This window comes from Neodiprion virginianus, chromosome 5 (assembly GCF_021901495.1).
Source record: "Neodiprion virginianus isolate iyNeoVirg1 chromosome 5, iyNeoVirg1.1, whole genome shotgun sequence".
Lineage (NCBI taxonomy): Eukaryota > Metazoa > Arthropoda > Insecta > Hymenoptera > Diprionidae > Neodiprion > Neodiprion virginianus.
In genome coordinates, this window is record NC_060881.1 from 18,179,923 (window position 1) to 18,284,629 (window position 104,707).

General features: G+C 35.8%; 3 protein-coding genes across 57 annotated transcripts; 1 reads left to right on the plus strand and 2 right to left on the minus strand.

Annotated features, from left to right (window-relative positions):
* Positions 1–30,251: 30,251 nt before the first annotated feature.
* LOC124306105 (stress response protein nst1) lies at positions 30,252–59,684 on the minus strand. Of its 4 annotated transcripts, none has more exons than XM_046766293.1 (9): positions 59,331–59,684; positions 57,305–57,386; positions 46,794–47,149; positions 45,674–45,814; positions 44,943–45,083; positions 43,582–43,737; positions 36,768–40,610; positions 30,661–30,717; positions 30,252–30,427 (listed from the first exon to the last, which is right to left on the minus strand). In XM_046766293.1, exons 2-7 carry the CDS (start codon positions 57,348–57,350, stop codon positions 40,497–40,499), a joined length of 954 nt encoding a protein of 317 aa, XP_046622249.1. In that variant the 5' UTR covers positions 57,351–57,386; positions 59,331–59,684; the 3' UTR covers positions 30,252–30,427; positions 30,661–30,717; positions 36,768–40,496. The 4 variants fall into 4 exon arrangements, with proteins under 4 accessions (XP_046622249.1, XP_046622246.1, XP_046622247.1 ...); XM_046766290.1 differs by lacking the exons at positions 57,305–57,386; positions 59,331–59,684 and adding exons at positions 51,432–51,524; positions 53,758–54,337; XM_046766291.1 differs by lacking the exons at positions 57,305–57,386; positions 59,331–59,684 and adding exons at positions 51,432–51,524; positions 53,758–54,337 and having other exon boundaries at positions 30,550–30,717.
* Positions 59,685–61,347: 1,663 nt separating this feature from the next.
* LOC124304399 (phosphatidylserine synthase) lies at positions 61,348–66,961 on the minus strand. Of its 3 annotated transcripts, XM_046762594.1 has the most exons (6): positions 66,211–66,352; positions 65,881–66,009; positions 63,967–64,791; positions 62,963–63,185; positions 61,768–61,831; positions 61,348–61,432 (listed from the first exon to the last, which is right to left on the minus strand). In XM_046762594.1, exons 2-6 carry the CDS (start codon positions 65,889–65,891, stop codon positions 61,368–61,370), a joined length of 1,188 nt encoding a protein of 395 aa, XP_046618550.1. In that variant the 5' UTR covers positions 65,892–66,009; positions 66,211–66,352; the 3' UTR covers positions 61,348–61,367. The 3 variants fall into 3 exon arrangements, with proteins under 3 accessions (XP_046618550.1, XP_046618548.1, XP_046618549.1); XM_046762592.1 differs by lacking the exon at positions 65,881–66,009 and having other exon boundaries at positions 66,211–66,936; XM_046762593.1 differs by lacking the exons at positions 61,768–61,831; positions 65,881–66,009 and having other exon boundaries at positions 66,211–66,961.
* Positions 66,962–80,632: 13,671 nt separating this feature from the next.
* On the plus strand, positions 80,633–102,081 carry LOC124304396 (uncharacterized). Of its 50 annotated transcripts, none has more exons than XM_046762538.1 (36): positions 80,633–81,045; positions 83,482–83,585; positions 83,697–83,759; positions 83,871–83,933; positions 84,045–84,107; positions 84,219–84,281; positions 84,393–84,455; positions 84,567–84,629; positions 84,741–84,803; positions 85,089–85,151; positions 85,785–85,847; positions 85,959–86,021; positions 86,133–86,195; positions 86,307–86,369; positions 86,655–86,717; positions 87,003–87,065; positions 87,177–87,239; positions 87,351–87,413; positions 87,525–87,587; positions 88,047–88,109; positions 88,569–88,631; positions 88,743–88,805; positions 89,135–89,331; positions 89,996–90,100; positions 90,190–90,301; positions 94,408–94,630; positions 94,784–94,909; positions 94,992–95,096; positions 95,196–95,378; positions 96,916–97,044; positions 97,142–97,306; positions 97,395–97,495; positions 97,625–97,818; positions 100,634–100,803; positions 101,351–101,512; positions 101,791–102,081. In XM_046762538.1, the coding sequence occupies exons 1-36, from the start codon at positions 80,848–80,850 to the stop codon at positions 102,022–102,024; spliced, it is 3,768 nt and encodes a 1,255-aa protein (XP_046618494.1). In that variant the 5' UTR covers positions 80,633–80,847; the 3' UTR covers positions 102,025–102,081. The 50 variants fall into 50 exon arrangements, with proteins under 50 accessions (XP_046618494.1, XP_046618492.1, XP_046618493.1 ...); XM_046762536.1 differs by lacking the exon at positions 86,307–86,369 and adding an exon at positions 86,481–86,543; XM_046762537.1 differs by lacking the exon at positions 85,959–86,021 and adding an exon at positions 86,481–86,543.
* The last annotated feature ends 2,626 nt before the right edge of the window (positions 102,082–104,707 follow it).

Below are 104,707 nucleotides of genomic sequence, written 5' to 3' on the forward strand. Positions count from 1 at the left end.
AAAGATTGACCGGCGATTAAACGAGCACGTCGCTGTAATAGGCAGCATTATACAACAACAAAAATGAATCTCCAATTCTTTATTTATTTAAGTTTTCAAACGTCGTATACGTAATACATGTACTGTATACAAACACATATTTTTCACTGTTTATTCTTTGTTCAGGTCATTATCACACGAGGAAAGAAAATTTATTGTTTACACTTGAAACTTCATCACGGTTGAATTCATTTTTTTTTTTTTTTTTTAGTCTTATACTAAGAAATACAAATAACAGTTTCAATTATTATTGTTGTTGTTGTTATTTTTTTTTTTTATTTTGTTCCACTTACAGTTTATTTGTCACTAATCATATCGGTATATTCGGTGAACCAAATTATTTTTGGGAATGCAGTTGAAGCCAGCTCGATGAGGATGAATCGATAAAAGTAAAAAACAATAGTTTACGCAACAATCTATTTATTTAAACCCAAAAACGAGATTGCCGGTTATCAGTTTCTTGATAGTTGTCTGATAATCGTCACTTTTAAGTTTTGTCATTGATAATATCATGTAACACGTCGAGTATTTCTCACGATGTTTTTTTTTTCACATACGCAAGTATTATATGTATAAATATATACCTAATGCAGTCTGAGTATTTTTCTGATGCACAGGCTTGTTTGCGCACTCATCTAAAACTCACTTCTCGTTGCTCTTGGCCGTTTGAATAGCAGTGGTAAGTATTCTTACCACCTATTTTACATCCATTTTTGTATATTTAGAGAACTTTGAAAACATGTTTCTTTTTTGTGGTGTTTGACTATTTCTGATAGTAGACGGAGAGGTTTTCAGTACTCGAGAGTAATTATTGCGATATAATGTAAATTGTTATCGCTGGAAACAATTTGATTGAAAAAAATCGTGAAAATTGAAGGAATAATTAATTTCCGTGAAAGTTATCCCTCTAATCGTATACATTTTTTACATAAATTATAAGTTTTTGGAATCGGATAGGATTTAAATAAATTCAAGGCCTATTAGATACATATTACAATAGTTTGCATTAGGAAATTTTCAAGTAATTAATCAGTAGAAATTTTTAAACAATGAAAAATTCCCGAGACACCAATAAGTGAGAAAGTCAGGGTGGACGATACCGTCCGTGTTCCAATAATTTAAAAATATATAAACAATCCGTTTCAGTTAATTTGTGAATAATAATTTTCCACCTACTATAATACTAAACTTTCAAGCATTTTAAATCGATTTGAAATAAAAAAATCAATACCGAAACTGTTTTTCATCACAATTTCGACATTTGTTTTATTTTCCGTTATTCTCGAATCGCTTAAAAAAATTGTCGTTACAACTTAAACGAAATCACAAATTCGATATTAATACTCGTACGATAATCAGACTGATTACGAGGCCGGTTATTATTTATTCGAATCCGCAGTCGGAATGCAAACGCGTATAAAACAAACAACATCGTCCAAAGCTATAGCTAGATGAGTATCGGAAAAGCGGTTATGTAAATAGCCTTTGGTCATTGTAGAAAAACTTTCATGTAAGAGCGACGTAACGATTGTTAGATTCCAAGCTTTTCGTTTCCCGCAGCCCGAGATTTCAGCAGATCAGGAAAGGCGGGCAGGGATCTGTGTACGTAATAAAAGCAGATAGAATCCGAATTCACGCCTCTGAGCGCAACAAAAAAATACGAACGATCCAACCAGAAAGTACATTATACCCATATGAAAAAAACGCAACGCGCGATAACTCGAGGGAGTTATTTATTCGCCTTTTTTTACAGATCTTGGCTATACGGTTCCTGTTATCGCCGAAGCGGTTCAAAGGTTTCATCTACACTGGTTTCATCTCCGGCTGTACAGCACATATTATTATTGCATCGACGAGCATCGATCATCGATCACGCCGAGTTATAATTCTTTTTCCAACCTTCGGGGCATCCGATCGCGAAAAACAGATGCAATATGAATAATCGTACGATCAATTTCAGCTTCTTCATTTCGATACGTGAATGAAAAATCACGTCCGTTCCATATTTTTACAACATCTGTAATGTAAGGTTCCTCTGTTTCTTATTATCTGTACAAAGTTGGTGATAATTGCATTGCTTGCGAATTTCGATTCATACGTTGAAAGAAATTTGAGGAATTCGTGCTAATTAAGGTGATTCAAAAAACTGACTCAAGTGTTTATGTTAATTAAGTTATTGTTTTTTCAAAGAATAAATAATCTTGCTATAGCGTACCTGTACGTACGGTCATTTTGACAGGAGGTAATAATTTCTGTTTAAGTTTAACATTGTTACTTCAATGTGTGTAAATAAACGTGGTGTTTTTAAGACAATGCGGTACAAGGAAGATACGTTCGATACGATCGAATTTCAAATCTTTTTTCCGTTAAATTAACTACGTTTCAATTCCATTAGCAAGTTTTCCCTCGTCATTAATTGAAAACGTTTTCAAATCCTGTTGAACAATTCGCATGCGTTTCGGATATTTAGACTTTTGAGATTTTCATTCCGATTCGACGTGATGAGAAAATCTGAATTTTCATCATCCGAAATTTAAATCTTATTTGTAAATCTAATACATATATAATATTTTATTACGCACATGTATGTATATATATATATATAATGTTTACAAATAACGTGTTAGAGAATATCAGCAGACCGCCAGTAAAGCCGAGTGTTTGAATCATCAATGTTCGTACACATCTATATGTATAACTACACGTATATGCATGTGGTACACAACATATGCATATGTGTGTGTGTATGTAAATAAATGTGTTAAGAGAAGATAAGGTGAATAATAATACTTATAAGTGAGAAGCATTTCAATTTTCACCCACGTAATCGTTGTGTAAAGATAAAGCGTTAATCCAAATAAATTGGCTGATTAATTATAACGGGAAAGCAAGTGTCTAGCATCCGTAAGATTGTTGTCGGATAATTTGATATGTATAAATATATATTTTCAGATTATTCAAGTTCCACGATATAGCAACAGTGATTATATATATATATACGGTGCGTTCCACGTCAAATTAGCAGTCCGTGTACCTTTGATTCTGATCATATTTTAATGTGATATACTTACCAAGCCAAAAGGATCGGAAGAATTTTTTCAAATTTTCTTCAGTGAAATTTATACGAAAATGTAATTCTTTTAAATCTCAAAAAAATCACACCGATTCTACGATTCAAAATGTGATTTTTGACCAACACACGATTAATGGGATCTCAGTATTTACTATTTTTATATAAATACATCGTGTGGTGTTTGAAAATCATGTTTCAAATCGCAGATTCTCTGTGAATTTTTTCATATTTTTTAAGGATGGCGTCTTCGGAATTGGTTTGTCCATTTTTTTCAAACTTCACCGGTGGTTAAAATAATCTGAAAAAAATTCCTAGACCTTCTAGGGTCCGTATGAACATCATACTAAAAAATGATTAAAATCGAAGAGGCTCAGCTACACGGGCTGATAATTTGACGTGGAATGTTCCATATATAGTTTTATTCAGCGTAAGATTATTATTCGTATCTCAGGTCAGTCAGTATTATAAGCGTATAAGCATTATGTACTGATATACAAAAAAGTATACGTAAATAGAAACAATAAAATTACACTTCGGTACTTGTAAAGTGTAAAAAAAAGTGTGTGAAAAAATTATTGCACGCGGTGGTGGAAAATTCAAAATTGTGAATTATTGAAGTAGAAGAAAAATTTTCAGACAGATAATTTTGCATAATTATTTTTATTTTATATTTGGTCAATCTAATCGATCTGCTGTACAATTCGTTCGAAAATTTAATAACATTCGACGAACCGAAGTTTTATATTTATCGGTAATAATCTTAATGAGAAGAGACGTGATGCAAAGAGCAATCTCTACGTGGAAAATAATTGCGATAGCTAAATTCGCTCTTGAACATCGGTAAACAATGTATATTATAAAAATACGGATAGATTTTCGTATTACTTATACTTTTAATATCATATACTTGTCGACAATTTCTGTATGATTCAGATTCCTTTGAAAACGAATGAAGAAAGGAAAAAACGAAGCTAATTAATAATGGTAATATAAAAACGATAATGATTATAATAAGGATGAAAATATATTATGAATCTCGTGCAATAATATAGTCGACTAAAATTGAATACAAGCCATTTTATGTACATTTTTTATAAATGTTCTTCATGGAATATCAGGGTCGGTATCACTTTCTTCTGCCTTGTTTCTGTTTTGAATCAATCAAACCGTTTTTTTTGTTTTCTATACAGATTAATCGGGCATGGGATTATTGTTCGCGATCATGGACGTATAATTATTTCACACACTGAGAAAAATTTCGTTTGTGTGGTAACTAGAAAAATTGAGTAAAACAGGTATCGTTAAAAAAAAAAAACTGTTTGAATATTGTTGGAATTGCGAAAAACGAGGCGCGCCTAACCATTTTGCGCTATCCTCGATCCTTTTTTGGTAATTGCAACGCAAAATCGGTTTGTTCGGTTTACTCTACTTTTTTAGTTAAATAAGGATTTAACGTCAACTTATCGTTGCAAAAACGTTGAATCTTCGCAACAGTTACGAGAAAATATAGCAACTGATCGTAATGAGAAAGAATAGTATATATATAATAATAGTGAAAAAGAATACTCGGAACTATATTTTTCGTTTGTGGTAAAAAATGAAAATAGTTAAAAACCGAGCGGTAAACGGAACTTCAAATTTCTCTCAGTGCATGTATAAATTCAATTCGACCCAATATTATTGTATAAAAAATTATCAATAAATGTATTGCAGAATTACACGGTAAACAGAATGTATCCTCGAATGAAACGACGCAATATTTAAAGAAAAATTCCATCTTATATCATAATTCAAATGTGTATGTATAAATTTTTGTACCGTTTCTTTAGTATATACATCTTGTCAACAAATTTCTCACTTATTTGGGTTGCAATATTAGGAAAATCGTGGTCGATTCACAAATATTTGTTATAATAAAATCGAGAAAAAAGTGTCGTTTCCTAATTTACGAATCCCTTGAAAAAAGGCTGATAACTTGTCTCGAAAGTCGTAAAATAAGTAAACTTAAATCGTTGGAATTAAATTTGAACAATGCCGAGTTGAGTAGCTAATAAATCAAACTCCGTATCAATTGGTAATCAAAAACACGGTTATGACATATTTAATAGTCTCATATAACCGAGGCTTTTAGAGAGTGAAGTTAGTGACGTTAACGTAACGAAACATAGAGGGGTAAAATCACTATTTTGCATTTTTATAGTGACTTTGATGTAGTAAAGTTTTCCAAGTCTGTATACATTTTTCCTTATTACAATTTACTGCATTTCAGATATTCCTGAAACTGCTAAATAACGATTTTATCCGAAACGTGAATCTACAGAATAACGTTACCAACTTCCGGTTCATAGGAGTTTTCATGACGGAAACTTTATTTTCTCTTTTCATAAAACGACACAAAATTCCTTAAATTTTTTCTCGCACCATCGTTAATTTCTAATAATGGTTACGATTACAGTCGTAAACTATTTTTACTTTCAACTATTAACCAGTGAGTACAGTTTACTGGGTAAAAATATACAAAGACGAGAATGCTGATCGGATTTTTATAATATATGACGATTCCGTGAAACATTCAGCAATCGAAATTCTATTTTAAAAAAACATGAGCCAGCATAACATGATAATAATTGATGTGAAAATGATTCACGTCGATAAAAACACCGTTAAAAAAAATCATGGCAAACGCTTATTATACATTGGCGATTGTTACATTTGAAAATGTATGTTCTTAGCTTTATTGCGGTAAACTTGAATCAAATTTACATACCACTTTGTGGTAAAGCAAATATAGCCTATATTATAAATATTGCTAAATATCCGTTGCAGCCAGAGAAATTCGATAATACTTTCTGCTGGATAAATATACACACCGTGAGAAAATGTCAAATATTAGACATTCCGTAAATGTGGATTGAGTTTATTTTTAGAATTTACGTACACGTGAATGTGTAGAAAAATTCACAAGAGTTCAACCATCACGTTGTCTGTAAACGTATTCGGGGTCTTATAAGTTTCGGGAATGGCTCGTTGAAAAATCACCACAACCAATGTCAATGGAATTAGATCATGGCAATTAATAGGTATACACGGTTATCCTCGGAAGTCTCAATCAGAGTAATTATACTGTATTGGAAGTTCGTTCTTCGTATGACGGAAATTCATCGGAAGGTATAATTATTTCGTTATTTAACACCGTTTGAAGTTTCGATCTAGATCGATCAAGGTTGATAAAAAAAACTCGAATTTTTGCTGATTCCTATAAAGCTTAATTCGGGCGAGTGAAAGCTAAAAAAGCTAAACCAAACCACCGAAACTAATGTAAAAACCTGAGCAAGTTAAAATATGACCTGTCCCACACTTAATTCTTGTAATTTGAACGATATATTAGAACCGTTAAATTGCAACGATAACCAATTTACGCCAGAACTTTGTGGTGGGAAGCAGCCATCATGAGATATGAAATTTATGAAAATTGTAGAATACCTGTCATAGCATAACCGTAAGTCGAGAAAGCTTCAGGTTTGGGAAAAATAGGGAAAGTTAGAAGTGCCAAAAAAGCCCTGAGAACAAAGCTCAGAGCTTGGACAGTTTCGCTACACTGTGAGAGAAATTTTTAGTTCCGGTTACCGGTCAGTCCTTAACTATTTTCATTTTTAACCACAATCGAAAAATATAGTTCTAGGTAAAAAATGAAAATTAATTTTCTAGCCGTTACCGGAAAGTCTGGTATCCGTTACTATTCTTTCTCATTACGATCGCTGTTGCTATATATTTTCTCGTAACTGTTGCGAAAATTTAATGCTTGTGCAACAATAAATTAACGTTAAAGCCTTGTTTGACTAAAAAAGTAGAGTAAACCTCAGAAACTGATTTTGCGTTGCAATTACCAAAAAAGGATCGACGATAGCGCAAAATGGTCAGGCGTACCTCGTTTTTCATAATTCCAACGATATTCAAACAGTTTTTTTAACGATATTTGTTCTACAAACGAAATTTTTCTCAGTGTATCGGTAAAAAATCGCAGGGTGTTCGATCGGAGCCAGATTCCACCCGATTGACGACGAGAGAAAGCCGCGGGTTTTACCGCATTCGTTGAAGCTAGAAGAGACCATGCCATCGATAATGGTGGTGCAACGTGTATTGCAAAATTAACGTCGCGACTGTTATTGACAGTGAACACAGTCGGGTTCAACCAACTGACATCAGACGCGGATGAAAAAAAAGACCTCGATTGCAGATAGAGGACATTGTCCCTTCCCTTTAAATGCGCATGGATCGCGCGTGATGTTATGAAGTATATCGAGTAGCTCAGTGCAGACTTGTGTCTTGTTGCAACACGCGCAATAAACTTTGCTTGTGAGATGGCTTGGAACGTCTTGAACTGAGAATTGGCAATGTGAGTTGAAGATTGAAAAGACAAGAAGCACCGTTCAAAAAGTTTCCAGAAACGTTATTTGAGCCAATGATGGTGACGATGGATGAAACATCTTTTCTATGTAACAGAAATGACTCTGAGCAAATTCAAATTAAGAAGCCAAGATATCTGCAGTTTGTGATGCAAATTTCTAATTAGCAATTTCAAAACAATCAAACTCTGCATCGTGTTTTTTAAACCGATTGTAAAGTTTTTGAACTCGTTTCACTTCTGTGTAATAATTTGTTCCGAAAACATTCAAGATATCAAGAAAATCTGACAAATCTATTTTCACTCACTCGGGAGATAACTTTTTGTAAAACGATGTTTTCAGATCTTATCTGGAGATATCTACGGTCAACAAAATAAGCCCTGAAACATAAGAATCGTCGGATCAAAAAGATAAGAATTGAATAATTTTTAACGTTCTAATTACAAGAACGTTTCTCAAATTGTTGATAACTTATCTTGCGTTATTAGAATTCAAAAATAACTTTCTAAACTTGTCGCAAGTCGTTGTGGACTTTTGGAATCAAGAATATATCAAAGATTATTCATAACCAAAGTTGGGGTTGAATTTTTTACCGTTTGGAACAAAGTAAAGAATCGCAAAAATAACCGTAACACTGAATTTTTTCTAAACTTGGGTGACTATCGCTGAAAATCCCTCCTTTTCGGACAATGTATGTACAATTAAGGGAACAATTTTGTGTATTAAGAACCAGAACAGAGGCACGGAAATGTTAATTTTTGCAAAAACAAAGGCTATGCAAAAAAAAAACTTCTTTTGGAACAATTTTTCAACAGCGACAGAACCGAAAAAAAATTTGCATTTTAGGAGAAAGAAGAGGAGTATCTTAGGCGAAAGAAACATTTTATAATATTGAATCCGTAGAAAATGTAGAACAACTCCAGAAAAACTTGGAACAATGTTTGGAGCAATGTTTTTTTGCCAGCAAGGAGGGCTGACTTCACGTGAGTCGTGGCCACGTGGTTGGAATTGCGGCTTCTATTGATCATGATTATTATTGTTTGACCGGGCGCCACAGTGGTCCGAAAGCCTGAATTCTCGGCCAAAACCCCAAAAACCGAAAGTTTTTGAAAGAAAAAAAAATCCGAGGTAAAGCTTCATATATTTTTCAATAAATAGCATTAGAGCTTTGAAATCCAGAACGGCAGCTGTTCATATTCATTCCATGGCTTGTGATAAACCCTCTAAAGTGACCATTGTCGAGACTCGCGCGGGACTGTGGTGTGTGCACGCTTTCGAGTGCGCGAAAAAAAAGCCTGTAGTTTTTTCAATTGTCATCAAAATCGAATGAACCAAAATGGATGTTATTCCTCAAGGTAAGTGAATTACGTAAATTTTGCGAACGAACCAAGTTTCGGAATTTATGGCGATGATATTAACGATGCAATACGAGTGCTGCAAAATAACCTATTTCATTGAATTGCATTACTATCTGTAGAGAATTAGTTATGATCCCCGGAGATCCTGCGGAGATCTCAACGATTCCTAGTGTGAAAAAGTATAGAGGATGTGAAACGGTTGGCATCGCGTGCTCTTTTTTGCTCCATTGGTCAAAAATACGCGTTCTTTGAAGCAGTGTTTTGTCGACTCGGTCGGAGCCTCGAGGCCCACCTCGAGGGATTAGTGTAGCGGGGCGACGCAGACCTTTTCTTTTGTTTACATATACCTGGGGACCGTCAGAAATGTATCTGCTGTAATATACATGGTGTCCAATTTGAATTTCATTGGACTCGCACTACTAAATATTATCATGAAAGTGAATAATTCTAATTTATAAATTATAAAAAGTAAGTAAAATATTTGCATTTTCAACGATAGGATCCAAGACGGAGGTTGCGCAGTGGACACGACAGCAACTGTTTGATGCCGTGCATGAGGAATGGGACAAAAATCTCGATACCCTTATCGAAAATTTGGGCGTTAAACTGCTCAATAAAGCACCACATTTGTTTCGCATCGAAGATCGTTCGCGACAGGCGTTGACAAAAGTCATTTGCAATTTCAAAATGAAATGGCGAAATGCTTGCCGCATTAAGGATCGTTTTCTGAAATGACAGCAATACGGCTCGGCGTTTTTTTGGAAACACTGAAACGTCTGCTCGCATTCTTGGGGTCGATGCTGAGTTAACGAAAAGATTTCACGTAATTTTGCAAGTTATTTCATGCGGGTTTAACGTCAAAGTAGATTCGTTTGGAAAATATTGCAACGAGACTGCTGATCGATTCGTTGAATTATACCCATGGTATTGTATGTCCACAACCGTACATATGGTACTTATGCATGGCGCACGGATTGTCGAATTAGCCATTTTGCCAATAGGACAGCTCTCTGAAGAAGCTCAGGAGTAGCGAAATAAAGACGTACGGAATTACCGCGAACATTACTCACGAAAATGCTCGAGAGAAAAAAATATTGAAGATATATTTCTTCGACTTCTAGCTTCTTCAGACCCGCTTATTTCGAGTTTGAGAAAGGCATCTCCCAAAATGGGAAAAAGTTTGTTTCCTGAAGCGATCGCGCTTCTAGGTTATAAAAAATTTAGTTTTAAATAAGGCGACGCAGACGACGTCATTCGTCAAAACGACGTCGATGATGAGAATTCAGATAGCGATTAATATGTATTTTTAAAAATTATGTTATTTTGTTTTACAAGAAAAAAATCTGTACGAATTGAATAAATTAATTTACAAAATATCACTTTTAACACAGTTGTACCATTTTTCACGAAATATTCCCGCCATTTTCGGTCCACCATTTTAAATTTCGCATTTTTGCATTCGTTTTCGGAATCAGCGACCCAAAAAACATTCGTAGTATGAATTTCTAAAAATTCGTACCATTTTTTGTAAAAAATATTCGCCATTTCGGGTCCGCCATTTTGAATTTCGCATTTTTGCATTCATTTTCAAAATCAGCCAGCCACAAAACTATAGGTATGGTAATACTAGCAATTTTTACTGAGAAATATTTGAGTTATTAGTTTTGACCAGGAATTCGGCGGGCGACGTAAAAGGAAAACCGCAACGGTGTAAAAACAAAACGAGGTACGTAAAAGTAAAAAATTTTGTATCGCCACCCACAAAACGTTTACCACTTTACCAGAACTTTCTAGCAGCTACGACAAGTTGAATTTTTTTCAATGTGTTTGTTTCATAATTTTATGATGATCAGAAAGATTTCAAACTCGAGGTAATTAAGTGATTGTTAGTTTCAATTTGCGAAGAAAATTGTTCCAAGATTATACAAAGTATTATCGCTGAATCTCCCTGCTAAAAATGACAAAGTAATGCAAAACCTGGCAATTTAAAGTTGGTTAAAAAAAAACACAAGTTTCCTGAATACTTTTTTGCGAACTTTTAGATGCCTCGGAATTTATAAATCTAGCAATAATTGGAACACGTTTTTTTTTTTTTTTGACAATTACAAAAATTAAATATGCAATGTGTACGAAAAAACTCGTCGCGTTTTCACCAAAAATAATAACTATTTTTAATTTTGATGGATAGATGTAACAGTATTTATACTTTAGTGCTACTCGCAAACAAAATTCCTGTGTATCCGTTTTTGATGAAATCCCGTCTTGCCGATTTGATTTATTTCAACAACCACTTGATCTATTTTATAAAAAAAATGTATTCTGCTAAAAATTAACACATCGCGTTCACTGGATGATTGGGGAATGTAGATGAAGAGTAGAAGCATTTTAAAACGACATTAGATTTTTAGAAACCAATGTCTAAGCCTATATTTTTTTCAGGAATTCAAAATCGATTAGAAGTACGTAGTGACAAATTTATGAGAACCGTGTTATTTATCTAGTAATGTTATTAGACACCGTATCGTATAAGTGACGTAATAAACAACTAATTAAGCGTCTAGAAATCTGGGAATGTAATATAGATAAATGACAACGAGTAAACACTCATTAAAATCGTTATGTTTCATTTCGTATATATAATCAACATCAACAAATACCCAAGTAATTTGTGTACGCATGCATCAGGCATATGTACACATAGGTGTGTGTATATATATATATATATACATATATTATACTCCCTGATTTGCTCACGGAAATGGAAAAAGAACGTAAATAATAAGAATTGTCTTTGAATCGCGTTGAATAGCGAACCACCTTAGTTACGTGGCCATAATGGCGTCACGTTTGATTTAATAAAACCGGTACACGTGACGTAGCGACGAAGAACTGGGATTTACCATTAAATAGAATTATACCCGCGGGCGTGTCATAATACGTGTATGTATATACATATATTCACTGTTGATCGGTATATGTTTATAATGTATACCTAACCGCATTTAACAATATACGTATTACACATATATGTATAATACATAAACTTACCGAAGTGAGTTGAATCTTTCCGAAATTGTTATATTATAATGTTCGTAAAGAGAATTTCGTTTACGCCGCGCGAATATCGCTGCAGAATAAATTTGGTGTTGAGAGTGTAAAAGATAAAAAAAAAAAATATTAAAAAAAAAAAAAAAAAAAACCTGTTTCTGGTATACTTGGCAAAACGATGGTGTGAAAGATGGAAGAAAAAAAAAAAACAAAAACATTAAAGTAATTAATGTTTTCTTTTTTGTGTTTTACATTTTTCAAATTCTTATTCGACTGTATAATTATAGCGGTTCGTATTCTTTATCTGTTGTTAAACTATACCACGTACTTCCGGCAAGAATAACGGTATCAAAAAAATACATCCTTGTTCAAATTGATCGTCACATAATATGTTATAAAATCGAAGGTCTGAGGAAAAAATGTTAGAAGAAGGTTAACGATGAAAATAAAATCGACAAGAGAGATAAATTAATTATTAATTATACCGGTTCGAATGCTACGCGAGAGGAAATCATCGTTTGTAAAACGACGCCGATGGGAATACAAAAATTAACACTGCATGTCTAAGCATTCAACGAATGAATTTGACCTTTAGACGTCTAATTGTAATAACGACAATAACAGAGAACAATTACAATTTTCATTTTAACATTTTTTTCGTGGGAAAAAATTTGCTCTGGACATGTCAAATTGTTATGGATAACAATTACATACAAATCGGCCGAGTTAGACTTTTTCGTAATAATAATTTCTTTATTTCTGAATCATATCTTCACCATTTTTAAATTAAAACGATTATACATGTTGTATTTTTTTTTTTTTTTTTTCGTACAAACTAACAAGCTCAAGATAAAAATACATCCCAGTTTATTCTTTTCTCAGCTACATAAATTTTTCGGTAGAAAACTAGTAGGATAATGCGATTCATCTGTACAGTCGTTAATGACAAAATGTTCGAAGTTGAAACTCAATGTTTCTATATTTCTTTTTTAGATCACACGAACTTCTTTATTACGCAGTAAAAATCCCTAAATTTGCCACGTTTCCCAGAATCAAAATTCCATTTCATGTTGTATTACTAGTTGTATTTTACGTACTATTTAAAAAATCTTTGTACTTCATTGCTACGTATAAATTTTTCAATTGCGAGTGAATCGCGGTATTTCGGTAAGAATATCAAACTTGGAAGGATATCAAAGTTTGAAATTTCAATTTCAATTTTCGTTGAAGTTTCTCTCACTCTGTCATAATAATTTTTTTATGTAACACAAAAATCCCTAGACTATTACAGAATTTTCAGTTTTAAGCGGCAGCCCTGACGATTGCGCATGGAAAATTTGCATCGTGTTGAAGTTGGTAACGTTACCGTAAAAATTGACGCTACGAGGTAGCCGTTATTTCGCAATTTTGGAACTGTTTGAAATCAAGTAAACTGTAATAAAACAAGACATACTTATTTTTTGCGATCCTAGTTACTTCAAAATCATTGCAGAAAAAAAAAAAAAAAAGAAAATATTAATTTTTCCCAAACGTTTCGTTACTGTGACGTTACTAACTTCAGCGTCGTAAATTTGCATACAACGTTATTTCATTCAAACCAATCGAGAGCAAAGTTTGGAACAGTTATTACTTCGACGAAACTGTGGCTAAACGAGTAATTAGCGTGTCGCGATAATGTAAATATACAAATCGCAGGAATAATCGGGTGCTTCCTCAACTATGCGTGTATACAACAGTTTCGCAACGGATTAAGGATTCGCAATTGAACAGGGTAGAAACGAGATGTGACACCGCGTGCAAACTGTACACACATCGTTAAACCTAAATCACGCCTTCGATGGACAATGACCTTTTATTTTCTCAACACTCGAGAACAGTCAGCGCCTACTCATAATTCAAACATCGATGCACTTATCTGCAATGATAAATTTTCAGCGATCGTAATGAGAAAGAATAGTAACGGATACTAGACTTTCTGGTAACAGCTAGAATACTAATTTTCATTTTATACCTAAAACTGTATTTTTCGATTGTGGTAAAAAATAAAAATATTTAAGGGCTGAGCGGTAACCGAAACTAAAAATTACTCTCACAATCAGTGTATATTATCGTTTCTGCGTTTCAGTTCTGATTCACCCTCTTGAAAATAACTTGGCCGAAAAAAATTTTCATCATCTCGATTTATCGTTGTAAGGAAGAAATTATTATCAATTATTCTATCATCGTTTTTATTATTCTAAAACAGCTAGAAGGAAACGTTGTATCATATTTTTTTTTCATAATTCTGGTAAATTTCGAAAAATTACCGTATCCTCTGATATTTATCGTCTAGATATTTCTATTTTCGAAAAGTTTGCAGTGATCAAATTTCAACGCTTTGTACATGCTTGTATATAGTAGACGACTTGTACCGTTATATACACAACTAATAAATAGTGCTAAAATCGTATTTACGAAAGTGCAATAACCAGCGATGATCAGCATAAGCAAAACCAAGTGATAGTACGAAATGTTGTTATTGTGACTATAATAATTCAAAATACAGATACAGAGACAGCTGATTTTTTCGTCACAGTTGTGGATTGTTTTTTATTTTTCGGAAATTGCTGTTCTGGCTTCGAATACTCGTAGCTAACAACAAAATAATTTTCAACACATTTCAATTTTTGAAATACTAACGCACTCGGGCAACATCAGATTTGTTGAAAAATATCCAATATTTTTTTAAATACACGCTAAAACCAGATTTTTAAACTGCAAAAAACGAATAACTCTGATTTCGAATTTCGCGAGACATTGAACGAGGACTGTTTAAACGCAGAAATTGCGTCAAAGCTTCCCAATGATTCCTGCGTCAATGATCTACGGTTTTTTTTTTTCGCCAAGTCGACTTCAAACTCATTGGAAATTCCGCCAATTATAAGTAAACGATCGGTAGTAATTATTCCGGTTTAACTCCAATTTCCATACATCATCGCGTATGTACGTAAGATGCAAGAAATACCCAAAATTTTAGACCTGTAAATTTATCGTGCATGATAGAGAGTTGTCGATAATTTTTTTCGTTTAATTTTTAAGCGTTTGGATTTTTCAGCATTTTTTTGATCCTGTTTTTTGAGAAAAGTATGAAAAAATCTGACTTGACGTTTAAAACCTTTGAAAATTGTGGGACATTTTTCTTCATCTGAAATTTAATATCTATGGCGCGTATGCCGACTTGCCTTAAGGGATTTATTTAAACCGTCACCGTTATCGTTGAACACTTTGTTTGCCCGAATACAGCCCGATGTGTAATACAAAATTTTACACAAGACTGAAAATTTCAAGTATAAACAATCGTGTAAACGCTTCGGATTCGGGCAATATAAGTCTTTTAAGTATTAATTCACACTTAAGCTTTCAACAGGTATAATGATTGAACATACCGGTTAATTATACTCAAAGTTAAATTTTATACGTGCTCTTGGTATCAAGCCTCTTGAAGTTAGGTGAAATCTTATAAACTCACTGCTCACACTTTCCTGTGGTCATGTGAAGTTACTTAGTGACCCAAAGTTATGTCGAGTGACTGTTAACTCATGACTTTGTTTTAACTCGTTAGAATTCAATCGAAGTCGGGTAAACTTCAGTCGTACGAATTTAGTTGAATTAAAGACATAATATTTGAAATTATCTAACTAAGAAGCCTCGATTTGTGCATTTTCACCTCAGTATCCGCCTGTATTAGAAATCGGCAACCCAAAAACTCCCTAAAAATGATGGATTTTAGATTATTTGAATTCAACTTAGTGTATGTATAAATATCGAAAAAAGAATAGGTGGTGAAATTATTGATTATAAAATTTTTAAGGGTTTTCGATATCGAAAAATTAAACTTCGGCAGAAATTGAACATTTACATTGTGTTTTACGCGACACTTTGACAAACGACGTAAAATTTTTTACGTCAGCACCTCCATTAGCTTAATCGTATGACGTGTTCGGTTTGGTTTATACACCATTGTTACCACTACTACCTATGTATTTACCGATTGATAGCCTCGGGCAAACAAACTGACTCTCGGCGCGACGGGATGGCGGTAAAGTAGCCTCAAAAAATATAGTGCGAGGCGCAATTGTGAAACACGCATTCGAATGAGAGAGAGGGAGAGAGAGAGAGAGAGAGCCACAAGCGGACAAATTACCAATTTTGGAAACTATTGTCCGTAGAATCACGATCAAGATATCCGTCTAAATGCAGTAAAGCCGGTCGCGTTTTGTTCGCGTTTATCGCGTTAACTTGGCAGCCATCTACCGGATTACGTCGCAAGTTTTGAATAAATGAAGAAACGCCATCTTGCGGCCATTTTTAGTAGTACCAACACAGATGTACAGAGTATACGCAAAAATTCTAATTATTATTATACTTGGATCATTTTCTTACCTAATTGAAACGTTTTTGCACAACGTAAACCGGCCACTTAAGCCTCAAAGACGTAAGGAAGACGTAGGTGAAACTTTCATTGAAATCGGGTACGCCAGTTTTTGTCTTTATTGCGAACATACATGTGTAAGGAACTATTTCATGCCGGTGTAGATTTGGATACGGATGTAAGGAAGCGCATTAGGAAGGTTAACGAATTGGAAGGTATCAAGTTTACGATTCGCGAAATAATATCAAGGATTGCACTCAAATGTCAAAAGATTCAACAGTCGGTTGTTTCTGGTCGAGAATCTACGATAAATGATATTGAAAGCACTTCGGCATCTCTTTCGTAATAAAATGAATGAAATGGCACGATACGAAATAAAAAAAGACTCTCGATATTAAACGATTATAATTCAATACAAATAATACGGAGCAGAAGAATCGATTTCACTGAATCGGAGCTTGCCCGTACAACTTCTCACCTGGGAAAGACAACACGCAGTAGGCACGAACGATAGTTATCGATGCATAAGTAATACGTGTGTGTGTGTATATAACGTATGCACATAATTACTGCGAGCATGTATGTACATCGATTACCATGTGAATAGGTGAGAAATACCTTGCCAGGGTGTTTACGAATAACAGGTGAAACGGCGGTACGAGAGCCGAGATAATATAATCAAACGTTTGTATGCATAAGTAGCGATATTGCTATAAGACCTTAACTTCGGTGAGAGAAACTGAGAGAAAGAAATACTTCGTGATAACGCCGCCGCGTGAGTAAATTGGACTTGTACGTTAGCCTAATGATTGCATTTCGTCGGTACGTGTAACCGTTTCGCGGTGGGTATTTGAAACACATACGCACACACACATACACATCATATAACGTATCCGTTATATATACATATATATGTCTGACTCTGCGTAAGTTACGCGATGTTCGTAAGGAAGAATGAATAATATGTTGTGTACATACCGCGTGTGTGCATTACATTAGCTGAAGCTTGATAAAAACCAAATACACTTCCTACTACTTAATGTCATCACTAAGTGCGTCACTTGTTAATATATATCAAATTCGCCAGGTTTTCAGAACTTTTCAATTATGGACAACACGGCAAGATTACTTACATGCTGTGGTTGTAAGCTACTTGAATACTACAGACATCTACTGTTGGAAGCGTTTTTAAGAGGATGTTATAGTCAATCGTTATCGACTGAGGGAAATTTCGCTTATGTTGATCATCGTCAAAGCTTACGTTGCATTACTGAGAAAATACCGTGGAAAGTATTCCGCACGTTTCTACACACGATGTCGAACAAAAGTATCCGATAGCCTTTTCGCTACATGCGAACATAACTCGTGGAAATGTATTTCTGCAATTAGTGGTGATCCGATTACAGAATTACATTTCTTGCCCGCATTGTGCGTGAAACAAAATTTTTTTTTTCATATATTTATCTGATATCGCACGTAGAATCGATGCTGCGTAGGGTATGATAATAATTAAATTAAGAGATGTTTTACTCAGTCGGTACAGACTGACTATATCATTCTTTTATTAAATTACCAAAACGAGTGAAGTCATAGCTGAAATCAGTCGAACGCAGCCTTCGAACGTATAAAGTCATTATTCATTTGACGTCAGTTATTTGAATTGTATGAAATGTAGCTCGAGTACTTCATGTGTAAAGTCACTTGAAGTTAGGTATTGAAATGATAAAATCGTATGAATTCCTGTCACAGGTAAACCTGTATAAAGTCAACTTATAGTGAAATCAGGCAATGTTGGAAAAAGTTACAATTTACTGAAAATGATGTATCACTTTTGAAGTCTCGGAAAGTTGTATACTGCAGTTAAGTCACGCGAAAAGTCACTGGAAGTTACTTCTAAAATCACGCGAAGCATCTTGAAATCATGAGAATCTAAAGTTCCTTAAATACAAACTAGGGATTCATTTCAAGTATAGGCCAAAAAAAAAAAAAAAATATGGAGACGAGTACAGCAGCGAGTTTTGCAGAAGAACGTTCAAAACCTGTTAAGTTCAGCTTTTAATGAAAAGTCAAACCAATCGACAAAAACGCACGAGAACATTTCATCTACACATGTGACTCAAAGAACTGTTTGAACGCCATAATTTTTTCGTAAGCCTGATCAGTTCTAAAAGATTAAATGTAGCAAAGGAAGATGAGCGAAATATTGCAACTAATATTATACGAAGTTGAGAAAAAGCGATATGCAATATTTTTCTTCTGAAACATGCCGGCGAAACCGCAGCAACAACAAACCAACCTAATTATACAATATTCTCATTAGTTAAATGATTTCGAACTGCTGTTCATTATGTACGCACAACACACGTGCGAAGTGTGCTGTATACACATACTACATATACATATGTAATAAATTGTGTAAGAATAATTAGAACTGCGTTATAACCGTCGGAGCTGTCAAAGCTGTCGAAGCCAGTTTACATTTAGTCAACACAATCCCGAATCGTGGCGAGTGTCGCAAGTCAACGACCTGATTAAATATATGTTGATCACATTTTACGTATCCTGCGGCAACATTCCGTCAACTCCGTCTAATATTCATAGACGAATTTTTTTCGTGAGATTGAAGCCGTTAATGTTTACGTAAAACGAAACATTGGGAGGAAATAATTGCTAAAAACTACAGGCGAACTTTGAACGTGCTAAGTTTCTGAAATATTCAAACGATTTTTTACGTTAACATTACGCACTTTAAGGGGTTTCCCTGGTCGATGCCATTTTTTTATTTCTGCGCCAAATGAAAATGTATTGAAGTATTTTTGATCAGAATTGCATACAGAATCACGCTGTTAACCCCGTTTTCATGTTTAGATATTTGGAGATATAAGCTTCAACGTCGAAAGGGCACTCCCTTAGGTGTTAAATTTTTTTTCTATTGCAGTCTGTTAGTACTTAACAGGGGATGTTTTACCGAGAAAAAATGTCACCGCGATTACAATGCTTCATAATTACTCAGATTTTATAGAGTGATCACAGGAGATAACTTGAGGAGATAAATAAATTTTACTTCGATTACGTGATTTCTCATGATTTCTCAAGATTGGAAACAGATTTATGTAATCCTGAATGATTTCTCATGACTACCAATGATTACCAATACAGGATTTTATTTCGATATTAGTGATTGCAGTAGGATTTCGGAGATTGCGAAATCATTCCGAATGATTTTGACACCATAATTACTTGAGTGGAAGACCCCTTTATATTTGAAAGAGGAACTGATAATAATTGCTGACTATAAAGTATCACGAAAATATTGTCGGACGGAACGCACCTTGTATCTTCGAGATACGTTTTAGAATACTTTCTACCCTGAGTTATTCCAGCGGCATAACCTAAAAAATCTCTACTTGTAAAGACATATCAATAAATACATAAAACACATCAAGGAGTGTAGTACCATCTATTTGGCATTGTCACGTTCGCGTCTCATTCTATAAACATCGATATTATAACTGAGTTTTCTTTTCTGTATCCTCAATCTTCATTTATAATACATCACTGTATAAACGTCGAGACGTTGTAGATTGGCTCTCTAGAGTCACCGTTGCAAAGGTTCTCAACAATGCGAGAGACTGTAATTGAGTGCTTTTTTACAAATCGCGGGATCTATCGCTCTTTTTTCAGTATAGATGAGAACGGCAAAAATCAATGAAGAATTACCATATCTACTACAGGAGTTATTATAAAAAAGCTCTCCGCAGAAGTTCGACATGCAAAATTAATGAAGAATAAAAAAAAAATGATGATGCACGAAACGAGATATGAACCGCGGCTGCATCGTTATGTAACGAGTCAATTATTGGCAATAGACGAGCGTCAAACGAGTTTATTCTACAGTTTCGCGTGCTGGATGGAATATGTGCGGTATAATATTCGCACACTCTGCACCTGCTCAAAAGAATGTGATAATACGTTTCTCCAGAAGAGGATTGACCAGCAGATTACATTGATTTTTATAGTTGGTTAGTTTCAGAAACTTTTGCAGAAAACGGAAGAAAAACAAACAAGGAATGCAAATAGCTTTAAAAAATATTTGCTTAGACGAAAATTTTTGACTTATTTTTCAATTATTTTTGTTGGATGTGTAAAACTAGAAAACTGTTCTGCACAAGAATTCTCCTGTAGGATAATTCATGCAGTATCATTTCTGATGTGAATCTCGAATTCCTTCCTGTAGGGAAACGTTCCGTAGAAAAATATTTCTGTAGAAACGAGTCTGCAGAACATGTTCTGTAGAATCTTTGCCCTAAGAACTAATTTCTATAAAATCAATCCTCCTTCCTCCACACTAATTTAGATAAACGAACTTGTAAGATCGCCACTTGTAAGAACGAACTTGTAGGACTGATCCGTTTAGAACCGGTCCTCTGCCGCCGATTTAGGGTCGACGGTGCATGCACTGAATTCGGGAGTGAGAGAGACGGAAAATACTTACTCCTCTGTCGTACATCACATCCCGTCACTATGAGCGCACCTTGCAGCGTAAATCGAAATAAAAAACTTTGACACTGATCGGCCTACCCCCACCCCTGTCATATTCAGACCTGCATGTAAGAACATGAATTCGATAACTTCGTAGATAACTGTTGTGAAGACACGCCATTAGACATAGAATAAAATATAGACAGAAGAGAAGAAACCCACGTGACCTAATTCACTATATTATAGGGGAAAACAAGCTAGATTTTCGAAAAAGTTAGCCACTATGCGTTTTATACCCTAAACTGACAGAAGCAGTAATAAATATGCAGTGTTTTAATCGGTTTTTTGCAAAATTTCGACTACACATCGATAATGATATTCCAACATCGCGTTTCCCCGAATTTCGGTCAACTGATCGTGAGTGAGTGTGAAGAAATTTTACGTCTGCAGCGATCGTGCAGCGAGCGTTCTGCTCCGAACTTGTCCGACAAGATTCCAACGTTGGGCAAATACACTATATTATATCCACATTTGAAATTCGAACGTGTCATGTTTTATTATACACAGGAGTGTTTGTATTTACGCGAGCGGCAAAACGGATATGGGTTTCTGCCGCACGTGATAAAAAACGACCAACAACGAAATTGGCAACGATTTTCTTCTTCCTTGGATACTCAATTTTGACCGCAATTTTGGTTTGTCCCTGTGCCACATATAACTGTATAGAATTTTTATCAAATATCGCGATCAAATATGAGGAAAGAAATATTTTCTCAATTTAAATAAATATGATATTTCACTTGAAAACAAAATTGTTGATTCACCACACATAAATTTAACAAATCTTTTCTCTCTGTGTGATATGTTTGATTGTATATTCTGTGTACATGATTTTAATTGCCACGGAGCAAAAGATTCAAGGCTCCTGACTTTTCAAGTCAAACAAAATTCAAGTTCATCGGAGTGAAGGTCGTTTCGAACTTAAGCCTGCAATAAACACGCCGACAATGCGCCCGTTGCAGTTCATCGATATTCAAAGACGTCATTCGTCGACGCTGCAACTCGGCTTCCATTCAAACACCATCGTAATCCCGACGGTTTTATCATCAACATTCACCCTGTTTTTTACAAGTAATGAATTTCCAAACAAGATGGTTTTCCCACGTAATGAAATTGTCAACATATTAATTGCAAGTTTTTGTTTCAGTTGCGTAAAAGTGTTCTTGACCTCAATCAAAATAAGTTGCAGCGTTCATTTTTTTTTTTTTTTTTCAAGATTATTAGACATCGTTCAGGTATGACGACAGTTGTTTTGGACGAAAATACCCCAAGGACCAACATTCTATTTTTTTTTCTTTCTTATTCTCCACTCGAAGAAAAAAAAAAGGTATTGTATTCACCTCGGAAATAAGAGAAATTTCGAATTGACGCTGTGATTCGAGACATTGCACATTCACTTCTCATCAACTTTAGATGAATATTTCGCAGTGTATCTGTGTGTAACAAATTTTCAACCAACGATAATTCGAGAACAAATAAACCGATTTCAATGGAATTAGTCTTCATGTACCTAAAAAAATCTATCGATTCATCCCGAACTATTTACGAAACTGACGATAATTTCTCTGCAGACTAATCCTCATTTTAGACCAATCGATTCATTCAATTAACTGATTGTTTTGTTTTTCGACAGCTTGATGGTCGGTTATTTCGAAAACATTAAATTGCGTTTTTACTATATTTTGTACAATTAGTTTTGAGGAGATTCGCCCAAACGTTTTATTATACTACAATTTCACCAATGCATAGAAAAATAGAATCGATGACATTAGTGAATACACAATAACTAACTTTATTAAGGATAAGATATCTACTCACTGATCGTATTTTACATGTATCGGCGTAAAATTTCCGCGGATTCACATTTCGCAAGAATACACACGAATTCTGAAACATAAAACGAAGATTGAGACGATTTACCTTGGCGACTGCAGCGGCAGGTGCATCGGCATCTGCAATGGCGACGTCTCGACGTCGCGGCGTCAGCGTCACTATAACAACACAATATACGCAGTGCCGCCAGGCGACGAAGCACGCAACTGGAATATTGTGACCGCCCTACGTCATTCGACAGTGAATCAACCGAAGATGAGGAACAAAAATCGCCGGGGGGCGATATTGTTGCCATCATGCACTAACTAAATTTATACATTATATACTGCATAAATATATCACACGTTAATTTTATGCATCTACGATTGCGTTACTACGACGATAGCTCCTTATGCGAATAAAATTGGCGATAATAGTAATAGAAATAATAATCATCGTAATTTTATTATAACAATGGCACTACATTAACATAAAACAAAAATAAGAATACATGTACGAGGAACTCCATGCGGTTTCACCTCGATCAGATTAGTTGACCTACCGAAAGCGATACTTTTTAGTATATATAAAATTAATGTATTCTTGGAAATGTCTTTCAAATATAAAAATATAAAAAATACTGCAATTTTGAAGAAAAATTTATGTGTATCGATTCTCCATATCAACTCCTTCAAAGATAGCTTAAAATCTTGCAGATTCGTACGATTCACTCTGGTATCGGTAATTTTATTCGAAAAATTATTTGTTACATTAGTCGGTAAAACGGATTTTCTTTTTTTTCAATACACAATTCGATACTGCCATTTGTCGATCGAAACCAACATTGGTGCAATATTGTAAAATTGAATATTTAACAATGCAAACACAATGAAAGAAGTGTTTTAGTGAATACTACTGAAAATTGTACGCAAAATGATGAAATTTCAATATCTTCAAAAAAATTTATTCAGAAACGCGTGATAATTCCAGTTGACAGAGAATCAAGATCAGCGGTGGTTGATCGCGCAAAGTTCATTTAAAGAAACTTTTCGGTATTTGTTCCCTCTCACGATAAATTATTACATTCGGCAAGTTTCATGCGTTTATAAATTTTTGAAGCTTTCAATTAAACCCTATACCAGTACGATCCAGTTCTGTTATTTCCTACATCCATCGTCGAAATAGTCAGATCGATCAATAATTTTCGTCGTCGCCACGTCGTTTCGACCGTACACTTTTTGGTGTATATAGATATACAAAACAGTGATAAATACGGTTGTCCGTCTTGTATAATTGACCCGTGATCACGGTCATCCCCCTGAACTCACCACTGCTCGTATACTAATAAATTGTACGCGTCATGTCCCCGTTTTTAGTTCCTCTACGTAGCGCTAGTAGTAGACTTCTGACACGCTCGCTGCCCTCGCTGACCGCGTGTAAGCTCGTCAGGTAACTACTAGCGCCACTAGTGGTGGAAATTGGCGACAGAATCGAGGGACATTTTGCGAATCACTTTTAGCAGCGTGTGTCAGGGGGCTGACCTGTATGTAAGACCGTGCCCGTGATATAGCCAAATGCTATGAGTATAAAGGACATTTAACGACATAGAAAATCGCTAACCCGTACGAAATTTATGTGAAGGCCTCTGGTGGCGAAAACTGAACAGCCCTGTTGAGAAACCGATTGACCGCATTTAAAAGTCTCCATAAATTCCCCTAGCTCGTCCCAGAGGCACGATGGCGGTAAAAGCACATGACGCTTACACGAGATCCAAATCCTCCTGTAATTTTTCTTCGTATCTTCGTATGAATAGTGTTTTTGCGAAATTATGACCGACATTGGTATCCAAAAGGCAACCTCAAACAATGTGTTAAAAATTGATATGGGTATGGTGGGAAAGTTTTTCAATAAAAACGATGATTCCGCCGAACCTGAATGACGTGAAGTAAAACCGGCAGGTAAGTCATAATATGTTGATTCAGTAAGTATATTATATTGATCTAAATTTATGATATTTGGTTGATAAATTGTGGATTCTATTATTCATATGTGTGATTCGTAAAAACTTTCAATATTTTACGTCAACTTTTCGAAACTGCATTGTACCCTCACAATGAATGTCAATCGCCGTGTGCTTCATTAATTGTGTTTTCCATATACTTCTTTATACCGAGGAGAATTTACAGATATTATTTATTTATTAAAATGAATAAGCATCTACATTTTCTACATACATAACCCGGCAGATATACCTTCTATATAACTAGGTTTGCACAAGAAAGCACGTCGCTGCGCTCAGCATGCACTGTGGAACAAAAATCAGTCCAAAGCACAAAACGCGTAGCAAATCGTACATCGTAACATCGATGGCGAACAAAGCTCAAGATTCAATAAAATCTGCAAATGTCACGAGTGTGCGGTGCCAACTGATATATACAAAACAATACATTTTGACATAAAATAGGTGTGAAATATTATCAATTTAGTATCTTGTTTGACAAGTGTATGCAAGCATGCTATCGCCTCTCTCACGTGGGTTCTTTGAAGAAGCGTAGATCCAGCACCTACAGGAGTCAGCTGATACTGGCAAAAAGCGAAGGACAAGGGTTGGAAAATACAGAAACCTGGATTCTCACTGAGCAACGCATTTCGAAAACAATTCATCAAACGAGTTGCGGTTCAAGTATTTGCTGGCCTTGGTGTCTCCTTTTTCGGCCTTGTTAACCCGAAAACTTGATTGTATTGTATTCTGTGTAAGCTAGTCCCATGTTTGTTCTTATTCAGATTCTGTTCATTCATTTATCATCATAGGAGTTGGGAATTTTTTGTGGTACACAGTGCAAGCTATATAGTTGGCAGATAATTACTTGAACACTATTCATGGTTTGATACATTCTTCAAGACATAACTTTGAGCGAAAACATGTATGAAATGTATAGTGTTTTACGTAATCTATTGCTCTGTCTGTCCTGAACATGGAAACATTCTTTCCATATTTTCGACACTAAAAGCTGCGACTGAAGTAGAATTGGTGTAACATGTGTATGGATAGATAGTTTTTCAAATACGAACGACCGAACACAGAATCAAACACCAGCATCGAGGAACCATTCACTTGAAGAAAATCACTTCAAATCACTAGACATAAAGATGTACTGTAATACTGAAAATCAATTGGAAATCAGTAAAATTCCGAACACCTTCAAACGTTTAGGAACCACTTGAAGACTAGTGGAATGCAAACTATTTTTGAATATTGGACATCACCAGGAAATCACTTGTGCTTCGTTGATGATATCAAAGCGAATGGCCCCTTCAACGATCATCGTAAAATCTGTCCACAGATTTCTTTGTACAACTTTAAAGTGCATCAAAAGTAATTTTATAAATCACTTTAGAAAGATTTGAAACTTTTACATATTCAGAATTTGATGTCAATAATATTTGACCTCATTTTTAATGTACTTGGCGAAAGGTTTTTGCACTACAGGTATTTTTTGAGGGGATAAATACATTTTTCAAATCTTGCATTGAATAATTTTCATAAACGGAGTCTTAAAATATTCGTGATTTTATTTTCAGATTCATCAAAGCGGCCCCAAAAAATCTACAACTATAAATTTATCTGTAACGAACAGTGAACAAGTTATTCATAACTTCCTGAAAGCCTGCAATGAAAAAGTAACTAATATCTGTAATTTTTTCAGATTTCTAAATGTTGCCACAAAATTCAAAGAGCTTAGCTAGCGACGGCTTCCAACTTCATACATGGATAGAGGGGCAAAAGAGATACGAGTGATTATAACTGACACTGCTATATATACCATAAAAGAAAAAAACATCGGGACCGATGACCGTACAACGCAAGATGAAACCGCATTGAATTCCCCCGTTAAAAAAACAGATGTTTATTGCTCGGGAATTTACTGACCCAACTTACGCATGCGCGTATATATCGTATCAAAAGCAACGTGCACATAAACACGCACGCTAAATAGCTACGGAAACAATTTTCTCTTCTGTTTTTAATTATAATTAATAATGATCGCAATAGTGTAAACATGTAATGATTTTAATATTACATTATATCTTTGCTTATATTTATGTACAGTGTATATAACCTTGCATATCTCGTCGACAGGCTATAATGAATGCTATAAATGCCCACTACTCATAGTGTTTTAGTAACGAGTTTTTTTGGAGGTTGGAAAAACCTATTTGTAACAGGCCGATCGAATCGAATCGCCGCGCGCTGTTAGTGCGGCTAACACGGTGGCTCTCAAATTTTCGATAGAAAAAAGTGGGAGAACTGTCAATATTTGTTGTCTTTTTTTATTTATTTATTTTTTTTATTTGTAATTTTGTGCACTTTAGTAATGAATTCCTCTTTCTTCTATTTTTAAACCCTTCTGTGTTTAATCGACGGTCATCTGAAACCAAGTTTAGGGACGTTATGTTTTCTAATGTCATACGCAGTAGTCAAAAAATAAATATATGCGATCGCAAAATGTCTACCAATTGCAAGGGGGGAAATTTTCTTAAAGATACAACCTATGAGTTTTGAAACTTTATATAAATCATTAACTTTTAATATGGCGGACATAAAATCGAGGTGGAAATAAAAACGTAATACACAGTTACATCAGAGTAGGCATAAAAAAAGTTACCCCCGTAAACTTTCGACAGTGGAATTTAACGAATATGTCAAAAAATTGAAGATTCTCTGCACAAATCAAATGATATATTGGCCATTTCAATGTTCACGTTTCCGATCTAAGGCTGAAGAAAACGACCGCTAATAAATTAAATCCATGAGTCGGTCGATGACTACAATTCAATAACTATAATAACACATGACATGATTATAAAAACCCACAAAAGCATACAATTTAAGTAACACATGTGGCGTGGATCAACGGGGTAAATAAACGGTTTGTGAACGTTTGTTAAACCGTATAATACTTTATATACGTATATCAGCCGTTCGTATAATTGTGCCTCAGTGAACTGCAGAATAAATGTATGTACATTTAAAAGGAGCTGTGGGTCTAATCTATCCATTAAACGTTCCTTACCGGCGTCTTATGAATGTGACAGCACTACTTCAATAGGATGTCGTAACATGAATCGAACATCCATCTTTTGAAGACAGAAATAATAATTTCTACTAGCTGATTCATTGTGTCGGTTTAAAATCATTTTACTCCAATGTAAATCTTTTCATCTGTTTATGAATAGACAAGATTTACGAGTAAAATATAAATAGATTCGACGGAAAAATAAACTTTTACGCAACATACGTACACTATAAATATAAAATGATGCAGTAAACATAATCAACAAAGGAACAGCGGGCAAAATACAATCACCTAAATTGATTCGACTCAAATCTAGGCAACAAGCTGGTCAATTGTTTTGCTTCATTGTTTGAACTGTGCAAATAACAAATAATTTTTTAGGTTTTTATCGTATTTGCAGTAGTACAAGTTAGAAAGTTGGAATGTTTCGAAACTTGAAATTTCAAATCGCTCGATTTGCAAGTAAGTGTCTGAATATTTTTTTTTAATCTAAATTTATAAATTTTAATCGGAAAATCTTTTCATCTCAATTATTATACTCGGTCTGACGATTTTCGAAATATTAGGGAGATCTTAGGAAACTGTGAAGAAAAACCACACGAAAAAACCAAAATTAAAAAACCGTGTACACGTGTACCGTATACACGATGTATACGTATTAGATTTGACGTCACGATAATGCATACCAAACACGCGATATGTAATAAAACAAGATCCGTCGACAAAGAACACAGGCGGCAAGGGATGTCGTAGTTTAAAAAGTTGGCCCACGACAAATTGTTAACATTATGGTTGATGATTGGCGGCGATTGGGCCTACATTGCAAAGGCCTTGAGACATTAGGATGCATGTGTATACAACGATGTGTAACTGCCATCTGTGGCTATGCCGATGACGCAGTGAGTGACGAACGCGATAATGCGTTCCGACTGCTCAATGAGCTCTCCTCGGGATCTACGCTAACTGGTTTTTTGTATCATTTTTCTGTTGAAAATAAAATCAGGTTCCCTCGACTCAAAGATTGATTTAGAATGATTAAAATTTTAATTCAACTCGGTTCAACCGTGAAAAAGTCGTCGAGCAATCTCTCGAACATAAACGTACCTACATCTGAAATACTCGAGAATTTATTAAAAATCTAGCAGTATTCAACAATTGGTCGTGAATTAAACAGCCAATGAAAACCGCTATTCGATCCGAATAGTGAGTCTTCTTTTGGTTGCTCTTCGAAATCATTGTCAGTATTGAACGAATTGAACTCTTAATAGGGTTCCAAACCTTCGCTGAAGGTGATATGGAACTTCTTGAAAAAACCCTTCTCTTCATTAGTTTCAAAGAAGACTTAAGTTGAAGTTTCGAGAATTTCGAGGAGTTTGTTTGCGAGTAAATCAAATTCAAAACTTATATTGTGCGGTAGTCGAAAAATCGGTACATGAAAGTATCGTGACTTAGCCACAAGATTGCAGTGATTTTACGATAGTCATTATACTTTCTATAACTTCTTCGAGAATATGATCATCATTTTTTAGTAACTAATATGATTTTGTTAGCCCATTAGTTTAATTAATTTTCTTGATTAAGAAATGTTGACTGCTTGGTTGGAAACGATTTCTAACCTGCTTACGTTGAATTTTTCTTTCGAATAGACTGAATTATAAGAGTAAAAGTATTCCATGTGTTTTGTCCTGATGAAGCGCCTTAAATCCTGATACTGATATTCAATATTGCACGTTAAAATCCGCCATAGGCAAAACCATATTAATATTATATGAAATTCATTAAATGCTAAATGTTCCCGCGGCGTTACACGCAATTCTATTTTTGCACCCTCTTAAAAATCTATTTTTGAAATAGAACAACACAGTTGTAAATTGTAAAGACGTCCCTCAGACGCGTTTCAAGCCATCAACGGAAATGAACCGTGCCGCCGAAAATAGACGTGGTAGACTATTTGAATACATTTCGTCTTAGATTATTTCAGTATATTTTCCAATCACATGTTCCTATTTTATACATATACCTCATATGAGTAAATGCTGACCGCTACCTTTCACATATTGGCACCTTAAAACGACACAAGAATTTAGATTAGCAACGAATGGTGGACAATTAATGTCTGAATTATTAAGCATTCCACATTAAAACGGATCATGATTTTTAAATTAATAATGGTACATTCTTCGAAAAAATGCTTCGTCTTAGGTATTCAGAATTCGATAAAAGACGTCTACGAGTAAAATTGTAATAGAATTATTCGAAGGAATAACAAACGAACATGACGAATCGACTTTCAGGTGTAAGTAAAGTAATTTTATGTCGATTATGATAAAGATGTATACTTCCAAACGACAATAAAAAAAAAAAAAAAACTTTTCTACATTTTATTTATCGCTAACCTGAAAATGTTGCAGGAAAGCCTTACAGCAGCAGTGAAAAGACATTGAAAACTTAGAGAGCAACGTTGGAGGCTAAAATGGTATCGGATTTTTCAAAACTCGGTTTTTTGTTTATTTTGGAAAAACTGTGTACATTGTTTTTAACTGATGACAAATTGTAATTCGTTCTTTTTGAAGTATAAATATTTACATGAGGTATGAGCGCGGGTCATGTTTTTCAGTGCAAGTCCAAAGGGTGGTCACCTTATAGGTAGCACGAATCATCTGAAACCAAAAACAACACAAAAAGCTTTGAACGTCGTACGGATTTTTGCAAAATTCCAAATAATACATTTTCTTATCCACATCCTGAAAAAGGGTTTCGATTTGCCGTTAACATTTTGTACCTTAATATTGCCGTAGCAAAAAGTGATAAGAATTTGATTGAAAAATAATCACAATCCCACGGAATTCCAAACTTTGTATTGTTACTACAAAAGCCATTTTCATCTACTCACTTCCGTTTCAATTTCAAATAATCCGTTTGACTTCTGAGTTGGCCACCCTTTGGACGTCTGTAAAAATCGTTTTCACCATCATTGCGTACACTTTAGCGAAAAATGTATTCGAATCAATTGAAATATTTTTGGTAGATTGAAAATTCGCCTCTGTTTAAACTTCACGTTTAATCCAAAGCCATCAGGTTCAACGGAAAGAATATTTTTCTATTATAGAAGTCAACTAAAAATCGCCAATAGTAAGCCAATAGCAATAATAATAGTAAACTATTCTTGATGAAATACTAGATAATGACGTTTATTAAGCTGATACAACCAAATGAGCACAATCGTAAAAATCAAGCTCGTACAGTAATTTAGTGCTATTTTGTCGCTGCATATATTTTTTTTTGAATCGAGATAGAGAAATTCAGTGCTCATTTGTTGCTAACTTGTATAACTACTTTCAATTACGTCGTGCCGCCCATTTTCGAACAAATAAACATTTTGCCAACTCGACACTAAACTTGGCACATCCATATTTCATTTTTACTTTTATTTTTACGTTCGCGTTTGGGCTTGCATTATTATTCTACGGAAAAAATAATTCGCTAGATCAGCAAAGTTTAGTAGTAATAGATTTACAGCAATAATTTAAGCTGTTGAAGCAAAAGTTTTCCATACCTAGCTGTATGAAGGTTCAATACAGCAAACCCGTTAGTTGAACTTGAAAAATTCGCGTTTCGTGTTTGCGTTTTTGTAGTTATTGTAGCGCAGTTTCTCCCGCAAGATAATGTGTTGTTTCGGTGTGGTTTGCGCAGCTTCTTCTGCGAGACAGCAAGCAACGATGTTACTGGAGCGTGTAATGAAATTAATATTTCCGAAAATTTTAATAGGAAATTGCAGGAAGAAAAACACGAACTGGTTGTACCAAGTTTTGACTTCAGTCGGCAAAACATTAATTTTTTTTTTAATAATCAGCAGAAAGAAATTGAAAATTGGGCAACAAATTAGCAACACAAGAGTAGTAAATTTTGACTCCCTGATTAGACGAAAAAAAAACATTTGAATGGTTGTGCTAGCTCAAGTATCAATTCAGTACAACCACCATTTGAAAAACAGTATATGCGGTAACAAAGTTGACGATAGCGTAACTATTTAGCAACAAAATAGCACTATACTAATATACTTTTTTTTTTGTGACTGTGCTCATTTGGTTGTGTCGACTTAAGCGGTTACATGGTTCTTGATCTTTCGAAAAATCCATTTTTTTAATAATTTTTTTTTCAAATATAATAAAAGAATTATTTTAATCAAAATTAAGGTATATGAGAGAACAACATTTGAACTATATTACGTAGAATTTTTATCCAAAAATGTTGAAGATTCAGTCGTTCCGAACTTGTTTTTGGAGACCTAGTATTTCCGCGGTGGACACGATAGCTTCTGGTAGCTTCGTCTGAAATCAAAAACCAAATATTTTCGGTTAGTGAGTATAGCTAGAGAATGAACGAAGGAGATTTTTTTCTTCGATCACAACTTATTTGACAAGGCAATGCATAGTGTAAAATGTACCAAAAATCGTATTTTCTTGTAAAAAGCTCTGGCAAAAATTCAAATGCGAATTTTTTCAAAAATCCTTCGTTCATTCACTAGCTATACTCACCTACTAACAGAAAATATTTGTTTTTTTTATTATGTCAGATGAAGCTAGCAGGTGGTATCGTGTCCGCCGCGGAAATACTTGGTCTCCGAAAACCAGTTCGGAACGACTGAATTTTCAGCATTTTTTGATAAAAATTTTACGTAATATAGTTTGAATATCGTTCTTTCATATACCTTAAGTTTGATTAAAATAACTCTTTTATTATATTTGAAAAATAATTATAGAAAAAATGGTGTTTTTGAAAGTTAAAAATCCACGTAAATCCTTAATAGACGTTAATTAATACCATAGTTCAGCATTAATGATATTTCTACATACCAAACGTCTCAATGATAGAAATTTCAATACAAGATTCTCGACGTATGAATACAGTTGTGGCAAATATTGCACTACGTTTAGCACCGGTGAGAAATAGGACGTCTTTCACTTATAGTGCCTCCTATAGTTTCTTGAATATACTTTCAATCTGCACTTTTCGATAAGGGTTAAAAACCATGCCAACACATATTTTAAATCTCGATCGGATTATCAGCGAGCTCGAAATAATTACTTCTTAAAAATTCTGCATGAACTACTTGTTGCTCGGGAATTATAAACCGTGTAAATTTATTTGAACACGTTCCACACTGAAGATGAATTAGAAACAGGACAAGTGGGAGAATTCGCGACATCGCATCTATCGATTGTCTTCTCTAATTTGTCGAGAACATCGACCGGCGTTCTGATCGCCATGGCAACATTGTGTAATTTGCACGTGTACGCGTGTAAGTGAAGGCGCAATGCGAGAATACGACCGTCCAGTAAGTGCTTCTTGTTAGACCTGTTTGACGTCGCTACATTACCAGCTCGCAACTAAGCACGCATACCTTTACCCTGTCTTTACGAGTGTGTACATGTGTGTTTTGTATACATGTGTAAACGCAGGTACCAACCAATGTAAACATATCCATACATCGCGTCTTCCACGAAACTCGCATCACAGGCCTTTAGCATGACAATTGTAAAAATTATCTAGTCAAGGTATACATAACAACTGAATAACGATGATTCGCGTTCTCAAGACGTAAATATTTTGAATACATCGAAACATGGCGACCAAAATCCACGGCGGAATACGCATTGAAATCAGTAAGCGTTGGTAAACAACAGGCTTGAGTGCGTTGTAAACTAGCACTAACAGAATCGACGAAATTACGGTCTCACTCGGAGTCGAATTTCGATAAGAAATTTCATCCTCAAATGTTCCTGCCCCTGAATTCAAGCGATTATTATGTTCACTTCGAGATCACGGAAACCACCGCCATATTGCGTTGACATCGCATAATCGGTGGTCAGGCAGTCAGTGGTCAAGAGTCAGAACCCTTTCGTCGACTGCTACACGACCGTCGAATATTTGATACTGACGAAGGTGTTCCGATCTAAAGACTTACCGGCACCGCTCCTGGCACTTCTGACATTATTCCTTCTTTGCTTTTTCTCCGACGTAGGACTCTTCACTAACATCTTACACTTCGTTCGTCCAATATTTAACATAACAAAAACCACAACTGCACATTATTATTCATTCCGCGACCGCCATTTGCCAACTACGCTATAGCATACCATACTCTATCAATGAATGTTATTATACTGTCCGACATTATACTCTCGGCTGCTAGAGCACCGAATATACCACTCTCTCTGCGTTCCCGACGTTTTTCTGGTCTTGGCCATCTCGCGGTTGATCGGTCGTTACGACGTCATGACGACGCACTGCAGGGATCTGCCGAAAGCGGTCACGACGTTCAGCTGTTTTCAACTTTTACATCTTATATTCTCATTTGTTTGTTTTGTTTTTGTCCCGAAATCAAACGATAGAAAACATGCCTTTTCTGTGCACTATTTTCGACGCAGCGTGCTTTAGTAGGTTGAGATGGTTGTGTCATTTGCGAATTTTGTTAAGTTATCTACACAGATTCGAATTCTTTTTTCAGGCTTCCTACAGGCATTCACGATCACATCCGCAAAAAAGCTACGGATTAGTATCCATCGTCATACTCGAAAAAGCCCGCAAAGATGACTTGATACTAAATTTATGCTCGATACGTGTACCTCAACCTAAAAATAGACAAATGACCATCACAGTGTTACGTGCCAGCCGGTATCCACGGCGGCGCCCTCTCTGCGCCCTACCTGACCAGCGTGCAGTTACCATAAGAGAGCCTTACGTGCTCTTACCGATAGTCGTAGATTAATACCAACATACATAGCTACCATCATAACGTCCAAATTCTTATATCGATAGTTCTCATACGCTAGATTAACCGTTATTTTATCAGTCAAATTCATAATATACATGGTATATATATTTTTTCCCATTTAACCGTTATACCTTTCAACATTAGCTTTCACATAAAACCTTTGATTTACGATCTCAACCATAATAACCCAAAGTAATAAACACCTGCAATAGTTAAGATAATCGAGTAGACTAAACACCGGAAACGTGGGAAGAGAAATCACGAATAGTTCACAGGGAAAAAAACCCTTATTCTTAGAATTCAGGATAGCGCTTTCATTTTAATGATGATAAGACCAATTAGCGCTTCGTCGCTTGCTTCCCTAAGCCAACCAGCTCGCGCTAATCCACCACCGAGATCTCATGCACGAACCAGAAACCTTACCCCCAATTATTCCATCATCCTTAACCAATCATCCGAGACCCGCGAGAAACCGCGACTCCTTTTGAACTCCTCCTACTTTCCTTTTAATCCAACCCTTCCAGAAAACAGAATAGCATAGAAGAATTTCAGACATCATAGAGAACAGATCAGAACTCTACCGAAATCCTAGAATCAAATCACATTATAATTAATTCAGAACCTCCGAGACTTATTAACAGTTTGTCACTGCGATAGTGATTAACACCAATCCGTACCACAATTGTAAACCTACCATAGAGAACTAGAAGGAGATTGTTGATAAATGTGTAATTAATCCAAGTGTTGTCATAAATAATTATTTCAATCACGCATAGTGATGGTTGGCACGAGCCTTACCTAACAAACTCTCAGAATTGTAGGCGAGTTGAACGAGAAGATCTGAGGAGCTGATCAGCGGATTCCCGAGATTTACATATACCAACTACGTAAGTCAGGAGAACAATTTAAATCACGCGGCGAATCAGAATCGACTCGAAACGTTCCTCTCGGAACGTAACAACAGTAACACACATGAAGACTAGACTAAAGGAGTGGACACAGCATAGGAGAATAAGTAGTAACGGCGTCCTCAAAAAACCGTCCTTCAATTACTTCTCCGCTCTGCCACTAGCATCGCATGGGTCGAAAAGATCGTAAATATAGTAATAAAATTAGTCCACACGATGAAAGTGACCGATCCGCGGTAGAATGAAAAGTGACGCACCTATATTGGAGGTTAAGGAGACTATTTTTGTGTGTTCGTATGTTCTTTTCGTTTGTTGTCTGGGAGCATTACATCGATGTTTATCCTAATGTTTCAGCTTATTTTTATTCTACGAAATTTGATTCACCCATTTTAATAAACATAATAAATTAATTAACACTGCACATTAATAACAAAAAGTTTTACACAGGTAAACATAAACACTGCACGAATTTTGCCACATTGAGGTTCGGAAATAAGTAGTAACAGTATGTCTGATCTAAATATATATATATATATATATATATATATATATATATATATATATATATATATATATATGACTACCATCTATTTGATCGCAGCGCTGCCGCTTTAGCCAGGATTTCGTGTACATTTCTGAAGCACGCTGTGTCCACTCCTTTAGTCTCCATGGTAACACATTTCGTTTCAGACATAGAATAAGTCTATGGTTTCAAATCTGGAAACCCTGGGCTGAGTGAACTCGGATATCATACTGTCTCTGTCTAACGCATGAGATTACACAAAGACACAATGATACTCGAGTCACTCGAGTAAGGTTTCTGAACTCAGCCCTGGCGGTCGACTTTACTTTGACAAAAATTAGAATGTTGGGTTCTAGCGCAAGTGGCGCTTGCAGCGATATGTAGGGACATTTTAAAATCAATACTTGGCGATCCTGAGCTACGATTAAGAAGCCCATGATAGCAATTAAGTTTCTGATATCAAGAGAATCGAGTGTTTTAAATATAATAACATTATCATCACGCATGGTGTATAACTATAACTATTGTCATATTTGTAGAGCAGGAAATTAATATAAATTAGCCCAGGTTACGATATAAAGACAGTTTTTTCAGAATATACTGCATTTACTTTTTTATCCTAATTACCCTATTAACCTAACCCATTGATTGAAAATCCCAAAATTTCCCTTGCCTGAAGATTAGACTCCAGCAGGAAAATTCTTGTAAAACAAATGACAAAAGAAAAACAGAATCATAAAATTGGTGTCGAAATATACAGATGCAAGTTAAACTCCACAAACTCCACTTACTCATACATATGTTTTCAAAGCAACCTTCTGGCACACTTAATTACTTCACTGGAAACTTCGATTTAAAATACGACGTAAACAATCTCAAAAGTTACGAGCCAATATGTGATCTGGAATATGAACTTCAACATTCAATTGATCTGACAATCTCAAAAGGTTTCACTCAATATCCCCACCGGTGACATCTCTTGTAATATACAGATAAGTTTCATGTAAAATTGACTGTCGAAGGGCCTTTACTACAAATACGTAAATTTTACTTATTATATAGACAACGCATCCTTACTCAAGTTTGATGTCAGGAGATTTCTATATCCAGTTTCAAGTCCAATCCCATGCGGGGTCTCATTCGATTAGGGTAAAATTGTATTCAGGTGAGATAGATAGGATAGAGTTTCATGTTGCATTTATTTTACCAGCATTGACTGCAGTTCAGTTCATTCCGTAGCTTAAAGTAAACTATCAATATTCAAGACAATACACTACTTTAATAAGCTCACAAAAGAAAGGGACTCCTTGTGTGTGTTTGTTATTCATTGAGAGATATACATTGTTAATAACAGTACACAAAACCAAAAATTTACAAGGACAAATATTTAAAAGGATAAAACAGCATCACTGCCAGGGGTAGGCGGGTAGGTATATGATCTATAATATATGCACTCAAGTACCAGGATAGTAATTATTATATGAAATACAATATGCAAAAAGATTCACACACAACAATTATGCAAAAATAGATATATCATCGTTACACATTGGAAATTTCAAAGAAACACTCTGCGCCCAACAACCGTGAATTTCAAACTTTAATTACGGTCACGTTTTCTATGCCTCCCAATTTCGATTTCTTTTCATAAAACATCGGAGGCCTGTCAGTTATTCATCATTATAATAATACTGCCATCATTTCATTGCACCGTGTTTTGTGATTTGAGTGTTATTTTTTTAATTATTTATATTCATTTACTCTTCTTCCCCGTTGATCTTACTTTTTCAGAAGGTTTCTTACTTTTTTCTATTTTTTTTTTCATCATTATTCCTTTTCTTTTCTATCCTTGCAAAATTTCAGCCTTTCGTCATTGTTAGATCATCGTTAATGATAACAATAATAAACACTATCATTATTTATTTGAATTTTCCTATTCATTGGCTATGAAACATCCTAAATATAGGTGCGTCATAGCACATTTTAAATGTGGAAAAAATATTTCATGGCTTGCTGCGTGCACGTATCGCCCTTTTCTAACTGCCGTTGACGATGAATATTTCTACACATTAGGTATCTCTAAAATGTCTCATTTCAGTGGTTCTTATCATTCAATGTTTCTCCTCATCAAATCAAAATGCAAGAAGAATCTATTATTCAGCTTTCTATGCACTGGAATTAAAACGGCTGCAACCAAAACTGCGATGTCAGACATAATTTTGACTGGAAAAAAATTTCTTACATTAGAAACATACCCAAATTTGACATTCCGAAACATGAATTTGTGTTTCAAACTCCCCATCACGACCTAGCAGATTGATACAGCACATTCACAGCCATCATAAAGTTGAATAATCTACTTTTACTCGACATCTTAGAACAAGTAAAACGGAAATCCTCAGCATAATAAAGGCCATGCTGCTTTTAAATCAAAAGCTGATCATGAGATCGGGTATGAGCCAATAAGAATAATCTTCAACTTGAAACAAAAAACAGCTCTTTTCTCTTCATGAAACAATGCAACGTGTATAATTGTCCACAAGGCTCAAATCTGGACATTTCATTATATGACATAATCCTATTACTCCTATTAGATTTGGTAATGAAAGGTACGGCCAACTTTTTTTCAAATCTCGCAAGGAGTTTTTTGGTCTCAAATTGTTCTTTTTTCTTTATTCTCGACTTCAGAAATATTTTTCAAAGCCCACCAGAATACGACATTTGAAACACATCCAATATGAGCGAAGCTGCCGAATGGGTAATTTTATTGAATTATTATTATTATTATCTTGCGCTTATAGAAACTATGTAAAACACGTGATAGAATATAGTGAATTAGTCATCACAGAAGCATTATATTTATTGTAATAATTATTATATTTTATATATATACTCCATATGTATATTTGTGTTAATATAGTGTTGGTTTTTTTCATAATTTTTTTCCCTTTTCTCAGCGTTCTAATATTATTATAATTGAGTACAAAACGTTTCAAGTTTCAAGCCTAGTATAAAGCATCATACGAATTTATTTACTATACTTATCATCATCCTCGCGATTGATTCGTGTATCTTTTTTTTATACCTCGTATCATATTATTCGTTTATTTATTTTTATACTCTCCTTTCACGCGCTTTTCTTCCTCTTATCTCCATATTAGACGCATTATTCAAGTATTAAGCCAGCAGTGTAAAATTATTGTATTAGTTTTTTCGTTTTTTTTAAATTTAGTCTCTCACGTCTAATCATCAGCAGTATGCAGGTTTTATTATCGCGTTATTTATTATCTCCTTGTAGCGGTAATTGTTTTTAGCAATATTCCTCAATTAGGTATCATCATTACAATTATTATTATTATTATTATTGTTATTATTATTATTATTCGAGTTTTTATTAGTAGTGATTTTTTTTTTATTACTTATGTTGTCACTATTTGTTGTTGATGATGATAATAATAATAACAATAACGGATAAACATAAATAACAAAGAAATTATAATAATAAAAGTATAGATTTATTTCTTCAGTTTCATACTATGATATCGATTAATCTCCTGCGAACGCTTGAAAAATTTTCTTCAGCTTATTTTGCATTTCTTTTCCAACTTTTTTTTACGATCATTCGCAGAAAAAAATACAAAATTCGTATCAAAATAGGTGAAAATTATGAAAGGAAAACACTTAATATTAATAGTATAATAATGATGTGATAACTTAAATTCAAAGCTTTATAACTATAATGAAACAAAAGGAAACAAAGTAAAATTATTACGTAACTATAAATACATTTAGATGCGCGATTTTTTTTTTTCTTTTGTGAATAAGTTTCATTTTGTCACAAGCATAAAAATTAAACTGTTATTTTAATGGTTATCAATAGTGATTCCATCTATATTTCGCAGGCGATTATATCGTTACTTTGTTCTGTAAAAAGCGATAGAGTTATGTAGAGGATATTCACTGAAGTCCTTCCTGATTGTAAACGTGGCCTCTTCATTTTTCGTATTTAATTCACGAAATAGAACAAAATCAAAGGTAAAATAAATAAAAAATGCACGAAATTGAAAATGACTATATTTAAAAATTATATGAATGGCTAGATAATCATCTTGGTATATTTTTGAACAACTTCGACTCAATAATTCGGTACTGGAAAAAGATTATAATCCAAGCGATCACTGGTGACGATTGAAAAAATGAAAGCGTAATTTCGAAGAGAAAAATGAAACACAGTAGCAGGTGACGCGAAGTGAATTAAAAAAGAATGAAATTGTAACCCATCAACTCGTCGAATCGTCTGTAAATATTTGTCATGAGATTCGAACATCGCCGAAAGCTGACATTACCATCATCACAAATCATCCTCCTCATTCATTAAGTGTAATAAATCCTCTGCGGGTTATCAGTACGAATTCGCTACACACATCATGGTGGGAACAATCATTACGCCCTAGCAAAATATATTTATAGAACATTGGAAAATGATATTTATTATTAAATGAGAAAGGGAAGGAGGAAATTTAACCAGAGCTGGCAGTCTCCTTTTCCACCGGCGAGCTTGGCTGATCCCCTGTTTTTGATTCTTGTCCAGCAAGTGCTGCTTTGTTCTGCCTCACTATCTCAGCACGTCTCTCCTTTTGTAACAGGCAATTATTAGTCAACATCATTAACAAGAAGTAACACACTCAGCCAATAAATAATACCTCAACTGTGCATACGTCGCTTCTTTGTCGACCGCGGCTTTCTTTTTCCATCAAACTGAAGGATATTAAAATTCAATAGACCAATGAAATTTTTTATCTATGTTACGGTTTATTACCAAAAAATTCTATGAAAATTGTTACAATAACGTTTTAAACATTGTCCGCTTGAAAACAATTATTTAATTTGAGCATAGTTGTCGATAAGACATTTCGCTCAACAATTTTTCTGCGTGCATATTTGGCGATTTTAGTGTACAACAACAGCTACTCTGTAATTTTTCTCTGTAAATCTACTTTCGCAAAAATTTAATCGAAATCACAGGACACTCAATAATCTGGGGTGAAACACGTCTATCAAAATTACATCTGAAGACTTGAAGATAGAATTTTTTTATAATATCCAACCGCCTTTTCTACAATATGTGGTTGCAATGATGATAAACAATTTATCAAAAAAAATGCACCTCTGACCAAGTAGAGATCAACCATTTGAAGATCATTACACAATGTCTTAAATTGATAAAGTACTTTAGAAGATGGTTAAAAATACCAAAAAGATCGATGGAAAAAGTGGGCCAGTCGCCATATAGAGACGCGTACACAATTTTCAAGCGACACGCTATTTTGCTACCTAGTTTACAAGCCAGCCCAAAGCCGTAGGTCTTAGTGTGTTAATTTTTCACTATTTCAGCTACATAATAGCTAAATCATGTATCTATATACATGACCGATGATTCATTCAATGACCCAGAATTTTAACAGTGCAAAATATTTCTCTGAAGCGCAGTTTCATCGAACAAAATTTTGTGTGTGCATACTTTATTAAAAATTTTGTAAAATTCTGCGCATTGTGACTTTCATACAAAGTTTTTCAAATCAAGCCTCAGAGATACAAGTAATTTTGGCAAAAGATAAATTTTAATAAGAATAATATACTTTGGAACGAAAAATCGATTCTAAGATATTCTGCTGAGAGTATGACAATTGGAATTTTTCTAAAGCATGTTAGAAAATGTAGGAAAAATTTATTTCCCAAATTTTCACCAAAGTTGACTAATATAAACGTGCACACGGAAATTTCTACACATGTATTACCGATTTTGATGTATTTGAAAGTTTTTTTGTTTTTCGCATCAAGTTAGCCATTGATGAAATCATCTAATTTCCAAACAGTTAAAGTGTGTAATTTTTGAGCCTAGACTTTCTCAAAAACTTCAAATTTGTTCCTTACATTGTCAATATTTTACTAAAATACGCAATCAACCGAGAAATGCACGATCAAAAAGCGTAATTCCAAAACCACCAGTGATGAAAAACATTTAATATTTCATAGAAGCGATTTGAAAATGCTTCATTAAATTTCAGATCTTTTAGCTCAGATTGAATTTCTATGAATCTTAAGCAGTTATTCTACAAAAATTTTAAAACTGATATCATGACGAAGTACAATAAATCAAAGTTGATAGATTGCAGACTTTAAGTCAAGGGAACGAAGTATTCTCGATCCAATTGACAGTGTTGATTATGAAATGCATCGCTAGGCTCAAAAATTCTCCAAACAGCCTAAAACTATTTGCTTTCGAATATTATGTTTCATAAAAAAAATTTTCATGTGTGTGTGTACATTGTGTAGTGAAATCACGAAAGAAAAACTTCCTCATCTATTTCTGCATAACAGCGATTAAAAGTTTATCAAAATTGTCGCGTTAACTAGTTTACAAATGATCAAGTAAACAGATTTTCAAACAGATAGAATTCAACTAGAAGAAACAGAGAGCCTAACACTCTTGCGAACCCTATTTTCTGCCAAATTTCAGTGTCTCAAGTTTCATGCATTACAGGAAAAGATTCTTGCTTGAGAAATGATTCAGACAAATGTAAGGAATAGAGTATACAAACGATCGTTTAAATGCTCTAACAATAAGCATCGCAATATGTGATTCAGATTAAAAATTTCTCTTTGTTAAAACGTACCATAACGAGACGGTTTATGTACAACAGCAAAACGTAACACAGTGTTTGAATTTCTTGAGATCAACTGAAAATCTCTTACGTATGTGTACAAGATTTCCCTTCAACGAATTCACAGATTAAAAAAAAAACTTGTAAACATGTCAATCTAGCAATCGATTAGAAAATTACAGTTGGCTTGGTGTAAAAAAGAAGAAACAACATTTCTAAGACCGCAACAATTAAAGGAACGAATTTATACAGATGGATATATTATACAATGTACAATTTGATGAATACCAACGGATACCAAAGTTGACAGGAAAAAAACATATCAAATTAACAAAAAAAAAAAAATAAGAGTTGTTAGCTGAACAAAATTGTAATCATAAAAATTAAGATCTCCAGAACGGAATAATTGTGGGGTTTCAACAATTCGTACGAGTTGAAGAAAATGTTTAGTTGAAATCTGAGGCTTTCAGACCATTTGAAATATAACAACGAGCCAAAGAATGTACGTTGAAATAGGATCTCTTTTAACACGCCAAGTTCTAGGCAGGCATCAAAAAACATACAACACACAAAATATCTATGTATGACAGCGCAACATGCATAAAAATGTATCGTATTTTGAACCTGTAAAGTATCGTCTGAAATTCGTAGAATAACAAAATAATATCACGATGGTAATGAATAAAAAACCAAAAATATACTAGATAGTCTAGAAAACATGTGGAATAACCGTTGTATGAATAAATAAATATTATTAACATTTGTGATGGTAAATAAGCGGACAAGTGCCTAATTTCTGGTGTAAAATAGATGGATGAGATACACAGCGAAATAAAATTGAGAATTTAAGGGCAAAAATAATATGTGATAACGATGACAACAAAAGTAAAAAAACAAGAAGCATCGTTGACGAGAATTTATGAATTTCAAAGAGAATTACATGCTGGCGAATGGCCTGAACACGACGCTGAATCTCTCGCTGCCGGTTGATTTCAGCAGCAGTCAGCCTCATGGCGAGCTCTCGCTCTTTAGCCTCGAGTGCCTTCAGCGCAAAGACCTCGGCTACTTGACGCACTTCCGCTATCTTCACTGTGTTCTAGACCACCATCGAAACCCCTTTTTACTTAAATGTTATACACCTATTTAACCAGTCCTTTCTCTCCTCCTCCGTCATTCATGTATATCAGTTTCATTTTCACCGTACTCATATTTTTTTCTTTATTGGTATTTTGTTTGTGCACTCGCAGCAGAATTGATTTCACTCGACACGGACATGATATTAATTATTTGCGACGATTATACTCATTTTATGAACCCCAAAAATATATTTTCTTTCATTAGTCACTTTTTTATTCGCTCATTATCAATTTTTTTTTCAGACTCATGATGCTTTACACAGTTTCAAAGGAACCAAAATTTCCAATCGGATATTCACATCTCGAATGTGAGTGTTTTTGAAAAACCACAGCGTTGCGAATCAATTTTTGAAGTCGAAGTAATTTGTAATTTATGGCGACACTGTTTGTAAATAAGAAATTTTCATGTCCAGTGTTCAATTTTCAAGATAAGGTATTTGAATTACATTTTGGGGGAAAAAAAAATTAAGAAAGAGTCTGTGTACAGCGAAATCTGATTCTGCAGCTAATTAGTAAGGCACATGATAAATGGAGACAGTATAAAAACCAGAAATCTGCGAGTGCTTGGTTTTCTACTAACAGCCGAGGACAGAAGTTTTCCACCATAATTATGTTTTTTTTAAATGTATAAAAAAAAAAAAAAAAAAAAAAGAATAAACAGAATTTGAAAATTAACCTAGAATTGAGATCGACGATGATTGCTATTGGATTCTCTTCTTTCCCTTTAATTTCTCTGCAGCTCTCTTTCTATTTTAAAAATGTGAAAAACTCGCAGATCTCTGGGAATGACAAAAACTGTGTGATTAATCGATTAATCGTAACGTTCGCTTGATCATTTTTTCAATTAAGCAGGTTTTTCAGTTAATCATTTTTTCGATTAGTCGACTCCCCCACATAATTGATTTTCCAATAAATCGATTGAACCCACGATAAATCGATGAATCTTACAGCCCTGGTATATAATTACATAGGAATAATTGTAAGTATATATTACAATGTATATAATGTACGCGCAATGGATTGAATATACACGGAAATGTATATAATAATACTATGTTTAGTATTAAATATGTTGTATTCATACAAAAATCTCTCTTGTAATATATGTACATTTCAAGTACACATGCATCTTAATTAAAAATAACTCGTCAGCCGTTAAACTTACATGATTACGCAGCTTTTCCTTCTGCTCGCGTTCTATTGTCTCACGCCGCTCGCGCGCTTGATCCAATTTGCCCTGAATCTGGGATTCGAGCTGCTGCACTCGCTCTGACATTCCTGTCCGTACGCGAACAACTTGGTCCTCCTATTATCGTTATCATCAACAAAACAATCACCATTAGTTCCATGAAATGAGTTTTCTACAAGATAATGAATACTTTTATCTAGATCAAGATCAGATTATTCATATACAATTTAATTCAGACCAGATAAAAGCCACTTTCTTATACAATTATTTATTTACTGTTATAAATTATTATTATTATTATGAGTTTACTGATACAGATTATTTGAAAATCCATCTCTTAGATAATGTATAAGATAACGATGATAAAACAATATTCTTAAATACACTGAGAATGAAAAAATATGAATTCGAAAAAAATATTCCTTTATATTTACTGTCAAAATAAGTTTTTTCTGACAGACATTCTTGTCGACGAATCATTCAACGTCGTAAAGTTATATCAGAGCCTTTATTCCGAATAAAGTCGCCTGAATGGTTCAATATTATAAACAGTTTATCTAATCTTTGTACTGCAGAAAGATGAATACATTATCTGTGAGATGAAAAAGAAACGAGATGGGATTTATCCAACCTGATTACCTTTTTCTTTGACTCTTTTTAACGCCTTAGTTTCTATCGGTTGCGGCATGATGTGTATTGATACTCACATGTTCCTTCAGGCGATCAAGCATCTTCTTAATATTTTCATCACGCTGAGCTGCGGCAGTCTTGAGCTTTTCTTCAACTGCGCATCGAACCTCCTCTGTCTGCTGCTCCAAACTGAGGCGAGTCTTTTCCACACTCTCCAACTTGGATCAAAATATTTGTTAATTGCGAATCGAGGAATTATGCTTTACTTCTAAGAAAGTGGCGATAATAAAATGCATGCTAAGTATGAAATTCCTCTCTGTATTCATATTCACAGTGCAAAAACGAAGAAAAGAAATGGTCGAAAATTTATTGAATTCATTTCTTCATGATTTGGTTATTACAATTCACATACGAATTTATGATGTTACGTAAGATTTTTTGATTCACATCAATAGTATATTCGCAAAATCTGAATGCAAGCTCTGAACTGAATATACAATAAATGTGAAATATTTTGATAATACCGCAAAATCCTGAGAAAAATTTGAAATGAAAGTAAATGGCTAATGAAATTTTGTAAAATTCTAAGATACATTTGAAGTGGAACTCGGTGATGAAACGTAACTTTGTGAAATCCTGAGAAAAATTTGAAACGAATCTCACTGACAAGTCATGAAATGTAAATAACAAACGTTTGAATTTTGACAAATCGCAGGCCAACCATTGTAGTATTTCTGGAATCTGTTAAAATCCAAGTGAGACGCGATAAAATCCACGGAAATATGAAGGCAAATCTTCATATTGTGTAAAATTTTGTATTAATCCAGTCAGAATCGGTTAAAGAATTGTGTACAATCTGATAAAGAGTAAAAAAAAAATGAGCATCAAATACTTTAAAATTTGATAAAACTGAAACAAACCTAATGTGACAATTATATACAAAACCAGACAGTAAATAATGAAATTGTTTAAAATTGAATGACATCCACAATCACTGGAATTTTAAATCGCAGCAGGATGCCCAACACAAAGTCGATAGAGATTTAAGATTCTCAATAATTTATTTTGGCAAGAATAATTGTGTAAATGATGAGCGATAGATTCACTAACATTTTAAGCACTTTTAAAAGTCTGCGAGAGGTCTACAACGCGAAAATAGAATATAAGAAGAATCAATGAATTCGGATTTGAACTCACATGTTCCTTGAGCTTGCTCTTAAGGTCCGCGATGTGAGCCTCTCGTTTTTCCTCAGTGTTTGTCATTTTAGCATCAAGAGCCTCGCGGGTCTGAGAAATAAAGGCAGCGCTTAGCTCATCCTTTTTGCGAGACGCCTCCTCGATTTTTCCGAGCTTTGTTGCGAGAGCAGCCAATTTGTGAGCCTCCAGGGAGAGTCGCCTCTCTTCCGCTGCTCTCAGCTTGTCTTCTATCGCTATCTGCTGAGTCGGACTTGGCTGCGGCGGTGAGGAAGTCCGTTTTGGGACCGTCGGCTCGGCCAAAATCACTTCATAGCATAGACCGCCCTTAGACTTCTCCTGGCATCGAATCTCAGTTGCTAAATTGAATTTGATTTTGGAGACGATTAGACAATTTACTCAGAGTACATTGCGCATTGTGTCGAAAAAGATAGGAATTTAAGGATGAACGAGTCGGACCTTCTGAATTAAAAGTTGATCAGATTAAAATTAGCAACTTTAATATAACGAAACATTGAAGGAAGTATCGCTATTTAAAGTAGAGGTCTCAAGCAACACTACTGAAGATTTTTCGCACAGTGTTTCCTATTTTCCCAACTTTGGATCAGACGATACGGCCGATTCATCCTCAAGAATGTACCGAATGTAGAGTCCAGTGAAATGAATGTCTAGAAGACAAATTCATAAAATAAGGTTTCAAAGCATTTTCATTAGCTTTCACACTGATTATACAGTTTGTTATAGAACCAATTATTGAATAGTCTGAACACTTTCAATCGTATAATGTAAAACTGTAATACCAGTCTCAATTTGTATCCTTACATTACTGTATGAATCAAGTTTTGCCACAAAATTTTTCCCAGCGTACGTCAAACGAACACAATATTTGATGCACGTTCATATAGGGAAGGAAAATGTCAACGAGCATTTGCTATTCCAAGCTCATAACGAATTCCTGCTCAAACTGAACATCAACTTAGCCAATTCAAATTTCTGCGTGAGAAACAGTACAAATTATAAGTTCGATCAGTAGTACATCAAGAGTTCAAAACTATTATTATCAAGGTTTTCGAGTGTTTGTGTGATGTGAATGACATTTTTGATCAATAATTCTACTTTTTTTTCGAAGCAAAACTGTGATACTTTTTCGTATTTGGTAAGTTTCTGTTACTACTAGTTGACAGTACTGTGTATGAATTTTTTTGGATCATTCAAGTTATAGTTTTTGAGCTGCAGTTTTTGTTTCAATTCTTGTAAATGACACGACGTTGATACAAACGTCTGCGAACATGTCTGAACTACCCAACGCGTGTTGAATTCACTCCACAATCATCATTCATGTTCGAAAAATATACATTAGCGAGAATTTCGTAACTTTACGACGATGCAGTTTTATGCAGAAAGACTCGTAATTTCGCAAATTTAGGATTGTTCAATATTCAATAGATAGATAGACTGTACCAAAACAATTGAGTGTGTCATATTTTACAAACAGCTTCTTCAAAATAGGGATTTCCAAAATAGTGAAATAGTAATTTTATATAACCCAAGCATGTTTTACGCGTTTTTTCATGCACGTTTTCCGTACGCAAAGTACCCGTTTTTATGATGGTAGAGTGAGCCTGCGAATGCGCAATCGCAAACAAATCGCAAAAACGTCGATTTCGTGCTTCAAGAAAAATCGTAAAACGTAAAAACGCGTAGCTTACTCCTGTTATATAAAGGATCGTGTGCAAAAAGGAGGCAACGATCTTTTTGCCTCGTGTATTTGCATAATTCGTGTTCAGCTCGTATGCGCGCTCGCCTATACAATTCAAATTGCAAATTAACTTCGTCTCCTTGTTACACAATATACTACTTCCTTCAACGTTTCTTTAACCTCAACTTTAACGAAAAGTGTGAGAAACGTACGCACGAAGTAATAACAACAGTGGTAAGTTTCCTGTTGTTTGGTGATAAAACAATTTCTGCGTGAAATACTATCAAATCGATTACATAGCTCGACAAAAAATTTATTTATTGTCACCCTGACTTTTTTCCGTGACTTACGGTATTTGAGAACGTAGAACTTAGGAATAATATAATAATTATATTAGATGGGCTCTAGTTTTTATGAAATTGTAGTATTGTTAGAAGGGGGGGTGTTTCTAATATAATCATGATTTAGTTAGTCAATTTTTGGTTCTCAAACACCAAAATTAACGAAAAAAATCGATTTTTTCAGGTAACATGTGAAAATGTCGATAAAACAAATAACCGGAGTCAATTTCGAAAAACTACGATTACTCCTAGGGTCTTTGACATCAAATCTTACTAAGATCACTCAAATATCAAGGGTAACAAAACCACTATTGACCAGTGTCATCAAATTGTGTCTTTACAGGCTGTAATGTGGAGTGTGAGTTCGATAGACTTTACCAAAAATGTCAACCGAAGGTTTCGATCGGTTATATTCATAATCTCTGTGATAAAATACTACTCTCCAATGATGGTTGGCTAGCTTTCGTGACAAAAACGAATAAACATAAATAAATTGATAATTCCTGCCGATAGCGCGCGACGTTTTGAAAATGCTATAGTCAGTTCTTACCGACTGAGTAATATGTCACTCATTTTGACTACATGTTATCAAAGCGTACGCAGCACCTATGCGAAAATGCCGCAGTCAGCGCCATTCTACATATAATGCCGAACAAAACTACCAAAAAAAACTTTTTGATTCCATATGAAAGTAACTCCAGGAAAAGTATTCCTGGAACAAGTGGTAATTGAATTCTAGGAATATATTTCTCGGCGTTATTCTTGCGTAGATCAAAACTTTTTTTTTAAATTTTTTATATTTTTACATCAGTGATGCGTAAGCTTTGAATACAGTCGAAATAAGTGACATTCAACTCGGTCGGTAACAACTGACTATACCATCCTCTTAAGGGGTGAAATTAATTAATAGAGCTCTTCGGAAAAACTCCAACCGTTCGTATATACCGTTTTACGTGAATAAAATAAGGTATTTCGAGATATAGCCAGTCACACACACGGAAATTGCAGGTAGGAATGAGTCACGACACGAGACCGACGACTGTGATCGATCTACAGTCTGATTAGCCTTTAGGCGCCGCGACGTCTAGCTTCGACAAGTTTTCCTGCCTCGTCGGCGCCGCTGATTCTGACTCAGGGCGACTTTCCTCCATAGGGTTATAAATAAATTAAGGGTGCATTAGGCGCACGGTCTTAAAGTGGGAAAAATTGTACCGAACAAATAAGAAACGTTAGGATCAGGGTTCAAGACGTGAAACTGAAGTACGAAGCTGTTCGGTCTCACAGCGTGAATCATAAGATAGGAAAAGAAGCGTAAAAAATGTTTCGCAAATTTTCAACTACGTTAAGGATGGTGGCCACGAATGAAAAAATACACCTACTGTTTAATAGAAATGAATCTGAAAAAATGCGAATAAAACTAGCCAATATATTAACTATTTGAGAAAAGGTTTTTCAAATTAGAACCTTCAAAATGGATAAACTCTGCTGTTTTTTAAGCGATTTCAATGTTTTCGAACTCATTTTGTTCGGTAAAAAAGTCTCCAGAGATTGTTTGAGAAAAATGTTACACGTATTTATTAATTATCTCCAAAGTTGATAAAAATCGATTTCTGTAAGTACGATATAAAAAATTGTGTTCATTAACAAATACGCTTACGTGATATAACTAGACTATAATCTAAAATTTGTTGAAAGTTTTTCAGAAAATTGTAGTGATCTGGTTAGCGAGCAAAACAATCCCAAAAATATTCGTATTGGATCAATAACACGAAAGTTTAATTATTTTGAATGTTCTAATGTAAAAAATTTTTTCAACTTGTTTATATATCTCAGCTTTTGTTGATAAAATCTGCTCAGATTTATTTTTATTACGTGGTATAAGCGTTGTTTCATGTGATTTCATTGCTTGAGATTTTATAACCTTCTTTAATCTTTTCCAAGCGTCTGATTCTCCCTCTATGGCCGATCCTTACTTAATTCAGTAGAATTTTATTTCAAGATTGTTTGAAAATGAAAATCTAAGCATAGAAATCCAAAACTTAATGAAAAAATGCAAATCCAAGCATAAAAAGTTTAGTCATTAATAATTTTGACGAGGTCACATTATTTTAACAATTCGAATCTTCGACGATGATTCGTACATAGAAAGTTTATATCGTCGGCTGGGAGGCAAAAGGTGTATAATTTGTTTCGGTTTCACTGTGAAAAAAGTAGTAAGAATTATGAAAAAAAAACGCTCGTAAAACATCACCTTTTTTAAATTGAAACCGAAACAACACCTTTTTGAAGACCCGAATGAAGCCCTCTATTTTTTCATTGTCGCATTTGCGAGCTTAAAGTCAAGATCTTAAGAACTCCTTTTTCCTACAATAACGCAAAAACCTAATTGCGGACAGTAAGTTCAATCTAAAAACCCGTGATACTAGTTAGTACAACGGTTTATTAAAGATAATTTTTTTACAAGCTTGTCAAGATAGGTGTACGAGGGACCGAAAAAAATGAACCAACGTAGAAAACTGAAAAATCTTGGACCTGTAGGAAGTTGTAATTTTATTTCCAAATTTTTACCACTGATCTGGCCGATCGGATAAATTTACTCACTGATAAATTTGACTTTTTTCGGCTGTTTCGTGCGTGGTTTCCCTTTGCCGGCCGGCTTCTTTGTGATTGGCGCACCACGCCGTTGTGTTGCAGCTTGAAAGAGGTTTTATCAAAAAGTGAGAATGAAATATGATGGAAGGACTTCGTATTATAATGTTCACGAACGTTATAATAATATTTTGATACAATTCTGTGAAATCAGTCGCTTTTTTCGTAGACACTGAATTTTTTTACCTTCAAACTTTTTCAATTTGTACCACCAGTTGAAAATACTTTCAATCTGTGATTTATTTGAAATTTGTAAAATCGACCGTTTTAACTATAATCTTAGTCTATCATTTTTTACTCACCAGCGATAAACGAATACCTTGGAAAATATATAAGGTTGCAGAAAAAAAATATTACGACGTTGTATGCAAATTTTCGAAAAAATTAGTCTACACGAATTATTCGTCAGATATTTTCATCGACCTTGTGAAATTCAAACTTTCTGTTTGAAAGAAATCGCAACAGAAAAAAAAAACTATCATGTGTAAATTGATAAAAAATTTACAGAAATCTCATGAAAGCTCTTCGACTTTATGTATTTCTAATTTTCTTCTGCAACGTATATTTGTCAAGATGAATAAAAATTGAATACGGGCGTTTTCCAAATAATCGAATTTGAGAATTTACGATAATTATTCACAGTAAGTCTTTTCCGTAGGGTTCAACGAAAAAAGTGATTGTGATAAAAGAGAATGTTTCGTTTCTACGTGAGCATTAAGGGTAATTATTGAGGGTAGAGGATGGATATCGGGGCTGAAGAGGATAAAAAGAAGAAAGTACGGGTAAACTCTTACGTTGCGATGATATTTCAGGAATGTAAAATCGATCTCATCGACACGAGGGTGCAGAACACCAAACACTAAGGGTGGGTGGCCATCTTGGGCCGCACCCTAATCACGGCGTGGTAACAAGACAGGTGAAAAAAAAAAGCTGAGACGTCGTGGACGAAGAGAGAGAAAAAAGTGAATTGCGGGTTTCACTAAACCTGCGCAAATGTATACAGCACGTTTCGCGATTTGTTAATTTGCGTTTAAAATTAACGCAGGAATCGGCAATAAATAAAATGAAAACTTTCCCTATGAAAAATCGATGACGAATTTTAACCTTCGGTTATTAAAAAAGGATCGGAAAAAAATCTGCAGGTTACAATTTAAAGTTTGACTTTTAAAGTTCACTGGAGAGAGAGAAAAAAAAACCGTTGAAGAAACGAATTGAATAAAAGCAGAGATATCGTTCCCTGCAATGAATGTTGTTCAACGATTACTTTTCTCATGATTCTCGAGGGTAAAAGTGTACGAATGAAAACGATCATTTGCAAATCGAAGAACAAGAAAAGAATCCAACAAGCAGACGAGATCTTTTTTTTGAATATAGAATGGAAAAGCTTGAACAAGAAGATATTTGGAAAAAAATTTAAGCGAGGTTTTTTCATATAGATTTCTTTTAAGCATTTTTTTTTTTTATTGTTGCAATCGAATTGTGCGGCGTTGAAATATACTGAATTGCAGGAACTCGATTTATCGAGGTTCGTGAACTTTGTACAAAGAAAATCCTACAAGTTTTTCCATAATATTGGCAAGCAGAGTATTTTATGATTATAGTGACTGACGGTTGCCGGCGCCGGGAAATCAGAAATTGATCGAACTGCAGAAGAATATGGAAACTGGAGACGCCGGCATTAAGAAACATGACAAGCTATACGTGTACATAATAATACGTTAAGAGTAGCAATATCGACCGGTAAATTACGGTGAATTACAGTAAATATAGAAAATAAGAAGGTACAAAAAAAAAAGTAAAACAATTTTCAACCATTGAACTCCGACGCTTCTCAAATAATGTAATCTCGTCATTGCGTCACCAAATTGAAACACGCGTGGGGTTAAAAAATCCGTAGTCAAAGTTTGACCGAGCGGCTCTTCTTGAACCCGGAAGGTCGCAGAAGGAAGAACTCCATCTTTCTCATCTTCTCCTTTTTTCCCGTCCGTTCTTACTATCCGAAATATGAACGATTCTTACAGAAGTTTAATCGCATTTTCCGTGAAACAAGTATACAATAAGAACAAACTGAAGAAACAAAAACCGTAGAGAATAGAATACAAAAAGGAAACGGGGAAGAAAGAGGGTGTAAATTTTTTTTTTCCTACGGTGATAAGAAGAGGCAAGGAACAAACTGTTCGTTTTTTTCTGGACGTGTGTAAGAGAATCAGAGGATAAGAAAATGATGAATAAAAAGGAAGAGGGGGAAAAAAAAAACAAAAAAAAGTTAAAAACTCACCAACCAAGCCCAAAGGGGCTTTGCAGCTGTGGCAAAAGCATTGCAGCACAGAATCGCGAACCAGACCGATCAGCATCGTCACGCCGCGTTGTTATATTTGTACAGATTTAGGTGTCGGACAGTAGGATGAAAAAAAAAAGAAACTATTTTCGCGAAGTCGATCGAGAGTATAAAAATTCCAGGCACGAATCGAGAATTAATCCAACCCAATATAAGCTGATTCTTTCTTTTCCCCAACAATAATCGATCTTCTCTTCCGTATATATATATGTGTATATATATGTATGTATGTACGTGTGTGTATTTTTTAATTGATTTTTGATTGTAGTTTGATATTTGACGATAAACGTTGTCGCGTATGTACATGCGCTTGTGCTATTCCCGTTATATACTATTGCGACGTGTATGTTTTTTCTCTTTTTCGTCTATCCTTCCGCTTCCCGGCTCTCAAGTCTTCGAACTCCGCTAACGTCAAGGAGGCGCGATCGAATTGCCAGTTTTGGCTCGGATCTGGCGGCCAGATGAAAGGCGCAGGGCGTAAGGGCGGTTTTCGGTATATCTGGGGCGGTGGCCGGAGGGCGACTGATCCGACGGGGCTGCGCCACCGACCCTCGGCGTCGTTCAATATCCACCCCCACACACCACCCGGCGAGGAGGGTGCGTATGTCGTGTGCCCAAGTACGTGCGTGGTGTAAGCCAGCCACCATCTTCTCCTCGATCCGCGCTGATACGGAAGAAACCATGTTCCGCATTTTCGGATTTTACAGGATCCAAATCGCCGTTTTTCAGTGAAACTTTTCTCCTCTTAATTATCCAATGTCCTGATTCATTTGGATACTTAAGGGCGTGCCCCTGGTCGATTTCGACGTTGTCGTATATTGGCCATTCCGGCAAATCCTTTACGCGAACACGGCATCCGGATTTGTGATTTTTATTTTTTTTTTTTATGATTTCTTCACATTTATTTAGGTGTCAACAAAGAAATTTCTCGAGTATGAAAGATCTCTGACATATGCTAATACACTGAGAGCAGTTTTTAGTTCCGGTTACCGCTCAGTCCTCAACTGTCTTCTTTTTTTTTTTTTTTTTACCACAATCGAAAAATATAGTTCTGAAATTTTTCTCAGTGTCGGGGTTTTCGTTATTACTATTTATTCAGAAATTTGTAGAATCCACTCGATTTCTTTATTTCTGCATCCAAGGAAACCGTATTAGAGTGTTTTGGTTCAGAATTGCGTACAGAATGGGGCTGTTGAACTCATTTTCACGTTTGAAATACTTGAAGTTCGATATTTGGAGATGCATACGTCAACGTCAAAATACACCAAGGCACTCCCTTAATTACCCCTACATGCCATCAACATTGTCATATTCGGGCATCATGTTTTTCTCTTCGTCTCTTTGAAAAGAAATCAATTTTTCATATCATTTTCCGGTGTTTTACCTCTTTTCATCGAATGAGGTAATTGCGAACGTTACAAGCAATTGAATTTCCACTGTGTGTCGTGTACCGCAAATATTTTTTTTTGATAGAAAGACCTGGTTAAATAACTCGGGGACAAGAGGAAACTTTTCAATTAATTTTTGCGTAGCTTCGTTTATTTTTTCAGCTCATTGTTATTTCTACATTTATTAATCGGTAGTCGCTGTCTTATTCAATACTACAGGGATCTGTGAATTTTCATACCTACCATATATTTTCACGTACAACTGTGAAATGAATAATTACCTACTGTTATTTATAACCAGTAAAGTGCGTTTTGAAGATGGAATATTTTTCGTCGAGGTGTTGACCGCAATCGAAGTCGGATGTAAACATTGGAGAGAAAGTAGTTTGTGTTTATTTGAAGTCAGATGAACTCCTCGTCATTTGTAGTCACTTCAAGTTATTTGAATTCGTTTGGAGTATTTTTGCCTTAGCGAAGTTACGTGAAGTCACCTAAAGTCACTTGAAGTTTTTTCGACGTAACTAAGCTACCTATACTCACGTGTAGTTACTTGAAGTAATTTGAATTCAATTGTATTCTCTTCGACTTCATGAAGTCTCATAAACATACTTGAAGTCTGATGAATTCACAAGTAGTTTGAAATCTGCACTTGAAGACACTTGAAGTCAGGTAAATTTCCGTGAAGTTACTTGAAGTTATTTGTATCAAGACGCTCTTGAACATCAGGCCTGACTATAATTACCGCCCATCACTTTGTGTAACACGAATTTATATTTACTACACATGCACTTCATTTTAAGGCAGCCAAGGTAATACTAATATTGCGCACGCAATAATCAGACGTGGTAAGAAGAGATATTGCGATGATATTTTCTTCAAGAATCAATCGACAATAAACGATTGAAGCTAAAGTTGTACAACCAATTGCATCGTGAAACCTGAAATGGACAGTAATTTTTTTTTTCAGAACAGTAATCGGCACTTCAAACCTAGTTTCAATCATTATTGTAACTGCTTTCATTGATAATCAACCAAAAAAAAAAAAAAATAAAATACTGCACGGATTTAAATGATACCTGGATATAAAAAAAATAAATAAAAAGTTGACGAAAAGACATATTATTATGCTTGGCATAATGTGTTGTATAAGTAATTCAGTTATAGCTAAAAATCGACTACTTTAATCGAAAATTCGAGAAACACAATGACGAATAGGGAATTTTGCGTTACATGTTGCGAAGATAATGTTAACTGTGGAGAATAAATGTAACCGATAAAAGATGTTTGATTACATGAAGCTCGCCTTTCTCCAGAAACTTTTTCGGAAAATTCCAACAACAACATATCTGGCATCAGATTAAAAGATAGGAACAATCGGGTTGAGAGTCACTATACTTCATTGAAGCAGTCACCGACTGCCTTTGCAGTTCCAGACTGCGCGCATCCCTGACAAGGAGCGTTATATGGAAAAATCGAGAGGGACAAAGACGAGGCGAGAGAGAAAGAGAGGGAAGGACTCTGACCTCTCATTGCCAGTGAGCGAATGCACTCCTTCCTCACATTTTCAACTTTTTTTTTCGCTGTACATCATAGATCGGTTTGCTGATTTCATCCGCAATTATTAAAAAAAAAAAAAAAAAAAAGAAAAGAAACGCACACAATTTTTTCAACAGTAAACCGAAGCTTCAAAATCTTTTATTCCAAATTCATTTCAGACAATATGGCGAAAATCTACTCGCAAAAGGAATGACACAGCGATCTTGGAATAAAAATAAAAAATAAAAAAGAAACCCGAAAAATTAATATAGTCTCTTCGAAGTTATTAATAAATAAGCTTTGTCAATTGAAATTTGCCGTCGTAGATTTTGTTTTACGCGTTGAGAAAAATTTCTTTGCAATAAAGTTCGACTGAATCAACTAATTGTGTTTCGCTTTTTTAACCCAGACATTTTTTTTTTGTTTAACCGGACTGTACATCCGATGCATCTTTGTATTAATATTTTTTTTCGGTAAAATTTCTTGCAAGAAAACATCTCTGACTGTTTCATTTCGTAATGTGCGGATATGCATGTAACATACTTGTGTTATTAATTACTCACTCTCACTGTTGCTCACTGGAACGTTGCTTTCGGTAGCGGTTGCCATACTTATTGCACTATTTCTCTTGTTATTATTCGTCACCTTGTAGGAGGAAAAAAAATGAAACAACAATAAATATTAATGAATTCTCTTCATTGTGATATTATTACGCTATAATCTGTTTGACAAATAGCGGATTACAGGTCGACGGTACCTGCGCATTGTTCACAATGTAATCACGTATGTATACATTCAACGTATCGTTCCTGACAATGAGATTGATAAAGTCACGAAAACATTACAATTGAATGCGACTACTGGTGAGTACTTATTTTTTCAACACTATTCATTCGTTCCGCACAATATGACGAACGTAATCGTATAGAAAACATTAAAAAAATTGAGTGGATATTAGTACTTTGATGAGTGTTGGGTAAAAGTTAAGGAGAAAAATTTAGAAAGGTATAATTCATCGGAATGGGATCGGTAACGATTCGAGGACTTAAAAATTTCACGAATTACAATTTGTACAGAATATTTTAGAACAAAGTAATCATTTCCATACATATGTTGGCGCTAAAATGCATATATCAGAAACAGGTGAAACACACATTTCGATAATGTTTTCAAGTTTCATTACAAAAAAAATCAATTTCGAATCACAGCTTTATCTAGACTTTGTAACTTAATTTGAACGAATCACGATAAAATCGCTTTACTCTGAATCCTATAATATCGAACACAGCCTGAGACTCACAATCAGTCTTATTGTTAGGTTCGACTCGCTAATAATATTTAACAGATTAATATATTGCACCGTATCGTTCGACGAATAGAAAAATTGTACAATGCTCAATATTATATATTCATTATGCACGTTTATAATGCTGTGGAGATATTGCGTAATTGAATGACATTGTGATCATGTTAAAATGTCATGTGTTGTATACACATATGCAATCGGGTTTCGATGAAGCATGTAACCGTGTTTTCTCCCAAAGCATGACCTGCGTCGTGCCCACTGCATGCAAGACTCAAAGGCACCCAGTCGAAAAGATTTACCAACGTAGTTTAATTACAAAAACTCGATTGCTACTACCGATTGAGAGAAAGTGAATAGGCTGATTAAATTGAGGGCAGTTTGAATTTATTCAAAATATTATTAGAACCGAGTTTTTTTTTTTTTTTCGGTAAATTGTTAAAATTATACAATCACAATATAAGCATTAAACTTCAGCGAAATATGCTATCTATTTTCATAATATTCAACCAAATGAATGCCCTGATGCGATTTTTTGGACTACACCTAAACGGAGAAATTAAATACTTTTTTACTACTTATATGAATTTATGATTATTATAAAAGAAGCTTGCTTGGTCCGTTGATAAAAACGCGAAAAACCAACTTTTCGGAGATTCTAATCAAAGTTATTCTACAATATGTAAATTGTGGAATGGCGAGATTATTATTATGATTAAATGAAAATTCGAGTTCATTGGTCCGTGTAAGAATAAAAAATCTGCAATCACCGTAATTTATTCGGATAGATATGTAGAGCATTGCCTTAAATATACCGACAGTACGTTTTTTTCACGTGAAGATTCTTCCAGATTACCATTTTGTGGCTGAGAGAACGGCGATTACAATGCCGGCAACAGAAAACCATCCATACATCAAAAACGAAAAGAGATTACGATCTTCGAAAAAAGTCGAGGCAGGAAGATTCAGTTCATCGATAAGATATTTTCGATAGAATTTAGGATATACCGTGTAAAAATTTGATTAAGAAGTCCAAGAAAGACTGAAAAACTACGTATAAAAGTAAACAAAGGGCAAGTATACACGAAGAAAATAAAACCGAGGGACGTTCGATCGTTCGGTATCGTTCTTTGTTTGGAAAACGCTATCGCCTGTGAGCCAGTAACAGAACGTGCGGTTGCGGCTGAGGCAACGTCCTGCTTAATAAATTCGACCAATACGACGAATAAACCGTCAATTGTTGAAGATATGACTATCAGGCCGATAAATAAGATGGTAATACTTACTCGCAATAAATCCGTAATCGAGTCCGGCGACGAGCGAAAATCAGAGAGACGACAGGCGAGATCGGAACGAATCTGACGGTTAGGAAAACGAGCTGCTCTCAGCGACGAAGGGATCCTCTTATATCGGCAACTGCCAGCAGTCCACTGTCCCCTGTAAATTGTAATTGTGCCCCGATCGCCGACGCACACATGTGGATTTAGCCTCGCAGCGGCTGTGCTGATTGGTCGAGAGGCTCGATCCTCGGCTGCGATTGGCCGGTTTGAATTTGGAAGCCGACTCCCGTTGTACCGGCGTCGCCTGTTCCCCTTTCTCGCCTTTTCGCCTCTCTGTTCTTTCTTTATTTGCTTATTTCGCACGGCAACACATCACACCGTACAGATATGCATAAGTATTTACGTTTCAGAGGTTTAGATAAGTAATTCAGCCGCTTAGGCGTTGCGACGCGAGCCTATCAGAATTGCACTTTGCTTCCCTGCTTGCTTATATTGTACGAAATTATCTCGAAGCGACCGTTTTTGTTCAACGGATTTCTTTGTCGGTTGTCAGACGAAAAAAATTTGACTTCGATGATTCACGTCGTCGTCCTTCCTGCATGTGTTGTGTATAGTTGCATACATACATGTAACATATCACATATCCTCTGTCTGCGCTTCAGGCTGACTTGAGATCGACTAACCGGCCGTATATACAAAAATCCCATCCAAATATAGGCAAGCGTTCTGTAACGGGTTTAGCCTCACGTTGAGTACACGCAGTTTCGCAGTTTAATCGTTGTCTAAACTCTAATGTTTCGATAATTTTCAATTGATATTGAAATATTGGCTAGCCAAAAATCGGTAATTTCTATTAATTCCATTACGAGATAGTCGTACATAGAGTATTTGTCAAATTATTATATTCGTAAGCTAGAAAGATTCCTGCAAAAATATAAAAATAGGAGGATACCGGATTTGTAAACGAAAGCTTAAATACCGATGCTTTGTTTCCAATCGCTTAAAAACTGTTAAAAAATCGAGTAGTCAGTCAATTTTCCTCTACAATAGCTAATTGTATTTAGAAAACTATTTTCTATAAATTTGACTACTATTCCCTACTAATTTCAATGACATTGCATTGACATTGACTATTTATTGTGAATGGGTGATATTAAATTGACTACTGAACAAAAATCTGTTTCACTTATTTACAATTAGTGGAAAATAATAACAATAATGTAGAGTCAAATAAAATGAACCCATTAGATTTCTACGAATTTTGAAGCGGTTCGAAACGATATATCGATATCTAATATTGATTAAAATTGCAACATATAATATTTTCTTAAATTTTAAAGAGATCTTTGTACCTTACGAATGGAATAATTCGATAAATACTCAATGTATAATTGTTTCGTAATGATATCGAGTAATGATATATAGGGATGATCATATGCAAGACAGAAGAACAATCAGTTACAATTTTAGTCCACGTAGAGTTCTTCCCCTCTCCTTTCCGGTATTATTCACAGGCCTTGAAACGAGTGAAAAAACAAAAGACAAGGTAAAGAAAGCTGTGGTTCTGCGAAATTCTCACGTTTTTTTTTTTAAACTCTTCTGCTCATTCCCTCTAACAATCCGATGAAATTCGTTTATACATAGATAGATATTTTTACAAAGACGTGAAATAAAACAATCTAAGGATGATGGATGGTGATTGGAATAAATTTGAGACGACGGGTTATAACAATATTTTGTATTTACCTAATATCATTGCAGAACGAATTAGAGCATCGTAATCAGACAAAAATTCACTAACTTTTTCATTCACACTTGAGTGATAACATGCAATTATCATCATCATAATACACAATTGAAAATTGAGTTTTATCTTCCTCACAATTATAACTTCTATTTATAACAGGCCTATGATTCAGTGACTTGACTAGAAAGGGTTTGATAATTCTTTCTCTCTAAATTGAAAAGAAATTGGAGAAAATAAAATGGAGGGGGGGTAATGAAAACTAATTACCAACAAATCTGTAGGTACGAGGTACAAGCTCACAAAGCTTTTTTATTCACCGGTCCAATAGTCTGTGTAAAACGTGTGCAGCTAGCCAAGTTCCCTGGAAGATTAATTAACAATCATCACTTTGCGACGTGGTTTTCTCACCATAATCTCACGTGTTGATTGAGACTATTAATGGTAAACTGGATGCGTACATAATGAAACAATATCTATCGAGTTACAGGGAAAATTCATTCTGGATACTCTTGAATAGAATTTACAAATGTTATGATATTAGTTGATCTCAATCTTATTTGCTATATACAAGGAAAATTTATCTTAAAAATCGAAGAACGAAATGAAAACTGATTTATTTGTCATCTAGTTCACCATTAAAACTCAAGTTCAAATTGAAATTCTTACAGAAAAAAAACAAAAATGAAAACAACATACCATCGCTGAAGTTCTCATCCGTACGATTCTTGCCAGTTTCGCTACAGGATATATGTTTCCCACTCTGAAACGACAAACGCCATGCGCAGCGCACAAAACGCAAAATGCGTTAGTAACAAAAAAAAAAAAAGAACAAAAAACAGCAACAACATAAACACAAAACATAAAAATATTGAGGATTAGAACAACATGAGAGAAATAAAAAAGAAATAAATACAAAATTGTTAATCCTAATATGGCACCTTGGTGAAAAAATTGAAGGATATTGGAAAAATGCCTGAAAGAATTGGGATTCTCTGGTGAATTCTGAGGCTCTTTAAGTTTTTGGAATTTTCAGAGTAGTGATGGGAATTTTTAGAAATGTAGTATTAGGTTCCCGTGTTTGTAGAAAATTTACATCTTCGTAAAAGATGATTTTTCATAGAAATTTCTCTAATATCTTGAAAACGTTTCTCTTTTCAATTACTTTCACTAATTCCACTGATCAGAGATTTGAAGAGACCACAATGATATTCTCTGATATCATGAACATTTTTTGAAATCAGTCAGACTTATTTTGTGCGAATAAAAAAAAAAAAAAAATACACTAAAACCATTGCGTGACGTATAAAAGTTGATAAGAGAATTGTACAGTGACCACTCGATTAGGTTTTGAAATACTCTTGACTTATTCCTGTTTCTCTGACCGAAATTACCAGTTTTCTGTATTTTTAAAAAATGTTAAAAATGAATGGTTCGTGAATAAAAAATAGAATGTCATAAGTACTAGTAAATACGGAGTTCAAGCTTCAAGCTTGTATATTCACGTTATTAATAATATCATCATTATTATCTGTATACGTAAACGTTGATAATAGAGCGAGCATAGCAAGCGAGAAAAATGACAAACAGCTAGTTTAGATTATTACGAACAGTTGAAAGGTATAGATCGCATTGAACACTTACACAGAACTTCCGGGAAGAATTGCAAGTACTAATATGTCGTGACTTTTCCATATCAACCAACCAATTCCCTGAAATTTTCCACGATTTCGCGAAGTTCAAGTGAAATGGCCCCATTAAATGTAGACCGAAAGTTTTCATTGTTTGTCGAAAAAACAAGAGCGTAATCGTTGTCGAGAAAAAGGTGAGGGTAATTAATGGAGAAATTTTTTCACCAGAGCGATCACGTCTTACGAATAGCAAGTAATCGTACCTCGAAATACTGATGCCAAAGGACGCAGCCATACACACATAGCACAGAAATAAACGACTGGCAAAGAAGCCAAAGAAGAATATTTAACGCTTGTGTACGCTCGAATACCGGCGCTCCATGACGCACACAGAGGAGAGCCTCTGTCACCATTATGGCCCCATAAACCCAGCATTGAGTTCCCACCCTGCTACACGATGGATCCGTAACGTACATGTAGTATTGCCTGGGAACAGTTAAATTATTTAGTCAAAACAAGCTTTTTCAACCAAAATTCAGCGTCTTCGAACGAATTCATAAATTTTGGGCATCATGAACAGACTTTTTGAGAAATATCTAGCCAATTTTATTTGTGTCAATGATCGTCAACTGGAATGAAAAGACATCTCATTATGTAATTTAAATGAATCAAAGCAAATTCGAATAATGCAAGCTAATATATCAACAATTATGGAAAACTTGGTATCATTACAATGTTCAAAATGATTAAACTCTGGTATTTTTTATTCAATTTTAGTGTTTTGAAGCTCATTCTGCCTGCTGAGCAGACTTCCATGAATTGTCTGGATATTATTCAAGAAATCTTACGTTGTAGAATAGTTATAACGCGTCTGTTGAGCCAGACTTACAAAAACCTATTTTTATCCACTCTAGAGATGATTATTCGCAGAAATTTTCCCAAGTGATCTCTGGAGATCTCTATGATGAACCAAATAAGCCCAGAAACATTAGAATTGGTTGAAAATACCAGAGTTCAATTATTTTTAAGTTTTCAACTATAGCGCCTCTGCTCAAATTGTTGATAGCTTAACTTGTATCATTCTAATTGGCTCAAATTCATTTCTATCACACAAGAGGAATGTTTTTGAACCGTCTTCACAATCATTGGTGAAAATAACACAGCTGAAGGGTTTTAAAACGCTATTTCCTCATTTCTTAAGGTTGATTTGATAGGGTTGCACCGATTCATCCTTAATCATAATAATGTATAATTTGAATTTTCGCACCTTACTGAGGGTGCAACAATAACTCCAATCAGTGCAAGCCGTGAAACGACAAACGGATGTGACGGAGGAAACTCGTAAACGTGTTTGAGGAAAAATGTGTTGAGCTCGGATATCTGCCAGAAGATAACAAGCTGAGACAAAGCCACGAATCGCATGTAGGTGCAGTTCGGATCGAGCCACCTAACGGAGGTCCAGCTTCCAGGAGTAAACTGAAGCACAGCTCTTTTCAGTTTCCCAGTGGTGCTCTCGATGTCCCTGATGCTGACCCATTTGTATTCGCGCATCTCGAGGCAGGCGCATATCTTAAGTCCGACCCAAATGCCTAGGCCATTGCAGAGGATGACATCAAGGATCAGAGCATCCCACCAGCACTCAACGAAATTGGGCAGCAGATGGGCGAACGCAATCTCTGTCACTTCCCACATGATACTGATCGCCCACAAGATCCCGAGATGCCTTATCAGCACCGCTTTGAAAGTCCATCCGAGGAAATGTGCCAGTGCAAACACATCCATGTGATTCCATATCTTTTCCAACGATATGTCGGAGCAGTTTACGCCGTACTCCTTGTCCATGTCGATCCTGAAAGACGACAAGCCCGGGTCTATCCAGACCAAGATCCGCCTGACAGTCTCGTAATTCTGGAAGAGCATGAACAGCAAACCCATCAGGTAGAGGACACTGCACCCAAAAACTATCCGCCAAACCGCTGGATGTGGTCTGGTGAACGGACCGTTGGGAAATGTTAGCACAGATATGATCAGGAAGAAGAAGACGACGCACAAGATTCCTGCCCAGATGTTGTCCTCGACGTTTGCTGCATCTCTGCAAAAAATTGATGAAAAAAAATTTCGATAAAACTATCTTTTTTTTTTATTTTACTGGACTCGCTTCAATAAGCAGTTGGGCCATTTTTTTCTCTTCAAGATTCGAAACTAGTCATTGCTTTTCCAACTACAAAGATTGGTCGCTGCAATAGGTAGAAAAATGAGTTGCAACTATTCTTGGGTAACAAAGTCTACATATTGTTATGTTTGCAATTAGCAATTTTAATGTAAAGAACCTATCAAATAAAATTCACTATTTTGAAAATTTAGAATGACTGAAGATACTGAGTCTTCAAGATATCAGCATGTTTGGTTTCATTATTATGGTTTAAGGTGATCTATGCGAGTAGACGTCTGAAGATGTACTAGAAACATCAAAGCAGTCTCTACGAAGATTTTGGAATGTCACAAAAAAAAACTGTACTGAATGAAACTTGACAATTTTTATAACATGAATAAGTACAAATTAAAAGCTCTGATGAAACACAGATAACAAGGCTAATTTTTTTGTGTTTGAGGTATTTAGTATTTTGTAGTGAAACGGGAATTTTATTTCAGGACCTCGAGTGATGAGCCAATTTAACAGAAATCAATTTGAATGAATTCAGGTGACTTCAAGCGAATGCATGCGAGTTAGTAAACAGTTTTCAGTGACTTTGACAGAAGCATAATAAAGTCATTGGAATATTCAAAATCGCTTCAGCGCTAACAGAGATTGAAGTTTGAACTCTATTATGAAAAGACATTTTTTGTCTCTTTTTTTCTAGCAAACTAAGCAATAATTGAAAAAAGTGAGCAATGTTAAATTCCAAGGTACAATGCAAATAGCACAAAATTTTCTGATCATCGACCGTAACGAGTTTTTAAATTTCTCTCCTTTGAAGTTGATTTGAATGAATTGTTTTAAATTTCGTAGTATCAAACTTTTTTTTCTCACCTAAATGTATAACAATAAAATATAAATGGATATTATTGGTTTGTTGACATATTTCACTATTTAAAAGAAACGAAGTGATGGGTATTTGCTATTGAATTATAATTGTTTTTCACGAGTAACAGGCTTTGCGTAGTCCGGTAGCAGTCGCACCTTTGATTCATTCACAAAATAGATGCGAGCCATTATCATTGGCCTTTCAACAAGTGCGTAATGGCAAGTTGTTTCAAATAAATCTATGTAGACGCATCAAAAGGCTGAACATCCATCGGGTTGGTTTCGCTGAAAAAAAAATGGTCAAAAAAAAGGAGAGAACAAGGTAAAACAATTTGTATGATCGAAATTAGTGTATGTTAAATGGTGGACAAAATCAGCAATGTTGAGTTAACAACTAGTATGCAAATTGCTCAGGGAATTGTTGGGAATATTTGTGCAGAATAATATGAAGCACAATGGAGTGTGATGTAAATGAATTAAACGTACCTGACAAATGCGAAGTAGATAACAGCGCCGATCGAGATGAGAAGTAAGGTTATGGTGTGAGGTTTGTAGAAAAATTCGATGGATATGTCGTCTACGGGGCGTTCATTGATCTTGGAGAAGCTGTCAGTTCCCTGAGTCAATTTATAACCATCATTGCTTTCCGATAAATTACGATTTTTATTCAAATTTTCTTCTCGTCCTTGTAGCCTATTTCGCAATGAGGTACCCTCAGGTAACTCGTTACTTGTCATTTTACGTTAAATTTTGTAATTAAATGTTTACTTCGGTTTACTTAAAATATACATTTATATATTTATTCATTTATTAGGTTTTGTTTTAAGTTTTGGTTATGTTGTATGCATCGTATGTTTCATCGGAAGCTCATGTAATGCGATTCCAATGCTCCTGTTTGATATTCGATAGTTTAGATAGATTAGATTATCTCTTATTTGCCTCGATTAGATGAGGTTGGGTTAGGTTTCGTTGGTTCGGATTAGGTTAGACCACGGTCCTCCATACAGGTCTGGCAACGAAGGTAGTGGGGGTGGTTCATTTCACGGCCGGTTATTTATCTCACTTTGTGGCCGCCAGGTCGACGTTGTGATCGAGGGATGGATAATCAACGCGTGCGCAGTGCAGCGCCAACGTAATAATAATATTATTATTGGCACATTTTCATCCCTACTATCCCTACCCCACGTAGATCCCTAGATAGCAGCGCCGCGACATGGATATTTCAAAGACTAAAAACCACGGACAGGAAGAGAACCACGCCGCTCTGTAGAAAATTGGCTTCGTTGCCAGACCTGTATATAAGACCGTGGACTGGGTCAATTCGGGTATGTTCTCCACGCGATGAGTTCCGAAATTAGCTGGCAGTGCTCGAAATTCCCCAGAACAGAGGCCTACTTGCTGTATATCCTCTTTGTTGCTCACCCCATAAGACTATGCTCACCCCGGCCTCTATATATCTTTCGAGATTGCAGCGCTCCTGTGTTTGGTGCACAAACTATGAAACATAGGTTTCAAAACGCTTAGGCCGGCGTCACATGGTCCGGAATCAATCCGAAACGGGACGTGCGGTAGCCAACGGGTGACGATTTTCCGTTCGATCCGACGACGGACCTAACGGAAAATTGTTGATCATTGGCTACCGGACGTTCCGTTCCGGATTGATTCCGGACCATGTGACGCGGGCCTTACGCAGTGTTCTATATGGTGCGTTCCGAAATAACTGGCACAGCGCTAAAAACTTCCTAAGACAGAGGGAGATTTACACCCGTATTCATAGTCTCTCCTTATCTCAAGGATAAAGGACGCCTTGATGAATCGACGTATCGTAACTCGCACACCGGGCTCTGTTCATCTGAGCGTGTGTACACTCGGGGACAATGAATCTGAGACGGCTAATTTTTCACTCTAGACGATTAAGTTGGCAACACAAAGAAACCTACAGTGCCATAGTCAGCCAAGCGCGAAACAAGCTCAACGGGTGCATTCCATTTACTGACTCAAATCGACTTGTGTCGCTATTTCTGGTGTAACCGGCCAATCTGGGCAAAGGAATACACCAGAATAGCGACACAAATCGACTTGAGTCAGTAAATGGAAAGCACCCAATCTCAATAAACACAACTTAACCCATGACCGTCGAATCTAACCTTAGAATACCGCGGGGATAATGACTTGCTGGATCGACGTGTATTCTAAAGGCTAGATTCGACGGTCGTGGGTTATGTTATGTTTACTGAGGTTGAGTTTGTTTCGCGCTCGGCTCACTATGGCGCTGTAAATTTCTCTGTATAAAAAATGAGTCGTCTGATTCATTGCCTCCAAGTGTACATACATACCTATGTTTACACGGCAGCTGCTATTTCGGCATTACTATAGCCGACGTAGTAGAACCAAATTTAAATGCGTCTATAGAGCGCATTGCACCGAATTAACTATTTCTTCAGTTAACGGTGCTTAGCTACGATTGCCTTGTTTATTTCTTTCGATTATTGCTTTTTTTCTGCACGAGTAATCAATGATGCACTCGTGTGGTTGTAGGTAATTCCATTAATTGAGCAGACAACTGACGTATGGAGATATCCGGGCGGTATGCTCGGCTGAGGACAATTATGAGGTCTTCGACGTCGTTGCAATTTATGGCTATTAAATATTGGAAAGCGGGACCTGTGACTTTTGATTGCGCCAATTTAGCGAAAGTCATTTTAACTTGACTACCGCGCATAAATTCTCACTCGCTATGCAGTTATTCGATGTATGATAAGTAATGTAATAGCACCAGGATGTGGCGAAATTAGTGAAATTGAAGATTCGTTGCACGACTTTTGTTCGTGGCGAGTTTTAGATTTTGTCAGGTACACACGTCGTATTTTGAGTTCAGAATAACTGTCTCATTCGGAGTTCGTTCGCGGCACGGCTCTCACTAATTAGTATGGTGCCGGAAATATTGGGCGTTGAAAACTTTTTTTTGTAGAAATTTCGGACCACTGGACTGAGGGGTAGGTTGACGGGCAAAGCTGCTGCCACCGGAATGTTACGGGGTAGAACCCGTAGACTTCGAGGAGTGGCAAATAAAACCTACTCTACACCCAGCTAAGGCTATTTTAGGGTTCGTACTCATCGATTATGCACTAACGTGCCACTACTGCCAATGCAGGAAGTGACTGAAGAGCTGGTTTAAATGGTATAGTTGGTTTATTATGAATGATTCAGTAATTTATTTATAACAGTGGTCGGGATATAAGAGGCGGTCTGAGGGAAGGGCTTCGATTAGTTTTTGAGAGATGTTAATTATAAGTAACTCGTGCGAAAGCTAGGATGTGAAGAGTTTACAGGAATGTAGAAGGATATCTACTTGCGAGAGATGAACCTGCTGACTCGACAAAGATAAGGGGAGTTAGGGGATGCAGGGCTTAAAGTGACTGTAAGACTGACAATGAGGAAAAGGAATATGAAGCCTGGAAGACGTAATACCTACTTCAATTTCTTAGAGTACAAAAAAAGAATCCTTCATCAAATTATTTGAATCAACAAATTAAAAACAATAGCTTCTACATATCTGATACTTAACAAGTAAGTTATATTGGTAAACATGCAATGTAAAATAATCACCGTGCACTGTTACCTGTACATCGGTGATGTTTTTATACTAGACTTTTGTGAATTCAAATTTTTTTCGTATATTGACATCGTCTGTTACATCGAAATTGTATTAAAATTAAAAGAAATTACAAGTTATGTCAATGATGAGTCCGAGTTAACATTTTTGCGTATTCACCTCGCTCTATCCAACCTGATTCATCAATCGGATCGGTCACTGTTTTTTCGTTATCACCCCAAGAAAAATAATATGCTGCAACAAACACCCAGGCTCCCGTCCATATAATCTAGAACGTGTAAGCTAGAGTTGAGATTAATGGCATTTTCTGATAGACCCAACCAATTCTACAGTCAACAATCCGATCAATTATATTTCTCTGGGTGGTTATGATTTTGCTAACTACGAAATAACCTAGCTATATACGAATCGCACTCTTCGCGTACTAAAAACATATATATTTTTAATGTAATTGCTCCTAGTAGCATTCTGAGGTAAGTCTGCTTATAGGGTGCAACTGCAGACACGATTTATCTACTGCCACATTTGACTGCGGGTCTTGTCAAAATCTTGCATAAGTCTATTGTCAGGTGGCAAAAACTTACTGTCAAGCAAGATTCTGTATTAACTATGTAGAAAGACTTCGCACAGAGTCGTCTCAAATTTTTGCTACTAATGGCAATGCTACTACGGTGGTTATATCATTGACTGTAAAATTGGGTGGTTCTTTTAGAAAATATTATTTATATAAATTTATATACATGTATATATATATGTTCATACTTTTATCATTGTTTCAGTTTGGACCTCATCGGTGATCATGACTGGAAATTTCAGTAGATGTGATGAGTGTGAAATTAAATAATCAAAGCTACACGTACGTGCATTACACGATGTCACATCAAATGATGTATATTATTTCCCGTAAATTTCAGAACTCTTCACGTTGACAAAATTAACAAATGAAGCGGTTGTTGATTGGCAGCTTAAACACCTAATTGATGCGAGAGAACAGTGGAGCGAACCTAGTCGCAGAATAATACCGTCGCTGCCGCGCATTGGGAACAAAGATTTTTGTAGTCGGGGATGGACGATTTGCTAATAAATAATTTTACCCTTCCGTGATATTACTATCGATGATCTGAAGGATCGGTTATTACCTATAGGTATAATTGGTATATACAAATCCGAAAATCCTGAAATTTTCGGACTATGAAAGTGTAGTCCCTGCATTCCACGGAGGACCGACGGATAACTGAGTGACAGAACGAATCGGTTCTGCAACATATAGTATGGACTACACGATACCCAATTGAAGCCAATCGCTATCTTTTTCGAAGACTCCGTTTGGTTACTTTTTTCACCGCTCACATAATGTCAGGGACGCCTTACCAGATAGTGAATCCTGCCCACACAACCTTATAACGACATCGTTAAATTGGAATCTAAATAATTTATAGATTCTCTATTTACGAGAACATTTTTTAATGAGAATATTTGAAAGAACATTTTCATTATAATGGTGTACACGTATTTCATCTGCAACGCAAGATCAGATAAGTCACAAGGTTTATCATTCTATCGATGAGTAATATTGTGTGATTATAATTAGCCTCGGATGTGCTACGCATTCAAAAACTTGTGTGAATTTTATGTTAATTCGAGATTATAAATTACGCTCAGACATGACCAAACGCCAATACTGGCTAGACATTATTGGGAAATTAAAAGCAGTTCCAGGAAAAGGAGCAACCTTTATTTTAAACCATTGTAGTAATATTTCATAAATGTTTCGCACATAAGCCCTTGCGATTGTTCATCTACCTTCCAAAAATATTCTTGAGTGCCAAGTCATGAAATGTGTTTCAAAAAAATCTAAAGATTGAAAAGCAATTCGTTGCGGTATTCAGTACCATTCTGAAGAATATTAACAGTAGATTTGAATTATAATGAGATAATTTGTCAAGCTCGGGAAGCTGAAATATCTTATTACACTAATTACAACCAAAATGCGTAAAATCTATATTTGAGGCATTTTGATTTAGAGGTACACTGCGCGGTCCGTGCATCGAGCTGAAGCCTTAATTAAAAAGAGAAAGCAACAGCGGGAGCCGATCTCTGTGTTTTGCACAGTTGAAAGAGTAGGGAGCAGCCCCGAGGCTGGAAAAACAGCAAGGCAAGCCGGGGGGTATACTTGTGGCCGTGTTCATAAATTGACTTTCAGTACTAAAAATTCCCTAGGACAGAGTGCCACTAGGTCAAGCAGCAAACAAAAAAGAATCTGCGGAGCGCGGCCAGCGTTGCAAACGATGCTCATCCGATACCGTGGGTCGTAAACTTTCTAGGGATATCGAACGTGTCAGAATAGATCAGTGGTTAGACTCTATCTTAAGCTGCTTTTTCACGTGCAGCAAACAGCTGGATGCGGCAGCAGCCAAAATATTCTGATTGGTGAATGATTCTGATGTTTTCTTCAGCATCTTGCTGTGCATAAAAATTGCTGTACGGAGTAGAAATGAACCTACTTTCTACAGCAGTTGGCTTTGCTGCATACATCAGAAGCACCCCGCCACACCTGCCGTGTACGTAGCAAACAGCTTATGAGAGCATGTAGCTGTTGGTGCATCCAGCTGTTTGTTGCACGTGAAAAAGCAGCTAAAATAAACATATTATCTGTAACCTTTTCCCTGTCTGTCCCATTGACGCAGCGCCAAGCATATATCCCAACTTCAAAATACTGCTAATCGACATAAACCACCTTTGCATCTCGATAAGGTGTTGACAGTTTAAATTCACCCAGATTGAAGTTAGTCACTAAAAATTGAAACACAAATCACTAGTTCGCAATTTCAAAATTATTATGAAGGACTTGAGTAAAAATGAGGTCACGTTTTGCTTTTTTTACGGTTTATAGAGTTCCAAATAATCCTAATGTTGGAGATTTTCGTAAACATACATCGTTATAATATTTCTTTACGGATTTCAACCTCATGAAATCTCGGGCTTAGACATTTTTTTCCGAATCATAAGGATTTGTTCAAACCAAGTTTAATCTACGCAGTAGTGCATGCGGCGACAACTACAAAAACATTACGTAACTTTCCATGCGTATGTTTTAATACGTGTGTTTCAAAATCTAATATTAATAAAAAAAAAACACGGTAATGTTATCATATCATATTTCAAACCGAGCTAACTTATTCTCTAAACAGTTGAAATAATAAGATGAGAGGTCATACTGTGAAATACTAGCATACTGCAATTAATGTACATAAATAACTAAAATAATGATAATAAATAAAAAAGTATATGCAACCTATAAGATGGAGAGCAGAGTTGTTAAAAACAGTTTATTACACAAAGAATATATGACAATATTATGGACCTTCGTTACTAAGCAAAATTTTTTTTTACTTCTGCAAGAAAAATTTGTCGACCTAAGTAAAGTCGATTCTGACCCCCTCGTTTTAGTAGGTCAGAAATAAGGTTGAGGTGCTAGCCCTGTACTAGCATCTAACCAATTGCAGCAGAGCATCGAACACATGTGGTGTGTGTTATTCAATAAGAGTAAGCTAGACGCTATTACTACCAACCTTACTTCGGACCTTAATGCTAAAATGAGGGGGTGACGAACCGACTTCACTCGGGTGTACATAACATAAATAGACTAAAACTTTCAGATAGATTTCGGACAGGAAATCTATCCGATTTAATCTGCATTGTATCCGAATCGCGATCTCCATCCAAACACGTCCGAAATCATACGAAATAAGGACGAAATTGATCTAAAACAAAATCCGCCTCAGTCCGAACTTCGTCTACATAGAAAGTTGAATCAGAAATCTGTCCGAATAAGTCCGGGATTTGTACGATTCTCAAAGTTAAAAATCAATTTCGTCAAAGTCAGTTTAAACCAGAATTTTTTTTACCATTCTCTATATTTTCAACTTTCAAAAATGAAGACCAGTTTTACGGAAAAATTGTTTATGCGTTATCCAGGGTCTCAATCATTATATCCTTCCTCGCAGGTAGTGTAATATTTCAAGTTTAGTATATATATAGCATTCCATGCCTAGTCAACTGCTTTTTACAAACAAATTTACTAAACATCTAAGTTAAGTTTTCAACAATTGAAGGTTATAAAAACCAACCGACGCTCCCAATATTTGATATTCAAAGGCTTAAACTGTGAAGGGTACTCAAAAATTCCATTGCGTTATTCCAAACACAGATGGATTTCTCGCGATGAGAGTGACTTCTATCTCAAACGAGAATCGTTCATGTAAAATATTTAAACGACAACAAAAGTAAAATAAAAATATTCAAGAATAAGAATGCTGGTCCTAATATAGACATATTATTTCCACGATTTCCGAACACCTCCGTTTCTAATTTCTTATTGATATTTTATTTTATTAGACCTTGAGAATCATACTTAATCGTACTAAGTTATATTACATTAAGTTTTTTTATGAAAAATAAAATTTCGATACCTTTAAAAAATTCTGAAAAAATAGAATGATTCAATATTTGAGAACAAGGCTCAATATTTGTGAAATGGAAAGTATTTTTTTTGAGAATGTAAAAAGAAATTGAAGGATACCAACAATCTTCCAAAATCAGATTATAATATATAGACTGAAAAAAATTTCAGAAATAATTTTTTGATATGTATTTGCATGAAATTTATTAAAAATTCATTGATAAACACGCAAATTGAAAAAAACTCAAATGACGCATTTTTTAAAAAGTTATGAGCATTAAAAAAAACGTCTGAAACTTTGAATAATTCATATCTCGCGAACGGCTGGACAAAAAAAAAATGAAAAAAATCATTGAACTTATGATCAAATCCAAATTTTAGCTTTGCCGGACCGCAAAAATTCTGGACTTGGCCGGTTCCTTTCCGTATTCTGCAGTTTCGTCAGACCGCATTCATTTCGGATTTCGATTGAGATGCATATTACGTACAAGGTTCGAACATCACCGGACATAAATCGAGTCACATAAACCGGACAATGAAACGGACAATTTTGGATTGATTCCGGAGTTCAGACGAATTCCGGACTAATTCTGGAATTCACAGTCTTTCCAAAATTTTTAGCAATGGATCCGTTTGTTAAACTTTTTACCACCCAGCAGCGTTTTCGAGAGAATTAAATTTTTTGCATTAGTGTTCATTGGGCGCAATCCGTAGCTCAAAAGATTTAAAAGTTTAAGCGTCGGCTTGAAAGTAAATTTTACGTAAATTTCATCTCAAAATGCTTCTCATGGATGAACTATTAACTTTTCAACAAAAATTCAAAAGACACATTTGTAGAGAATTTAATCCACTACAAAATAGTTCCAGAACAAATTTCATATAATCAAATGCGGTTAAGTGCTAACAATTGGGAAAAAAAAAATTGTTCCCTACGTAATTTAAATACGGAAACTTGAAATTCAGGTAGCGAGCTTTTAAAATTGAATTTGAGAGAAATCCTTCGACGAGGATTCTTTTTTTGCTGTGTACAAGTTTATCAGGTAGGCGCATAAAAAATTCAGCTTCTGCACCAAATACCCTGAAAAGTATACTTATCATGCTCAAATTAGTATTTCTTTTCGTTCTGTGCACAATGTGTCCTGAACTATAACAAATACGATAAAAATGGAGATCTGGCCGAACTCTGCTCACACACCATGGCCGTTACCGTTTACTTAAATACATTTATCACAACTTGACTGTACGGAATAAAATCAGCATCGAGTTGTTACACCTTTAAAATGCGCAGACCTGTTGAGTCTCATTACCGAGGAATCAAACGTCCTTGATCGCTTCCTCGTTTTTATATCCATTTCGCTCTTTTGTTGTTGTGGTATTTCCCTAGCTTTATTGATCTTGATATGTATAATCTATCGTATAAGACATATCTATATACATTGAGACACCTTATAACAAACAAGGAATCGTGCGTCTTCGGAAAGAATTGCAACACCTGAACAAGCAGTGAATAGGCACTCCGTCATCATGCACAATTCATTATCATCTCGTCATAATCTTGGTGTACGTATATCGAAGCATCTCCTCGGCGGCAAATGTGGCCTTTTTACGTTCATTGCTAATCGTGAAGCGATTCTCCTTGCATCGTTTCTTGTTGATACTTGACCCCAGGCAGAGATATGAAATTGCATCGAAGATGTAATCGATTTCGGATATAATGGCCAGCAGCGCTTTGTCGTAGGTGAAATTGATCGAATAGAAACCTCCATCTTCATCGTCGGTTGGTGAATTGCCGGTACAATTTTTCGGCAGGTTCATTTTAATTCCGGTAAAAATATTACGGAACACTTTGATCGTTTCGTAAGTCGCTTTCTCAGCTTCAAGTTCGACGGTGTATTTTGATCCGGGATCCATGAAATGGAAATATCGGAACGGGGTGAAAAAGCTATTGGTCAAATTGACCGCTGTGGTAATAGTCGCCTCCTCGATTGTTTCGACGTCGTAATCGGTGTAATCAACGCAATCCGTTCTACCAATCAACGAAATACCGGCGTTGACGCCATTCACCGTTCTCTCCAATGCCGAATATGCATCACATCGGGAATTCTCAATCAATTCTACCGAGTCTCCCTGAAGAGCGATCAGAATGGAATCCAATATGGCGTCGACCGCGCTTTTGAATATGTAAAATTCACGGGCTTTTGTTGAATCACTCGTGCAAGAATTTTCGTTTACAATTTTTCCGTCACTTCCTAGCACGGATAATGCAAGTGTAGCGACTGCAGCTCCGAACACGACTAACATCTTGTACTTAACTACCGTTTCATTGGAACACACTGCAGGATACAAACATTCGCACCTATTTTATATACACACGGTATATTTTTTTACACAATATGGGTGTGTATATGCACAGATGCGAGTAGTGGCGTATCGTTTTTACGGCAAAAAATCGATGACATTTTTGCGAAAAATAGTCTGATATAGACATCTGTGTAAACATATTCAAACATTACATGTTTTTATCCCCGCAATTAAGTCGTCGTAAATGTTGCAAAAACTTAATTCTTATTAAAGCTTCTCAATTTTTCGTAGTTCGGATATTGTATGCAGACGCTCTCGTAAATTGGCTGTGATACACTTGTCCTGATCGTAAACGAGGAAAAGATTGTGTAAACTTATCGTCTATACATGTTCGGTTCACGTTTTCGAAAACTCGTTACTTCATTTTCAAAGTTTATAATCGTAAACGATGAGTGTGTGGAGAAATTCGAATTATGGAAACAGGGAAACGAACAAAAATTAATGCTTCATTCATACTTCGCTACATCCTTGAAAATTCATTTTTTAACAATACTCTGAGCGATTTTTAGAACTTTTGAAAAGTCTCGAAAACTTTGATCATTTCTCATTGTATTTAAATAATTTTCATGTAATTTAAACGCGTATAGGGATTTTGTAAATTTATTATAGTTTCCAGGTACTGGCACAAAGTTGAACAAAAATCTCAGGAGAATGACATTTTTTCGAATGCTTCAAAACCTTCCAAATATTTATCGAAATTTTCCTTCAACATTACGAAGAGAATTAATAAGTAGTCCCGTTCATAACTATAGCAAAAGAGAGGCAAATGAGGTCTTTCAGTAAAATATAAAATTCAAGAAATGTCAAATTTACTCTAAAAACAGTGAAAATCATTGTGTGCAGACTGAAATCTGCTACATTGATAAGAAAAAATATAGTTAACATGGGTATCTCTGCTGAAAATTGCGGGTAGATTGCAGATTACGTGATTTGTCCGCAATTCGTCTGAATTCCAAATTCCGGAATTAATCTAAAATTGTCCGTTTCGTTCTCCGATTTATGTCACTCGATTTGTGTCCGGCGATGTCCGAAATTTGTGCGAAATACATCTCAATCGAAATCCGAAATGTATGCGGTCTGACGAGACTGCAGAATACGGAATGAATCCTACCAAGTCCGAAATTTTTGCGGTCCAACGAAGCTAAAGTTTGGATTTGATCCGGTGAAATCCGAAATTTGAGCGGTCTGACGGATTTGCAAAATCCGAATTTGATGAGATCAAGTCGGGAATTATAAAGATACTAAACTTGAAATATAACACCACCTACGAGAGAGGACATCATGGTTAAGACTCTGAATAACTCATTGAAAAACAATTTTTCCGTAAAACTGCATTTGGAAAATGAACTTCAGTTTTGAAAATTAAAAATATAGTAAATGGTAAATGGTAAATTTTTCCCGGTTTAAATTGACTTTCACGAAATAGATTTGTAACTCTGAGATTAGTCCAAATTTCGGACTTGATCGGACGGATTCCTGATCCAACATTCAATGCGAACGAATTTCCGTTTCCACTTGGACTCGAAATAATTTCAGGTTCAGAGATTCGTATAAATTCTGGACCTAATCGGACGGATTTCCGATTCAGCCTCCAATGCAGACAAACTTCGGATGGAGGCGGACTTATTTCGGGTTAATTTGGTGCTTATTTCGTACGACTTCGGACAGTGTTCGAACGGAGATCGCGATTAGGATAGAATGCGGATTAAATCGGATAAATTTCCTGTCTGAAATCCATCCGAAATTTTTAGCAAGGTATGTTTTACGAAAAACCTTGATCCGTCCCTCTTTTTCTGGGGTTTTGACTGAAATCCGCTCTTTTATTCTCTCCGCGATCACAGAATTATTTTTATAGTCCATCCGCCTCGTCAGTCGATTTTCAGGAAACGTTAAAGAGAAATTTCGATTTCAAATTTATCCTAAAATTCACTAAGAATATCAGTCTATTTGTTGGAGCTGCGACAACATTTGGGAAACATGCTGTAAAATCTTTATCGTATACCTGAAAATATTCAATTTACCTGAAAGTAATGGAAATAAAATTATAAATAATAGGTGGAATTTATATTAGGTTCTTCGGAATTTAAAAAATATCTTTTCATAAACAGTTAGGAATAATTTTTCACGAAGGCGGTTGAAAAGTTGCGAGCTACACAATTACAGAATATTCCAGAATCGGAAAACATTCAACGCTGACGACGATTGAGACTGTGCGTAATTGCGGTGAAGGTCACAGATATATCCTTGTTTGATTAACATGATGTAATACGCGGTTTTTTAGCGCAAAGTGTATAATATTTTATGATCCTTATTCTTATGTACCGGGTGTCCCATTGCAACTTATACAGCCGAATGACTGAAAAATTGCAAGCCAATGAAACAATGTTTTAAACTCGGTTTTAAATAATAGTTGTTGGGTGTCGAGGGGTTGACCCAACTACGGCGTTCACTTAGGTATTGACCTTCAGTTGTAACGGGTTACATACAGTTAGAAGGCCGAAAAAAAGCGAATTTTCCAGAATTTTTTCTGAGAAAACTTTAAAATTTATTGATCCAACAATTTGTACACATATTATAGTATCTTTTAACTGTATTTTAAGACTTAGTATTAGTAAAAATATTTGTTTAGAAAGGAGCTACAGCTGATCTCCGGGAGCTCCTCTCGAAAAAGACGTTTTGCGGTGACCACTATATCTTTGAACTGGATCCTCAGAAATTAAAAAACGAAACAGATTTCGTTAAAGTAATGTTAAATCTAGTAACTAATCGACGGAATAAGCAAAATAAATTTTTTTGACAAAATGGCGGTTTCTCAAAAAAAAAAAATCGATATTTGACCAAAATTTCGGCCTTAAATTGTTTATAAAAAAAAAAAAAAATATTTATCGGTGAGAAAAAATCTTCGATTAATTACTAAAAAATATATTTAAGAAGCTCGTGTTAAAATTTGAGACTAATCGGTTTAGCCGTTTTCGAGTAATGTTGGTCACCGACTTTGTAAACACCATTTTGAGAAAAACGCGTTTAAAGTTTGGGGAGAGAAGATTCAAGAATGCCATACATCGGTGACCTTGGCCAATGATAGGTATTTTTGATGTGGGTACAAAATGGCCCCAAAGACCAAACTAATGCATTAAATGACGCATTGCATGACGGGGTTACTTAAGGTACAAGTCTGTACAGAGTCAAAGATTTATTAATAAGGAGACCCCTTCTCCGCGATGGTTACGCCCGCAGATTTTCATACCTTATCATGGCATTCTTTGACCTAAACAGCAATATCACAATTTACCAGCTTTCCTGCACCAAGCGAAAATTTGACCCTTAAATGAGCCTAACATGGATCCCCATCCGAATATAGTATTCAATGCTCTTTCGGAATCCGTGGTCAAAGGTAGGTATTCTCATTTGAATAACAAAAGTTGACTTTGAATTAATCTAAAAATGAAGCCAATGCCAAAGCGAAGGTCAAAGTTTGATTCAGCCTCTCGATACCCAACAAATTTTATTTGTAACATTTTTTTATTGCTTGCAATTTTTTTGTATTATTCAGCTGTTTACGTTTATAACGTATGGACAAGATTAGTTACCTTGAAAATATATCCTTATTCGTTGGAGAAATTATCATAAAATACTGTTTAATTTTTTCTCCCCGAAATTAATTGTCACTGAAAACTACTACACGTATCGATAATAGTGCACAGGTATTTCATGTGCGCGAAAAAAAATTTTTGGACTTTAAATAACTTGCACTAGTGAAATTGGCTAAAAAATATACCTAGCTTAGTTGGCACAAGTTCGAAATTTTCGAGATCTTTGAAGGAATAAGTAGAAAGTCGAGGCATAATAATTGTCAAAGTACTATTTTCACGTCATCCGCAGCACGCCGGAAAAACTAGCGAGAGATATTATTCTGATTAATCAGAACTGGCCCGAATCTGAAACAAGGTTGGCCAAAAAATCGGATCATCCCATCGTTCTGGTGCTGATAAATGACTGCTTAATAATCAACGTAACAATAACGTAATAATTTATCTTTCTTTAACTCTCAACAATATAATGAACGTCGTCAATAAACAAGCCAACTTATAAAATCTTGTAAAATCGTTATCTCTACCATCACTACTTACGATGGTATTAGATTTTATGAAATACAAATTTTAACTGCAATCGAAGCGAAAATTATGTTTGCTTGGTTTTTTTTTATCAGTTCAAGGGTTTTCAAACAATTTACTTTAGTTGTAATTCCTACAATCCAGAACCAGACGGTGAAACATCTCAATTTCTTCTTCTGACATATTCCTTTACCTTTTACATATGAAATGAAAATCGCGTCGAATGGTCACAGCCGTACTTGCGGTTTTGAGATAAAATAGGTTTATCTTAACCACATCCGGTTACCGGCATAGCCGAGAACCATTAGCATTTATTAATCCCAGAAGTTAGTCAGTTAATTTTAATCACTGGAACTCTGAGCAGGCATTTCTCTTCATTCCTGTATTTTAATATTTCCACTGATAACCATTAAACATATAAAGCTCCGTGCTGATCCGACCGCGCAATGTAATAAACCGCTGCGCGCACGGTAGATGTTTGAAACATATTAGGAAATTTTGAGTTTGAGATTTGAAAAGATATACAAGAAATTTTTATAGGCGTAATACGGCGAAGTAAATTAGAAAAAATGCGGACCTATAGGTCGTACGACGTGAATGCTGTGGAAGGAGGTGGGACGGAGTCTTCTCCAGTTCAACGAAAACCTTTCTTTATCGTTAAACTGATCTTATTTCTTGTACTTTGTGCCATAATTATCACATTGTGCATATTGTGGGTGTCAAAAAGTAAAGAAGCGTCGAGGGATAATAATATCGTAGGAAAACAGGTAATCCTTGCTTTTTCATAATAAGCAAGACTGGATGATCGCATTCCCAGTCCTTGATAGCTCAGTTTGATTTGTTAGATGGTCGAATATTTTAGACCGGTAAAAATTTTCATACGAGAATAATGCCGTAGTAGCAACGATACAGTGGATAAAACGGATAGATTTGGTAAAAACAATTTGAACGATAAAGTAAAAGTTTTTGGAACGGATTAGTTATGAATAAGTAACAATGAATTCTGGTAAATAGAATATGAGAGGTCGTGGTTATCGCATTCTAGGAAAATTAGAATAATATTGTGATAGTAATAAATATTTTTCAAGATCAGGCCACCGCCATCTTGTAATTGATATTCGAGTGATATTCGAAAAAGTTCTCTCATATCTCGATCGAATAGTTGATTCTCTTCCCAAATTTCATTCAAATCTATTTGACTGTTTGTTTAGAATTGGAGATGTACGTTACCGAAAGTAGTAAGTTTCAAAAGTTTCCCATAAAACTCAACCATATTCCTTAGAGACGTTTATCAAGCGTTTTTTAGACCTCTTTCGGATTCATAAAACATTCGTTCAGTCACCATTTTTTTCAAAAGTGACGATTTATTGTCAGCTTGTTTCAAACTCCTAAGCAAAGTAATAATTATGCAATTTTAGTTACAACAGATATAGATCATATCTTCCGAGTAACGAGATCCTTGGAATAGTCGTAACTGATTGGAAGGGCCTAAAAACTTACGCTCGGTGTCAAAAGACCCACTTTGCCTCCTTGGTGCACAATCTAATATTATTATACTATGCCGATCGACTATTGCTTGGCAGTTTTTACATTGAACTTCGGACTTCCTGTAAGCTGCGATGAAGTGGGGAAGCTATTGTAATTACCGCGATGAAAAATTGGGTTTCACCAGAAAATCTCTTCCGACCATTTTCAGATCAAACGCCTGGGTGTGTGTAATCAATTTTTGTCCAACAATGTCTCGAGAACGCATAAGCGGATTATCGTGATTCTGGTCTCAACTGATGCTAACTGACGATAACTCTGCAAACATGGTTAGACGGAAAAGAGAAAAAAAAAGATTTTTAGTACTAATAGTTAATGTCATCGAAACTTGCATCTATCCTAATCTAATTTTCCGAAGCTTGGAGACGTGTACAAAACGCATTATAAATAGGATGCAGTAAATATCAATTCGCCAACACCGATTATTTTTCTACAGTCATAGTACAACGGAGATACTATTTCTTATCGTGTTTTTGTAAATCATTTTGTTTGATAATTTTTCGATATCAATCTATGTTCGTTTTCTTACTGGTGAATGTGTACAACGGTATAATTTTTCTACAGTCGTGGAAATAAAACGAAATGTTTCGCACTGACAATGAGAGACGTGATTTCAGGGATCTCATTATTAAAATGCAGAAAAATATTTCACTATTCATGTACATGATTTGACGATTGGTATAATTGATTTGAGGGTTTGTTATTGTTAAGTCGAATACTCTCTACAGTTGATGTTGTGTGCTTAGCATGCATACAGGAGATAGTTATTAACCATATAGCTGATCCAACTACGTTGATTTTACAGTTATCACGAAATTTCAATATATTTTCTAATTCGAATACATAAATGTTGATTTTTCAAGTACAGATAGTTCTCTCAGTTCGCGATATTGGACGAGATGAGTGCGTCTGTAAAAATGATTTCTAGGAATTTCTACGAATTTTTGGGGACATTCGGGCTGTGCAAGTTTTTGTACAAAATCGAAAAATGCATAGTTTTTTTGTTATGAATGAATGTGATTTTATTTAATTTTTATCAAAAAAAAAAAAAAAAACTATAACATTCTATAATTTAATTAGTACAAAAAAATATGAATATCTACTATTTTCTATGAAAAGCTACGCATATTTACAATTCTCTACAAAAACGTACGTAAATTTCCGAATTTCCCTGGAAATTCGTAGTTGTAGAAATTTTCACCAGCGAAGACACGGCTTGTAAATTTCACACGAATTTTGAAAACCTCGAAATTGATACTGGAATCCCTGAATTTTACTTCTGTACTAGGATTATTTTTCGAACAAGTAATGACACTTTTCTTATATCTGAATATATATAAAGACATATGCAAGGGTATTCACGATTTATTCTTATACCTAACCATTGTATATAAGAATGAATATATTCCTTTCATATTGTCAGTTTTACTAACGACGAAGTTTATCTCCGTTACATCTTGATGCTGATACTTCTAGTAATTTAAGTAGTAGGTTACCTTAGTAGAATGCGTGTAAACTTATGTAGTAATCAATTCCGGTACCGGACGACAGTCAGCGGATCCGATGTGAAACGGGCGTAATAACGGTTAAATGCTTATGAAAACATCGCGATCAAATCAATTTTATTAACACAATGTAATACATTGGTTGTATTATAGGATGGATTACAAGGAGGGTATGATGGAACAAGTCAAATGCCTGTCAGCGAATTTGATACACAGGAGACTACGACTACTGAAACACCGGACACTTCACCTTTAACGTGAGTTACCTCATTTGTTCATCATCAAAGTTCGTTAATAGTATAAAACATAGTCGTTTAGAGAATTCCTGATTAGCTAACTCGCTTACTCACTCCATCTCTTGTTAACAGGGCAGGCGGCGAATCTAGACAGGAGACTACGACTACTGAAACACCGGACACTTCACCTTCTACGTGAGTTACCTTATTTGTTCATCATCAACGTTCGTTGATAGTATAAAACGTAATCGTTTAGAGAATTTCTGATTACCTAACTCGCTTACTTACTCCATCTCTTTTTAACAGGGCAGGTGTCGAATCTAGACAGGAGACTACGACTCCCCAAACACCGGACACTTCACCTTTAACGTGAGTTACCTCATTTGTTCATCATCAAAGTTCGTTGATAGTATAAAACATAGTCGTTTGGAGAATTCCTGATTAGCTAACTCGCTTACTTACTCCATCTCTTGTTAACAGGGCAGGCGGCGAATCTAGACAGGAGACTACGACTCCCCAAACACCGGACACTTCACCTTCTACGTGAGTTACCTTATTTGTTCATCATCAACGTTCGTTGATAGTATAAAACGTAATCGTTTAGAGAATTCCTGATTACCTAACTCGCTTACTCACTCCATCTCTTGTTAACAGGGCAGGCGGCGAATCTAGACAGGAGACTACGACTACTGAAACACCGGACGCTTCACCTTCTACGTGAGTTACCTTATTTGTTCATCATCAACGTTCGTTGATAGTATAAAACGTAATCGCTTAGAGAATTCCTGATTACCTAACTCGCTTACTCACTTCATCTCTTGTTAACAGGGCAGGCGGCGAATCTAGACAGGAGACTACGACTACTGAAACACCGGACACTTCTCCTTTAACGTGAGTTACCTCATTTGTTCATCATCAAAGTTCGTTGATAGTATAAAACACAGTCGTTCAGAGAATTCCTGAATAGCTAACTCGCTTACTTACTCCATCTCTTGTTAACAGGGCAGACGGCGAATCTAGACAGGAGACTACGACTAGTGAAACACCGGACACTTCACCTTCTACGTGAGTTACCTTATTTGTTCATCATCAACGTTCGTTGATAGTATAAAACGTAATCGTTTACAGAATTCCTGATTACCTAACTCGCTTACTCACTTCATCTCTTGTTAACAGGGCAAGCGACGAATCTAGACAGGAGCCTACGACTACTGAAACACCGGACACTTCACCTTCTACGTGAGTTACCTCATTTGTTCATCATCAAAGTTCGTTGATGTTATAAAACGTAATCGTTTAGAGAATTCCTGATTACCTAACTCGCTTACTCACTTCATCTCTTGTTAACAGGGCAAGCGACGAATCTAGACAGGAGCCTACGACTACTGAATTACCGGACACTTCACCTTCTACGTGAGTTACCTTATTTGTTCATCATCAACGTTCGTTGATAGTATAAAACGTAATCGTTTAGAAAATTCCTGATTACCTAACTCGCTTACTTACTCCATCTCTTTTTAACAGGGCAGGCGTCGAATCTAGACAGGAGCCTACGACTACTGAAACACCGGACACTTCACCTTCAACGTGAGTTACCTCATTAGTTCATCATCAAAGTTCGTTGATGTTATAAAACGTAATCGTTTAGAGAATTCCTGATTAGCTAACTCGCTTACTTACTCCATCTCTTGTTAACAGGGCAAGCGACGAATCTAGACAGGAGCCTACGACTACTGAAACACCGGAAACTTCACCTTCTACGTGAGTTACCTTATTTGTTCATCATCAACGTTCGTTGATAGTATAAAACGTAATCGTTTAGAAAATTCCTGATTAGCTAACTCGCTTACTTACTCCATCTCTTGTTAACAGGGCAAGCGACGAATCTAGACAGGAGCCTACGACTACTGAAACACCGGACACTTCACCTTCTACGTGAGTTACCTCATTTGTTCATCATCAAAGTTCGTTGATGTTATAAAACGTAATCGTTTAGAGAATTCCTGATTAGCTAACTCGCTTACTTACTCCATCTCTTGTTAACAGGGCAAGCGACGAATCTAGACAGGAGCCTACGACTACTGAAACACCGGAAACTTCACCTTCTACGTGAGTTACCTTATTTGTTCATCATCAACGTTCGTTGATAGTATAAAACGTAATCGTTTAGAAAATTCCTGATTACCTAACTCGCTTACTTACTCCATCTCTTTTTAACAGGGCAGGCGTCGAATCTAGACAGGAGACTACGACTCCCCAAACACCGGACACTTCACCTTCAACGTGAGTTACCTCATTAGTTCATTATCAAAGTTCGTTGATAGTATAAAACGTAATCGTTTAGAGAATTCCTGATTAGCTAACTCGCTTACTTACTCCATCTCTTGTTAACAGGGCAAGCGACGAATCTAGACAGGAGCCTACGACTACTGAAACACCGGACACTTCACCTTCTACGTGAGTTACCTTATTTGTTCATCATCAACGTTCGTTGATAGTATAAAACGTAATCGTTTAGAAAATTCCTGATTACCTAACTCGCTTACTTACTCCATCTCTTTTTAACAGGGCAGGCGTCGAATCTAGACAGGAGACTACGACTCCCCAAACACCGGACACTTCACCTTCAACGTGAGTTACCTCATTAGTTCATTATCAAAGTTCGTTGATAGTATAAAACGTAATCGTTTAGAGAATTCCTGATTACCTAACTCGCTTACTTACTCCATCTCTTTTTAACAGGGCAGGCATCGAATCTAGACAGGAGACTACGACTCCCCAAACACCGGACACTTCACCTTCTACGTGAGTTACCTCATTTGTTCATCATCAAAGTTCGTTGATAGTATAAAACATAGTCGTTTAGAGAATTCTTGCATAGCTAACTCGCTTACTTACTCCATCTCCTGCTAACAGGGCAGGCGGCGAATCTAGACAGGAGACTACGACTACTGAAACACCGGACACTTCACCTTCTACGTGAGTTACCTTATTTGTTCATCATCAACGTTCGTTGATAGTATAAAACGTAATCGTTTAGAAAATTCCTGATTACCTAACTCGCTTACTTACTCCATCTCTTTTTAACAGGGCAGGCGTCGAATCTAGACAGGAGACTACGACTCCCCAAACACCGGACACTTCACCTTCAACGTGAGTTACTTCATTAGTTCATTATCAAAGTTCGTTGATAGTATAAAACGTAATCGTTTAGAGAATTCCTGATTAGCTAACTCGCTTACTTACTCCATCTCTTGTTAACAGGGCAAGCGACGAATCTAGACAGGAGCCTACGACTACTGAAACACCGGACACTTCACCTTCTACGTGAGTTACCTTATTTGTTCATCATCAACGTTCGTTGATAGTATAAAACGTAATCGTTTAGAAAATTCCTGATTACCTAACTCGCTTACTTACTCCATCTCTTTTTAACAGGGCAGGCGTCGAATCTAGACAGGAGACTACGACTCCCCAAACACCGGACACTTCACCTTCAACGTGAGTTACCTCATTAGTTCATTATCAAAGTTCGTTGATAGTATAAAACGTAATCGTTTAGAGAATTCCTGATTACCTAACTCGCTTACTTACTCCATCTCTTTTTAACAGGGCAGGCATCGAATCTAGACAGGAGACTACGACTCCCCAAACACCGGACACTTCACCTTCTACGTGAGTTACCTCATTTGTTCATCATCAAAGTTCGTTGATAGTATAAAACATAGTCGTTTAGAGAATTCTTGCATAGCTAACTCGCTTACTTACTCCATCTCCTGCTAACAGGGCAGGCGGCGAATCTAGACAGGAGACTACGACTACTGAAACACCGGACACTTCACCTTCTACGTGAGTTACCTTATTTGTTCATCATCAACGTTCGTTGATAGTATAAAACGTAATCGTTTAGAAAATTCCTGATTACCTAACTCGCTTACTTACTCCATCTCTTTTTAACAGGGCAGGCGTCGAATCTAGACAGGAGACTACGACTCCCCAAACACCGGACACTTCACCTTCAACGTGAGTTACTTCATTAGTTCATTATCAAAGTTCGTTGATAGTATAAAACGTAATCGTTTAGAGAATTCCTGATTAGCTAACTCGCTTACTTACTCCATCTCTTGTTAACAGGGCAAGCGACGAATCTAGACAGGAGCCTACGACTACTGAAACACCGGAAACTTCACCTTCTACGTGAGTTACCTTATTTGTTCATCATCAACGTTCGTTGATAGTATAAAACGTAATCGTTTAGAAAATTCCTGATTAGCTAACTCGCTTACTTACTCCATCTCTTGTTAACAGGGCAAGCGACGAATCTAGACAGGAGCCTACGACTACTGAAACACCGGACACTTCACCTTCTACGTGAGTTACCTTATTTGTTCATCATCAACGTTCGTTGATAGTATAAAACGTAATCGTTTAGAAAATTCCTGATTACCTAACTCGCTTACTTACTCCATCTCTTTTTAACAGGGCAGGCGTCGAATCTAGACAGGAGACTACGACTCCCCAAACACCGGACACTTCACCTTCAACGTGAGTTACCTCATTAGTTCATCATCAAAGTTCGTTGATGTTATAAAACGTAATCGTTTAGAGAATTCCTGATTAGCTAACTCGCTTACTTACTCCATCTCTTGTTAACAGGGCAAGCGACGAATCTAGACAGGAGCCTACGACTACTGAAACACCGGAAACTTCACCTTCTACGTGAGTTACCTTATTTGTTCATCATCAACGTTCGTTGATAGTATAAAACGTAATCGTTTAGAAAATTCCTGATTAGCTAACTCGCTTACTTACTCCATCTCTTGTTAACAGGGCAAGCGACGAATCTAGACAGGAGCCTACGACTACTGAAACACCGGACACTTCACCTTCTACGTGAGTTACCTTATTTGTTCATCATCAACGTTCGTTGATAGTATAAAACGTAATCGTTTAGAAAATTCCTGATTACCTAACTCGCTTACTTACTCCATCTCTTTTTAACAGGGCAGGCGTCGAATCTAGACAGGAGACTACGACTCCCCAAACACCGGACACTTCACCTTCAACGTGAGTTACTTCATTAGTTCATTATCAAAGTTCGTTGATAGTATAAAACGTAATCGTTTAGAGAATTCCTGATTAGCTAACTCGCTTACTTACTCCATCTCTTGTTAACAGGGCAAGCGACGAATCTAGACAGGAGCCTACGACTACTGAAACACCGGACACTTCACCTTCTACGTGAGTTACCTCATTTGTTCATCATCAAAGTTCGTTGATGTTATAAAACGTAATCGTTTAGAGAATTCCTGATTAGCTAACTCGCTTACTTGCTCCATCTTTTGTTAACAGGGCAGGCGACGAAACTAGGCAGGAGACTACGATTACTGAAACACTGGACGCTTCTCCTTCTACGTGAGTTACCTTATTTGTTCATCATCAACGTTCGTTGACAGTATAAAACATAGTCGTTTGGAGAATTTCTGATCATCTAACTAGCTTACTTTATGAAACTTTGTCTTGTAGTTCCTCGATTGTGTTACCTCATGTACAACAACTGATACTTTCAGAAATCACATGCAACCTGTGACGTTATCTGAAGTTATGTCAAAAATGGCCAAAGCCACAGCGAGTCGAATTCTTTCCTACATGAACCATTCTTCCGATGCGTGTGATGATTTTTATGAATACGCTTGTGGAGAGTTCGAAGATAACCAGCTTACGATAGAAAATGACCTCGCAGAACAAGCAATGCAACGAATTTTCAGTAAATAATCTCACGTTATTATACAAGTTTACCATGAGAACGGAACTCAAACATAACACGACAGAAACGATGTTCTGAGTCAATCATCCGACGTGCACTCAAATGAAGCATAATTCGATAGGATTTTTTCACTGTATTGGTACAGGTTTGATCTACTTCATTGACGCGGACAATCGTTGTGTCTGGCTGTGTCACAATAATCGAAAATAATAAACTGTCTAAAGATGTAACATGTCGATGTATGACTGTTCCACGATAGATGCAAGATTACAATGCAATATGATGAGACATCTAATAAGTTCTCGATACGAAGCTTGCAATGACACGAGTCGAGGCCAGTCGTATGGATTTTTCGTCCACACATTTAACGAACATAAGTCGATGTAGAGTCTGAGAAATTCCTTTAGTGGACGTAGTTTTGTATTTCATCGCCAATCGGCGATACCTAGTTGCAAAGGAAAAGACCAACGGGCGTGCAACTCGATCAATTGCATTAATTTAATGCGCCCAAAATCACACTAATATTGAACCGAAAAACGTGCTCGGTAGATCAAGCTTGTAGTTTTGGGTGGTATACTGAAACTTCTGGATAGGGCTGCAGTGTGCAGTACACACGTTTCTGTGTTAACGTTATCAACTGTTTTTGTTCTCTTCCATTTTCTAGCCGAGGCTCAAAAACGCCGAAGTGACAAACAGCCCTTTCTCGACTATTACGAAAGCTGCCTGAATTACGAAAAGACGACCAATCAGTCTGAAAGATTGACAAACGGTAGGCAATTGAAACCTTACTGGACCGAATCAAATGAATGGCAGGTATTTTTGTACTTAGTAATAGGCATTGTTTTCATCACGTTGTAGTTCGACGAGCTGTACAAGAAATCGGACGTTTTGATTACACGGATAACATTGGGAAGGATGATACCCAACCTAAATTCATCGATACGCTCCGGAGACTTTTCGAACGGAACAGGTGAGCTTACCATTAGTATTTGTACTGGCTAATCTTTGCCCGCTTGATCACAGGTGTGAAATATATCGTTTAAAAGGCAAGCAATAAGAAAAACGCCGTAGTCATTTATGAATCAAGCATAGGTATGTAAGTAGACCTTGGTTTGGATTATTAGGCTATTGACGCCACGTCGTGTCAATGAAAAATGTTAGCTTTAGACGTAAAAAAACACACGAAATCTTTTTAATCGTTCGAAAGTACGTTTCCAAATCTTGAAGAGTTTACGAGATTTATACGAAATTGGTAAAGCACTCGTCATGCTGGTGCATACATGACTAATTTTTATTACAGAATTCTGACAATCACTCCACGATAAATGCATCCATCACGGTGGTTGCTATACCTGATTATAAAAAATATTTCTCAGTCTAAATGCCAAAGTAATAATATCATCTCAGTGTTATCAAATTTTGCGAGAAAATCGTAAATGAATGAGTTAGTGTAATTCCGACATATTTTGGTGCGCTGGATACGATAGCGTTGCCCGTTCTTTTTCCATTGGTGAAAAATGGCATGTTTTTACGACAATTGTATTTTTAGTCCTATGATCTCCCAAACTGTTTCATAAAGTACGCTAAGAAAAATTGAAGTGTTCTTTTTCTCATCTAAAGAATGTCATACAATAGTATCATAAAATATTATTACTTTTCAACACCTCTCCTGATGTAAGAGAAGTATTAGTTTCAGTCGAAAATCACGTTTGCTAATGTTAAGGAATCTTTACGTTTTCGATCCTCTGCAATTCGAGAAACAGGTTTTTATAGAAGTGTCGGTCGGTCTGCTGGCCTGTTGGTCTGTCCGAAAAACTTCCGCAATGATTTCGAAAACAGCTCGATAAAAAAATCTATAAATTACAGATTTTCACAGCCTAAATGATTGCCATGAAAAATTTCCATATCCCTTTCAATTTGAACTTTCGGTTCTACCGGAAATGAATCGCTTTTTAATGTTTAACCGACAAACTTATACTTTTTCTTCTTCATTAAATTACTTTATGTTTTTCCAAGTTTATATTTTTATTGGAAAAAAAAATGTATGAATTTTTTGTTCTGTAGAAAATTTTTTATTCTTCTAAATTTTCTTTCAATACTTTTTCATTTCATTGTCAAGTCTCGGCAGTTTCAGATTTTTCGTTTAGCCGTTTTTGCGATCATCACGGCAGATTTTCGAACAGCCCGACAGACTCTCCATTCTCATGACGATGAAAAGTATCGCGAAAAAAAAAGATTTCCCGGCAGATTCTTTTTTAATTCCATCACGCCTACTAATAGCCGTAACAAAATATTTCTGACCCAAAAATTTCTTATCTCTTACGATCGTAAATATAATCGTATTTTTCCCTGTTTGAAACGTTTCATCCAAGATGATTTTAGAGTGATAAGAGTATTTTCATTCGACTTAAATAGCAGCTTGACCCTTTCAGAACCCTTGACCATTGCAGTGGTTGTGCATTTTGAAAATTCAGAACAAATGTTTCTTTCATCAGAGTTTTTAGTAAAGGATGGGTGTTGACAACATTTCCAATAACTATTTGAAAAACCACATATTGAAGACTTTTCCTTCATTTGAGCATGTTTTCTAGTCGAAAAAGTGCAGCTTCAATAGTTGAAAAAAGAGATGCGTGTGGCTTTTGTTTTTATTTCTAGTTTTGTAGGCTATTTAATGTCAACTCTCTTTCTGGAAAAAACATTTATGCTTCCAGGATAGCCTCAAACGTCATGAAAAAATAGATAAGCTTGGCAACAATTAATGCAAAGATTCTGTTATGAGAAAAAAAAGATTTATTATACATATATGGTCATTAGGGAGTGCCAGAAATTATTTTTTTCAAACACGCAACAAAATTTCAGTGAATCATCTGAAATAGAATATCTCGACCAAATATGAGCTCAAAATATTGATATTTAGAGGTGCCTATTTAATTTTTTCCATTTTATATTTAAATAACACGTAAAAAAATCGGAATTTTGTTTTGCTTTTGTAAACGGCTATTATAAACTATCTAAACACAGATTCTTAAAGGAAATTTCACGCTCTACAAAAAAGTACTGAGATAAAATTTTCCTAACTCTAACCAATTAAGATATATTCGTCTGTAAACATTGAGTCATCTTGAATATCTTCTGATCAGTTAAAGTGAGGAAAATTCTATCTCAGAACTTTTAATATAGTGTGAAACTTCCCATAAGAATCTGTATTTACGTAGTTTATAAGTCGAGCCGTTTACGAGAAAATAAATTGAAAGTCCTCCTATTTTTCTAACAATAAGTGTTATTCAAATAATAAAATAGGCGTCTCTAAATACCCATATTAAGAGCTCATGTTTGGCTGAGATATTCTATTTGAGATGCTCTACCAGAATTTTGATGCGCGTTTGGGAAAATAATTTTTTTTTTTTGGCACACCCTAGTGGTCATCATATGTGCACGCAAGAAAAACATGTAACGATATTTATTTAACATGTAGAACGCACTTGTAAAGAAATAAATGCTATTCAAGGATTATAATTAAAAGGAATAAGCTCTCGGGTTGGACACATTATTTCCATCGATTGTTTATCATTTTTCCTACTTCAATATTTTTTCCGAATCATCAATATGTTTTCGAATTATCCAATCGCTTAATTAACAATTTTCCCAACATCACAAATTATATAATAAAAGTAGTGATAGGAATATTAAATTTAAATTTTCTTCAAATCTTGCCAATGAACACTTCGTATACATTAGAATGGACCCACGTTTAGCTTTTAATACAGGTTAAGGAACATTCTGAAAAAGATTAGAAAGCTCATTTGAAAGATAGGGAATCGATACACGCCTAAGCAAATTTTATTCCAGCGCTAGATTCAATTCAGTTTTGAAAGGGTCAAGTAGTAAACTTTGACATAAAAAACGCAAATATTGTACCCAAGTCCCGCCAGGTAACGTCGTCTACAGGTAAGATCATTGAGGTTGCAGGAGGGGATGAGTCTATAGACTTGAGGTGGTCATGTCCGGTTACATGCCTCAGTTTTATTTATTAGAAATAATTTTCTTTTCGTTGTTTGTCTTGCACAAAGGAAACTGGGAATAGAATGAACATTGTAAGGTTCGGTGGTATCTAGCTTGGAAACTATTCATAGGGAAGGGCCGTGCCTGTGAAGGCTTTTGTTCAGAATGCCAAGATCTATAACATATCAAAAATCCAGACGATTCCACTAAAACCCAATTCCTGTAGGATTATTGCGGGACTCAAATGGTAGCCCTGTATTGCAAACACATCGACACAACATGTTCATGATACATGAATCATCTCATGTACTGTATTAAACTTGAACTTTTCGCGAAAAAATATGCTTTTCCTGTGTTTATTAAAGATTGCTATCAAACTACGGTCAATGAATGTTCAGAATTTGACATAATTTGGTATTACTCTAGCTGAAATCACGTGACAGAAGATGTGATAAAATCGAGGTAAAGGCACTTTTCACATGCATGCTCATCAGAGTGGTAAAAAAAAAAAATTTTGTCCGCTCTTACCACTTCAGATGTTAGTGTTTGTCGCTCTTTCCATGTTTACTTCCCATGTTAAATGAATGACGTGTTAAATTTGAGGGGTAGGGTACAAAAATGCGAAAGACCAAAAAGTCGACGGGACGAAATCCCGAAAATTAAACTGCCGACAGTTAAAAACGTAGAAAGACCAAAAATACGAAAAGATGACATGTAGAAGGATAAAAATTGAGAACGCAAAAATGTATAAATAAATGAATACTAACATTTTTTTTTTTTTTTCTTTTTTGAGAACGAGAATTTTGACCCCCACCCGACTTAAGCTGGAGAGCTCATCTGTTGGGAGGATTTTTTTCTATCAAGCACTAACATTTGAGGGGGTAAGAGCAGAAAAGGTTTTTTTTTAACCACCCTAATGGTCGTACAGTTACATCCGAAACGCATTAAAGTTATAACATTTGAATTCTCGAGTCACTTCTGACTACAAGTCAACGCAATCGCGGATGGAATGCAAGTTTCGTTGTTAGAAAAAAATCTAAATCCTATCGAGTAAGCATGAGGTCTGATTCGCAGCGCCCTCTTATTCGACATTACTCCAGACCTCGCAGTAACAGAAGGGAATTGTAACACAGAGCCAGAAACAGTTCAGTTTACTTGGAAAATTGGGCCACTGATCAGCAGAACTGACCCCTACACGAATAGAAGAGCAGAGGAATGCTATAAACAGCAGGAATCGGTGAGAAACAAACCGGAAGTGAATTTGACAGAAGTCTACGGAACTTACAAAGAGTGCAAGGTGAGATTAAGTATGCCTTCGATACCTGGTTTTTACATAATACAATCCAATAGCACTATTACATATCTTATACGTACATGCGATGCTGGAATGACAGGTAATTATATTACCTGTAACAGTAAATTTAACCCTTGAAGTAAACTTTGTTGACAGAACTACTTGGGCACCTTTACAACGTCCATCAAAGATAGCGTGAAAAAAATTTTCGAAACGGATTTTGATCGATCGGAGCGAATCGGGGTTGACGTTGAGAAGCTGATTGAACTTTTCCGTCTGCCGGCATGTATCTCATTTTTTGATTCCATACGTGTGCAATGATCGTCTATAATATGTCATCTATAACGGTGATTCTGCATTGCAGGAGATGGATGAAGATGAAATCCGTAAGGCCTACGCAACCAAGAAATATATCTTGAAGGGTGACGATGACCTCTCTGTCAGATGGGCACGTAATCAATCGCCATTCGTAAGTAAATTACAGAGAATTCTACACATTGCAACAGAGGAAAAAATAAGAATCCGATGATATATCGAAGAATTTCATCAAACATCGTTACTCTTGTAGCTTGATTTCAAGAAACTATTACCACCTCGAGCAAATGTGGAAAGAAAACGCTGGCATGGTTATCTTCTTGAAGACCTTACTCGAGCTGTAAAGAATGTCGCCTTTCGAAGCTATCGGATTGATGACGAAACGTGGATAAATGATGCTCTCCTCGCAATTTACGCTAACGATGTCTATCACGAGGTAAGTTTCGTCATTTGATGAGGGGCCGTTGGAGATCGAAATGCATGGGGTGAAGAGTCTGTATCGCGATGATTCAAAACTATTATCTCGTGTTTGATAGCTTGAAGTCATAAGCGCCAAAATGTGATTTTTCGGACGAAGGGTCACCTCGTGTTTTTTCACTGATTCCGACAAAAATTATGAACAAATCCATGAACAAGTTAGAATCAATGATCCGAAAACTAGAAAGCAAAAGGTTGTCTATAGGCCAATAGAGTGTGCTGTGTAGTAGATCCACCAGACAATAATATGTTGTTACCTTTATCGCTTTGTTTTTATGAATAATATATTCATATAAGTAAATATGCTTATTAAACATTTTTAGTGAAACCATTATGAAAACTTCTCAACATAATTCGATCTATTCATTTACATAATATCGCTTATGGACTACTGTGATTGGTTCGCATTATTCGTCCTTTCAGAACGGGCCAATAGTCCCGTGCACCAGTTCTTACGACCTTTTGTCAATAACTTATCAATTTTTCAATATCAACATTTTTGATAATACTCTTCAAATTTCGCCGAATTATAACGAAAAATAAGCAGCTTTATAAATAAGCTTATAATTTAACCTAATTTAATATTTAAAAATAAGCCCTCGAACTTTCCGTTCTCACACTGCAGGTTCCAAGTTCACAGAAAAAAAAATAGTAATATCCAGTTCGAATTTCTAACTACATATTCAGATTCGTGATTAACGATTTAAAAGACCTCAGATACCATTACATGAAGATATGACGATTTTTTATTTTTAACCACTATAACGGATCCACCGTCACAAATTTTGGAAGTCTGAGCTCGGATTCGTTATCAATGACCCAAAAGATCTCCACCTACTAATTTCTACCGAAATCCGAATATTTCTAGATTTTTTTCCACCATATTGGTTCTACAATTTTGGATTTCGTAAATCTGACCTCAGATTCGTGATCAGCTAACCAACAAACCTTACGGTACCAATTTTCAATAGAATCTATTTATTCATTCTCGAGACATCATTTGTATTTTATATTTTGGAATTTTCTTACTTAAACAATCCGACTAGTAAAACGATCAAAGCCAAAATTTAATTAGCTCGAAGTTTGGAGAAGCCGCGTCGACTGGGCCAAACTAATTGAAATCCGGTAACTCGCTCTCGAGACATCGTCGGACGAAATAACTGATCACACAGATGCATACATAAAAACATACATCCACACATATGTACGTCCATCCGAAAATGGTTGCATGTCTTTCTCTATATCTCGTAAAGTCGAGATCTATTGAAAACTCAACTTTTTGTTTTCGGGATAATTCCAATTACTTCCTTTCTTATCTGAGAACAAGGAAACGGGAAGTTCAAAAATTTATACCACCTTTCCTCTTCACGAACACTAAAAGCTCGTCTAATTTTAAGCCTACGACCTTAAGTAATTAGAAACGCGATGTAATATTAGTTTCGACTTGAAACCAACTTATTTCGTACAATTTCCGGATTTTGTTTTTTTTCTCGCAGTTTGCTGCTCCGCGCCACGATGTCGAAAATTACTGCAAGCGACTAGCAACTAACCTGATGAAGACGCATGCATCCAGTTTATACATGTCATCATTCAAAAGCGAGGAACTCGAGGTCATGGACAGAACGGTAAGCGAATAAAGCCTTCGAATTCTGCGACGTTCCAAGCATATAATTCACGATGTATCGATCTGATTGTGAACCACGATTGTTGTTGTGTTTTCAGGTGATCGAAATGTTTGAAAAATTAAGGAAAACATTGGAGTCGAATGTGTTGAAACAGAAGTGGATTGGGAAGAAGAGCAAAGAGGCAATTTTGAAGAAAATCGCAAGTCTCTCGATCGCGACACCCGCCCACCGAACCGATTATCATAACTCAAACGACAATGAGGTACGCAACATCAAACCGCAGACACCTTCCTTCGGATTGCGGGCTAGAACGGATTGTTTAAACCACAGACGTTATATTTTCTTCACAGATCGAACTCACAGGCGATTTTTTCAACGACACAATGGCGCTGCGGAAGATGTACAGAACGTCCATGTACCAGATGCTGGATAAACGGCCAAGCGAAGAAATGTATGCGTTTGCTTGGTTGACGATCATTTTTACGGTCCCCGCGATACGAAATCGATGATCAGTTTCGCAGGGAATATAAATTGTCCCGATCGGTCAGCATTGGTCTGAAAGTCGATTTTCGATTCACAGATGGACGTACTTCGCCCAACCGTACGACGCGTCGACTTCATCTATATACGAGCTCGAGAAAATAATTATACCGTTCGGAGCTGTAGATTGGCGCTTTTTGGACCGTTCCTACACCACGTCAACGCAGCATTTGGGGCTAGCTACTCTTGGAACGCTTATCGCCAATGAAATTACTCATCATTTTGACTTCACAGGTACGTGACGCGTCATGAGTACACTAAAAAAATGCTAGAGTCAAAACAACTACGTGATATACCTATGTGTACATAGAACGACTGTAGTTGGGGGAAACATTAAATATAACTTCCCTCGCTGCAACACTAGATAATTGAATGACGATATCAACTTCAAGAATATAGCGAAAGAAATCATTTATGGCAACTATGTTCTTCGTTGGTAGCGACTGCTATGAAGTTACCGTTGGTTTCACGCATGGCGCTGCGTTGTACGTATAACGTTCGGTGTGATTGTCATGAAAATAACGCGTAGTTGCTTCAACACGTATAACCCGTCATGTGTATGAACAGTTAACCATACTGTAATTTCACACGCAACGAAAACGTTAACGATTTTCTGTAGTTGAACGAACCAGCGCGAACGAGTTACGCGAACGGCGCTTGAGTTCGATTCAATATGAAAATAGATGCCATAATTATGGAAATTATGTACGTCTCCTTTTCATATACGTAGAGATAAGTATCGTTTAATAAACCAAACCGATTTATTGGAAAATTGTTCGTTCGATCATCATTTTATGAAAATAAATCGCGACCGATCCGCGTAAACAAGGATGCACCTGCGGTGAATTGACATTGTTTTAACTAAATATTCTGTCGTCATTAAAGAATATAGTCATCCGTGGGGTCCCAGATTCGAACACAGGCTTATGGAGATAGACTGTGCGGTGTTACGGGGCCGCTTAAGACCTATGTGAATCTCTCACACGACTGTGGAAAAAAACATTTCAAAAACTAATATCAATTGTACTTCGTTGGTACCCATTTGTATCACCATTTTTTTCATTTATACTTTGACTCAACAAAAGATGGAGTCGTTTCTTTGATTTTTAGAAAAGCCAACTTTTCTGTTTACAAAGATAGTCGGATTCTTCCAACCGGGATAGCTTCAGAGTCGTTTCTATAGATTTCTACCACCTTTCTTTTTGTTGTACTTCGACCCGAGTCACCGATTAGAGTAAGAGGGCCAACCCTCGCTCCCTCTCTCGCTCACTCTCCGAATACGGCTTACGGCTTCAGCTTGGTGAACAGAGCGCGCAGTCTATCTCTGTAAGTCTACGGGTTGGCGTCCCGAGCAAAATTGTGCGTACGGCGTTTTTTCGGGATTTAAGATAAAAATTAGCTTTTCCCGATTTGCGATCAATTATAAGTAATTGACATGTCAGAAAGATGTGCCTAATGGCCGTAATCAGGCTACATATTTGAATTTTATTTGTTGATTACAACTACTCCAAATGATTACATGCTCATGTTTAGTTATTAAATCTATCGCATATGCTCCTGACAACTATATAAGGTGTCTCAAAACTCGCGCAAAGAGTAATTTTGATGGAAAAACCTGCTTTATCAGTTACAAATAGTGGATTTTTTATTGATCCATAAAGTATACAGAACAGAGTTGTGTATGCAATAGCATTGCTGGCACATACGCGCTCTTTTTTTGTAATTTTTCTGCATTACCGTTTTGCGTAAGTATGGCTGAATTTCACTGACACAGCGCTCAATTTCCTCCTCAAAGGTACGAGTCCTTCAACGACAGCCAGAGTGTTTAAGATGACTAATTGATCCAGTCGATCTACATTTTTAATTAATCTCCTCACATTTGATGAACTTAAATCACTATTCCGACCAGATTTTGTGCAAAAATTGCAAACTGTAGCTGTTAAGCCTTCGTTATTTTTAAATTATTGCTTAACAATGAAAACGCGTTTTTACTTCGAGTATCGCCCCATTTTTAATAACCCCGAACTGGCAGCTGTCACGCTGTATTTTGATTTTTTGTGGCAACACTTTACCGCACAAATTTCGCGAAATTTAAATCTTGCGCGAATTTTGGGACACCCTACATACAAATGTTAAACTTATCCACATAACGAGTTCAATTCTTGGGCGGAAGAACACCATAATCACCCCATCACTTGTGACCGGATGACAACAACGATAATCGACATAACGATATATTATGATTGGTTTTGCCAGACGTAACAATCCTTACGAGCATCCTAATGTAGTATCAAAATATGTAATTTTGTAATACGAGCGAGTAAATTTGATATGGCAATCACAGCAAATAAATTATGCCAAAGAAGTTTCGTAGTAAAACCGTTTAGTCAACGTAACTATATGATTATCGTTGGCAATGTAGATGATAATACCTGATGTTACTACATTTTTTATAGTTAGTATAACAATAGAACATTGAAGGACCGGGAGTGCATCAGATTTTTTAGTTATTTCATATTTGCCAAAACTATAAATTTTTTCAGTATACTTGACTGAAATGTGATGGGAAATTGGGCAGGTGGAAGCTAAATTGAAACTTATATTTGCCGAAAGCTGGATCGTGCAACCTTTACGATATTGTTTTTTAATTATTCATACAATAACGGTAATTATGTATAATAACGCCTCGAGTAGGGACGTGCGGATACCAGAATTCTTCAGCTCTGATCGGGAAAAATCTATCAGTTTCGGGTCGGATTCCCGAAAATCTCGGCATTCCCGAAAATATTAATGTTTACAAAGATAGCTAGATCATTGACGTGGGATCCGTGAATTAGTGACAGAAGACAAGAGCGAGTGAATCGGGATCATGATTGAAGATAGTCAATACATGATTAATACACAATAAAAGATATACTTTATTTGAGCGAGATATGTGCGAACTGTGTCGCGAGAGATCAGACAGACAACTCAGATTTGATAACAGCTGAGAGAATACATATGATGATATATATAGGAGATATTGAGACAGTTATTAATCTCTTTTCAGGCATAAATTACCTGAACGGTCGGAAAGGTAGGGGCGTGGCGCCTGTTTTCTGCTCTAGCACGGAGGATGATATAGCTTACAGAAGCGACTACAAAAACCATTACCAAAATTTGAGGGGAAAAATGGACTCCATCTTCCTGCCATCGACTTCTCAAAATATTCATTACAGCGTAAGCCACAGACGTTCAGCATTGTCCGTTTTATTCATTGGTTAGACAAATCAAATATGGGGTCGTAGTAAAATAATTTTTTTTTGCATTTCTGAAAATGTATTCTCTGAGCAAAGTTTGAATGACTCGGGTAAATCGTCAATAAATTATGATAAATCCCGACTGACTAATTGCTAAAGTTGTGGATGATTTCAAAAAATTGTACCAACTCAGTTTTATGTAACAAGTCGTTCGTTAAAGTCTTTATCGAATTCACACCGGACGCATACTTTGAATGTTCTATAACTCGCCGGCACGCGTAAATGGATAGAATTGATTTTTTCACTACGCTCAATAATTATAATTTTGCTCGGATGCCCTAAGCGAGTGCCTTGTAGAATTCAATTCAATTTCGCTGGACTGTTGATTTGGTCAAACTAGTGTCATTACGCATGTAATAAGGAAAATGTCATAATTTAAAACATCATGTATTTTGTCATTGTAACCCCAATTTTTAATCTCATAAATAAAACCAGAATAAACTGTCTGGAATTGACTGAATTTGCAGATATCCGACCTCAGTCTCAATGAGAGATTCTCAGACGACGCCGGCCTGCGACTCGCCTACGATACGATGTTAAACTTACCCGCGGAAGCTAAAATACCATTGCCCTGGCTTTCGAACTCGGAATCTAACGAGATACAACAATTCTTCTTGGCCTATGCTCAGGTGCCTACCTAATTGACACTTGTAATACTTTTTTTTTATGCATGTGGTCGCTGTTCGTTGTATGTTCAACGTCTAAGTTAGTCTAACGGGAAATGGTTAAGCTCCAACGGATGCTGAATACTGTATTCTCATAGAGAAATCACAGTACGTGCTGACAGAGGAACCGAGCAGTTGGTAAAGAGCAAAGATCATAGATCATTTTCGACTGATACGCACTACGCTTTTCATTGTTAAGCCTACCACTTGACCGCTCGTAATTGTTGTTCCAATATTTACAGATGCAATGCACAAAGAAGCCTCTCACAACATCCTTCAGATCGCTCTACGAAGACGAAAACTTGCCAAGCCGACTACGGATTGCGATAACTGCCGCCAATAACGAAGCCCTTGGAGAAGCCTGGCAGTGCAAAACGGGAACCAAAGTCCGCCCTGAGGAAAAAACATATAATTTTCCTCACCTCGACGGTATAGACTTCGGTCGTGATACCGAAGCACTCCCACCTTATCAATGAGTTTATGTTTCATCTCAAGAAACAGCCGTTTGTGTCAAAAATATACCAGTGAACTGTGATAAATATCACTTGTATAATTACTAGAAAATATCATTAAGATGAGTGTATCGTTACAATAACGGTTTAGATATTATTGGGATTAGAAAAAAAATTGGTACAAGTACCACCCCTTCAATGTGATAGTAGTTATCAATACTAGATTTTCTGGTTACTGCAACATGTTTTAGTTCATCAGGGCCACAATATCAATTTATTGTGTCATCATCTAATTATCGTAGTTACAGAAGATATGATACGAATGACTATAATCGAAAAGAATAAAACCCACCCTTGATTTTCTATTTACAGGTACAAAATTAATTTTCATTTTGTACCCAGAAACATATTTTTCGGTTAAAACAAAAAATGAAAATAGTTAGGGACCGTACATAGTTACCACAACTAAGAATTTTTCGCCGTCTAATGAAACTATATTAAGTATCGTAAATTTTGGATATGACTATATGAGTATGATAGGTCACCATGCAGACTGAAATACACGAAACATACCATTTTTCTCGTAATACGTATGAGATAGGTAAAAAATACACGTATTACCAAGGAATATAATTTCATGACACGTCTACTGAATATTATTATTAATATGTACGTACAATGTAGACACGGGTACAAAGCAAAAAATGTAAGTCTATTTGTCGAATGAAATAAATCTGCTTGTGGTATGTACAGTTGATTAAGGTCATATTTTATTAGCATATCGCTAGTAATGCAATAAATATTAAACGTACAATAAATTATACATCGGTTCCAACAGCACCATTATCATTCTGGCTAAAACATATGTCACAATGTGACATCGGGGCCTTAATTCGTTTAAACATTGTTAGTGGTGATGCAGAGGGTTCTCCGTTCAAGGTAGTTCTCTGAATATTGTTCAAAATGACGGTCATTACCTTTATCAGCGTGGTGACAAGGTACAAACATAGCCCAAGCTCGTGTAGTTGAATACATGTCACGATTATATCATAAGATTTGATACAGATTCTCATCTTCAGATCAGATAGTCATTTTTTTATCAATTTCCTCATCAATCTAACGAAATACCAACTCGATGCCATAATTTCTCAAACTGCTTTTTCCCTTTTACTTACTTTAACGGGAATGCGAGTGACAGGCAGGAGCTTCTTGTCGCGATATCGTTCCTAGAAATCGCTGCCTTCAAGTTGTCCACAAAAAGACAACGAAAGTAAGGTGAACTTGAAGAATCTCCTTAAATTGTTTAATTCAATGGGGAACCACACTGCCAACTCTTAAAGCTTGGTGGCAGCACAATCGTTGGATCAAAATTCAAATTCAAGCATACAATATTACGTGAAATTAATTTTCCTTTATTGAAGATCTTTTTTCGTCACTTGGAGAAAAGCAGCATGGCAAATTAACCTGTTTAAATTCTTCAATCGTCCAAACAAAATACTTTTTGATTTTGGAATACCGGAATTTCACGGCAAAGTGGTCCAATGACTGTGCGCCACCTGCAATCAGCTTGACAACTGTGGAAATTGTGCCCAACTTCAGAGTGGCTTTTTGTCTAGGGAAACTAGAAGATGTCAATGAATTATTTCGTTTGGTAATAAGACGAGGAATTTTTGATAGATGAGAGAATTTTAGGAAATACTTGCAGTTATTCTTGGAAATTCTTTGAAATATGGCGTGTTCAATACCACCTATAAATTCTTCAACTGTTGCTGGGAATTTAAACCAGCCGTTCATAATTTTTCATCGCTCGCTCGAATATTTTCAAGATTCTTATTTCACTTGCTGGACTCTCTCGATTGTAGAAATTTATTCATGAAAGTGGTAAGAATGATGATGATTAATTACAATGTGAATACATAAGCTCAAACCCTAATCTTCGTATTTAGGTATCAGTACTTACAAACTTCTCTTTTTCAATACTGATCTATACAACGTTTGAATAATAAGTGAATAGTTTTTACGTCGCAAGCCAAGTTCTTTTGAATGTAACTTGACCAATCAGAGTTCTGACATAATGCAACAATATTTATGTGAAATCTACAAAATCTCGTCTTTAATAAAAGCAAAACGAATACCCTTAATCATAGATTTGTACTATCAATAGTTTAGATACTCTGTGCAATACTTCCGTTCCAGTAAAATTGTTAATTATATTTTACAAATTTGGCAGCTCGAAAAAAAAAAAACTTAAGGAATGTATACATTTATATTTATATAAAAACATACGTGTATTCACGCATAAGATTTCCTTGAAAAAATTGTCAGTTTACCAAATAATTGAGGATCTTCAATCACCCTTTAATTAAATGACCGTACCAAAAACCTCTTTGACTGTTCTGAGAACATTTTTGTACGTACGAATTGCAAATGTTCTTCCGACAATTTTAAATTTTTACAAGCTTCAGGTTTGCAAAGGAACTCCTTTAAAATGCTTTTCTACATTCGCAAAAATAAGCTGCATGCAAAGCCACTCCGATTCAGATTATGTGTAATAAAATTAAAGCGAACACAAAGTTTTACAGAGCAAAGTGGGTAGAAAATTCTCCAAATGAAGAATTATATCGAGTTGAACGTTTATTCCCTCAATAAACACGATTGCGAAATTTTTTATTAAAAGATAAAATGTAAATAATTGATACATTCATAA

Coding starts and splice junctions, on each gene's coding strand:
- LOC124306105 (XM_046766290.1), bottom strand. CDS start 53,833: ATGCTGATCGGTCTGGTTCGCGATTCTGTGCTGCAATGCTTTTGCCAC. Junction 45,084..45,673: donor TTGATCGCCTGAAGGAACAT/GTGAGTATCAAT, acceptor TAACGATAATAG/GAGGACCAAGTTGTTCGCGT. Junction 43,738..44,942: donor AGGAAAAGCTGCGTAATCAT/GTAAGTTTAACG, acceptor ATGGTGGTCTAG/AACACAGTGAAGATAGCGGA.
- LOC124304399 (XM_046762592.1), bottom strand. CDS start 66,461: ATGACAAGTAACGAGTTACCTGAGGGTACCTCATTGCGAAATAGGCTA. Junction 64,792..66,210: donor ATCTACTTCGCATTTGTCAG/GTACGTTTAATT, acceptor AATTTTTTGCAG/AGATGCAGCAAACGTCGAGG. Junction 63,186..63,966: donor ATTGTTGCACCCTCAGTAAG/GTGCGAAAATTC, acceptor AACTGTTCCCAG/GCAATACTACATGTACGTTA.
- LOC124304396 (XM_046762538.1), top strand. CDS start 80,848: ATGCGGACCTATAGGTCGTACGACGTGAATGCTGTGGAAGGAGGTGGG. Junction 86,022..86,132: donor CCGGACACTTCACCTTCTAC/GTGAGTTACCTT, acceptor TCTTTTTAACAG/GGCAGGCGTCGAATCTAGAC. Junction 94,910..94,991: donor TTGAACTTTTCCGTCTGCCG/GCATGTATCTCA, acceptor TCTGCATTGCAG/GAGATGGATGAAGATGAAAT.